Source organism: Oncorhynchus nerka, unplaced genomic scaffold (genome assembly GCF_034236695.1).
Source record: "Oncorhynchus nerka isolate Pitt River unplaced genomic scaffold, Oner_Uvic_2.0 unplaced_scaffold_914, whole genome shotgun sequence".
Classification (NCBI taxonomy): domain Eukaryota; kingdom Metazoa; phylum Chordata; class Actinopteri; order Salmoniformes; family Salmonidae; genus Oncorhynchus; species Oncorhynchus nerka.
Genome location: NW_027040386.1, coordinates 1 through 131,045, shown reverse-complemented (window position 1 = coordinate 131,045; position 131,045 = coordinate 1). Strand labels below are relative to the sequence as shown.

General features: G+C 44.0%; 1 protein-coding gene across 1 annotated transcript; it reads left to right on the top strand.

The window, feature by feature from the left end:
* Positions 1–27,475: 27,475 nt before the first annotated feature.
* LOC135570705 (protein FAM117B-like) lies at positions 27,476–108,269 on the top strand. Its single transcript, XM_065016665.1, has 8 exons — positions 27,476–27,504; positions 28,000–28,068; positions 47,606–47,693; positions 67,431–67,544; positions 100,324–100,452; positions 100,664–100,880; positions 101,869–101,989; positions 107,554–108,269. The coding sequence occupies exons 1-8, from the start codon at positions 27,476–27,478 to the stop codon at positions 107,885–107,887; spliced, it is 1,101 nt and encodes a 366-aa protein (XP_064872737.1). The 3' UTR covers positions 107,888–108,269.
* Positions 108,270–131,045: the final 22,776 nt, after the last annotated feature.

The window sequence follows — 131,045 nt, the reverse complement described above, 5'->3', positions numbered from 1 at the left end:
CCCTGTTAGATGATGATTAGGTATCTCCTCTCCCTTCCCCTGTTAGATGATGATTAGGTATCCCTTCCCTTCCCCTGTTAGATGATGATTAGGTATCTCCTCCCTTCCCTGTTAGATGATGATTAGGCATCCCTTTCCCCTGTTAGATGATGATTAGGTATCTCCTCTCCCTTCCCCTGTTAGATGATGATTAGGTATCTCCTCTCCCTTCCCTTCCCCTGTTAGATGATGATTAGGTATCTCCTCCCCTCCCTTCCCCTGTTAGATGATGATTAGGTATCTCCTCTTCCTTCCCTGTTAGATGATGATTAGGTATCTCCTCTCCTTCCCCTGTTAGATGATGATTAGGTATCTCCTCTCCCTTCCCCTGTTAGATGATGATTAGGTATCTCCTCTCCCTTCCTTCCCCTGTTAGATGATGATTAGGTATCTCCTCTCCTTCCCCTGTTAGATGATGATTAGGTATCTCCTCTCCCTTCCCTTCCCCTGTTAGATGATGATTAGGTATCTCCTCCTTCCCTTCTTCCCTTCCCCTGTTAGATGATGATTAGGTATCTCCTCTCCCTTCCCTTCCCTGTTAGATGATGATTAGGTATCTCCTCTCCCTTCCCTTCCCCTTCCCCCCTGTTAGATGATGATTAGGTATCTCCTCTCCCTTCCCTGTTAGATGATGATTAGGTATCCCTGTTAGATGATGATTAGGTATCTCCTCTCCCTTCCCCTGTTAGATGATGATTAGGTATCTCCTCTCCCTTCCCTGTTAGATGATGATTAGGTATCTCCTCTCCCTTCCCTTCCCCTGTTAGATGATGATTAGGTATCTCCTCTCCCTTCCCCTGTTAGATGATGATTAGGTATCTCCTCTCCCTTCCCCTGTTAGATGATGATTAGGTATCTCCTCTCCCTTCCCTTCCCTGTTAGATGATGATTAGGTATCTCCTCTCCCTTCCCCTGTTAGATGATGATTAGGTATCTCCTCTCCCTTCCCCTGTTAGATGATGATTAGGTATCTCCTCTCCTTCCTTCCCTGTTAGATGATGATTAGGTATCTCCTCTCCTTCCCTCCCCTCCCTTCCCCCCTGTTAGATGATGATTAGGTATCTCCTCTCCCTTCCCTTCCCCTGTTAGATGATGATTAGGTATCTCCTCTCCCTTCCCTTCCCCTGTTAGATGATGATTAGGTATCTCCTCTCCCTTCCCTTCCCTGTTAGATGATGATTAGGTATCTCCTCTCCCTTCCCCTGTTAGATGATGATTAGGTATCTCCTCTCCCTTCCCCTGTTAGATGATGATTAGGTATCTCCTCTCCCTTCCCCTGTTAGATGATGATTAGGTATCTCCTCTCCCTTCCCTTCCCCTGTTAGATGATGATTAGGTATCTCCTCTCCTCTCCCTTCCCCTGTTAGATGATGATTAGGTATCTCCTCTCCTTCCCTTCCCTGTTAGATGATGATTAGGTATCTCCTCTCCTTCCCTTCCCTCTCCCTGTTAGATGATGATTAGGTATCTCCTCTCCCTTCCTTCCCCTGTTAGATGATGATTAGGTATCTCCTCTCCCCTTCTCCTGTTAGATGATGATTAGGTATCTCCTCTCCTTCCCTTCCCCTGTTAGATGATGATTAGGTATCTCCTCTCCCTTCCCTTCCCTGTTAGATGATGATTAGGTATCTCCTCTCCTTCCCCCTGTTAGATGATGATTAGGTATCTCCTCTCCCCCTGTTAGATGATGATTAGGTATCTCCTCTCCCTTTCCCCTGTTAGATGATGATTAGGTATCTCCTCTCCTTCCCCTGTTAGATGATGATAGGTATCTCCTCTCCTTCCCCTGTTAGATGATGATTAGGTATCTCCTCTCCCTTTCCCTGTTAGATGATGATTAGGTATCTCCTCTCCCTTCCCTGTTAGATGATGATTAGGTATCTCCTCTCCCTTCCCCTGTTAGATGATGATTAGGTATCTCCCCTTCCCTGTTAGATGATTTAGGTATCTCCTCTCCTTCCCTTCCCCTGTTAGATGATGATTAGGTATCTCCTCTCCCTTCCCTTCCCTGTTAGATGATGATTAGGTATCTCCTCTCCTTCCTTCCCCTGTTAGATGATGATTAGGTATCTCCTCTCCCTTCCCTGTTAGATGATGATTAGGTATCTCCTCTCCTTCCCCCCTGTTAGATGATGATTAGGTATCTCCTCTCCTTCCCTTCCCCTGTTAGATGATGATTAGGTATCTCCTGTTAGATGATGATTAGGTATCTCCTCTCCCTTCCTTCCCTGTTAGATGATGATTAGGTATCCTCCCTTCCTTCCCCTGTTAGATGATGATTAGGTATCTCCTCTCCCTTCCCCCTTCCCCTGTTAGATGATGATTAGGTATCTCCTCTCCCTTCCCCCTGTTAGATGATGATTAGGTATCTCCTCTCCTTCCCCTGTTAGATGATGATTAGGTATCTCCTCTCCTTCCTTCCCTGTTAGATGATGATTAGGTATCTCCTCTCCCCCCTTCCCTGTTAGATGATGATTAGGTATCCCTCTCCTTCCTGTTAGATGATGATTAGGTATCTCCTCTCCTTCCCTTCCCTGTTAGATGATGATTAGTATCTCCTCTCCCTTCCTGTTAGATGATGATTAGGTATCCCTTCCCTTCCCCTGTTAGATGATGATTAGGTATCTCCTCTCCCTTCCCCCCTGTTAGATGATGATTAGGTATCTCCTCTCCCTTCCCCTGTTAGATGATGATTAGGTATCTCCTCTCCTTCCCTTCCCCTGTTAGATGATGATTAGGTATCTCCTCTCCCTTCCCTGTTAGATGATGATTAGGTATCCCCTCCCCTTCCCTGTTAGATGATGATTAGGTATCTCCTCTCCCTTCCCTTCCCCTGTTAGATGATGATTAGGTATCTCCTCTCCCTCCCTTCCCCTGATGATTAGGTATCTCCTCTCCTTCCCTGTTAGATGATGATTAGGTATCTCCTCTCCCTTCCCCTGTTAGATGATGATTAGGTATCTCCTCTCCCTTCCCTTCCCCTGTTAGATGATGATTAGGTATCTCCTCTCCTTCCCCCTGTTAGATGATGATTAGGTATCTCCTCTCCTTCCCTGTTAGATGATGATTAGGTATCCCTCTCCTGTTAGATGATGATTAGGTATCTCCTCTCCTTCCCCCCTGTTAGATGATGATTAGGTATCTCCTCCCTCCTTCCCTTTAGATGATGATTAGGTATCTCCTCCTTCCCTTCCCTGTTAGATGATGATTAGGTATCTCCTCTCCTTCCCCTGTTAGATGATGATTAGGTATCTCCTCTCCTTCCTGTTAGATGATGATTAGGTATCTCCTCTCCTTCCTTCCCCTGTTAGATGATGATTAGGTATCTCCTCTCCCTCCCCTGTTAGATGATGATTAGGTATCTCCTCTCCCTTCCTCCTCTTTCCCCTGTTAGATGATGATTAGGTATCTCCTCTCCTTCCCCCCCTGTTAGATGATGATTAGGTATCTCCTCTCCCTTCCCTGTTAGATGATGATTAGGTATCTCCTCTCCTTCCCTTCCCTGTTAGATGATGATTAGGTATCTCCTCTCCCTTCCCTTCCCCTGTTAGATGATGATTAGGTATCTCCTCTCCCTTCCCTTCCCTGTTAGATGATGATTAGGTATCTCCTCTCCTTCCCCTCCCTTCCCCCCTGTTAGATGATGATTAGGTATCTCCTCTCCTTCCCCTGTTAGATGATGATTAGGTATCTCCTCTCCCTTCCCCTGTTAGATGATGATTAGGTATCTCCTCTCCCTTCCCTGTTAGATGATGATTAGGTATCTCCTCTCCCTTCCTTCCCCTGTTAGATGATGATTAGGTATCCTTCCTTCCCCTGTTAGATGATGATTAGGTATCTCCTCTCCCTTCCCCTGTTAGATGATGATTAGGTATCTCCTCTCCCTCCCTTCCCCTGTTAGATGATGATTAGGTATCTCCTCCCCCTTCCCCTGTTAGATGATGATTAGGTATCTCCTCTCCCCTTCCCTGTTAGATGATGATTAGGTATCTCCTCTCCCTTCCCCTGTTAGATGATGATTAGGTATCTCCTCCCTTCCCCCCTGTTAGATGATGATTAGGTATCTCCTCTCCCTTCCCTGTTAGATGATGATTAGGTATCTCCCTCCCTTCCCCTGTTAGATGATGATTAGGTATCTCCTCCTCTCCCTTCCCTGTTAGATGATGATTAGGTATCTCCTCTCCCTTCCCTTCCCCTGTTAGATGATGATTAGGTATCTCCTCTCCCTTCCCTTCCCCTGTTAGATGATGATTAGGTATCTCCTCTCCTTCCCTTCCCTGTTAGATGATGATTAGGTATCTCCTCTCCCTTCCCCTGTTAGATGATGATTAGGTATCTCCTCTCCCTTCCCTTCCCTGTTAGATGATGATTAGGTATCTCCTCTCCTCCTTCCCCTGTTAGATGATGATTAGGTATCTCCTCTCCCTTCCCCTGTTAGATGATGATTAGGTATCTCCTTCCCTTCCCCTGTTAGATGATGATTAGGTATCTCCTCTCCCTCCTTCCCTGTTAGATGATGATTAGGTATCTCCTCTCCCTTCCCCTGTTAGATGATGATTAGGTATCTCCTCTCCCTTCCCCTGTTAGATGATGATTAGGTATCTCCTCTCCCTTCCCTTCCCTGTTAGATGATGATTAGGTATCTCCTCTCCCTTCCCCCCTGTTAGATGATGATTAGGTATCTCCTCTCCCTTCCCCCCTGTTAGATGATGATTAGGTATCTCCTCTCCTTCCCCCCTGTTAGATGATGATTAGGTATCTCCTCTCCTTCCCCTGTTAGATGATGATTAGGTATCTCCTCTCCTTCCCCTGTTAGATGATGATTAGGTATCTCCTCTCCTTCCCTTCCCTGTTAGATGTGATTAGGTATCTCCTCTCCTTCCCCTGTTAGATGATGATTAGGTATCTCCTCTCCCTTCCCTGTTAGATGATGATTAGGTATCTCCTCTCCCTCCCTTCCCCTGTTAGATGATGATTAGGTATCTCCTCTCCTTCCCCTGTTAGATGATGATTAGGTATCTCCTCTCCCTTCCCCTGTTAGATGATGATTAGGTATCTCCTCTCCTTCCCTTCCCCTGTTAGATGATGATTAGGTATCTCCTCTCCTCCCTTCCCCTGTTAGATGATGATTAGGTATCTCCTCTCCCTTCCCTTCCCCTGTTAGATGATGATTAGGTATCTCCTCTCCTTCCCTTCCCTGTTAGATGATGATTAGGTATCTCCTCTCCCTTCCCTTCCCCTGTTAGATGATGATTAGGTATCTCCTCCCTTCCCCTGTTAGATGATGATTAGGTATCTCCTCTCCCTTCCCTGTTAGATGATGATTAGGTATCTCCTCTTCCTTCCCCTGTTAGATGATGATTAGGTATCTCCTCTCCCTTCCCCTGTTAGATGATGATTAGGTATCTCCTCTCCCTTCCCTTCCCTGTTAGATGATGATTAGGTATCTCCTCTCCCTTCCCTTCCCCTGTTAGATGATGATTAGGTATCTCCTCTCCCTTCCCTTCCCCTGTTAGATGATGATTAGGTATCTCCCCTTCCTTCCCCTGTTAGATGATGATTAGGTATCTCCTCTCCTTCCTTCCCCTGTTAGATGATGATTAGGTATCTCCTCTCCCTCCCCCTGTTAGATGATGATTAGGTATCTCCTCTCCTTCCCCCTGTTAGATGATGATTAGGTATCTCCTCTCCTTCCCTTCCCCTGTTAGATGATGATTAGGTATCTCCTCTCCCTTCCCCTGTTAGATGATGATTAGGTATCTCCTCTCCCCTTCCCCTGTTAGATGATGATTAGGTATCTCCTCTCCCTTCCCTGTTAGATGATGATTAGGTATCTCCTCCCTTCCCTTCCCTGTTAGATGATGATTAGGTATCTCCTCCCTCCCTGTTAGATGATGATTAGGTATCTCCTTCCCCCCTGTTAGATGATGATTAGGTATCTCCTCTCCTTCCCTTCCCTGTTAGATGATGATTAGGTATCTCCTCTCCCTTCCCCTGTTAGATGATGATTAGGTATCTCCTCTCCTTCCCCCTGTTAGATGATGATTAGGTATCTCCTCTCCCTTCCCCCTGTTAGATGATGATTAGGTATCTCCTCTCCCTTCCCCTGTTAGATGATGATTAGGTATCTCCTCTCCCTTCCCTGTTAGATGATGATTAGGTATCTCCCTCCCTTCCCCTGTTAGATGATGATTAGGTATCTCCTCTCCCTTCCCTTCCCCTGTTAGATGATGATTAGGTATCTCCTCCCTTCCCTTCCCCTGTTAGATGATGATTAGGTATCTCCTCTCCCCCTTCCCTGTTAGATGATGATTAGGTATCTCCTCTCCCTTCCCTGTTAGATGATGATTAGGTATCTCCTCTCCTTCCCTTCCCTGTTAGATGATGATTAGGTATCTCCTCTCCCTTCCCTGTTAGATGATGATTAGGTATCTCCTTCCCTTCCTTCCCCTGTTAGATGATGATTAGGTATCTCCTTAGATGATGATTAGGTATCTCCTTCCCTTCCCTTCCCTGTTAGATGATGATTAGGTATCTCCTCTCCTTCCCTTCCCCTGTTAGATGATGATTAGGTATCTCCTCTCCCTCCTTCCCTGTTAGATGATGATTAGGTATCTCCTTTCCCCTGTTAGATGATGATTAGGTATCTCCTCTCCCCCTTCCCTGTTAGATGATGATTAGGTATCCCTGTTAGATGATGATTAGGTATCTCCTCTCCCTTCCCTTCCCCTGTTAGATGATGATTAGGTATCTCCTCTCCCTTCCCCCTGTTAGATGATGATTAGGTATCTCCTCTCCTTCCCCTGTTAGATGATGATTAGGTATCTCCTCTTCCCTTCCCCTGTTAGATGATGATTAGGTATCTCCTCCTTCCCCCCCTGTTAGATGATGATTAGGTATCTCCTTCCCTTCCCCTGTTAGATGATGATTAGGTATCTCCTCTCCTCCCTTCCCCTGTTAGATGATGATTAGGTATCTCCTCTCCCTTCCCCTGTTAGATGATGATTAGGTATCTCTCCCTCCTTCCCCTGTTAGATGATGATTAGGTATCTCCTCTCCTTCCCTTCCCCTGTTAGATGATGATTAGGTATCTCCTCTCCTTCCCTTCCCTGTTAGATGATGATTAGGTATCTCCTCTCCCTTCCCCTGTTAGATGATGATTAGGTATCTCCTCTCCCCCTTCCCCTGTTAGATGATGATTAGGTATCTCCTCTCCCCCTTCCCTGTTAGATGATGATTAGGTATCTCCTCTCCCTTCCCCCCTGTTAGATGATGATTAGGTATCTCCTCTCCCTTCCCTTCCCCTGTTAGATGATGATTAGGTATCTCCTCTCCTTCCCCCTGTTAGATGATGATTAGGTATCTCCTCTCCTTCCCTTCCCTGTTAGATGATGATTAGGTATCTCCTCTCCCTTCCCTGTTAGATGATGATTAGGTATCTCCTCCCTTCCCCTGTTAGATGATGATTAGGTATCTCCTCTCCTCCCTTCCCCTGTTAGATGATGATTAGGTATCTCCTCCTTCCTTCCCTGTTAGATGATGATTAGGCATCTCCTCTCCCTTCCCTGTTAGATGATGATTAGGTATCTCCTCTCCCTTCCCCCTGTTAGATGATGATTAGGTATCTCCTCTCCCTTCCCCTGTTAGATGATGATTAGGTATCTCCCCTTCCCTTCCCCTGTTAGATGATGATTAGGTATCTCCTCTCCCTTCCTTCCCCTGTTAGATGATGATTAGGTATCTCCTCTCCCTTCCCTGTTAGATGATGATTAGGTATCTCCCTCCTTCCCTTCCCCTGTTAGATGATGATTAGGTATCTCCTCTCCCTTCCCTGTTAGATGATGATTAGGTATCTCCTCTCCCTTCCCCCTGTTAGATGATGATTAGGTATCTCCTCTCCTTCCTTCCCTGTTAGATGATGATTAGGTATCTCCTCTCCCTCCCTTCCCCTGTTAGATGATGATTAGGTATCTTCCCTTCCCCTGTTAGATGATGATTAGGTATCTCCCTTCCCTCCCTTCCCTTCCCCTGTTAGATGATGATTAGGTATCTCCTCTCCCTTCCCTTCCCCTGTTAGATGATGATTAGGTATCTCCTCTCCCTTCCCTGTTAGATGATGATTAGGTATCTCCCCTTCCCCTGTTAGATGATGATTAGGTATCTCCTCTCCTTCCCCTGTTAGATGATGATTAGGTATCTCCTCTCCCTTCCCCTGTTAGATGATGATTAGGTATCTCCTCTCCCTTCCCTCCCTTCCCTTCCCCTGTTAGATGATGATTAGGTATCTCCTCTCCTTCCCTTCCCCTGTTAGATGATGATTAGGTATCTCCTCTCCCTTCCCTGTTAGATGATGATTAGGTATCTCCCTCCCTTCCCCTGTTAGATGATGATTAGGTATCTCCTCTCCCTTCCCCTGTTAGATGATGATTAGGTATCTCCTCCTTCCCTTCCCCTGTTAGATGATGATTAGGTATCTCCTCTCCCTTCCCTTCCCCTGTTAGATGATGATTAGGTATCTCCTCTCCCTTCCCCTGTTAGATGATGATTAGGTATCTCCTCTCCCCCTTCCCTGTTAGATGATGATTAGGTATCTCCCTTCCTTCCCCTGTTAGATGATGATTAGGTATCTCCTCTCCCTTCCCCTGTTAGATGATGATTAGGTATCTCCTCTCCTTCCCTGTTAGATGATGATTAGGTATCTCCTCTCCTTCCTTCCCCTGTTAGATGATGATTAGGTATCTCCTCTCCCTTCCCCTGTTAGATGATGATTAGGTATCTCCTCTCCTTCCCCTGTTAGATGATGATTAGGTATCTCCTCTCCTTCCCTGTTAGATGATTTAGGTATCTCCTCTCCTCTCCCTTCCCCTTCCCCTCTGTTAGATGATGATTAGGTATCTCCTCTCCTTCCCTTCCTCTCCTCTCCCTTCCCCTGTTAGATGATGATTAGGTATCTCCTCTCCCTTCCCCTGTTAGATGATGATTAGGTATCTCCTCTCCCTCCCTTCCCCTGTTAGATGATGATTAGGTATCTCCTCTCCCTTCCTTCCCTGTTAGATGATGATTAGGTATCTCCTCTCCCTTCCCCTGTTAGATGATGATTAGGTATCTCCTCTCCCTTCCTTCCCCTGTTAGATGATGATTAGGTATCTCCTCTCCCCCTTCCCCTGTTAGATGATGATTAGGTATCTCCTCTCCTTTCCCTGTTAGATGATGATTAGGTATCTCCTCTCCCTTCCCTTCCCCTGTTAGATGATGATTAGGTATCTCCTCTCCCTTCCCCTGTTAGATGATGATTAGGTATCTCCTCTCCCTTCCCCTGTTAGATGATGATTAGGTATCTCCTTCCCCCTGTTAGATGATGATTAGGTATCTCCTCTCCCTTCCCCTGTTAGATGATGATTAGGTATCTCCTCTCCTTCCCTTCCCTGTTAGATGATGATTAGGTATCTCCTCTCCTTCCCCTGTTAGATGATGATTAGATGTTAGATGATTTAGGTATCTCCTCTCCCTTCCCCCTGTTAGATGATGATTAGGTATCTCCTCTCCTCTCCCTTCCCTGTTAGATGATGATTAGGTATCTCCTCTCCTTCCCCTGTTAGATGATGATTAGGTATCTCCTCTCCTTCCCCTGTTAGATGATGATTAGGTATCTCCTCTCCCTTCCCCTCCCTTCCCTTCCCTGTTAGATGATGATTAGGTATCTCCTCTCCCTTCCCTTTAGATGATGATTAGGTATCCCCTCCCTTCCCTGTTAGATGATGATTAGGTATCTCCTCTCCCTTCCCTTTAGATGATGATTAGGTATCCCCTGTTAGATGATGATTAGGTATCTCCTCTCCTTCCCTGTTAGATGATGATTAGGTATCCCTCTCCTTCCCCTGTTAGATGATGATTAGGTATCTCCTCTCCTTCCCTTCCCCTGTTAGATGATGATTAGGTATCTCCTCTCCCTTCCCCCTGTTAGATGATGATTAGGTATCTCCTCCCTCCCTCTCCTTCCCCCTGTTAGATGATGATTAGGTATCTCCTCCCTTCCCTTCCCCTGTTAGATGATGATTAGGTATCTCCTCTCCCTTCCTTCCTGTTAGATGATGATTAGGTATCTCCTCTCCTTCCCTTCCCTGTTAGATGATGATTAGGTATCTCCTCCTCTCCCTTCCCCTGTTAGATGATGATTAGGTATCTCCTCTCCCTTCCCCTGTTAGATGATGATTAGGTATCCCCTCCTTCCCTTCCCTGTTAGATGATGATTAGGTATCTCCTCTCCTTCCCTTCCCCTGTTAGATGATGATTAGGTATCTCCTCTCCCTTCCTTCCCCTGTTAGATGATGATTAGGTATCTCCTCTCCCTTCCCCTGTTAGATGATGATTAGGTATCTCCTCTCCCTTCCCTGTTAGATGATGATTAGGTATCTCCTCTCCCTTCCCTTCCCCTGTTAGATGATGATTAGGTATCTCCTCTCCCTTCCCCTGTTAGATGATGATTAGGTATCTCCTCTCCTCCTTCCCTGTTAGATGATGATTAGGTATCTCTCTCCTCCCTTCCCTGTTAGATGATGATTAGGTATCTCCTTCCTCCCTTCCCCTGTTAGATGATGATTAGGTATCCTTCCTTCTTCCCCTGTTAGATGATGATTAGGTATCTCCTCTCCCTTCCCTTCCCCTGTTAGATGATGATTAGGTATCTCTCTCCTCCCTTCCCTGTTAGATGATGATTAGGTATCCCTCTCCCTTCCTGTTAGATGATGATTAGGTATCTCCTCTCCTTCCCTTCCCCTGTTAGATGATGATTAGGTATCTCCTCTCCCCTTCCCCTGTTAGATGATGATTAGGTATCTCCTCTCCTTCCCTTCCCTGTTAGATGATGATTAGGTATCTCCTCTCCCTTCCCTTCCCTGTTAGATGATGATTAGGTATCTCCTCTCCCTTCCTTCCCTGTTAGATGATGATTAGGTATCTCCTCTCCCTTCCCTTCCCCTGTTAGATGATGATTAGGTATCTCCTCTCCCTTCCCCTCCTCTCCCCTTCCCCTGTTAGATGATGATTAGGTATCTCCTCTCCCTTCCCTGTTAGATGATGATTAGGTATCTCCTCTCCTTCCTTCCCTGTTAGATGATGATTAGGTATCTCCTCTCCCTTCCCTTCCCCTGTTAGATGATGATTAGGTATCTCCTCTCCTCTCCCTTCCCCTGTTAGATGATGATTAGGTATCTCCTCTCCCTTCCCCTGTTAGATGATGATTAGGTATCTCCTCTCCCTTCCCTTCCCTGTTAGATGATGATTAGGTATCTCCTCTCCCTTCCCCTGTTAGATGATGATTAGGTATCTCCTCTCCCTCCCCCCTGTTAGATGATGATTAGGTATCTCCTCTCCCTTCCCTTCCCCTGTTAGATGATGATTAGGTATCTCCTCTCCTTCCCCTGTTAGATGATGATTAGGTATCTCCTCTCCCTTCCCCTGTTAGATGATGATTAGGTATCTCCTCTCCCTTCCCTTCCCTGTTAGATGATGATTAGGTATCTCCTCTTCCCCTGTTAGATGATGATTAGGTATCTCCTCTCCTTCCCCTGTTAGATGATGATTAGGTATCTCCTCTCCTTCCCTTCCCCTGTTAGATGATGATTAGGTATCTCCTCTCCCTTCCCTTCCCCTGTTAGATGATGATTAGGTATCTCCTCTCCTTCCCCTGTTAGATGATGATTAGGTATCCCTTCCCTGTTAGATGATGATTAGGTATCTCCTCTCCCTTCCCCTGTTAGATGATGATTAGGTATCTCCTCTCCTTCCCCTGTTAGATGATGATTAGGTATCTCCTCTCCTTCCCCTGTTAGATGATGATTAGGTATCTCCTCTCCCTTCCCCTGTTAGATGATGATTAGGTATCTCCTCTCCCCCTTCCCCTGTTAGATGATGATTAGGTATCTCCTCTCCTTCCCTTCCCTGTTAGATGATGATTAGGTATCTCCTCTCCCTTCCCTTCCCTGTTAGATGATGATTAGGTATCTCCTCTCCCTTCCCTTCCCCTGTTAGATGATGATTAGGTATCTCCTCTCCCTTCCCCTGTTAGATGATGATTAGGTATCTCCTCCTTCCCCTGTTAGATGATGATTAGGTATCTCCTCTCCCTTCCCCTGTTAGATGATGATTAGGTATCTCCTCCCTTCCCCTGTTAGATGATGATTAGGTATCTCCTCTCCCTTCCCTGTTAGATGATGATTAGGTATCTCCTCTCCCTTCCCCTGTTAGATGATGATTAGGTATCTCCTCTCCCTTCCCTTCCCCTGTTAGATGATGATTAGGTATCTCCTCTCCCTTCCCCTGTTAGATGATGATTAGGTATCTCCTCTCCTCTCCCTTCCCCTGTTAGATGATGATTAGGTATCTCCTCTCCCTTCCCCTGTTAGATGATGATTAGGTATCTCCTCTCCCTTCCCCTGTTAGATGATGATTAGGTATCTCCTCTCCCTTCCCCTGTTAGATGATGATTAGGTATCTCCTCTCCTTCCTTCCCTGTTAGATGATGATTAGGTATCTCCTCTCCCTTCCCCTGTTAGATGATGATTAGGTATCTCCCTCCCTTCCCCTGTTAGATGATGATTAGGTATCTCCTCCCTTCCCCTGTTAGATGATGATTAGGTATCTCCTTCCCTTCCCCTGTTAGATGATGATTAGGTATCTCCTCTCCTCTCCCTTCCCTGTTAGATGATGATTAGGTATCTCCTCTCCCTTCCCTTCCCCTGTTAGATGATGATTAGGTATCTCCTCTCCTTCCCTGTTAGATGATGATTAGGTATCTCCTCTCCTTCCCCTGTTAGATGATGATTAGGTATCTCCTCTCCTTCCCTTCCCCTGTTAGATGATGATTAGGTATCTCCTCTCCCTTCCCCTGTTAGATGATGATTAGGTATCTCCTTCCCTTCCCTGTTAGATGATGATTAGGTATCTCCTCTCCCTTCCCCTGTTAGATGATGATTAGGTATCTCCTCTCCCTTCCCCTGTTAGATGATGATTAGGTATCTCCTCTCCCTTCCCCTGTTAGATGATGATTAGGTATCTCCTCTCCTTCCCCTGTTAGATGATGATTAGGTATCTCCTCTCCCTTCCCCTGTTAGATGATGATTAGGTATCTCCTCTCCTTCCCTGTTAGATGATGATTAGGTATCTCCCTTCCCTTCCCTGTTAGATGATGATTAGGTATCTCCTCTCCTCTCCCTTCCCCTGTTAGATGATGATTAGGTATCTCCTCTCCTTCCCTTCCCCTGTTAGATGATGATTAGGTATCTCTCCCTTCCCTTCCCTGTTAGATGATGATTAGGTATCCCTTCCCCTGTTAGATGATGATTAGGTATCTCCTCTCCTTCCCTTCCCCTGTTAGATGATGATTAGGTATCTCCTCTCCCTTCCCCTGTTAGATGATGATTAGGTATCTCCTCTCCTTCCCTTCCCCTGTTAGATGATGATTAGGTATCTCCTCTCCCTTCCCTGTTAGATGATGATTAGGTATCTCCTCTCCTTCCCTGTTAGATGATGATTAGGTATCTCCTCTCCCTTCCCTTCCCCTGTTAGATGATGATTAGGTATCTCCTCTCCCCTTCCCCTGTTAGATGATGATTAGGTATCTCCTCTCCCTTTCCCCTGTTAGATGATGATTAGGTATCTCCTCTCCTTCCCTGTTAGATGATGATTAGGTATCTCCTCCCTCCCTTCCCCTGTTAGATGATGATTAGGTATCTCCTCTCCCTTCCCCTGTTAGATGATGATTAGGTATCTCCCTTCCTTCCCTGTTAGATGATGATTAGGTATCTCCTCTCCCTTCCCCTGTTAGATGATGATTAGGTATCTCCTCTCCCTTCCCCTGTTAGATGATGATTAGGTATCTCCTCTCCTTCCCCTGTTAGATGATGATTAGGTATCTCCTCTCCTTCCCCCCTGTTAGATGATGATTAGGTATCTCCTCCCTTCCCTTCCCCTGTTAGATGATGATTAGGTATCTCCTCTCCCTTCCCCCTGTTAGATGATGATTAGGTATCTCCTCTCCCTTCCCTGTTAGATGATGATTAGGTATCCCTGTTAGATGATGATTAGGTATCTCCTCTCCCTTCCCTTCCCCTGTTAGATGATGATTAGGTATCTCCTCTCCCTTCCCCTGTTAGATGATGATTAGGTATCTCCTCTCCCTTCCCCTGTTAGATGATGATTAGGTATCTCCTCTCCCTTCCCCTGTTAGATGATGATTAGGTATCTCCTCTCCCTTCCCTTCCCCTGTTAGATGATGATTAGGTATCTCCTCTCCCTTCCCCTGTTAGATGATGATTAGGTATCTCCTCTCCCTTCCCTTCCCCTGTTAGATGATGATTAGGTATCTCCTCTCCCCTTCCCCTGTTAGATGATGATTAGGTATCTCCTCTCCCTTCCCTTCCCCTGTTAGATGATGATTAGGTATCTCCTCTCCTCCCTTCCCCTGTTAGATGATGATTAGGTATCTCCTCTCCCTTCCCCTGTTAGATGATGATTAGGTATCTCCTCTCCCTTCCCCTGTTAGATGATGATTAGGTATCTCCTCTCCCTTCCCCTGTTAGATGATGATTAGGTATCTCCTCTCCCTTCCCCTGTTAGATGATGATTAGGTATCTCCTCTCCTCTCCCTTCCCCTGTTAGATGATGATTAGGTATCTCCTCTCCCTCCCTTCCCTGTTAGATGATGATTAGTATCTCCTCTTCCCCCCCTGTTAGATGATGATTAGGTATCTCCTCTCCTTCCCTGTTAGATGATGATTAGGTATCTCCCCTTCCCCTGTTAGATGATGATTAGGTATCTCCTCTCCCTTCCCCTGTTAGATGATGATTAGGTATCTCCTCTCCTCTCCCTTCCCCTGTTAGATGATGATTAGGTATCTCCTCTCCTCTCCCTTCCCCTGTTAGATGATGATTAGGTATCTCCTCTCCCTTCCCTTCCCCTGTTAGATGATGATTAGGTATCTCCTCTCCTTCCCTTCCCCTGTTAGATGATGATTAGGTATCTCCTCTCCCTTCCCCTGTTAGATGATGATTAGGTATCTCCTCTCCCTTCCTTCCCCTGTTAGATGATGATTAGGTATCTCCCTTCCCTTCCCCTGTTAGATGATGATTAGGTATCTCCTCTCCCTTCCCCTGTTAGATGATGATTAGGTATCTCCTCTCCCTTCCCCTGTTAGATGATGATTAGGTATCTCCTCTCCCTTCCCCTGTTAGATGATGATTAGGTATCCCCTCCCTTCCCTGTTAGATGATGATTAGGTATCTCCTCTCTCCCTTCCCTGTTAGATGATGATTAGGTATCTCCTCTCCCTTCCCTTCCCTGTTAGATGATGATTAGGTATCTCCTCTCCCTTCCCTGTTAGATGATGATTAGGTATCTCCTCTCCCTTCCCTTCCCCTGTTAGATGATGATTAGGTATCTCCTCTCCTTCCCTTCCCTGTTAGATGATGATTAGGTATCTCCTTCCCCCTTCCCCTGTTAGATGATGATTAGGTATCTCCTCTCCCTTCCCTTCCCCTGTTAGATGATGATTAGGTATCTCCTCTCCCCCTTCCCCTGTTAGATGATGATTAGGTATCTCCTCTCCCTTCCCCTGTTAGATGATGATTAGGTATCTCCTCTCCCTTCCCCCCTGTTAGATGATGATTAGGTATCTCCTCTCCCCCTTCCCCTGTTAGATGATGATTAGGTATCTCCTCTCCCTTCCCTGTTAGATGATGATTAGGTATCTCCTCCCCTCCCTTCCCCTGTTAGATGATGATTAGGTATCTCCCCCTCCCTTCCCCTGTTAGATGATGATTAGGTATCTCCTCTCCCTTCCCTTCCCCTGTTAGATGATGATTAGGTATCTCCTCTCCTTCCCCTGTTAGATGATGATTAGGTATCTCCTCTCCCTTCCCCTGTTAGATGATGATTAGGTATCTCCCTCTCCCTCCCTTCCCTGTTAGATGATGATTAGGTATCTCCTTCCCCCTGTTAGATGATGATTAGGTATCTCCTCTCCCTTCCCCTGTTAGATGATGATTAGGTATCTCCTCTCCCTTCCTTCCCTGTTAGATGATGATTAGGTATCTCCTCCCTCCCCCCTGTTAGATGATGATTAGGTATCTTCCCTGTTAGATGATGATTAGGTATCTCCTCTCCCTTCCCTTCCCCTGTTAGATGATGATTAGGTATCTCCTCTCCCTTCCCTTCCCCTGTTAGATGATGATTAGGTATCTCTCCCTCCCTTCCCTGTTAGATGATGATTAGGTATCTCCCCTTCCCTTCCCCTGTTAGATGATGATTAGGTATCTCCTCTCCCTTTCCCTGTTAGATGATGATTAGGTATCTCCTCTCCTTCCCCTGTTAGATGATGATTAGGTATCTCCTCTCCTTCCCTTCCCCTGTTAGATGATGATTAGGTATCTCCTCTCCCTTCCCCTGTTAGATGATGATTAGGTATCTCCTCTCCTTCCCCTGTTAGATGATGATTAGGTATCTCCCTCCCTTCCCTTCCCTGTTAGATGATGATTAGGTATCTCCTCTCCTCTCCCTTCCCCTGTTAGATGATGATTAGGTATCTCCTCTCCCTTCCCCTGTTAGATGATGATTAGGTATCTCCTCTCCCTTCCCTTCCCCTGTTAGATGATGATTAGGTATCTCCTCTCCCTTCCCCTGTTAGATGATGATTAGGTATCTCCTCTCCTTCCCTGTTAGATGATGATTAGGTATCTCCTCTTTCCCCTGTTAGATGATGATTAGGTATCTCCTCTCCCTTCCCCCCCTGTTAGATGATGATTAGGTATCTCCTCTCCCTTCCCCTGTTAGATGATGATTAGGTATCTCCTCTCCTTCCCTGTTAGATGATGATTAGTATCTCCTCTCCCTTCCCCTGTTAGATGATGATTAGGTATCTCCTCTCCCTTCCCTTCCCCCCTGTTAGATGATGATTAGGTATCTCCTCTCCCTTCCCTGTTAGATGATGATTAGGTATCTCCTCTCCTTCCCTGTTAGATGATGATTAGGTATCTCCTCTCCTTCCCTGTTAGATGATGATTAGGTATCTCCTCTCCCTTCCCTGTTAGATGATGATTAGGTATCTCCTCTCCCTTCCCCTGTTAGATGATGATTAGGTATCTCCTCTCCCTTCCCCCTGTTAGATGATGATTAGGTATCTCCTCTCCTTCCCTTCCCCTGTTAGATGATGATTAGGTATCTCCTCTCCTTCCCTTCCCCTGTTAGATGATGATTAGGTATCTCCTCTCCCTTCCCTTCCCCTGTTAGATGATGATTAGGTATCTCCTCTCCCCTTCCCCTGTTAGATGATGATTAGGTATCTCCTCTCCTTCCCCTGTTAGATGATGATTAGGTATCTCCTCTCCTCCCTTCCCTGTTAGATGATGATTAGGTATCTCCTCTCCCTTCCCCTGTTAGATGATGATTAGGTATCTCCTCTCCTTCCCCCTGTTAGATGATGATTAGGTATCTCCTCTCCCTCCCTTCCCTGTTAGATGATGATTAGGTATCTCCTTCCCCTGTTAGATGATGATTAGGTATCTCCTCTCCCTTCCCTTTAGATGATGATTAGGTATCTCCTCTGTTAGATGATGATTAGGTATCTCCTCCCTTCCCTGTTAGATGATGATTAGGTATCTCCTCTCCCCCCCTGTTAGATGATGATTAGGTATCTCCTCTCCTTCCCTTCCCCTGTTAGATGATGATTAGGTATCTCCTCTCCCTTCCCTTCCCTGTTAGATGATGATTAGGTATCTCCTCTCCTTCCCCTGTTAGATGATGATTAGGTATCTCCTCTCCCCCCTGTTAGATGATGATTAGGTATCTCCTCTCCCTTCCCTTCCCCTGTTAGATGATGATTAGGTATCTCCTCTCCCTTCCCCTGTTAGATGATGATTAGGTATCTCCTCTCCTTCCCCTGTTAGATGATGATTAGGTATCTCCTCTCCTTCCCCTCTCCCTTCCCCTGTTAGATGATGATTAGGTATCTCCTCTCCCTTCCCCTGTTAGATGATGATTAGGTATCTCCTCTCCCTTCCCCTGTTAGATGATGATTAGGTATCTCCTCTCCCCCTTCCCCTGTTAGATGATGATTAGGTATCTCCTCTCCTTCCCCCCTGTTAGATGATGATTAGGTATCTCCTCTCCCTTCCCTTTAGATGATGATTAGGTATCCCTCTCCCTTCCCCTGTTAGATGATGATTAGGTATCTCCCTCTCCCTTCCCTTTAGATGATGATTAGGTATCCCCTGTTAGATGATGATTAGGTATCTCCTCTCCCTTCCCCCCTGTTAGATGATGATTAGGTATCTCCTCTCCCTTCCCTGTTAGATGATGATTAGGTATCTCCTCTCCCTTCCCCCTGTTAGATGATGATTAGGTATCTCCTCTCCTTCCCTTCCCCTGTTAGATGATGATTAGGTATCTCCTCTCCCTTCCCTTCCCCTGTTAGATGATGATTAGGTATCTCCTCTCCCTTCCCCTGTTAGATGATGATTAGGTATCTCCTCTCCCTTCCCTTCCCCTGTTAGATGATGATTAGGTATCTCCTCTCCCTTCCCCTGTTAGATGATGATTAGGTATCTCCTCTCCCTTCCCCTGTTAGATGATGATTAGGTATCTCCTCTCCCTTCCCTTCCCCTGTTAGATGATGATTAGGTATCTCCCTTCCCTTCCCCTGTTAGATGATGATTAGGTATCTCCCTTCCCTTCCCCTGTTAGATGATGATTAGGTATCTCCTCTCCCTTCCCCTGTTAGATGATGATTAGGTATCTCCTCTCCCTTCCCCTGTTAGATGATGATTAGGTATCTCCTCTCCCTTCCCCTGTTAGATGATGATTAGGTATCTCCTCTCCCTTCCCCTGTTAGATGATGATTAGGTATCTCCTCTCCCTTCCCCTGTTAGATGATGATTAGGTATCTCCTCTCCCTTCCCTGTTAGATGATGATTAGGTATCTCCTCTCCCTTCCCTTCCCCTGTTAGATGATGATTAGGTATCTCCTCTCCCTTCCCTTCCCCTGTTAGATGATGATTAGGTATCTCCTCTCCTTCCCTTCCCCTGTTAGATGATGATTAGGTATCTCCTCTCCCTTCCCTTCCCCTGTTAGATGATGATTAGGTATCTCCTCTCCTCCCTTCCCCTGTTAGATGATGATTAGGTATCTCCTCTCCCTTCCCTTCCCTGTTAGATGATGATTAGGTATCTCCTCTCCCTTCTCCCTGTTAGATGATGATTAGGTATCTCCTCTCCCCCTTCCCCTGTTAGATGATGATTAGGTATCTCCTCTCCTTCCCCCCTCCCTTCCCCTGTTAGATGATGATTAGGTATCTCCTCTCCTTCCCTTCCCCTGTTAGATGATGATTAGGTATCTCCTCTCCCTTCCTGTTAGATGATGATTAGGTATCTCCCTTCCCTTCCCCTCCCTCTCCCTTCCCCTGTTAGATGATGATTAGGTATCTCCTCTCCCTTCCCTTCCCCTGTTAGATGATGATTAGGTATCTCCTCTCCCTTCCCTTCCCCTGTTAGATGATGATTAGGTATCTCCTCTCCTCTCCCTTCCCCTGTTAGATGATGATTAGGTATCTCCTCTCCCCTTCCCCTGTTAGATGATGATTAGGTATCTCCTCTCCCCCTTCCCCTGTTAGATGATGATTAGGTATCTCCTCTCCCTTCCCCTGTTAGATGATGATTAGGTATCTCCTCTCCCTTCCCCTGTTAGATGATGATTAGGTATCTCCTCTCCCTTCCCCTGTTAGATGATGATTAGGTATCTCCTCTCCTCTCCCTTCCCCTGTTAGATGATGATTAGGTATCTCCTCTCCCTTCCTTCCCCTGTTAGATGATGATTAGGTATCTCCTCTCCCTTCCCTTCCCCTGTTAGATGATGATTAGGTATCTCCTCTCCCTTCCCTTCCCCTGTTAGATGATGATTAGGTATCTCCTCTCCCTTCCCCTGTTAGATGATGATTAGGTATCTCCTCTTCCCTGTTAGATGATGATTAGGTATCTCCTCTCCCCCTTCCCCTGTTAGATGATGATTAGGTATCTCCTCTCCTTCCTTCCCCTGTTAGATGATGATTAGGTATCTCCTCTCCCTTCCCTGTTAGATGATGATTAGGTATCCTTCCCCCTTCCCCTGTTAGATGATGATTAGGTATCTCCTCTCCCTTCCCTTCCCCTGTTAGATGATGATTAGGTATCTCCTCTCCTCTCCCTTCCCCTGTTAGATGATGATTAGGTATCTCCTCTCCCTTCCCCTGTTAGATGATGATTAGGTATCTCCTCTCCCTTCCCCTGTTAGATGATGATTAGGTATCTCCTCTCCCTTCCCCTGTTAGATGATGATTAGGTATCTCCTCCCTGTTTCCCCTGTTAGATGATGATTAGGTATCTCCTCTCCCTTCCCTTCCCCTGTTAGATGATGATTAGGTATCTCCTCTCCCTTCCCTTCCCCTGTTAGATGATGATTAGGTATCTCCTCTCCCTTCCCTTCCCCTGTTAGATGATGATTAGGTATCTCCTCTCCCTTCCCCTGTTAGATGATGATTAGGTATCTCCTCTCCTCTCCCTTCCCCTGTTAGATGATGATTAGGTATCTCCTCTCCCTTCCCTTCCCCTGTTAGATGATGATTAGGTATCTCCTCTCCCTTCCCTTCCCCTGTTAGATGATGATTAGGTGTCTCCTCTCCCTTCCCTTCCCCTGTTAGATGATGATTAGGTATCTCCTCTCCTCTCCCTTCCTTTCCCCTGTTAGATGATGATTAGGTATCTCCTCTCCTCTCCCTTCCCCTGTTAGATGATGATTAGGTATCTCCTCTCCCTTCCCCTGTTAGATGATGATTAGGTATCTCCTCTCCCCTCCCTTCCCCTGTTAGATGATGATTAGGTATCTCCTCTCCCTTCCCCTGTTAGATGATGATTAGGTATCTCCTCTCCCTTCCCCTGTTAGATGATGATTAGGTATCTCCTCTCCCTTCCCCTGTTAGATGATGATTAGGTATCTCCTCTCCCTTCCCCTGTTAGATGATGATTAGGTATCTCCTCTCCCTTCCCCTGTTAGATGATGATTAGGTATCTCCCTTCCCTTCCCCTGTTAGATGATGATTAGGTATCTCCTCTCCCTTCCCTTCCCCTGTTAGATGATGATTAGGTATCTCCTCTCCCTTCCCCTGTTAGATGATGATTAGGTATATCCCTGTTCCCTATTTTCAAAAATGAAAATTGTGTCGGAGGAGATGGCTGCCGTTTTACGGTCTCCTAACCAATTGTTTGTTTTTTTCACGATATTTGTAAATTATTTCGTACATAATGTTTCTGCAACCATATCTTATGTCAGAAAAGAGCTTCTAGATATCAGGACAGCAATCACTCACCTCGGATTAGACAAAGAGCGTCTGGATATCAGGACAGAGATCACTCACCTCGGATTAGACAAAGAGCTTCTAGATATCAGGACAGAGATCACTCACCTCGGATTAGACAAAGAGCTTCTGGATATCAGGACAGCGATCACTCACCTCGGATTAGACAAAGAGCTTCTGGATATCAGGACAGCGATCACTCACCTCGGATTAGACAAAGAGCTTCTAGATATCAGGACAGCGATCACTCACCTCGGATTAGACAAAGAGCGTCTGGATATCAGGACAGAGATCACTCACCTCGGATTAGACAAAGAGCTTCTAGATATCAGGACAGCGATCACTCACCTTGGATTAGACAAAGGTTTCTTCAACAACAACAACAGCAGCAAGCAGGACTCACAAAACACCCCACAGTGCAGACTTCCCAGAGGATGAAGAGCCGGATGCCTCGTCCGGACCCGCAGAAGACATCTAGGAAAGCTGCCGTTACCATCAATATTACTCGCCAACGTGCAATCATTGGACAAAAAACTAGACAAGGTACGATCACGAATATCCTACCAACGGGACATCAAAAACTGTAATATCCTATGCTTCACGGAGTCGTGGCTGAATGACGACGTGGATATTTAGCTAGCGGGATACATGCTGCATCGGCAAGATAGAACAGACGAGGGGGGGCTTAACATTCACAAGGCTGCAGGGCCAGACGGGTTACCAGGACGTGTACTCAGAGCTGGTCAGCACATGCTCTGAGTACACGTCCTGGTAACCCGTCTGGCCCTGCAGCCTTGTGAATGTTAACCTGTTTATTAAAGGTCTAACTCACCTTGGCTACAGAGTGCATAAGCACACAGTCATCCGGAACAGCTGGTGCTTTCATGCACGGGGGCAAACTACCTGCCCTCCACGACACCTACACCACCCGATGTCACAGGAAGGCCAAAAAGATCATCAAGGACAACAACCACCCGAGCCACTGCCTGTTCACCCCGCTATCATCCAGAAGGCGAGGTCAGTACAGGTGCATCAAAGCTGGGACCGAGACACTGAAAAACAGCTTCTATCTCAAGGCCATCAGATTGTAAAACAGCCACCACTACATACACATGGTTAGCAGATGTTAATGGTCACATACACATGGTTAGCAGATGTTAATGGTCACATGGTTAGCATATGTTATTGGTCACATGGTTAGCATATGTTATTGGTCACATGGTTAGCATATGTTATTGGTCACATGGTTAGCAGATGTTAATGGTCACATACACATGGTTAGCAGATGTTATTGGTCACATGGTTAGCAGATGTTATTGGTCACATGGTTAGCAGATGGTATTGGTCACATGGTTAATACATGTTATTGGTCACATGGTTAGCAGATGTTATTGGTCACATGGTTAGCAGATGTTATTGGTCACATGGTTAGCAGATGTTAATGGTCACATACACATGGTTAGCAGATGTTAATGGTTACATACACATGGTTAGCAGATCCTATTGGTCACATACACATGGTTAGCAGATGTTATTGGTTACATACACATGGTTAGCAGATGTTATTGGTCACATACACGTGGTTATCAGATGTTATTGGTCACATACACATGGTTACCAGATGTTATTGGTCACATGGTTAGCAGATGTTATTGGTCACATACACATGGTTAGCAGATGTTAATGGTCACATGGTTATCAGATGTTAATGGTCACATGGTTAGCAGATGTTAATGGTCACATACACATGGTTAGCAGATGTTAATGGTCACATACACATGGTTAGCAGATGTTATTGGTCACATGGTTAGCAGATGTTATTGGTCACATACACATGGTTAGCAGATGTTATTGGTCACATGGTTAGCAGATGTTATTGGTCACATGGTTAGCAGATAACATCTGCTAACCATGTGACCAATAACATCTGCTAACCATGTGTATGTGACCATTAACATCAGCTAACCATGTGTATGTGTCCATTAACATCTGCTAACCATGTGTATGTGACCAATAACATCTGCTAACCATGTGTATGTGACCAATAACATCTGCTAACCATGTGACCAATAACATCTGCTAACCATGTGACCAATAACATCTGCTAACCATGTGTATGTGACCATTAACATCTGCTAACCATGTGTATGTAACCAATAACATCTGCTAACCATGTGACCAATAACATCTGCTAACCATGTGACCAATAACATCTGCTAACCATGTGTATGTGACCATTAACATCTGCTAACCATGTGTATGTAACCAATAACATCTGCTAACCATGTGACCAATAACATCTGCTAACCATGTGACCAATAACATCTGCTAACCATGTGTATGTAACCAATAACATCTGCTAACCATGTGTATGTGACCAATACAATTTTATTTGATTTGGTTCAGTGTTGCTCGACGCAAGCATAGCTGGTATTTAGCTAGTCTGGTTTGGGTCACTGGACAGCTCGTAGCTGGGTTTCAGCTCGTAGCTGGGTTTCAGCTTGGGTCACTGGACAGCTCGTAGCTGGGTTTCAGCTTGGGTCACTGGATAGCTCGTAGCTGGGTTTCAGCTTGGGTCACTGGACAGCTCGTAGCTGGGTTTCAGCTTGTGTCACTGGACAGCTCGTAGCTGGGTTTCAGCTTGTGTCACTGGACAGCTCGTAGCTGGGTTTCAGCTTGTGTCACTGGACAGCTCGTAGCTGGGTTTCAGCTCGTAGCTGGGTTTCAGCTCGTGTCACTGGACAGCTCGTAGCTGGGTTTCAGCTTGTGTCACTGGACAGCTCGTAGCTGGGTTTCAGCTTGTGTCACTGGACAGCTCGTAGCTGGGTTTCAGCTTGTGTCACTGGACAGCTCGTAGCTGGGTTTCAGCTCGTAGCTGGGTTTCAGCTTGGGTCACTGGACAGCTCGTAGCTGGGTTTCAGCTTGGGTCACTGGACAGCTCGTAGCTGGGTTTCAGCTTGGGTCACTGGACAGCTCGTAGCTGGGTTTCAGCTCGTAGCTGGGTTTCAGCTCGTGTCACTGGACAGCTCGTAGCTGGGTTTCAGCTCGTAGCTGGGTTTCAGCTCGTGTCACTGGAAAGCTCGTAGCTGGGTTTCAGCTCGTGTCACTGGACAGCTCGTAGCTGGGTTTCAGCTCGTAGCTGGGTTTCAGCTCGTAGCTGGGTTTCAGCTCATAGCTAGGTTTCAGCTCGTAGCTGGGTTTCAGCTCATAGCTGGGTTTCAGCTCGTGTCACTGGACAGCTCGTAGCTGGGTTTCAGCTCGTAGCTGGGTTTCAGCTCGTGTCACTGGAAAGCTCGTAGCTGGGTTTCAGCTCGTGTCACTGGACAGCTCGTAGCTGGGTTTCAGCTCGTAGCTGGGTTTCAGCTCGTGTCACTTGACAGCTCGTAGCTGGGTTTCAGCTCGTGTCACTGGAAAGCTCGTAGCTGGGTTTCAGCTCGTGTCACTGGACAGCTCGTAGCTGGGTTTCAGCTCGTAGCTGCGTTTCAGCTCGTGTCACTGGACAGCTCGTAGCTGGAGGGATAAAACAACGCGTTTTGTTCCTGTTCTAGGGGGGTAAAATCCCTATGGGATGGAGGGATAAAACAACGCGTTTTGTTCCTGTTCTAGGGGGGTAAAATCCCTATGGGATGGAGGGGGTTTTGTTCCTGTTCTAGGGGAGTAAAATCCCTATGGGATGGAGGGATAAAACAACGCGTTTTGTTCCTGTTCTAGGGGGTCAAATCCCTATGGGATGGAGGGGTTTTGTTCCTGTTCTAGGGGGTAAAATCCCCTGGGATGGAGGGGTAAAACAACGCGTTTTGTTCCTGTTCTAGGGGGGTAAAATCCCCTGGGATGGAGGGGTAAAACAACGCGTTTTGTTCCTGTTCTAGGGGGTAAAATCCTATGGGATGGAGGGGTTTTGTTCCTGTTCTAGGGGGTAAAATTCCCCTGGGATGGAGGGGTAAAACAACGCGTTTTGTTCCTGTTCTAGGGGGGTAAAATCCCTATGGGATGGAGGGGGTTTTGTTCCTGTTCTAGGGGGGTAAAATCCCTATGGGATGTAGGGATAAAACAACGCGTTTTGTTCCTGTTCTAGGGGGGTAAAATCCCTATGGGATGGAGGGGGTTTTGTTCCTGTTCTAGGGGGGTAAAATCGTAGCTGGGTTTCAGCTCGTGTCACTGGACAACTCGTAGCTGGGTTTCAGCTCGTAGCTGGGTTTCAGCTCGTAGCTGGGTTTCAGCTCATAGCTGGGTTTCAGCTCGTGTCACTGGACAGCTCGTAGCTGGGTTTCAGCTCGTGTCACTGGATAGCTCGTAGCTGGGTTTCAGCTCGTGTCACTGGACAGCTCGTAGCTGGGTTTCAGCTCGTAGCTGGGTTTCAGCTCGTAGCTGGGTTTCAGCTCGTGTCACTGGACAGCTCGTAGCTGGGTTTCAGCTCGTAGCTGGGTTTCAGCTCGTGTCACTGGAAAGCTCGTAGCTGGGTTTCAGCTCGTGTCACTGGACAGCTCGTAGCTGGGTTTCAGCTCGTAGCTGGGTTTCAGCTCGTAGCTGGGTTTCAGCTCATAGCTGGGTTTCAGCTCGTGTCACTGGATAGCTCGTAGCTGGGTTTCAGCTCGTGTCACTTGACAGCTCGTAGCTGGGTTTCAGCTCGTAGCTGGGTTTCAGCTCATAGCTGCGTTTCAGCTGTTCTAGGGGGGTAAAATCCCTATGGGATGGAGGGGGTTTTGTTCCTGTTCTAGGGGGTTAAATCCCCCTGGGATGGAGGGATAAAACAACGCGTTTTGTTCCTGTTCTAGGGGGTAAAATCCTATGGGATGGAGGGGGTTTGTTCCTGTTCTAGGGGGTAAAATCCCCTGGGATGGAGGGGTAAAACAACGCGTTTTGTTCCTGTTCTAGGGGGTAAAATCCCCTGGGATGGAGGGTAAAACAACGCGTTTTGTTCCTGTTCTAGGGGGTAGAATCCCTATGGGATGGAGGGGGTTTTGTTCCTGTTCTAGGGGGTTAAATCCCCCTGGGATGGAGGGGTAAAACAACGCGTTTTGTTCCTGTTCTAGGGGGGTAAAATCCCTATGGGATGGAGGGGTTTTGTTCCTGTTCTAGGGGGTAAAATCCCACTGGGATGAAGGGGTAAAACAACGCGTTTTGTTCCTGTTCTAGGGGGTAAAATTCCTATGGGATGGAGGGGTTTTGTTCCTGTTCTAGGGGGTAAAATCCCCCTGGGATGGAGGGGTTTTGTTCCTGTTCTAGGGGGTAAAATCCCCTGGGATGGAGGGGTAAAACAACGCGTTTTGTTCCTGTTCTAGGGGGGTAAAATCCTATGGGATGGAGGGGTTTTGTGCCTGTTCTAGGGGGTAAAATCCCCCTGGGATGGAGGGGTAAAACAACGCGTTTTGTTCCTGTTCTAGGGGGTAAAATCCCCCTGGGATGGAGGGGTAAAACAACGCGTTTTGTTCCTGTTCTAGGGGTAAAATCCCTATGGGATGGAGGGGTTTTGTTCCTGTTCTAGGGGGTAAAATCCCCTGGGATGGAGGGGTAAAACAACGCGTTTTGTTCCTGTTCTAGGGGGGTAAAATCCCTATGGGATGGAGGGGGTTTTGTTCCTGTTCTAGGGGGGTAAAATCCCCCTGGGATGGAGGGGTAAAACAACGCGTTTTGTTCCTGTTCTAGGGGGGTAAAATCCCCCTGGGATGGAGGGGTAAAACAACGCGTTTTGTTCCTGTTCTAGGGGGGTAAAATCCCTATGGGATGGAGGGGGTTTTGTTCCTGTTCTAGGGGGGTAAAAATCCCCCTGGGATGGAGGGGTAAAACAACGCGTTATCACATACATACTACCATCGCTGCACTGCTATCACACATTTTCCAACTCTAGGCACATAGACCTTCAGAAAAATCACCGAGACATCGTTTCCCTAAGTGAGCCTGACCGAACCCCTGGTTCATGGACTATATCCGTTATATTGTGTGTTGCTGACAACTGCCTCAAAGTCTATTTGATTTCAGGCCCTGTTTTTGTTCTGTAATTTAAAATAATCCGTTCCCTGATTGTTAAACCCATATAGACCGGTGGGTTTAAGACCGCATGGAAACCACCGCACTGTTATTTATGCGGTAGGTCTATGCATCGCCCCGCACACGCGCGCCTTGGTTCGTGGAGATCATCTGCACCACGCGCCCTAGCAACTGCAGCATCAGCACGAGCAGCGTGGTGACTCGCTACGACAAAGCCACGCACGGATCCGCTGTGACGGTCTCTCTCCGCTCTGCAAGCAAAGGATCTTCCATCCCCAGCCCTGTTATTTGTTATTTCCCTGATATTCTTCGCGCTAATCTGCAACGTGGATCCTCGCTATCTGAAATATTTTCATCGGATGATATATATTCACCATCACGACAAAAAACGGACTGCTCATCCTCATCATCAACAACACCGCGCGTTTCAGCAGGCAGGCTACAGCAACGCCCATAGCAACCTCTCTATGCGCATCCACCAGCCATCTGTTCATTACTGCTTGTTTGTGTCTGTCGTCTCCGTCTCCGACATCTCTGCTCCGCTGTCGCCCTCTCCCGGTTCCTCCCCCTGATCCCCCCCTATCTCGTCTCCAGGTTAGCGGCAGGTCTCATCTCTCGCCTCGCTGCTGGGCACGTATCCTCCATCACAAGGCCTCTTCACAGGTGAGCCAATCACTGGATCTGATTATCAAACGGATAATACTACCGCTAATGAATGCACCGGTCGGCATTGATCATATATTTATCATTTATCTTCTCTTGATTATGGCTGTGTGTTCTTAATAGTGATGACTACTGTAACATGTTGTCCAATGTTTAATTAAGAGTGTGGTCCTGCAGAGAGAGAGAGGGAGAGAAAAGGGGAGAGCACATTGTTGGCATCTGGTTTGTGTTTGGATCCAGATATACAGTATGAAGTGCCTTGGTCCCATAGCAACAGTGATGCTTGGTTCTGAGGGAAAGGGGGGGCTCTGCTGCCAAATATAGCTTCTCTGCTGGACCAGCTCTCTCTCTTGTATTAGGGTTAATCTGAGCAGCATGACAATAACAGCAGACTCAGCTTGTTTCTGAATTGAAACAGGGTAAATGGCACAGGGGGTAGAGGAGACAGGATAGAGGGGGCAGGAGACCGGGTAATGGGGATGGGGTAGAGGGGACAGGGGTAGAGGAGACAGGGGGTAGAGGGGGCAGGAGACTGGGTAAAGGGGGTAGAGGAGACAGGGTAGAGGGGGCAGGAGAACGGGTAATGGGGATGGGGTAGAGGAGACCGGGGTAGAGGGGGTAGAGGAGACGGGTTAGAGGAGACAGGGGGTAGAGGAGACAGGATAGAGGAGACAGGGGGTATAGGAGACAGGGGTAGAGGGGACAGGGGGTAGAGGGGACAGGGGGTAGAGGAGACGGGAGGGTAGAGGAGACAGGGTATAGAGGAGACAGGGGGTAGAGGAGACCGGGGGAGGAGACAGGGCGTAGAGGAGACAGGTGGTAGAGGAGACCGGGGGTAGAGGAGACAGATGGTAGAGGAGACAGGGGTAGAGGGAACAGGGGGTAGAGGAGACCGGGGTAGAGGAGACAGGGGTAGAGGAGACAGGTGGTAGAGGAGGGGTAGAGGAGACAGGGGGTAGAGGAGACAGGTGGTAGAGGAGACCGGGGTAGAGGAGACAGGGGGTAGAGGAGACCGGGGTAGAGGGAACAGGGGTAGAGGAGACCGGGGGTAGAGGAGACAGGGGGTAGAGGGAACAGGGGGTAGAGGAGACCGGGGGTAGAGGAAACAGGGGTAGAGGAGACAGGGGGTAGAGGGAACAGGGGGTAGAGGGAGACAGGGGGTAGAGGGAACAGGGGTAGAGGAGACAGGGGTAGAGGGAACAGGGGGTAGAGGAGACCGGGGTAGAGGAGACAGGGGGGGGGTAGAGGAGTCAGGGGGTAGAGGGAACAGGGGGTAGAGGATACAGGGGGTAGAGGAGACAGGGGGTAGAGGAGACCGGGGTAGAGGGAACAGGGTGCAGCGGAGACCGGGGGTAGAGGAGACAGGGGGTAGAGGGAACAGGGGGTAGAGGAGACCGGGGTAGAGGAGACCGGGGTAGAGGGAACAGGGGGTAGAGGGGACAGGGGGTAGAGGAGACCGGGGTAGAGGAGACCGGGGGTAGAGGGAACAGGGGGTAGAGGGGACAGGGGGTAGAGGAGACAGGGGGTAGAGGAGACAGGGGGTAGAGGAGACAGGGGGTAGAGGAGACAGGGGGTAGAGGAGACCGGGGTAGAGGAGACAGGGGGTAGAGGGAACAGGGGGTAGAGGAGACCGGGGGTAGAGGAGACCGGGGTAGAGGAGACAGGGGGTAGAGGAGACAGGGGGTAGAGGGGACAGGGGGTAGAGGAGACCGGGGTAGAGGAGACAGATGGTAGAGGAGACAGGGGGTAGAGGGAACAGGGGGTAGAGGAGACCGGGGTAGAGGAGACAGGGGGTAGAGGAGACCGGGGTAGAGGAGACCGGGGTAGAGGAGACAGGGGGTAGAGGAGACAGGTGGTAGAGGGAACAGGGGGTAGAGGAGACAGGGGGTAGAGGAGACCGGGGGTAGAGGAGACAGGGGGTAGAGGAGACAGGTGGTAGAGGGAACAGGGGGTAGAGGAGACCGGGGGATAGAGGAGACAGGGGTAGAGGAGACCGGGGTAGAGGAGACAGGGGGTAGAGGAGACAGGTGGTAGAGGGAACAGGGGGTAGAGGAGACCGGGGGTTAGAGGGAACAGGGAGTAGAGAGAGGTTGACAGGGGTAGAGGAGACCGGGGGTACAGGAGACCGGGGGTTGAGGACCGGGAGATAGAGGAGACAGGGTAAAGGGGGTTAGGGTTGAGGAGACAGGTGGTAGAGGGAACAGGGGGTAGAGGAGATGGGGGTAGAGGGGACAGGGGGTTAGAGGAGACAGATGGGTTGGAGGGAACAGGGGGTAGAGGGAACAGGGGGTAGAGGAGACCGGGGGTAGAGGAGACCGGGGGTAGAGGGAACAGGGAGTAGAGGAGACAGGGGGTAGAGGAGACAGGGTTGATATGGGTTGGATGGTCTGTATGATGGGTTAGGGTTGATATGGCTGGGTTGGATGGTCTGTATGATGGGTTAGGGTTGATATTGGTTGGATGGTCTGTATGATGGGTTAGGGTTGATATGGGTTGGATGGTCTGTATGATGGGTTAGGGTTGATATGGGTTGGATGGTCTGTATGATGGGTTAGGGTTGATATGGCTGGGTTGGATGGTCTGTATGATGGGTTAGGGTTGATATGGGTTGGATGGTCTGTATGATGGGTTAGGGTTGATATGGGTTGGATGGTCTGTATGATGGGTTAGGGTTGATATGGGTGGGTTGGATGGTCTGTATGATGGGTTAGGGTTGATATGGGTTGGATGGTCTGTATGATGGGTTAGGGTTGATATGGGTTGGATGGTCTGTATGATGGGTTAGGGTTGATATGGCTGGGTTGGATGGTCTGTATGATGGGTTAGGGTTGATATGGGTTGGATGGTCTGTATGATGGGTTAGGGTTGATATGGGTTGGATGGTCTGTATGATGGGTTAGGGTTGATATGGCTGGGTTGGATGGTCTGTATGATGGGTTAGGGTTGATATGGGTTGGATGGTCTGTATGATGGGTTAGGGTTGATATGGCTGGGTTGGATGGTCTGTATGATGGGTTAGGGTTGATATGGGTTGGATGGTCTGTATGATGGGTTAGGGTTGATATGGCTGGGTTGGATGGTCTGTATGATGGGTTAGGGTTGATATGGGTTGGATGGTCTGTATGATGGGTTAGGGTTGATATGGGTTGGATGGTCTGTATGATGGGTTAGGGTTGATATGGGTTGGATGGTCTGTATGATGGGTTAGGGTTGATATGGGTTGGATGGTCTGTATGATGGGTTAGGGTTGATATGGGTTGGATGGTCTGTATGATGGGTTAGGGTTGATATGGGTTGGATGGTCTGTATGATGGGTTAGGGTTGATATGGCTGGGTTGGATGGTCTGTATGATGGGTTAGGGTTGATATGGGTTGGATGGTCTGTATGATGGGTTAGGGTTGATATGGGTTGGATGGTCTGTATGATGGGTTAGGGTTGATATGGGTTGGATGGTCTGTATGATGGGTTAGGGTTGATATGGGTTGGATGGTCTGTATGATGGGTTAGGGTTGATATGGGTTGGATGGTCTGTATGTTGGGTTAGGGTTGATATGGCTGGGTTGGATGGTCTGTATGATGGGTTAGGGTTGATATGGCTGGGTTGGATGGTCTGTATGATGGGTTAGGGTTGATATGGGTTGGATGGTCTGTATGTTGGGTTAGGGATATGATATGGTCTGGGTTGGATGGTCTGTATGATGGGTTAGGGTTGATATGGGTTGGATGGTCTGTATGATGGGTTAGGGTTGATATGGGTTGGATGGTCTGTATGATGGGTTAGGGTTGATATGGGTTGGATGGTCTGTATGATGGGTTAGGGGGTTGATATGGCTGGGTTGGATGGTCTGTATGATGGGTTAGGGTTGATATGGGTTGGATGGTCTGTATGATGGGTTAGGGTTGATATGGGTTGGATGGTCTGTATGATGGGTTAGGGTTGATATGGCTGGGTTGGATGGTCTGTATGATGGGTTAGGGTTGATATGGCTGGGTTGGATGGTCTGTATGATGGGTTAGGGTTGATATGGCTGGGTTGGATGGTCTGTATGATGGGTTAGGGTTGATATGGCTGGGTTGGATGGTCTGTATGATGGGTTAGGGTTGATATGGCTGGGTTGGATGGTCTGTATGATGGGTTAGGGTTGATATGGCTGGTTGGATGGTCTGTATGATGGGTTAGGGTTGATATGGGTTGGATGGTCTGTATGATGGGTTAGGGTTGATATGGGTTGGATGGTCTGTATGATGGGTTAGGGTTGATATGGGGGTTGGATGGTCTGTATGATGGGTTAGGGTTGATATGGGTTGGATGGTCTGTATGATGGGTTAGGGTTGATATGGGTTGGATGGTCTGTATGATGGGTTAGGGTTGATATGGGTTGGATGGTCTGTATGATGGGTTAGGGTTGATATGGGTTGGATGGTCTGTATGATGGGTTAGGGTTGATATGGGTTGGATGGTCTGTATGATGGGTTAGGGTTGATATGGGTTGGATGGTCTGTATGATGGGTTAGGGTTGATATGGGTTGGATGGTCTGTATGATGGGTTAGGGTTGATATGGGTTGGATGGTCTGTATGATGGGTTAGGGTTGATATGGCTGGGTTGGATGGTCTGTATGATGGGTTAGGGTTGATATGGGTTGGATGGTCTGTATGATGGGTTAGGGTTGATATGGGTTGGATGGTCTGTATGATGGGTTAGGGTTGATATGGGTTGGATGGTCTGTATGATGGGTTAGGGTTGATATGGCTGGGTTGGATGGTCTGTATGATGGGTTAGGGTTGATATGGGTTGGATGGTCTGTATGATGGGTTAGGGTTGATATGGCTGGGTTGGATGGTCTGTATGATGGGTTAGGGTTGATATGGGTTGGATGGTCTGTATGATGGGTTAGGGTTGATATGGGTTGGATGGTCTGTATGATGGGTTAGGGTTGATATGGGTTGGATGGTCTGTATGATGGGTTAGGGTTGATATGGGTTGGATGGTCTGTATGATGGGTTAGGGTTGATATGGCTGGGTTGGATGGTCTGTATGATGGGTTAGGATGGGTTGATATGGCTGGGTTGGATGGTCTGTATGATGGGTTAGGGTTGATATGGCTGGGTTGGATGGTCTGTATGATGGGTTAGGGTTGATATGGGTTGGATGGTCTGTATGATGGGTTAGGGTTGATATGGGTTGGATGGTCTGTATGATGGGTTAGGGTTGATATGGCTGGATGGTCTGTATGATGGGTTAGGGTTGATATGGGTTGGATGGTCTGTATGATGGGTTAGGGTTGATATGGCTGGGTTGGATGGTCTGTATGATGGGTTAGGGTTGATATGGCTGGGTTGGATGGTCTGTATGATGGGTTAGGGTTGATATGGCTGGGTTGGATGGTCTGTATGATGGGTTAGTTAGGGTTGATATGGGTTGGATGGTCTGTATGATGGGTTAGGGTTGATATGGCTGGGTTGGATGGTCTGTATGATGGGTTAGGGTTGATATGGGTTGGATGGTCTGTATGATGGGTTAGGGTTGATATGGCTGGGTTGGATGGTCTGTATGATGGGTTAGGGTTGATATGGGTTGGATGGTCTGTATGATGGGTTAGGGTTGATATGGCTGGGTTGGATGGTCTGTATGATGGGTTAGGGTTGATATGGGTTGGATGGTCTGTATGATGGGTTAGGGTTGATATGGGTTGGATGGTCTGTATGATGGGTTAGGGTTGATATGGGTTGGATGGTCTGTATGATGGGTTAGGGTTGATATGGGTTGGATGGTCTGTATGATGGGTTAGGGTTGATATGGGTTGGATGGTCTGTATGATGGGTTAGGGTTGATATGGGTTGGATGGTCTGTATGATGGGTTAGGGTTGATATGGGTTGGATGGTCTGTATGATGGGTTAGGGTTGATATGGGTTGGATGGTCTGTATGATGGGTTAGGGTTGATATGGCTGGGTTGGATGGTCTGTATGATGGGTTAGGGGTTGATATGGGTTGGATGGTCTGTATGATGGGTTAGGGTTGATATGGGTTGGATGGTCTGTATGATGGGTTAGGGTTGATATGGGTTGGATGGTCTGTATGATGGGTTAGGGGGTTGATATGGCTGGATGGGTTGGATGGTCTGTATGATGGGTTAGGGTTGATATGGGTTGGATGGTCTGTATGATGGGTTAGGGTTGATATGGCTGGGTTGGATGGTCTGTATGATGGGTTAGGGTTGATATGGGTTGGATGGTCTGTATGATGGGTTAGGGTTGATATGGGTTGGATGGTCTGTATGATGGGTTAGGGATATGATATGGCTGGGTTGGATGGTCTGTATGATGGGTTAGGGTTGATATGGGTTGGATGGTCTGTATGATGGGTTAGGGTTGATATGGCTGGGTTGGATGGTCTGTATGATGGGTTAGGGTTGATATGGGTTGGATGGTCTGTATGATGGGTTAGGGTTGATATGGGTTGGATGGTCTGTATGATGGGTTAGGGTTGATATGGGTTGGATGGTCTGTATGATGGGTTAGGGTTGATATGGGGTTAGGTTGGATGGTCTGTATGATGGGTTAGGGTTGATATGGCTGGGTTGGATGGTCTGTATGGTGGGTTAGGGTTGATATGGGTTGGATGGTCTGTATGATGGGTTAGATATATGGGTTGGATGGTCTGTATGATGGGTTAGGGTTGATATGGGTTGGATGGTCTGTATGATGGGTTAGGGTTGATATGGGTTGGATGGTCTGTATGATGGGTTAGGTTGATATGGGGGTTGGATGGTCTGTATGATGGGTTAGGGTTGATATGGGTTGGATGGTCTGTATGATGGGTTAGGGTTGATATGGGTTGGATGGTCTGTATGATGGGTTAGGGTTGATATGGGTTGGATGGTCTGTATGATGGGTTAGGGTTGATATGGCTGTTGGATGGTCTGTATGATGGGTTAGGGTTGATATGGGTTGGATGGTCTGTATGATGGGTTAGGGGGTTGATATGGGTTGGATGGTCTGTATGATGGGTTAGGGTGATATGGGTTGGATGGTCTGTATGATGGGTTAGGGTTGATATGGGTTGGATGGTCTGTATGATGGGTTAGGGTTGATATGGCTGGGTTGGATGGTCTGTATGATGGGTTAGGGTTGATATGGGTTGGATGGTCTGTATGATGGGTTAGGGTTGATATGGGTGGATGGTCTGATGGTCTGTATGATGGGTTAGGGTTGATATGGGTTGGATGGTCTGTATGATGGGTTAGGGGTTGATTGATATGGGTTGGATGGTCTGTATGATGGGTTAGGGTTGATATGGGTTGGATGGTCTGTATGATGGGTTAGGGGTTGATATGGGTTGGATGGTCTGTATGATGGGTTGGGTTGATGGGTTGGATGGTCTGTATGATGGGTTAGGGTTGATATGGGTTGGATGGTCTGTATGATGGGTTAGGGTTGATATGGGTTGGATGGTCTGTATGATGGGTTAGGGTTGATATGGGTTGGATGGTCTGTATGATGGGTTAGGGTTGATATGGGTTGGATGGTCTGTATGATGGGTTAGGGTTGATATGGGTTGGATGGTCTGTATGATGGGTTAGGGTTGATATGGGTTGGATGGTCTGTATGATGGGTTAGGGTTGATATGGGTTGGATGGTCTGTATGATGGGTTAGGGTTGATATGGGTTGGATGGTCTGTATGATGGGTTAGGGTTGATATGGCTGGGTTGGATGGTCTGTATGATGGGTTAGGGTTGATATGGGTTGGATGGTCTGTATGATGGGTTAGGGTTGATATGGCTGGGTTGGATGGTCTGTATGATGGGTTAGGGTTGATATGGGTTGGATGGTCTGTATGATGGGTTAGGGTTGATATGGGTTGGATGGTCTGTATGATGGGTTAGGGTTGATATGGGTTGGATGGTCTGTATGATGGGTTAGGGTTGATATGGGTTGGATGGTCTGTATGATGGGTTAGGGTTGATATGGTCTGTATGATGGGTTAGGGTTGATATGGGTTGGATGGTCTGTATGATGGGTTAGGGTTGATATGGGTTGGATGGTCTGTATGATGGGTTAGGGTTGATATGGCTGGGTTGGATGGTCTGTATGATGGGTTAGGGTTGATATGGCTGGGTTGGATGGTCTGTATGATGGGTTAGGGTTGATATGGCTGGTTGGATGGTCTGTATGATGGGTTAGGGTTGATATGGGTGGGTTGGATGGTCTGTATGATGGGTTAGGGTTGATATGGCTGGGTGGTCTGGATGGTCTGATATGGCTGGGTTGGATGGTTATGATGGGTTAGGGTTGATATGGGTTGGATGGTCTGTATGATGGGTTAGGGTTGATATGGGTTGGATGGTCTGTATGATGGGTTAGGGGTTGATATGGGTTGGATGGTCTGTATGATGGGTTAGGGTTGATATGGGTTGGATGGTCTGTATGATGGGTTAGGGTTGATATGGGTTGGATGGTCTGTATGATGGGTTAGGGTTGATATGGGTTGGATGGTCTGTATGATGGGTTAGGGTTGATATGGGTTGGATGGTCTGTATGATGGGTTAGGGTTGATATGGGTTGGATGGTCTGTATGATGGGTTAGGGTTGATATGGGTTGGATGGTCTGTATGATGGGTTAGGGTTGATATGGGTTGATGGTCTGTATGATGGGGGTTGGATGGTCTGTATGATGGGTTAGGGTTGATATGGGTTGGATGGTCTGTATGATGGGTTAGGGTTGATATGGCTGTTGGATGGTCTGTATGATGGGTTAGGGTTGATATGGGTTGGATGGTCTGTATGATGGGTTAGGGTTGATATGGGTTGGATGGTCTGTATGATGGGTTAGGGTTGATATGGGTTGGATGGTCTGTATGATGGGTTAGGGTTGATATGGGTTGGATGGTCTGTATGATGGGTTAGGGTTGATATGGGTTGGATGGTCTGTATGATGGGTTAGGGTTGATATGGGTTGGATGGTCTGTATGATGGGTTAGGGTTGATATGGGTTGGATGGTCTGTATGATGGGTTAGGGTTGATATGGGTTGGATGGTCTGTATGATGGGTTATGATGGGTTAGGATGGTTGATGATGGGTTGGGTTGATATGGGTTGGATGGTCTGTATGATGGGTTAGGGTTGATATGGGTTGGATGGTCTGTATGATGGGTTAGGGTTGATATGGGTTGGATGGTCTGTATGATGGGTTAGGGTTGATATGGCTGGGTTGGATGGTCTGTATGATGGGTTAGGGGGTTGATATGGTCTGGGTTGGATGGTCTGTATGATGGGTTAGGGTTGATATGGGTTGGATGGTCTGTATGGGTTAGGGTTGATATGGGTTGGATGGTCTGTATGATGGGTTAGGGTTGATATGGGTTGGATGGTCTGTATGATGGGTTAGGGTTGATATGGGGTTGGATGGTCTGTATGATGGGTTAGGGTTGATATGGGTTGGGTTGGATGGTCTGTATGATGGGTTAGGGTTGATATGGCTGGGTGGATGGTCTGTATGATGGGTTAGGGTTGATATGGGTGGGTCTGTATGATGGTCTGATATGATGGGTTAGGGTTAGGGTTGATATGGCTGGGTTGGATGGTCTGTATGATGGGTTAGGGTTGATATGGGTTGGATGGTCTGTATGATGGGTTAGGGGGTTTGATATGGCTGGGTTGGATGGTCTGTATGATGGGTTAGGGTTGATATGGGTTGGATGGTCTGTATGATGGGTTAGGGTTGATATGGCTGGGTTGGATGGTCTGTATGATGGGTTAGGGTTGATATGGGTTGGATGGTCTGTATGATGGGTTAGGGTTGATATGGGTTGGATGGTCTGTATGATGGGTTAGGGTTGATATGGGTTGGATGGTCTGTATGATGGGTTAGGGATATGGGTTGATGGTCTGGATGTTGGATGGTCTGTATGATGGGTTAGGGTTGATATGGGTTGGATGGTCTGTATGATGGGTTAGGGTTGATATGGGTTGGATGGTCTGTATGATGGGTTAGGGTTGATATGGGTTGGATGGTCTGTATGATGGGTTAGGGTTGATATGGGTTGGATGGTCTGTATGATGGGTTAGGGTTGATATGGGTTGGATGGTCTGTATGATGGGTGGATGGTCTGGATGGTCTGTATGATGGGTTAGGGTTGATATGGGTTGGATGGTCTGTATGATGGGTTAGGGTTGATATGGGTTGGATGGTCTGTATGATGGGTTAGGGTTGATATGGGTTGGATGGTCTGTATGATGGGTTAGGGGTTGATATGGCTGGATGGTCTGTATTGGATGGTCTGTATGATGGGTTAGGGTGGGTTGGATGGTCTGTATGATATGGGTTGGATGGTCTGTATGATGGGTTAGGGTTGATATGGGTTGGATGGTCTGTATGATGGGTTAGGGTTGATATGGGTTGGATGGTCTGTATGATGGGTTAGGGTTGATATGGGTTGGATGGTCTGTATGATGGGTTAGGGTTGATATGGGTTGGATGGTCTGTATGATGGGTTAGGGTTGATATGGGTTGGATGGTCTGTATGATGGGTTAGGGTTGATATGGGTTGGATGGTCTGTATGATGGGTTAGGGTTGATATGGCTGGGTTGGATGGTCTGTATGATGGGTTAGGGTTGATATGGGTTGGATGGTCTGTATGATGGGTTAGGGGTTGATATGGGTTGGATGGTCTGTATGATGGGTTAGGGTTGATATGGGTTGGATGGTCTGTATGATGGGTTAGGGTTGATATGGGTTGGATGGTCTGTATGATGGGTTAGGGTTGATATGGGTTGGATGGTCTGTATGATGGGTTAGGGTTGATATGGCTGGGTTGGATGGTCTGTATGATGGGTTAGGGTTGATATGGCTGGGTTGGATGGTCTGTATGATGGGTTAGGGTTGATATGGGTTGGATGGTCTGTATGATGGGTTAGGGATTGATATGGGTTGGATGGTCTGTATGATGGGTTAGGGTTGATATGGGTTGGATGGTCTGTATGATGGGTTAGGGGGTGATATGGGTTGGATGGTCTGTATGATGGGTTAGGGTTGATATGGGTTGGATGGTCTGTATGATGGGTTAGGGTTGATATGGCTGGGTTGGATGGTCTGTATGATGGGTTAGGGTTGATATGGGTTGGATGGTCTGTATGATGGGTTAGGGTTGATATGGGTTGGATGGTCTGTATGATGGGTTAGGGTTGATATGGCTGGGTTGATGGTCTGTATGATGGGTTAGGGTTGATATGGCTGGGTTGGATGGTCTGTATGATGGGTTAGGGTTGATATGGCTGGGTTGGATGGTGGTCTGTATGATGGGTTAGGGTTGATATGGATGGGTTAGGGTTGGATGGTCTGTATGATGGGTTAGGGTTGATATGGGTTGGATGGTCTGTATGATGGGTTAGGGTTGATATGGGTTGGATGGTCTGTATATGGGTTGGATGGTCTGTATGATGGGTTAGGGTTGATATGGCTGGGTTGGATGGTCTGTATGATGGGTTAGGGTTGATATGGGTTGGATGGTCTGTATGATGGGTTAGGGTTGATATGGGTTGGATGGTCTGTATGATGGGTTAGGGTTGATATGGGTTGGATGGTCTGTATGATGGGTTAGGGTTGATATGGGTTGGATGGTCTGTATGATGGGTTAGGGTTGATATGGGTTGGATGGTCTGTATGATGGGTTAGGGTTGATATGGGTTGGATGGTCTGTATGATGGGTTAGGGTTGATATGGGTTGGATGGTCTGTATGATGGGTTAGGGTTGATATGGGGGGTTGGATGGTCTGTATGATGGGTTAGGGTTGATATGGGTTGGATGGTCTGTATGATGGGTTAGGGTTGATATGGGTATGGTCTGTATGATGGGTTGGGTTGATATGGTTGGATGGTCTGTATGATGGGTTAGGGTTGGATGGTCTGATTAGGGTTGATATGGGGGTTGGATGGTCTGTATGATGGGTTAGGGTTGATATGGGTTGGATGGTCTGTATGATGGGTTAGGGTTGATATGGGTTGGATGGTCTGTATGATGGGTTAGGGTTGATATGGGTTGGATGGTCTGTATGATGGGTTAGGGTTGATATGGGTTGGATGGTCTGTATGATGGGTTAGGGTTGATATGGGTTGGATGGTCTGTATGATGGGTTAGGGTTGATATGGGTTGGATGGTCTGTATGATGGGTTAGGGTTGATATGGCTGGGTTGGATGGTCTGTATGATGGGTTAGGGTTGATATGGGTTGGATGGTCTGTATGATGGGTTAGGGTTGATATGGGTTGGATGGTCTGTATGATGGGTTAGGGTTGATATGGGTTGGATGGTCTGTATGATGGGTTAGGGTTGATATGGCTGTTGGATGGTCTGTATGATGGGTTAGGGTTGATATGGGTTGGATGGTCTGTATGATGGGTTAGGGTTGATATGGCTGGGTTGGATGGTCTGTATGATGGGTTAGGGTTGATATGGGTTGGATGGTCTGTATGATGGGTTAGGGTTGATATGGCTGGGTCTGTATGATGGGTTAGGGTTGGATGGTCTGTATGATGGGTTAGGGTTGATATGGGTTGGATGGTCTGTATGATGGGTTAGGGTTGATATGGGTTGGATGGTCTGTATGATGGGTTAGGGTTGATATGGGTTGGATGGTCTGTATGATGGGTTAGGGTTGATATGGGTTGGATGGTCTGTATGATGGGTTAGGGTTGATATGGCTGGGTTGGATGGTCTGTATGATGGGTTAGGGTTGATATGGGTTAGGGTTGATGGTTGGATGGTCTGTATGATGGGTTAGGGTTGATATGGGTTGGATGGTCTGTATGATGGGTTAGGGTTGATATGGGTTGGATGGTCTGTATGATGGGTTAGGGTTGATATGGGTTGGATGGTCTGTATGATGGGTTAGGGTTGATATGGGTTGGATGGTCTGTATGATGGGTTAGGGTTGATATGGGTTGGATGGTCTGTATGATGGGTTAGGGTTGATATGGCTGGGTTGGATGGTCTGTATGATGGGTTAGGGTTGATATGGGTTGGATGGTCTGTATGATGGGTTAGGGTTGATATGGCTGGGTTGGATGGTCTGTATGATGGGTTAGGGTTGATATGGGTTGGATGGTCTGTATGATGGGTTAGGGTTGATATGGGTTGGATGGTCTGTATGATGGGTTAGGTTGATATGGGTTGGATGGTCTGTATGATGGGTTAGGGTTGATATGGCTGGGTTGGATGGTCTGTATGATGGGTTAGGGTTGATATGGCTGGGTTGGATGGTCTGTATGATGGGTTAGGGTTGATATGGCTGGGTTGGATGGTCTGTATGATGGGTTAGGGTTGATATGGGTTGGATGGTCTGTATGATGGGTTAGGGTTGATATGGGTTGGATGGTCTGTATGATGGGTTAGGGTTGATATGGCTGGGTTGGATGGTCTGTATGATGGGTTAGGGTTGATATGGGTTGGATGGTCTGTATGATGGGTTAGGGTTGATATGGGTTGGATGGTCTGTATGATGGGTTAGGGTTGATATGGGTTGGATGGTCTGTATGATGGGTTAGGGTTGATATGGCTGGGTTGGATGGTCTGTATGATGGGTTAGGGTTGATATGGGTTGGATGGTCTGTATGATGGGTTAGGTCTGTTGATATGGGTTGGATGGTCTGTATGATGGGTTAGGGTTGATATGGGTTGGATGGTCTGTATGATGGGTTAGGGTTGATATGGGTTGGATGGTCTGTATGATGGGTTAGGGTTGATATGGGTTGGATGGTCTGTATGATGGGTTAGGGTTGATATGGCTGGGTTGGATGGTCTGTATGATGGGTTAGGGTTGATATGGGTTGGATGGTCTGTATGATGGGTTAGGGTTGATATGGGTTGGATGGTCTGTATGATGGGTTAGGGTTGATATGGCTGGGTTGGATGGTCTGTATGATGGGTTAGGGTTGATATGGCTGGGTTGATGGTCTGTATGATGGGTTAGGGTTGATATGGGTTGGATGGTCTGTATGATGGGTTAGGGTTGATATGGGTTGGATGGTCTGTATGATGGGTTAGGGTTGATATGGGTTGGATGGTCTGTATGATGGGTTAGGGTTGATATGGGTTGGATGGTCTGTATGATGGGTTAGGGTTGATATGGGTTGGATGGTCTGTATGATGGGTTAGGGTTGATATGGCTGGGTTGGATGGTCTGTATGATGGGTTAGGGTTGATATGGGTTGGATGGTCTGTATGATGGGTTAGGGTTGATATGGCTGGGTTGGATGGTCTGTATGATGGGTTAGGTTGATATGGGTTGGATGGTCTGTATGATGGGTTAGGGTTGATATGGTCTGTATGATTGATATGGGGTTGGATGGTCTGTATGGGGTTGGGGTTGGATGGTCTGTATGATGGGTTAGGGTTGATATGGGTTGGATGGTCTGTATGATGGGTTAGGGTTGATATGGCTGGGTTGGATGGTCTGTATGATGGGTTAGGGTTGATATGGGTTGGATGGTCTGTATGATGGGTTAGGGTTGATATGGGTTGGATGGTCTGTATGATGGGTTAGGGTTGATATGGCTGGGTTGGATGGTCTGTATGATGGGTTAGGGTTGATATGGCTGGGTTGGATGGTCTGTATGATGGGTTAGGGTTGATATGGCTGGGTTGGATGGTCTGTATGATGGGTTAGGGTTGATATGGCTGGGTTGGATGGTCTGTATGATGGGTTAGGGTTGATATGGCTGGGTTGGATGGTCTGTATGATGGGTTAGGGTTGATATGGGTTGGATGGTCTGTATGATGGGTTAGGGTTGATATGGGTTGGATGGTCTGTATGATGGGTTAGGGTTGATATGGGTTGGATGGTCTGTATGATGGGTTAGGGTTGATATGGGTTGGATGGTCTGTATGATGGGTTAGGGTTGATATGGGTTGGATGGTCTGTATGATGGGTTAGGGTTGATATGGCTGGGTTGGATGGTCTGTATGATGGGTTAGGGTTGATATGGGTTGGATGGTCTGTATGATGGGTTAGGCTGATATGGTCTGTATGATGGGTTAGGGTTGATATGGCTGGGTTGGATGGTCTGTATGATGGGTTAGGGTTGATATGGGTTGGATGGTCTGTATGATGGGTTAGGGTTGATATGGGTTGGATGGTCTGTATGATGGGTTAGGGTTGATATGGCTGGGTTGGATGGTCTGTATGATGGGTTAGGGTTGATATGGGTTGGATGGTCTGTATGATGGGTTAGGGTTGATATGGGTTGGATGGTCTGTATGATGGGTTAGGGTTGATATGGGGGTTGGATGGTCTGTATGATGGGTTAGGGTTGATATGGCTGGGTTGGATGGTCTGTATGATGGGTTAGGGTTGATATGGGTTGGATGGTCTGTATGATGGGTTAGGGTTGATATGGGTTGGATGGTCTGTATGATGGGTTAGGGTTGATATGGGTTGGATGGTCTGTATGATGGGTTAGGGTTGATATGGCTGGGTTGGATGGTCTGTATGATGGGTTAGGGTTGATATGGGTTGGATGGTCTGTATGATGGGTTAGGGTTGATATGGGTTGGATGGTCTGTATGATGGGTTAGGGTTGATATGGGTTGGATGGTCTGTATGATGGGTTAGGGTTGATATGGGTTGGATGGTCTGTATGATGGGTTAGGGTTGATATGGCTGGGTTGGATGGTCTGTATGATGGGTTAGGGTTGATATGGGTTGGATGGTCTGTATGATGGGTTAGGGTTGATATGGGTTGGATGGTCTGTGGTCTGTATGATGGGTTAGGGTTGATATGGGTTGGATGGTCTGTATGATGGGTTAGGGTTGATATGGCTGTTGGATGGTCTGTATGATGGGTTAGGGTTGATATGGGTTGGATGGTCTGTATGATGGGTTAGGGTTGATATGGCTGGGTTGGATGGTCTGTATGATGGGTTAGGGTTGATATGGGGTTGGATGGTCTGTATGATGGGTTAGGGTTGATATGGCTGGGTTGGATGGTCTGTATGATGGGTTAGGGTTGATATGGCTGGGTGGATGGTCTGTATGATGGGTTAGGGTTGATATGGCTGGGTTGGATGGTCTGTATGATGGGTTAGGGTTGATATGGGTTGGATGGTCTGTATGATGGGTTAGGGTTGATATGGCTGGGTTGGATGGTCTGTATGATGGGTTAGGGTTGATATGGGTTGGATGGTCTGTATGATGGGTTAGGGGTTGATATGGGTTGGATGGTCTGTATGATGGGTTAGGGTTGATGGTCTGTATGATGGGTTAGGGTGGGGTTGGATGGTCTGTATGATGGGTTAGGGTTGATATGGGTTGGATGGTCTGTATGATGGGTTAGGGTTGATATGGGTTGGATGGTCTGTATGATGGGTTAGGGTTGATATGGGTTGGATGGTCTGTATGATGGGTTAGGGTTGATATGGCTGGGTTGGATGGTCTGTATGATGGGTTAGGTTGATATGGGTTGGATGGTCTGTATGATGGGTTAGGGTTGATATGGGTTGGATGGTCTGTATGATGGGTTAGGGTTGATATGGGTTGGATGGTCTGTATGATGGGTTAGGGTTGATATGGCTGGGTTGGATGGTCTGTATGATGGGTTAGGGGGTTGATATGGGTTGGATGGTCTGTATGATGGGTTAGGGTTGATATGGGTTGGATGGTCTGTATGATGGGTTAGGGTTGATATGGGTTGGATGGTCTGTATGATGGGTTAGGGTTGATATGGGTTGGATGGTCTGTATGATGGGTTAGGGTTGATATGGGTTGGATGGTCTGTATGATGGGTTAGGGTTGATATGGCTGGGTTGGATGGTCTGGGGGTTGGATGGTCTGTATGATGGGTTAGGGTTGATATGGGTTGGATGGTCTGTATGATGGGTTAGGGTTGATATGGGTTGGATGGTCTGTATGATGGGTTAGGGTTGATATGGCTGTTGGATGGTCTGTATGATGGGTTAGGGTTGATATGGCTGGGTTGGATGGTCTGTATGATGGGTTAGGGTTGATATGGGTTGGATGGTCTGTATGATGGGTTAGGGTTGATATGGGTTGGGTCTGGATGGTCTGTATGATGGGTTAGGGTTGATATGGGTTGGATGGTCTGTATGATGGGTTAGGGTTGATATGGGTTGGATGGTCTGTATGATGGGTTAGGGTTGATATGGGTTGGATGGTCTGTATGATGGGTTAGGGTTGATATATGGGTTGGATGGTCTGTATGATGGGTTAGGGTTGATATGGGTTGGATGGTCTGTATGATGGGTTAGGGTTGATATGGGGGTTGGATGGTCTGTATGATGGGTTAGGGTTGATATGGGTTGGATGGTCTGTATGATGGGTTAGGGTTGATATGGGTTGGATGGTCTGTATGATGGGTTAGGGTTGATATGGGTTGGATGGTCTGTATGATGGGTTAGGGTTGATATGGGTTGGATGGTCTGTATGATGGGTTAGGGTTGATTGATATGGGTTGGATGGTCTGTATGATGGGTTAGGGTTGATATGGGTTGGATGGTCTGTATGATGGGTTAGGGTTGATATGGCTGGGTTGGATGGTCTGTATGATGGGTTAGGGTTGATATGGGTTGGATGGTCTGTATGATGTCCCAGCTGTTAGGGTTGATATGGGTTGGATGGTCTGTATGATGGGTTAGGGTTGATATGGTCTGTGGTTGGATGGTCTGTATGATGGGTTAGGGTTGATATGGCTGGGTTGGATGGTCTGTATGATGGGTTCACCTCTTGATGGGACTGGGGTTGTGATGGTCTGTATGATGGGTTAGGGTTGATATGGGTGTGTGTTGGATGGTCTGTATGATGGGTTAGGGTTGATAGGCTGGGTTGTATGATGGTCTGTATGATGGGTTAGACCCCAGGTGTGATGGTGGCTGTGGTTGGGGTATGGTCTGTATGATGGGTTAGGGTTGATATGGGTTGGATGGTTCTGTATGATGGGTTAGGGTTGATATGGGTTGGATGGTCTGTATGATGGGTTAGGGTTGATATGGGTTGGTATGGTCTGTATGATGGGTTAGGGTTGATATGGGTTGGATGGTCTGTATGATGGGTTAGGGTTGATATGGCTGGGTTGGATGGTCTGTATGATGGGTTAGGGTGTGATATGGGTGGGTGGTCTGATGGTCGTATGATGGGTTAGGGTTGATATGGGGGTTGGATGGTCTGTATGATGGGTTAGGTTGATATGGGTTGGATGGTCTGTATGATGGGTTAGGGTTGATTCATGGGTTGGATGGTCTGTATGATGGGTTAGGGTTGATATGGGTGGTGGTTGTGTTTGTATTCTGTATCTCACCTGGGGTCTGTGTTAGGGTTGATATGGGTTGGATGGTCTGTATGATGGGTTAGGGTTGATATGGCTGTGTGTTGGTATGGTCTGTATGATCTCTCTGTGGTTAGACCCCAGGGTGATATGGTATTCATGGGTTGGATGGTCTGTATGATGGGTTAGGGTTGATATGTGCTGTGTGTTGGTATTCTGTATGATGGGTTAGGGGGTTGATATGGGTTGGATGGTCTGTATGATGGGTTAGGGTTGATATGGGTTGGATGGTCTGTATGATGGGTTAGGGTTGATATGGGTTGGATGGTCTGTATGATGGGTTAGGGTTGATATGGCTGGGTTGGATGGTCTGTATGATGGGTTAGGGTTGATATGGGTTGGATGGTCTGTATGATGGGTTAGGGTTGATATGGGTTGGATGGTCTGTATGATGGGTTAGGGTTGATATGGGTTGGATGGTCTGTATGATGGGTTAGGGTTGATATGGGTTGGATGGTCTGTATGATGGGTTAGGGTTGATATGGGTGTGTGTGTGTCTGTATGATGGGTTAGTGGTGTCAGACCCCATGGGTTGGTGGTCTGTATGATGGGTTAGGGTTGATATGGGTTGGATGGTCTGTATGATGGGTTAGGGTTGATATGGGTTGGATGGTCTGTATGATGGGTTAGGTGTTGATATGGGTGGTGTTGGTATGGTCTGTATGATGGGTTAGGGTTGATATGGGTTGGATGGTCTGTATGATGGGTTAGGGTTGATATGGACTGGGTTGGATGGTCTGTATGATGGGTTAGGGTTGATATGGGTTGGATGGTCTGTATGATGGGTTAGGGTGATATGGCTGGGTTGGTCTTCATGTGTCTGTATGATGGGTTAGGGTGTGTTGATATGGGTTGGATGGTCTGTATGATGGGTTAGGGTTGATATGGCTGGGTTGTGTGTTTGTATGGTCTGTATGATGGGTTAGACCCCATGGGTGTTGGATGGTCTGTATGATGGGTTAGGGTTGATATGGGTTGTATTCATGGTCTCACCTATGTTGGGTTAGACCCCAGGGTTGATATGGGTTGGATGGTTATGTATATTGTATTGATGGGTTAGATCAGTGGGTGTGTCAGACTCATGTATCTCAGCTGTTTGTTTACAAACACAAGGGCTGTTTACAAACAACTCTTCTATTGTGTTAGAATGTATTGTATTTCTTATTTTCTCTCTCTTCTTCTCTTCCTGTCTTTCTGCAGGGTGTGTGTGTTTGTGTATTCAGCTCTCCCACTTCCTGTGGCTCAGATCTCCCAGCTGTGTGCCTCACCTACTGTGGCAGACCCCCAGGTGTGTGTGTGTGTTTGTATTCTGTTCTCACCTCTCTGGTCCCAGCCCCAGGGTGTGTGTGTGTTTGTATTCATGTATCTCACACTCCCTGCATGTGGTGTCAGGCCACTCAGGGCGTGTGTGTGTTTTTGTTTGTATTCATGTATCTCACCTGTCTCTCTGTGGTGTCAGACCCCAGGGTGTGTGTGTTTTGTATTCATGTATCTCACCTCTCTCTGTGGTGTCAGACCCCCAGGGTGTGTGTGTTGTTTGTATTCATGTATCTCACCTCTCTCTGTGGTGTCAGACCCCAGGGTGTGTGTGTGTGTTGTATCTCACCTCTCTCTGTGGTCAGACCCCCAGGGTTCATGTATCTCACCTCTCTCTGTGGTGTCAGACCCCCAGGGTGTGTGTGTGTGTGTGTTGTATTCATGTATCTCACCTCTCTCTGTGGTGTCAGACCCCAGGGTGTGTGTGTGTGTGTGTGTTTGTATTCATGTATCTCACCTCTCTGTGGTGTCAGACCCCCAGGGTGTGTGTGTGTTGTATTCATGTATCTCACCTCTCTCTGTGGTGTCAGACCCCCAGGGTGTGGGTGTGTGTGTGTTTGTATTCATGTATCTCACCTCTCTGTGGTGTCAGACCCCAGGTGTGGCATGTCTCACCTCTCTGACCCCCAGGGTGTGTGTGTGTTGTATTCATGTATCTCACCTCTCTGTGGTGTCTGTGTGTGTCATGTATCTCACCAGGGTGTGTGTGTGTGTTTGTATTCATGTATCTCACCTCTCTCTGTGGTGTCAGACCCCAGGGTGTGTGTGTGTGTTGTATTATTCATGTATCTCACCTCTCTCTGTGGTGTCAGACCCCAGGGTGTGTGTGTGTATTCATGTATCTCACCTCTCTCTGTGGTGTCAGACCCCAGGGTGTGGTGTCAGACTCACCAGGGTGTGTGTGTGTTTGTATTCATGTATCTCACCTCTCTCTGTGGTGTCAGACCCCAGGGTGTGTGTGTGTTTGTATTCATGTATCTCACCTCTCTCTGTGGTGTCAGACTCCCAGGGTGTGTGTGTGTGTGTGTATTCATGTATCTCACCTCTCTCTGTGGTGTCAGACCCCAGGGTGTGTGTGTGTGTATTCATGTATCTCACCTCTCTCTGTGGTGTCAGACCCCAGGGTGTGTGTGTGTGTATTCATGTATCTCACCTCTCTGTGGTGTCAGACCCCAGGGTGTGTGTGTTGTATTCATGTATCTCACCTCTCTCTGTGGTGTCAGACCCCAGGTGTGTGTGTGTGTGTTTGTATTCATGTATCTCACCTCTCTCTGTGGTGTCAGACCCCAGGGTGTGTGTGTGTGTGTATTCATGTATCTCACCTGTATCTCACCTCTCTCTGTGGTGTCAGACCCCCAGGGTGTGTGTGTGTGTATTCATGTATCTCACCTCTCTCTGTGGTGTCAGACCCCAGGGTGTGTGTGTGTGTGTATTCATGTATCTCACCTCTCTCTGTGGTGTCAGACCCCAGGTGTGTGTGTGTGTGTGTATTCATGTATCTCACCTCTCTGTGGTGTCAGACCCCCAGGGTGTGTGTGTCAGACCCCAGGGTGTGTGTGTGTTTGTATTCATGTATCTCACCTCTCTCTGTGGTGTCAGACCCCAGGGTGTGTGTGTGTGTGTATTCATGTATCTCACCTCTCTCTGTGGTGTCAGACCCCAGGGTGTGTGTGTGTGTGGTGTCATTCATGTATCTCACCTCTCTCTGTGGTGTCAGACCCCCAGGGTGTGTGTGTGTGTATTCATGTATCTCACCTCTCTCTGTGGTCAGACCCCAGGGTGTGTGTGTGTTTGTATTCATGTATCTCACCTCTCTCTGTGGTGTCAGACCCCAGGGTGTGTGTGTGTGTGTATTCATGTATCTCACCTCTCTGTGGTGTCAGACCCCAGGTGTCCACCTCTCTCTGTGGTGTCAGACCCCAGGGTGTGTGTGTTTGTATTCATGTATCTCACCTCTCTGTGGCGTCAGACCCCAGGGTGTGTGTTGTGTATTCATGTATCTCACCTCTCTCTGTGGTGTCAGACCCCAGGGTGTGTGTGTATTCATGTATCTCACCTCTCTCTCTCTGTGGCAGACCCCAGGGTGTGTGTGTGTATTCATGTATCTCACCTCTCTCTGTGGTGTCAGACCCCAGGGTGTGTGTGTGTTTGTATTCATGTATCTCACCTCTCTCTGTGGTGTCAGACCCCAGGGTGTGTGTGTGTGTGTTGTATTCATGTATCTCACCTCTCTGTGGTGTCAGACCCCCAGGGTGTGTGTGTGTTTGTATTCAGTGACAACATCTCACCTCACTGTAGTGTACAGACCCCCAGGGTGTGTGTGTGTGTGTATTCATGTATCTGACACTCTCTCTGTGGTGTCAGACCCCCAGGGTGTGTGTGTGTGTATCTCACCTCTCTCTGTGTGTCAGACCCCCAGGGTAGTGTGTGTGTATTCATGTATCTCACAACTGTGGTGTCAGACCCCAGGGTGTGTGTGTTTGTATTCATGTATCTCACCTCTCTAGTGGTGTCAGACCCCAGGGTGTGTGTGTGTGTGTATTCATGTATCTCACCTCTCTCTGTGGTGTCAGACCCCAGGGTGTGTGTGTGTGTGTATTCATGTATCTCACTCAACATGGTGACAGACCCCAGGGTGTGTGATCACCTCTCTCTGTGGTGTCAGACCCCCAGGGTAGTGACCTCTCTCTGTCAGACCCCAGTGATTCATGTATCTCACCTCTCTCTGTGGTGTCAGACCCCAGGGTGTAGTGTGTGTGTGTATTCATGTATCTCACCTCTCTCTGTGGTGTCAGACCCCAGGGTGTGTGTGTGTGTGTGTGTATTCATGTGACTCACCTCTCTCTGTGGTGTCAGACCCCAGGGTGTGTGTGTGTGTGTGTGTATTCATGTGTGTGTGTTTTGTATCTCACCTCTCTCTGTGGTGTCAGACCCCCAGGGTGTGTGTGTATTCATGTGATCTCACCAGGGTGTGTGTGACAACATAGTGACCCCAGGGTGTGTGACATTCATGTATCTCACAAGATCTGTGACATGTCCAGACCCAGCATAGTGACACTGTATCTCACCTCTCTCTGTTACTGACAACATGTGACAACATCTCAACATAGTGACAGACCCCAGGGTAGTGACAACATAGTGACATGTACTCACCTCTCTCTGTAGTGTCAGACATAGTGACAACTCAACATAGTGATCTCACCTAGTGACAACATAGTGACCCCCATAGTGACAATTCATAGTGACAACCACAATGACAACATAGTGACAACATAGTGACACATGTATCAACATAGTGACAACATAGTGACAACATAGGGTGACATATCTCATCCTCTGTGACAACATGTGACAACATAGTGACAACATAGTGACAACATAATTCATGTGACAACATAGTGACAACATATTCATGACAACATAATGTACAACATAATGAAACATAGTGACAACTCCCATAGTGACAACATAGTGACAACATAATGACAACATAGTGACAACATAATGACAACATAGTGACACAACATAATGACAACATAGTGACAACATAGTGACAACCCCATAGTGACAACATAATAGTGACTCACATAGTGACAACATAGTGACAACATAGTGACAACATAGTGTGACAACATAGTGACAACATAGTGACAACATAGTGACAACATAGTGACAACATAGTGACAACATAGTGACAACATAGTGACAACATAGTGACAACATAGTGACACATAGTGACAACATAGTACACTCTCTCTGTGGTGTCAGACACATAATGACACAACATAGTGACACATAGTAACAACATAGTGACAACATAGTGACAACATAATGACAACATAGTGACAACATAGTGACACTCCACATAGTGACAACATAGTGACACTCCACATCTCACATAGTGACAACATAGTGACAACATAGTGACACTCCACATAGTGACACTCCACATAGTGACAACATAGTGACACTCCACATAGTGACAACTCCAACATAGTGACAACATAGTGACAACATAGTGACAACACATAGTGACACAACATCCACATAGTGACACTCCACATAGTGACACTCACATAGTGACAACATAGTGACAACATAGTGACAACCATAGTGACAACATAGTGACAACATAGTGACAACATAGTGACAACATAATGACAACATAGTGACAACATAGTGACAACATAGTGACACTCCACATAGTGACAACATAGTGACACTCCACATAGTGACAACATAGTGACACTCCATAGTGACACTAGTGACAACATAGTGACAACATAGTGACATAGTGACACTCCACATAGTGACAACATAGTGACAACATAGTGACACTCCACATAGTGACAACATAGTGACACTCCACATAGTGACAACGTAGTGACAACATAGTGACAACATAGTGACACTCCACATAGTGACAACATAGTGACACTCCACATAGTGACAACGTAGTGACAACATAGTGACAACATAATAACAACATAGTGACAACATAGTGACAACATAGTGACACTCCACATAGTGACAACATAGTGACACTCCACATAGTGACAACATAGTGACTCCACATAGTGACAACATAGTGACAACATAGTGACACTCCACATAGTGACAACATAGTGACAACATAGTGACACTCCACATAGTGACAACATAGTGACACTCCACATAGTGACAACATAGTGACTCACTCCACATAGTGACAACCACATAGTGACACTCACATAGTGACAACATAGTGACAACATAGTGACACTCCACATAGTGACAACATAGTGACAACATAGTGACAACTCCACATAGTGACACTCCACATAGTGACAACCACATAGTGACAACATAGTCCACATAGTGACACTCCACATAGTGACAACATAGTGACAACATAGTGACAACATAGTGACAACATAGTGACAATAGTGACATAGTGACACTCCACATAGTGACAACATAGTGACACTCCACATAGTGACACATAATAACAACATAGTGACACATAGTGACAACATAGTGACACTCAACATAGTGACACTCCACATAGTGACAACTCCCACATACATAGTGACACTCCACATAGTGACAACATAGTGACACTCCACATAGTGACACTCCACATAGTGACAACATAGTGACACTCCACATAGTGACAACATAGTGACACAACATAGTGACACTCCACATAGTGACAACATAGTGACACTCACATAGTGACACTCCACATAGTGACACTCCACATAGTGACAACATAGTGACAACATAGTGACAACATAGTGACACTCCACATAGTGACACTCCACATAGTGACACTCCACATAGTGACAACATAGTGACAACATAGTGACATAGTGACACTCCACATAGTGACACTCCACATAGTGACAACATAGTGACACTCCACATAGTGACAACATAGTGACACTCCACATAGTGACAACATAGTGACAACATAGTGACACTCCACATAGTGACACTCATAGTGACATGTGACAATCCACATAGTGACACTCCACATAGTGACAACATAGTGACACTCCACATAGTGACAACATAGTGACACTCCACATAGTGACACTCATAGTGACACTCCACATAGTGACAACATAGTGACAACATAGTGACACTCCACATAGTGACACTCCACATAGTGACACAACATAGTGACAACATAGTGACACTCACATAGTGACACTCCACATAGTGACAACATAGTGACTCCACATAGTGACACTCCACATAGTGACAACATAGTGACAACATAGTGACACTCCACATAGTGACAACATAGTGACACTCCACATAGTGACACTCCACATAGTGACAACATAGTGACACTCCACATAGTGACAACATAGTGACAACATAGTGACAACATAGTGACAACATAGTGACACTCCACATAGTGACAACATAGTGACACTCCACACATAGTGACACTCCACATAGTGACAACATAGTGACACTCCACATAGTGTGACACTCCACATAGTGACAACATAGTGACACTCCACATAGTGACACTCCACATACATAGTGACACACATAGTGACAACATAGTGACACTCCATAGTGACACTCCACATAGTGTGACAACATAGTGACACTCCACATAGTGACAACATAGTGACAACATAGTGACACTCCACATAGTGACACTCCAACATAACACAACATAGTGACAACATAGTGACAACTCCATAGTGACAACATAGTGACAACATAGTGACACTCACATAGTGACAACATAGTGACAACATAGTGACACTCCACATAGTGACAACATAGTGACACTCCACATAGTGACAACATAGTGACAACATAGTGACAACATAGTGACAACATAGTGACACTCCAACATAGTGACAACATAGTGACACTCCACATAGTGACAACATAGTGACAACATAGTGACAACATAATAGTGACAACATAGTGACACTCATAGTGACAACATAGTGACATAGTGACAACATAGTGACAACCACATAGTGACAACATAGTGACACTCCATAGTGACAACATAGTGACAACATAGTGACAACATAGTGACAACATAGTGACACTCCACATAGTGACAACAACATAGTGACAACACATAGTGACAACATAGTGACACTCCACATAGTGACAACATAGTGACAACATAGTGACAACATAGTGACAACATAGTGACAACATAGTGACATAGTGACAACATAGTGACAACATAGTGACAACATAGTGACAACATAGTGACACTCCACATAGTGACAACATAGTGACATAGTGACACTCCACAACATAGTGACAACATAGTGACAACATAGTGACAACATAGTGACAACATAGTGACACTCCACATAGTGACAACATAGTGACAACATAGTGACAACATAGTGACAACATAGTGACACTCCACATAGTGACAACATAGTGACAACATAGTGACACTCCACATAGTGACAACATAGTGACAACATAGTGACAACATAGTGACACTCCACATAGTGACAACATAGTGACAACATAGTGACAACATAGTGACACATAGTGACAACATAGTGACAACATAGTGACAACATAGTGACACTCCACATAGTGACAACATAGTGACACAACCACATAGTGACACTCCACATAGTGACAACATAGTGACAACATAGTGACACTCCACATAGTGACATACATAGTGACAACATAGTGACACTCCACATAGTGACAACATAGTGACAACATAGTGACACTCCACATAGTGACAACATAGTGACACTCCACATAGTGACACATAGTGACAACATAGTGACACTCACATAGTGACAACATAGTGACAACATAGTGACACTCCACATAGTGACAACATAGTGACAACATAGTGACACTCCACATAGTGACAACATAGTGACACTCCACATAGTGACAACATAGTGACAACATAGTGACACTCCACATAGTGACAACATAGTGACAACATAGTGACACTCCACATAGTGACAACATAGTGACACATAGTGACACTCCACATAGTGACACTCCACATAGTGACAACATAGTGACAACATAGTGACAACTCAACATAGTGACAACATAGTGACAACTCCACATAGTGACAACATAGTGACACTCCACATAGTGACAACATAGTGACAACATACATAGTGACCACATAGTGACAACATAGTGACACTCCAACATAGTGACACTCCACATAGTGACAACATAGTGACAACATAGTGACACTCCACATAGTGACAACATAGTGACACTCCACATAGTGACAACATAGTGACAACATAGTGACACTCCACATAGTGACACTCCACATAGTGACAACATAGTGACACTCCACATAGTGACAACATAGTGACACTCCACATAGTGACAACATAGTGACACTCCACATAGTGACAACATCCACATAGTGACAACATAGTGACACTCCACATAGTGACACTCCACATAGTGACACTCCACATAGTGACACTCCACATAGTGACAACATAGTGACACTCCACATAGTGACACTCCACATAGTGACAACACAGTGACACTCCACATAGTGACACTCCACATAGTGACACTCCACATAGTGACAACATAGTGACACTCCACATAGTGACACTCCACATAGTGACAACATAGTGACACTCCACATAGTGACACTCCACATAGTGACAACATAGTGACAACATAGTGACACACATACACTCCACATAGTGACAACATCCACATAGTGACACTCCACATAGTGACAACATAGTGACAACATAGTGACACTCCACATAGTGACAACATAGTGACAACATAGTGACACTCCACATAGTGACACTCCACATAGTGACACTCCACATAGTGACAACATAGTGACAACATAGTGACAACATAGTGACAACATAGTGACAACATAGTGACACTCCACATAGTGACACTCCACATAGTGACAACATAGTGACTCTCCACATGGTGACAACATAGTGACAACATAGTGACACTCCACATAGTGACACTCCACATAGTGACACTCCACATAGTGACAACATAATAACAACATAGTGACATCATAGTGACAACATAGTGACACTCCACATAGTGACACTCCACATAGTGACAACATAGTGACACTCCACATAGTGACAACATAGTGACTCTCCACATAGTGACAACATAGTGACAACATAGTGACACTCCACATAGTGACAACATAGTGACACTCCACATAGTGACAACATAGTGACACTCCACATAGTGACACTCCACATAGTGACATCATAGTGACACTCCACATAGTGACTCTCCACATAGTGACAACACAGTGACACTCCACATAGTGACACTCCACATAGTGACACTCCACATAGTGACAACATAGTGACAATCCACATAGTGACACTCCACATAGTGACACTCCACATAGTGACAACATAGTGACAACATAGTGACACTCCACATAGTGACAACATAGTGACAACATAGTGACACTCCACATAGTGACACTCCACATAGTGACACTCCACATAGTGACAACATAGTGACAACATAGTGACACTCCACATAGTGACAACATAGTGACACTCCACATAGTGACACTCCACATAGTGACAACATAGTGACAACATAGTGACACTCCACATAGTGACAACATAGTGACAACATAGTGACACTCCACATAGTGACAACATAGTGACACTCCACATAGTGACACTCAACATAGTGACAACATAGTGACAATCCACATAGTGACACTCCACATAGTGACACTCAACATAGTGACAACATAGTGACAACATAGTGACACTCCACATAGTGACACTCCACATAGTGACACTCCACATAGTGACACTCAACATAGTGACACTCCACATAGTGACACTCCACATAGTGACAACATAGTGACACTCCACATAGTGACACTCCACATAGTGACAACATAGTGACACTCCACATAGTGACACTCAACATAGTGACACTCCACATAGTGACACTCCACATAGTGACAACATAGTGACACTCCACATAGTGACATCATAGTGACAACATAGTGACACTCCACATAGTGACACTCCACATAGTGACAACATAGTGACAACCACATAGTGACAACATAGTGACACTCCACATAGTGACACTCCACATAGTGACACTCCACATAGTGACAACATAGTGACAACATAATAACAACATAGTGACAACATAGTGACAACATAGTGACAACATAGTGACACTCCACATAGTGACACTCCACATAGTGACAACATAGTGACTCTCCACATAGTGACAACATAGTGACAACATAGTGACACTCCACATAGTGACACTCCACATAGTGACACTCCACATAGTGACAACATAGTGACACTCCACATAGTGACAACATAGTGACTCTCCACATAGTGACAACATAGTGACAACATAGTGACACTCCACATAGTGACAACATAGTGACACTCCACATAGTGACACTCCACATAGTGACAACATAGTGACACTCCACATAGTGACACTCCACATAGTGACAACATAGTGACACTCCACATAGTGACACTCCACATAGTGACACTCCACATAGTGACAACATAGTGACACTCCACATAGTGACACTCCACATAGTGACACTCCACATAGTGACAACATAGTGACAACATAGTGACACTCCACATAGTGACAACATAGTGACACTCCACATAGTGACACTCCACATAGTGACAACATAGTGACAACATAGTGACACTCCACATAGTGACAACATAGTGACACTCCACATAGTGACAACATAGTGACACTCCACATAGTGACACTCCACATAGTGACACTCCACATAGTGACACTCAACATAGTGACACTCCACATAGTGACACTCAACATAGTGACACTCCACATAGTGACAACATAGTGACAACATAGTGACAACATAGTGACACTCCACATAGTGACACTCCACATAGTGACAATCCACATAGTGACAACATAATAACAACATAGTGACATCATAGTGACAACATAGTGACACTCCACATAGTGACACTCCACATAGTGACACTCCACATAGTGACAACATAGTGACACTCCACATAGTGACAACATAGTGACAACATAGTGACAACATAGTGACAACATAGTGACAACATAGTGACAACATAGTGACACTCCACATAGTGACAACATAGTGACACTCCACATAGTGACACTCCACATAGTGACATCATAGTGACACTCCACATAGTGACTCTCCACATAGTGACAACACAGTGACACTCCACATAGTGACACTCCACATAGTGACACTCCACATAGTGACAACATAGTGACACTCCACATAGTGACACTCAACATAGTGACAACATAGTGACAATCCACATAGTGACACTCCACATAGTGACACTCCACATAGTGACAACATAGTGACAACATAGTGACACTCCACATAGTGACAACATAGTGACAACATAGTGACACTCCACATAGTGACAACATAGTGACACTCCACATAGTGACAACATAGTGACACTCCACATAGTGACAACATAGTGACACTCCACATAGTGACACTCCACATAGTGACACTCCACATAGTGACATCATAGTGACACATAGTGACACTCCACATAGTGACACTCCACATAGTGACAACATAGTGACACTCCACATAGTGACACTCCACATAGTGACAACATAGTGACAACATAGTGACACTCCACATAGTGACACTCCACATAGTGACAACATAATAACAACATAGTGACAACATAGTGACAACATAGTGACAACATAGTGACACTCCACATAGTGACACTCCACATAGTGACAACATAGTGACTCTCCACATGGTGACAACATAGTGACAACATAGTGACACTCCACATAGTGACACTCCACATAGTGACACTCCACATAGTGACAACATAATAACAACATAGTGACATCATAGTGACAACATAGTGACACTCCACATAGTGACACTCCACATAGTGACACTCCACATAGTGACAACATAGTGACACTCCACATAGTGACACTCCACATAGTGACATCATAGTGACACTCCACATAGTGACTCTCCACATAGTGACAACACAGTGACACTCCACATAGTGACACTCCACATAGTGACACTCCACATAGTGACACTCCACATAGTGACACTCCACATAGTGACACTCCACATAGTGACACTCCACATAGTGACAACATAGTGACAACATAGTGACACTCCACATAGTGACAACATAGTGACACTCCACATAGTGACACTCCACATAGTGACAACATAGTGACAACATAGTGACACTCCACATAGTGACTCTCCACATAGTGACAACACAGTGACACTCCACATAGTGACACTCCACATAGTGACACTCCACATAGTGACAACATAGTGACACTCCACATAGTGACACTCCACATAGTGACACTCCACATAGTGACAACATAGTGACAACATAGTGACACTCCACATAGTGACAACATAGTGACACTCCACATAGTGACACTCCACATAGTGACAACATAGTGACAACATAGTGACACTCCACATAGTGACAACATAGTGACAACATAGTGACACTCCACATAGTGACAACATAGTGACACTCCACATAGTGACACTCAACATAGTGACACTCCACATAGTGACACTCAACATAGTGACACTCCACATAGTGACAACATAGTGACAACATAGTGACAACATAATGACAACATAGTGACACTCCACATAGTGACAACATAGTGACAACATAGTGACACTCCACATAGTGACACTCCACATAGTGACACTCCACATAGTGACACTCCACATAGTGACACTCAACATAGTGACACTCCACATAGTGACACTCCACATAGTGACAACATAGTGACACTCCACATAGTGACAACATAGTGACTCTCCACATAGTGACATCATAGTGACAACATAGTGACACTCCACATAGTGACACTCCACATAGTGACACTCCACATAGTGACACTCCACATAGTGACAACATAGTGACACTCCACATAGTGACACTCCACATAGTGACAACATAGTGACACTCCACATAGTGACACTCCACATAGTGACAACATAGTGACACTCCACATAGTGACACTCCACATAGTGACACTCCACATAGTGACAACATAGTGACAACATAGTGACAACATAATAACAACATAGTGACAACATAGTGACACTCCACATAGTGACAACATAGTGACACTCCACATAGTGACACTCCACATAGTGACAACATAGTGACTCTCCACATAGTGACAACATAGTGACAACATAGTGACACTCCACATAGTGACAACATAGTGACACTCCACATAGTGACACTCCACATAGTGACACTCCACATAGTGACACTCCACATAGTGACAACATAGTGACACTCCACATAGTGACAACATAGTGACACTCCACATAGTGACAACATAGTGACAACATAGTGACACTCCACATAGTGACAACATAGTGACACTCCACATAGTGACACTCCACATTGTGACATCATAATGACAACATAGTGACACTCCACATAGTGACAACATAGTGACAACATAGTGACAATCCACATAGTGACACTCCACATAGTGACACTCCACATAGTGACAACATAGTGACACTCCACATAGTGACAACATAGTGACACTCCACATAGTGACACTCAACATAGTGACAACATAGTGACAATCCACATAGTGACACTCCACATAGTGACACTCCACATAGTGACAACATAGTGACAACATAGTGACACTCCACATAGTGACAACATAGTGACAACATAGTGACACTCCACATAGTGACACTCCACATAGTGACACTCAACATAGTGACACTCAACATAGTGACACTCCACATAGTGACACTCCACATAGTGACAACATAGTGACACTCCACATAGTGACACTCCACATAGTGACAACATAGTGACAACATAGTGACACTCCACATACATAGTGACAACATAGTGACACTCCACATAGTGACATAGTGACACTCCACATAGTGACAACATAGTGACACTCCACATAGTGACACTCCACATAGTGACAACATAGTGACACTCCACATAGTGACATCATAGTGACAACATAGTGACACTCCACATAGTGACACTCCACATAGTGACAACATAGTGACACTCCACATAGTGACAACATAGTGACACTCCACATAGTGACACTCCACATAGTGACAACATAGTGACTCTCCACATAGTGACAACATAGTGACAACATAGTGACACTCCACATAGTGACAACATAGTGACAACATAGTGACACTCCACATAGTGACACTCCACATAGTGACAACATAGTGACTCTCCACATAGTGACAACATAGTGACAACATAGTGACACTCCACATAGTGACACTCCACATAGTGACACTCCACATAGTGACACTCCACATAGTGACACTCCACATAGTGACAACATAGTGACACTCCACATAGTGACAACATAGTGACTCTCCACATAGTGACAACATAGTGACACTCCACATAGTGACAACATAGTGACAATCCACATAGTGACACTCCACATAGTGACAACATAGTGACAACATAGTGACACTCCACATAGTGACAACATAGTGACACTCCACATAGTGACAACATAGTGACAACATAGTGACACTCCACATAGTGACAACATAGTGACACTCCACATAGTGACACTCAACATAGTGACACTCAACATAGTGACACTCCACATAGTGACACTCCACATAGTGACAACATAGTGACACTCCACATAGTGACACTCCACATAGTGACAACATAGTGACACTCCACATAGTGACACTCCACATAGTGACAACATAGTGACACTCAACATAGTGACACTCCACATAGTGACACTCCACATAGTGACACTCCACATAGTGACAACATAGTGACACTCCACATAGTGACATCATAGTGACAACATAGTGACACTCCACATAGTGACACTCCACATAGTGACAACATAGTGACACTCCACATAGTGACACTCCACATAGTGACAACATAGTGACACTCCACATAGTGACACTCCACATAGTGACAACATAGTGACAACATAGTGACACTCCACATAGTGACACTCCACATAGTGACACTCCACATAGTGACAACATAGTGACAACATAGTGACAACATAGTGACACTCCACATAGTGACAACATAGTGACTCTCCACATAGTGACAACATAGTGACAACATAGTGACACTCCACATAGTGACACTCCACATAGTGACAACATAGTGACAACATAGTGACACTCCACATAGTGACAACATAATGACAACATAGTGACACTCCACATAGTGACAACATAGTGACACTCCACATAGTGACAACATAGTGACACTCCACATAGTGACACTCCACATAGTGACATCATAGTGACACTCCACATAGTGACTCTCCACATAGTGACAACACAGTGACACTCCACATAGTGACACTCCACATAGTGACACTCCACATAGTGACAACATAGTGACACTCCACATAGTGACACTCCACATAGTGACAACATAGTGACAACATAGTGACAACATAGTGACACTCCACATAGTGACAACATAGTGACACTCCACATAGTGACACTCCACATAGTGACACTCCACATAGTGACAACATAGTGACTCTCCACATAGTGACAACATAGTGACACTCCACATAGTGACAACATAGTGACTCTCCACATAGTGACAACATAGTGACAACATAGTGACACTCCACATAGTGACAACATAGTGACATTCCACATAGTGACAACATAGTGACACTCCACATAGTGACACTCCACATAATGACAACATAGTGACACTCCATATAGTGACACTCCACATAATGACAACATAGTGACACTCCACATAGTGACACTCCACATAGTGACAACATAGTGACACTCCACATAGTGACAACATAGTGACACTCCACATAATAACAACATAGTGACACTCCACATAATAACAACATAGTGACACTCCACATAGTGACAACATAGTGACACTCCACATAGTGACACTCCACATAGTGACAACATAGTGACACTCCACATAGTGACACTCCACATAGTGACAACATAGTGACACTCCATATAGTGACAACATAGTGACACTCCACATAGTGACAACATAGTGACACTCCACATAGTGACAACATAGTGACACTCCACATAGTGACACTCCACATAGTGACAACATAGTGACACTCCATATAGTGACAACATAGTGACACTCCACATAGTGACAACATAGTGACACTCCACATAGTGACACTCCACATAGTGACAACATAGTGACACTCCACATAGTGACAACATAGTGACACTCCACATAGTGACACTCCACATAGTGACAACATAGTGACACTCCACATAGTGACACTCCACATAGTGACACTCCACATAGTGACAACATAGTGACACTCCACATAGTGACAACATAGTGACACTCCATATAGTGACAACATAGTGACACTCCACATAGTGACACTCCACATAGTGACAACATAGTGACACTCCACATAGTGACACTCCACATAGTGACACTCCACATAGTGACAACATAGTGACACTCCACATAATGACAACATAGTGACAACATAGTGACAATCCACATAGTGACACTCAACATAGTGACATCATAATGACAACATAGTGACACTCCACATAGTGACAACATAGTGACAACATAGTGACAATCCACATAGTGACACTCCACATAGTGACACTCCACATAGTGACAACATAGTGACACTCCACATAGTGACAACATAGTGACAACATAGTGACACTCCACATAGTGACAACATAGTGACACTCCACATAGTGACACTCAACATAGTGACAACATAGTGACAATCCACATAGTGACACTCCACATAGTGACACTCCACATAGTGACAACATAGTGACACTCAACATAGTGACATCATAATGACAACATAGTGACACTCCACATAGTGACAACATAGTGACAACATAGTGACAATCCACATAGTGACACTCCACATAGTGACACTCCACATAGTGTCAACATAGTGACAACATAGTGACACTCCACATAGTGACAACATAGTGACACTCCACATAGTGACAACATAGTGACACTCCACATAATGACAACATAGTGACAACATAGTGACACTCCACATAGTGACAACATAGTGACACTCCACATAGTGACAACATAGTGACACTCCACATAGTGACACTCAACATAGTGACAACATAGTGACAATCCACATAGTGACACTCCACATAGTGACACTCCACATAGTGACAACATAGTGACAACATAGTGACACTCCACATAGTGACAACATAGTGACACTCAACATAGTGACAACATAATGACAACATAGTGACACTCCACATAGTGACAACATAGTGACAACATAGTGACAATCCACATAGTGACACTCCACATAGTGACACTCCACATAGTGTCAACATAGTGACAACATAGTGACACTCCACATAGTGACAACATAGTGACACTCCACATAGTGACAACATAGTGACACTCCACATAATGACAACATAGTGACAACATAGTGACACTCCACATAGTGACAACATAGTGACACTCCACATAGTGACACTCAACATAGTGACAACATAGTGACAATCCACATAGTGACACTCCACATAGTGACACTCCACATAGTGACAACATAGTGACAACATAGTGACACTCAACATAGTGACAACATAGTGACAACATAGTGACACTCCACATAGTGACAACATAGTGACAACATAGTGACACTCCACATAGTGACAACATAGTGACACTCCACATAGTGACACTCAACATAGTGACACTCAACATAGTGACACTCCACATAGTGACACTCAACATAGTGACACTCCACATAGTGACAACATAGTGACAACATAATGACAACATAGTGACACTCCACATAGTGACAACATAGTGACACTCCACATAGTGACACTCCACATAGTGACAACATAATGACAACATAGTGACACTCCACATAGTGACAACATAGTGACACTCCACATAGTGACACTCAACATAGTGACACTCCACATAGTGACACTCAACATAGTGACACTCCACATAGTGACACTCAACATAGTGACACTCACATAGTGACACTCCACATAGTGACAACATAGTGACAACATAGTGACACTCCACATAGTGACAACATAGTGACAACATAGTGACAACATAATGACAACATAGTGACACTCCACATAGTGACAACATAGTGACAACATAGTGACACTCCACATAGTGACACTCCACATAGTGACAACATAATGACAACATAGTGACACTCCACATAGTGACAACATAGTGACAACATAGTGACACTCCACATAGTGACAACATAGTGACACTCCACATAGTGACACTCAACATAGTGACACTCCACATAGTGACACTCAACATAGTGACACTCCACATAGTGACACTCAACATAGTGACACTCCACATAGTGACACTCCACATAGTGACACTCCACATAGTGACAACATAGTGACAACATAGTGACACTCCACATAGTGACACTCAACATAATGACAACATAGTGACACTCCACATAGTGACAACATAATGACAACATAGTGACACTCCACATAGTGACACTCCACATAATGACAACATAGTGACACTCCACTTAATGACAACATAGTGACACTCCACATAGTGACAACATAGTGACACTCCACATAGTGACACTCCACATAGTGACACTCCACATAGTGACACTCCACATAGTGACAACATAGTGACACTCCACATAGTGACACTCCACATAGTGACACTCCACATAGTGACAACATAGTGACACTCCACATAGTGACAACATAGTGACACTCCACATAGTGACAACATAGTGACAACATAGTGACACTCCACATAGTGACACTCCACATAGTGACACTCCACATAGTGACAACATAGTGACACTCCACATAGTGACACTCCACATAGTGACACTCCACATAGTGACAACATAGTGACACTCCACATAGTGACACTCCACATAGTGACACTCCACATAGTGACACTCCACATAGTGACAACATAGTGACACTCCACATAGTGACAACATAGTGACACTCCACATAGTGACACTCCACATAGTGACACTCCACATAGTGACACTCCACATAATAACAACATAGTGACACTCCACATAGTGACACTCCACATAGTGACAACATAGTGACACTCCACATAGTGACACTCCACATAGTGACAACTTTGTGACACTCCACATAGTGACACTCAACATAGTGACAACATAGTGACACTCCACATAGTGACAATCCACATAGTGACACTCCACATAGTGACACTCCACATAGTGACAACATAGTGACAACATAGTGACACTCGACATAGTGACAACATAGTGACACTCAACATAGTGACAACATAGTGACAACATAGTGACACTCCACATAGTGACAACATAGTGACAACATAGTGACACTCCACATAGTGACAACATAGTGACACTCCACATAGTGACAACATAGTGACAACATAGTGACAACATAATGACAACATAGTGACACTCCACATAGTGACAACATAGTGACAACATAGTGACACTCCACATAGTGACAACATAGTGACACTCCACATAGTGACACTCAACATAGTGACACTCCACATAGTGACACTCCACATAGTGACAACATAGTGACACTCCACATAGTGACACTCCACATAGTGACAACATAGTGACACTCAACATAGTGACACTCCACATAGTGACACTCCACATAGTGACAACATAGTGACACTCCACATAGTGACACTCAACATAGTGACACTCCACATAGTGACAACATAGTGACACTCCACATAGTGACACTCCACATAGTGACACTCAACATAGTGACACTCCACATAGTGACACTCAACATAGTGACACTCCACATAGTGACACTCCACATAGTGACAACATAGTGACACTCCACATAGTGACACTCAACATAGTGACACTCCACATAGTGACAACATAGTGACACTCCACATAGTGACACTCAACATAGTGACACTCCACATAGTGACACTCCACATAGTGACAACATAGTGACAACATAGTGACACTCCACATAATAACAACATAGTGACACTCCACATAGTGACACTCCACATAATGACAACATAGTGACACTCCACATAGTGACAACATAGTGACACTCAACATAATAACAACATAGTGACACTCTCTCCTCCAGATTGCTAAATTGCGACAGCAACTCCAGCGCAGTAAGCGCAGCAGTCGTCACCGCAGGGACAAGGACCGCAGGTCCCCCTTCAACGGGAGTCATGCTGCCATCATCCAGTCACAGGTAACCTGAGCACTTTACAGAGAGTACCCTAACCTTTAGTTAGAGAGTACCCTAACCTTAACCTTTAGTTATAGAGACTACCCTAACCCTAACCTTTAGTTACAGAGAGTACCCTAACCCTAACCTTTAGTTACAGAGAGTACCCTACAGAGAGTACCCTAACCTTTAGTTACAGAGAGTACCCTAACCTTTAGTTATAGAGAGTACCCTAACCTTTAGTTACAGAGAGTACCCTAACCTTTAGTTAGAGAGAGTACCCTAACCTTTAGTTACAGAGAGTACCCTAACCTTTAGTTAGAGAGAGTACCCTAACCTTTAGTTAGAGAGAGTACCCTAACCTTTAGTTACAGAGAGTACCCTAACCTTTAGTTACAGAGAGTACCCTAACCTTTAGTTACAGAGAGTACCCTAACCTTTAGTTACAGAGAGTACCCTAACCTTTAGTTACAGAGAGTACCCTAACCATAACCTTTAGTTATAGAGAGTACCCTAACCTTTAGTTAGAGAGTACCCTAACCTTAACCTTTAGTTACAGAGAGTACCCTAACCTTTAGTTAGAGAGTACCCTAACCTTTAGTAACAGAGAGTACTCTAACCTTTAGTTAGAGAGTACCCTAACCTTAACCTTTAGTTACAGAGAGTACCCTAACCTTTAGTTAGAGAGTACCCTTACCTTAACCTTTAGTTATAGAGAGTACCCTAACCTTTAGTTACAGAGAGTACCCTAACCTTTAGTTACAGAGAGTACCCTAACCCTAACCTTTAGTTACAGAGAGTACCCTAACCCTAAACTTTAGTTACAGAGAGTACCCTAACCTTTAGTAACAGAGAGTACCCTAACCGTTAGTTATAGAGAGTACCCTAACCTTTAGTTACAGAGAGTACCCTAACCTTTAGTTAGAGATTATCCTAACCCTTAGTTACAGAGAGTACCCTAACCTTTAGTTATAGAGAATACCCTAACCTTTAGTTATAGAGTACCCTAACCTTTAGTTATAGAGTACCCTAACCTTTAGTTATAGAGTACCCTAACCTTTAGTTATAGAGTACCCTAACCTTTAGTTATAGAGTACCCTATCCTTTAGTTATAGAGTACCCTAACCTTTAGTTATAGAGTACCCTAACCTTTAGTTATAGAGTACCCTAACCTTTAGTTATAGAGAGTACCCTAACCTTTAGTTATAGAGTACCCTAACCTTTAGTTATAGAGTACCCTAACCTTTAGTTATAGAGTACCCTAACCTTTAGTTATAGAGTACCCTAACCTTTTGTTATAGAGAGTACCCTAACCTTTAGTTATAGAGTACCCTAACCTTTAGTTATAGAGTACCCTAACTAGAGTACCCTAACCTTTAGTTATAGAGTACCCTAACCTTTAGTAACAGAGAGTACCCTAATCTTAACCTTTAGTTACAGAGAGTACCCTAACCTTTAGTAACAGAGAGTACCCTAACCTTAACCTTTAGTTATAGAGTACCCTAACCTTAACCTTTAGTTATAGAGAGTACCCTAACCTTTAGTTACAGATAGTACCCTAACCTTTAGTTAGAGAGGGTACCCTAACCCTAACCTTTAGTTACAGAGAGTACCCTAACCCTAACCTTTAGTTAGAGAGTACCCTAACCCTAACCTTTAGTTAGAGAGTACCCTAACCTTAACCTTTAGTTATAGAGAGTACCCTAACCTTTAGTTATAGAGAGTACCCAAACCTTTAGTTACAGAGGGTACCCTAACCTTTAGTTACAGAGAGTACCCTAACCTTTAGTTACAGAGAGTACCCTAACCCTAACCTTTAGTTATAGACAGTATCCTAACCCTAACCTTTAGTTACAGAGAGTACCCTAACCTTTAGTTACAGAGAGTACCCTAACCCTAACCTTTAGTTAGAGAGTACCCTAACCCTAACCTTTAGTTAGAGAGTACCCTAACCTTAACCTTTAGTTATAGAGAGTACCCTAACCTTTAGTTACAGATAGTACCCTAACCTTTAGTTAGAGAGGGTACCCTAACCCTAACCTTTAGTTACAGAGAGTACCCTAACCCTAACCTTTAGTTAGAGAGTACCCTAACCCTAACCTTTAGTTAGACAGTATCCTAACCCTAACCTTTAGTTAGAGAGTACCCTAACCTTAACCTTTAGTTATAGAGAGTACCCTAACCTTTAGTTACAGAGAGTACCCTAACCTTTAGTTAGAGAGAGTACCCTAACCTTTAGTTAGAGAGAGTACCCTAACCTTTAGTTACAGAGAGTACCCTAACCTTTAGTTACAGAGAGTACCCTAACCTTTAGTTACAGAGAGTACCCTAACCTTTAGTTACAGAGAGTACCCTAACCTTTAGTTACAGAGAGTACCCAAACCCTAACCTTTAGTAACATAGAGTACCCTAACCTTTAGTTACAGAGAGTACCCTAACCATAACCTTTAGTTACAGAGAGTACCCTAACCTTTAGTTAGAGAGTACCCTAACCTTAACCTTTAGTTATAGAGAGTACCCTAACCTTTAGTTAGAGAGTACCCTAACCTTAACCTTTAGTTATAGAGAGTACCTTAACCTTTAGTTAGAGAGTACCCTAACCTTAACCTTTAGTTACAGAGAGTACCCTAACATTTAGTTAGAGAGTACCCTAACCTTAACCTTTAGTTATAGAGAGTACCCTAACCTTTAGTTACAGATAGTACCCAAACCCTAACCTTTAGTAACAGAGAGTACCCTAACCTTTAGTTACAGAGAGTACCCTAACCTTTAGTTAGAGAGAGTACCCAAACCTTTAGTTAGAGAGAGTACCCTAACCCTAACCTTTAGTTAGAGAGAGTACCCTAACCTTTTGTTATAGAGAGTACCCTAACCCTAACCTTTGGTTACAGAGAGTACCCTAACCTTTAGTTATAGAGTACCCTAACCTAACCTTTAAGTTAACCTTTAGTTAGAAAGTACCTAACCCTAACCTTTAGTTACAGAGTACCCTAACCTTTAGTTAGAGAGTACCCTAACCTTAACCTTTAGTTATAGAGAGTACCCTAACCTTTAGTTAGAGAGTACCCTAACCTTAACCTTTAGTTATAGAGAGTACCTTAACCTTTAGTTAGAGAGTACCCTAACCTTAACCTTTAGTTACAGAGAGTACCCTAACATTTAGTTAGAGAGTACCCTAACCTTAACCTTTAGTTATAGAGAGTACCCTAACCTTTAGTTACAGATAGTACCCTAACCTTTAGTTACAGAGAGTACCCTAACCTTTAGTAACAGAGAGTACCCTAACCTTTAGTTAGAGAGTACCCTAACCTTAACCTTTAGTTACAGAGAGTACCCTAACCTTTAGTTAGAGAGTACCCTAACCTTAACCTTTAGTTATAGAGAGTACCCTAACCTTTAGTTACAGAGAGTACCCTAACCTTTAGTTACAGAGAGTACCCTAACCCTAACCTTTAGTTACAGAGAGTACCCTAACCCTAACCTTTAGTTACAGAGAGTACCCTAACCTTTAGTAACAGAGAGTACCCTAACCGTTAGTTATAGAGAGTACCCTAACCTTTAGTTACAGAGAGTACCCTAACCTTTAGTTATAGAGAGTACCCTAACCTTTAGTTACAGAGAGTACCCTAACCTTTAGTAACAGAGAGTACACTAACCTTTAGTTACAGAGAGTACCCTAACCTTTAGTAACAGAGAGTACCCTAACCTTTAGTTACAGAGAGTACCCTAACCTTTAGTTACAGAGAGTACCCTAACCTTTAGTTACAGAGAGTACCCTAACCTTTAGTTACAGAGAGTACCCTAACCTTTAGTTACAGAGAGTACCCTAACATTTAGTAACAGAGAGTACCCTACCCTTTAGTTACAGAGAGTACCCTAACCTTTAGTTACAGAGAGTACCCTAACCTTTAGTTACAGAGAGTATCCTAACCTTTAGTAACAGAGAGTACCCTAACATTTAGTTACAGAGAGTACCCTAACCTTTAGTTAGAGAGTACCCTAAACTTAACCTTTAGTTATAGAGAGTACCCTAACCTTTAGTTAGAGAGTACCCTATCCTTAACCTTTAGTTATAGAGTACCCTAACCTTTAGTTACAGAGAGTACCCTAACCTTTAGTTACAGAGAGTACCCTAACCTTTAGTTACAGAGAGTACCCTAACCCTAACCTTTAGTTACAGAGAGTACCCTAACCTTTAGTAACAGAGAGTACCCTAACCGTTAGTTATAGAGAGTACCCTAACCTTTAGTTACAGAGAGTACCCTAACCTTTAGTTAGAGATTACCCTAACCCTTAGTTACAGAGAGTACCCTAACCTTTAGTAACAGAGAGTACCCTAACCGTTAGTTATAGAGAGTACCCTAACCTTTAGTTACAGAGAGTACCCTAACCTTTAGTTAGAGATTACCCTAACCTTTAGTTAGAGAGTACCCTAACCTTAACCTTTAGTTATAGAGTACCCTAACCTTTAGTTACAGAGAGTACCCTAACCTTTAGTTACAGAGAGTACCCTAACCTTTAGTTACAGAGAGTACCCTAACCCTAACCTTTAGTTACAGAGAGTACCCTAACCTTTAGTAACAGAGAGTACCCTAACCGTTAGTTATAGAGAGTACCCTAACCTTTAGTTACAGAGAGTACCCTAACCTTTAGTTATAGAGAGTACCCTAACCCTAACCTTTAGTTACAGAGAGTACCCTAACCCTAACCTTTAGTTACAGAGAGTACCCTAACCTTTAGTAACAGAGAGTACCCTAACCTTTAGTTATAGAGAGTACCCTAACCTTTAGTTACAGAGAGTACCCTAACCTTTAGTAACAGAGAGTACCCTAACCTTTAGTTACAGAGAGTACCCTAACCTTTAGTTACAGAGAGTACCCTAACCTTTAGTTACAGAGAGTACCCTAACCTTTAGTAACAGAGAGTACCCTAACATTTAGTTACAGAGAGTACCCTAACCTTTAGTTACAGAGAGTACCCTAACCGTTAGTTATAGAGAGTACCCTAACCGTTAGTTACAGAGAGTACCCTAACCTTTAGTTACAGAGAGTACCCTATCCTTTAGTTACAGAGAGTACCCTAACCTTTAGTAACAGAGAGTACCCTAACCTTTAGTTACAGAGAGTACCCTAACCTTTAGTTACAGAGAGTACCCTAACCTTAACCTTTAGTTACAGAGAGTACCCTAACCTTTAGTTAGAGAGTACCCTAACCTTAACCTTTAGTTATAGAGAGTACCCTAACCTTTAGTTACAGATAGTACCCTAACCTTTAGTTACAGAGAGTACCCTAACCTTTAGTTAGAGAGTACCCTAACCTTAACCTTTAGTTATAGAGAGTACCCTAACCTTTAGTTACAGATAGTACCCTAACCTTTAGTTAGAGATTACCCTAACCCTTAGTTACAGAGAGTACTCTAACCTTTAGTTACAGAGAGTACCCTAACCTTTAGTTACAGAGAGTACCCTAACCTTTAGTAACAGAGAGTACCCTAACATTTAGTTACAGAGAGTACCCTAACCTTTAGTTAGAGAGTACCCTAAACTTAACCTTTAGTTATAGAGAGTACCCTAACCTTTAGTTAGAGAGTACCCTAACCTTAACCTTTAGTTATAGAGAGTACCTTAACCTTTAGTTAGAGAGTACCCTAACCTTAACCTTTAGTTACAGAGAGTACCCTAACCTTTAGTTAGAGAGTACCCTAACCTTAACCTTTAGTTATAGAGAGTACCCTAACCTTTAGTTACAGATAGTACCCTAACCTTTAGTTACAGAGAGTACCCTAACCTTTAGTAACAGAGAGTACCCTAACCTTAACCTTTAGTTACAGAGAGTACCCTAACCTTTAGTTAGAGAGTACCCTAACCTTAACCTTTAGTTATAGAGTACCCTAACCTTTAGTTACAGAGAGTACCCTAACCTTTAGTTACAGAGAGTACCCTAACCTTTAGTTACAGAGAGTACCCTAACCCTAACCTTTAGTTACAGAGAGTACCCTAACCCTAACCTTTAGTTACAGAGAGTACCCTAACCTTTAGTAACAGAGAGTACCCTAACCGTTAGTTATAGAGAGTACCCTAACCTTTAGTTACAGAGAGTACCCTAACCTTTAGTTATAGAGAGTACCCTAACCTTTAGTTACAGAGAGTACCCTAACCTTTAGTAACAGAGAGTACCCTAACCTTTAGTTACAGAGAGTACCCTAACCTTTAGTTACAGAGAGTACCCTAACCTTTAGTTACAGAGAGTACCCTAACCTTTAGTAACAGAGAGTACCCTAACATTTAGTTACAGAGAGTACCCTAACCTTTAGTTACAGAGAGTACCCTAACCGTTAGTTATAGAGAGTACCCTAACCGTTAGTTACAGAGAGTACCCTAACCTTTAGTTACAGAGAGTACCCTAACCTTTAGTTACAGAGAGTACCCTAACCTTTAGTTACAGAGAGTACCCTAACCCTAACCTTTAGTTACAGAGAGTACCCTAACCCTAACCTTTAGTTACAGAGAGTACCCTAACCTTTAGTAACAGAGAGTACCCTAACATTTAGTTACAGAGAGTACCCTAACCTTTAGTTACAGAGAGTACCCTAACCGTTAGTTATAGAGAGTACCCTAACCGTTAGTTACAGAGAGTACCCTAACCTTTAGTTACAGAGAGTACCCTAACCTTTAGTTATAGAGAGTACCCTAACCTTTAGTTACAGAGAGTACCCTAACCTTTAGTTATAGAGAGTACCCTAACCTTTAGTTACAGAGAGTACCCTAACCGTTAGTTATAGAGAGTACCCTAACCGTTAGTTACAGAGAGTACCCTAACCCTAACCTTTAGTTACAGAGAGTACCCTAACCTTTAGTAACAGAGAGTACCCTAACCTTTAGTTACAGAGAGTACCCTAACCTTTAGTTACAGAGAGTACCCTAACCGTTAGTTATAGAGAGTACCCTAACCGTTAGTTACAGAGAGTACCCTAACCTTTAGTTAGAGAGAGTACCCTAACCTTTAGTTACAGAGAGTACCCTAACCTTTAGTTATAGAGAGTACCCTAACCTTTAGTTACAGAGAGTACCCTAACCGTTAGTTATAGACAGAGTACCTAACCGTTAGTTACAGAGAGTACCCTAACCCTAACCTTTAGTTACAGAGAGTACCCTAACCTTTAGTAACAGAGAGTACCCTAACATTTAGTTACAGAGAGTACCCTAACCTTTAGTTACAGAGAGTACCCTAACCGTTAGTTATAGAGAGTACCCTAACCGTTAGTTACAGAGAGTACCCTAACCTTTAGTTACAGAGAGTACCCTAACCTTTAGTTATAGAGAGTACCCTAACCTTTAGTTACAGAGAGTACCCTAACCGTTAGTTACAGAGAGTACCCTAACCTTTAGTTACAGAGAGTACCCTAACCTTTAGTTACAGAGAGTACCCTAACCTTTAGTTACAGAGAGTACCCTAACCTTTAGTTACAGAGAGTATCCTAACCTTTAGTAACAGAGAGTACCCTAACCTTTAGTAACAGAGAGTACCCTAACCTTTAGTTACAGAGAGTACCCTAACCTTTAGTTACAGAGAGTACCCTAACCTTTAGTTACAGAGAGTATCCTAACCTTTAGTAACAGAGAGTACCCTAACCTTTAGTAACAGAGAGTACCCTAACCTTTAGTAACAGAGAGTACCCTAACCTTTAGTTACAGAGAGTACCCTAACCTTTAGTTACAGAGAGTACCCTAACCTTTAGTTACAGAGAGTATCCTAACCTTTAGTAACAGAGAGTACCCTAACCTTTAGTAACAGAGAGTACCCTAACCTTTAGTTACAGAGAGTACCCTAACCTTTAGTTACAGAGAGTACCCTAACCTTTAGTTACAGAGAGTATCCTAACCTTTAGTAACAGAGAGTACCCTAACCTTTAGTAACAGAGAGTACCCTAACCTTTAGTAACAGAGAGTACCCTAACCTTTAGTTAGAGAGTACCCTAAACTTAACCTTTAGTTATAGAGAGTACCCTAACCTTTAGTTAGAGAGTACCCTAACCTTAACCTTTAGTTATAGAGTACCTTAACCTTTAGTTAGAGAGTACCCTAACCTTAACCTTTAGTTACAGAGAGTACCCTAACCTTTAGTTAGAGAGTACCCTAACCTTAACCTTTAGTTATAGAGAGTACCCTAACCTTTAGTTACAGATAGTACCCTAACCTTTAGGTACAGAGAGTACCCTAACCTTTAGTAACAGAGAGTACCCTAACCTTTAGTTAGAGAGTACCCTAACCTTAACCTTTAGTTATAGAGTACCCTAACCTTTAGTTACAGAGAGTACCCTAACCTTTAGTTACAGAGAGTACCCTAACCTTTAGTTACAGAGAGTACCCTAACCCTAACCTTTAGTTACAGAGAGTACCCTAACCCTAACCTTTAGTTACAGAGAGTACCCTAACCTTTAGTAACAGAGAGTACCCTAACCGTTAGTTATAGAGAGTACCCTAACCTTTAGTTACAGAGAGTACCCTAACATTTAGTTACAGAGAGTACCCTAACCTTTAGTTACAGAGAGTACCCTAACCGTTAGTTATAGAGAGTACCCTAACCGTTAGTTACAGAGAGTACCCTAACCTTTAGTTACAGAGAGTACCCTAACCTTTAGTTACAGAGAGTACCCTAACCTTTAGTTACAGAGAGTACCCTAACCTTTAGTTAGAGAGTACCCTAACCTTAACCTTTAGTTATAGAGTACCCTAACCTTTAGTTACAGAGAGTACCCTACCCTTTAGTTACAGAGAGTACCCTAACCTTTAGTTACAGAGAGTACCATAACCTTTAGTTACAGAGAGTATCCTAACCTTTAGTAACAGAGAGTACCCTAACATTTAGTTACAGAGAGTACCCTAACCTTTAGTTAGAGAGTACCCTAAACTTAACCTTTAGTTATAGAGAGTACCCTAACCTTTAGTTAGAGAGTACCCTAACCTTAACCTTTAGTTACAGAGAGTACCCTAACCTTTAGTTAGAGAGTACCCTAACCTTAACCTTTAGTTATAGAGTACCCTAACCTTTAGTTACAGAGAGTACCCTACCCTTTAGTTACAGAGAGTACCCTAACCTTTAGTTACAGAGAGTACCATAACCTTTAGTTACAGAGAGTATCCTAACCTTTAGTAACAGAGAGTACCCTAACATTTAGTTACAGAGAGTACCCTAACCTTTAGTTAGAGAGTACCCTAAACTTAACCTTTAGTTATAGAGAGTACCCTAACCTTTAGTTAGAGAGTACCCTAACCTTAACCTTTAGTTACAGAGAGTACCCTAACCTTTAGTTAGAGAGTACCCTAACCTTAACCTTTAGTTATAGAGAGTACCCTAACCTTTAGTTACAGATAGTACCCTAACCTTTAGTTACAGAGAGTACCCTAACCTTTAGTTACAGAGAGTACCCTAACCCTAACCTTTAGTTACAGATAGTACCCTAACCCTAACCTTTAGTTACAGAGAGTACCCTAACCTTTAGTAACAGAGAGTACCCTAACCGTTAGTTATAGAGAGTACCCTAACCTTTAGTTACAGAGAGTACCCTAACCTTTAGTTAGAGATTACCCTAACCCTTAGTTACAGAGAGTACTCTAACCTTTAGTTATAGAGTACCCTAACCTTTAGTTATAGAGAGTACCCTAACCTTTAGTTACAGAGAGTACCCTAACCTTTAGTTATAGAGAGTACCCTAACCTTTAGTTAGAGAGTACCCTAACCCTAACCTTTAGTAACAGAGAGTACCCTAACCTTTAGTTACAGAGAGTACCCTAACCTTTAGTTAGAGAGTACCCTAACCCTAACCTTTAGTAACAGAGAGTACCCTAACCTTTAGTTACAGAGAGTACCCTAACCTTTAGTTACAGAGAGTACCCTAACCTTTAGTTACAGAGAGTACCCTAACCTTTAGTTATAGAGAGTACCCTAACCTTTATTTATAGAGAGTACCCTAACCTTTAGTTACAGAGAGTACCCTAACCTTTAGTAACAGAGAGTACCCTAACATTTAGTTACAGAGAGTACCCTAACCTTTAGTTAGAGAGTACCCTAAACTTAACCTTTAGTTATAGAGAGTACCCTAACCTTTAGTTAGAGAGTACTCTAACCTTAACCTTTAGTTATAGAGAGTACCTTAACCTTTAGTTAGAGAGTACCCTAACCTTAACCTTTAGTTACAGAGAGTACCCTAACCTTTAGTTAGAGAGTACCCTAACCTTAACCTTTAGTTATAGAGAGTACCCTAACCTTTAGTTACAGATAGTACCCTAACCTTTAGTTACAGAGAGTACCCTAACCTTTAGTAACAGAGAGTACCCTAACCTTTAGTTAGAGAGTACCCTAACCTTAACCTTTAGTTACAGAGAGTACCCTAACCTTTAGTTACAGAGAGTACCCTAACCTTTAGTTACAGAGAGTACCCTAACCCTAACCTTTAGTTACAGAGAATACCCTAACCCTAACCTTTAGTTACAGAGAGTACCCTAACCTTTAGTAACAGAGAGTACCCTAACCGTTAGTTATAGAGAGTACCCTAACCTTTAGTTACAGAGAGTACCCTAACCTTTAGTTATAGAGAGTACCCTAACCTTTAGTTACAGAGAGTACCCTAACCTTTAGTAACAGAGAGTACCCTAACCTTTAGTTACAGAGAGTACCCTAACCTTTAGTTACAGAGAGTACCCTAACCTTTAGTAACAGAGAGTACCCTAACATTTAGTTACAGAGAGTACCCTAACCTTTAGTTACAGAGAGTACCCTAACCGTTAGTTATAGAGAGTACCCTAACCGTTAGTTACAGAGAGTACCCTGACCTTTAGTTACAGAGAGTACCCTAACCTTTAGTTACAGAGAGTACCCTAACCTTTAGTTACAGAGAGTACCCTAACCCTAACCTTTAGTTACAGAGAGTACCCTAACCCTAACCTTTAGTTACAGAGAGTACCCTAACCTTTAGTAACAGAGAGTACCCTAACCGTTAGTTATAGAGAGTACCCTAACCTTTAGTTACAGAGAGTACCCTAACCTTTAGTTATAGAGAGTACCCTAACCTTTAGTTACAGAGAGTACCCTAACCTTTAGTAACAGAGAGTACCCTAACCTTTAGTTACAGAGAGTACCCTAACCTTTAGTTACAGAGAGTACCCTAACCTTTAGTTACAGAGAGTACCCTAACCTTTAGTAACAGAGAGTACCCTAACATTTAGTTACAGAGAGTACCCTAACCTTTAGTTACAGAGAGTACCCTAACCGTTAGTTATAGAGAGTACCCTAACCGTTAGTTACAGAGAGTACCCTAACCTTTAGTTACAGAGAGTACCCTAACCTTTAGTTACAGAGAGTACCCTAACCTTTAGTAACAGAGAGTACCCTAACCTTTAGTTACAGAGAGTACCCTAACCTTTAGTTACAGAGAGTATCCTAACCTTTAGTAACAGAGAGTACCCTAACATTTAGTTACAGAGAGTACCCTAACCTTTAGTTAGAGAGTACCCTAAACTTAACCTTTAGTTATAGAGAGTACCCTAACCTTTAGTTAGAGAGTACCCTAACCTTAACCTTTAGTTACAGAGAGTACCCTAACCTTTAGTTAGAGAGTACCCTAACCTTAACCTTTAGTTATAGAGAGTACCCTAACCTTTAGTTACAGATAGTACCCTAACCTTTAGTTACAGAGAGTACCCTAACCTTTAGTAACAGAGAGTACCCTAACCTTTAGTTAGAGAGTACCCTAACCTTAACCTTTAGTTATAGAGTACCCTAACCTTTAGTTACAGAGAGTACCCTAACCTTTAGTTACAGAGAGTACCCTAACCTTTAGTTACAGAGAGTACCCTAACCGTTAGTTATAGAGAGTACCCTAACCGTTAGTTACAGAGAGTACCCTAACCTTTAGTTAGAGAGTACCCTAACCTTAACCTTTAGTTATAGAGTACCCTAACCTTTAGTTACAGAGAGTACCCTAACCTTTAGTTACAGAGAGTACCCTAACCTTTAGTTACAGAGAGTACCCTAACCTTTAGTTACAGCGAGTACCCTAACCTTTAGTTACAGAGAGTACCCTAACCGTTAGTTATAGAGAGTACCCTAACCGTTAGTTACAGAGAGTACCCTAACCTTTAGTTACAGAGAGTACCCTAACCTTTAGTTACAGAGAGTACCCTAACCTTTAGTAACAGAGAGTACCCTAACCTTTAGTTACAGAGAGTACCCTAACCTTTAGTTACAGAGAGTACCCTAACCTTTAGTTACAGAGAGTACCCTAACCTTTAGTAACAGAGAGTACCCTAACCTTTAGTTACAGAGAGTACCCTAACCTTTAGTAACAGAGAGTACCCTAACCCTAACCTTTAGTAACAGAGAGTACCCTAACCCTAACCTTTAGTTACAGAGAGTACCCTAACATTTAGTTAGAGAGTACCCTAACCTTTAGTTACAGAGAGTACCCTAACCTTTAGTAACAGAGAGGACCCTAACCTTTAGTTAGAGAGTACCCTAACCTTCAGTTACAGAGAGTACCCTAACCCTAACCTTTAGTAACAGAGAGTACCCTAACCCTAACCTTTAGTTACAGAGAGTACCCTAACCCTAACCTTTAGTTACAGAGAGTACCCTAACCTTTAGTTACAGAGAGTACCCTAACCTTTAGTTACAGAGAGTACCCTAACCTTTAGTTATTGAGAGTACCCTAACCTTTAGGTAGAGATTACCCTAACCTTTAGTAACAGAGAGTACCCTACCATTTAGTTACAGAGAGTACCCTAACCCTAACCTTTAGTTATTGAGAGTACCCTAACCTTTAGTTACTGAGAGTACCCTAACCCTAACCTTTAGTTACAGAGAATACCCTAACCCTAAGCTTTAGTTACAGAGGGTACCCTAACCTTTAGTTACAGAGAGTACCCTAACCTTTAGTTACAGAGAGTACCCTAATATTTAGTTAGAGAGTACCCTAACCTTTAGTTACAGAGAGTACCCTAACCTTTAGTTAGAGAGTACCCTAAACTTAACCTTTAGTTATAGAGAGTACCCTAACCTTTAGTTAGAGAGTACCCTAACCTTAACCTTTAGTTACAGAGAGTACCCTAACCTTTAGTTAGAGAGTACCCTAACCTTAACCTTTAGTTATAGAGAGTACCCTAACCTTTAGTTACAGATAGTACCCTAACCTTTAGTTACAGAGAGTACCCTAACCTTTAGTAACAGAGAGTACCCTAACCTTTAGTTAGAGAGTACCCTAACCTTAACCTTTAGTTACAGAGAGTACCCTAACCTTTAGTTAGAGAGTACCCTAACCTTAACCTTTAGTTATAGAGTACCCTAACCTTTAGTTACAGAGAGTACCCTAACCTTTAGTTACAGAGAGTACCCTAACCCTAACCTTTAGTTACAGAGAGTACCCTAACCCTAACCTTTAGTTACAGAGAGTACCCTAACCTTTAGTAACAGAGAGTACCCTAACCGTTAGTTATAGAGAGTACCCTAACCTTTAGTTACAGAGAGTACCCTAACCTTTAGTTATAGAGAGTACCCTAACCTTTAGTTACAGAGAGTACCCTAACCTTTAGTTACAGAGAGTACCCTAACCTTTAGTTACAGAGAGTACCCTAACCTTTAGTTACAGAGAGTACCCTAACCTTTAGTAACAGAGAGTACCCTAACATTTAGTTACAGAGAGTACCCTAACCTTTAGTTACAGAGAGTACCCTAACCGTTAGTTATAGAGAGTACCCTAACCGTTAGTTACAGAGAGTACCCTAACCTTTAGTTACAGAGAGTACCCTAACCTTTAGTTACAGAGAGTACCCTAACCCTAACCTTTAGTTACAGAGAGTACCCTAACCCTAACCTTTAGTTACAGAGAGTACCCTAACCTTTAGTAACAGAGAGTACCCTAACCGTTAGTTATAGAGAGTACCCTAACCTTTAGTTACAGAGAGTACCCTAACCTTTAGTTATAGAGAGTACCCTAACCTTTAGTTACAGAGAGTACCCTAACCTTTAGTAACAGAGAGTACCCTAACCTTTAGTTACAGAGAGTACCCTAACCTTTAGTTACAGAGAGTACCCTAACCGTTAGTTATAGAGAGTACCCTAACCGTTAGTTACAGAGAGTACCCTAACCTTTAGTTACAGAGAGTACCCTAACCTTTAGTTACAGAGAGTACCCTAACCTTTAGTAACAGAGAGTACCCTAACCTTTAGTTACAGAGAGTACCCTAACCTTTAGTTAGAGAGTACCCTAACCTTAACCTTTAGTTATAGAGTACCCTAACCTTTAGTTACAGAGAGTATCCTAACCTTTAGTAACAGAGAGTACCCTAACATTTAGTTACAGAGAGTACCCTAACCTTTAGTTAGAGAGTACCCTAAACTTAACCTTTAGTTATAGAGAGTACCCTAACCTTTAGTTAGAGAGTACCCTAACCTTAACCTTTAGTTACAGAGAGTACCCTAACCTTTAGTTAGAGAGTACCCTAACCTTAACCTTTAGTTATAGAGAGTACCCTAACCTTTAGTTACAGATAGTACCCTAACCTTTAGTTACAGAGAGTACCCTAACCTTTAGTAACAGAGAGTACCCTAACCTTTAGTTAGAGAGTACCCTAACCTTAACCTTTAGTTACAGAGAGTACCCTAACCTTTAGTTAGAGAGTACCCTAACCTTAACCTTTAGTTATAGAGTACCCTAACCTTTAGTTACAGAGAGTACCCTAACCTTTAGTTACAGAGAGTACCCTAACCCTAACCTTTAGTTACAGAGAGTACCCTAACCCTAACCTTTAGTTACAGAGAGTACCCTAACCTTTAGTAACAGAGAGTACCCTAACCGTTAGTTATAGAGAGTACCCTAACCTTTAGTTACAGAGAGTACCCTAACCTTTAGTTACAGAGAGTACCCTAACCTTTAGTTACAGAGAGTACCCTAACCTTTAGTAACAGAGAGTACCCTAACATTTAGTTACAGAGAGTACCCTAACCTTTAGTTAGAGAGTACCCTAAACTTAACCTTTAGTTATAGAGAGTACCCTAACCTTTAGTTAGAGAGTACCCTAACCTTAACCTTTAGTTATAGAGAGTACCTTAACCTTTAGTTAGAGAGTACCCTAACCTTAACCTTTAGTTAGAGAGTACCCTAACCTTAACCTTTAGTTATAGAGAGTACCCTAACCTTTAGTTACAGATAGTACCCTAACCTTTAGTTACAGAGAGTACCCTAACCTTTAGTAACAGAGAGTACCCTAACCTTTAGTTAGAGAGTACCCTAACCTTAACCTTTAGTTATAGAGTACCCTAACCTTTAGTTACAGAGAGTACCCTAACCTTTAGTTACAGAGAGTACCCTAACCTTTAGTTACAGAGAGTACCCTAACCCTAACCTTTAGTTACAGAGAGTACCCTAACCCTAACCTTTAGTTACAGAGAGTACCCTAACCTTTAGTAACAGAGAGTACCCTAACCGTTAGTTAGAGAGTACCCTAACCTTAACCTTTAGTTACAGAGAGTACCCTAACCTTTAGTAACAGAGAGTACCCTAACCTTTAGTTAGAGAGTACCCTAACCTTAACCTTTAGTTACAGAGAGTACCCTAACCTTTAGTTAGAGAGTACCCTAACCTTAACCTTTAGTTATAGAGTACCCTAACGTTTAGTTACAGAGAGTACCCTAACCCTAACCTTTAGTAACAGAGAGTACCCTAACCGTTAGTTATAGAGAGTACCCTAACCTTTAGTTACAGAGAGTACCCTAACCTTTAGTTACAGAGAGTACCCTAACCTTTAGTTACAGAGAGTACCCTAACCTTTAGTAACAGAGAGTACCCTAACCTTTAGTTACAGAGAGTACCCTAACCTTTAGTTACAGAGAGTACCCTAACCTTTAGTTACAGAGAGTACCCTAACCTTTAGTAACAGACAGGACCCTAACCTTTAGTTAGAGAGTACCCTAACCTTCAGTTACAGAGAGTACCCTAACCCTAACCTTTAGTAACAGAGAGTACCCTAACCCTAACCTTTAGTTACAGAGAGTACCCTAACCCTAACCTTTAGTTACAGAGAGTACCCTAACCTTTAGTTACAGAGAGTACCCTAACCTTTAGTTACAGAGAGTACCCTAACCTTTAGTTATTGAGAGTACCCTAACCTTTAGTAACAGAGAGTACCCTAACCCTAACCTTTAGTTACAGAGAATACCCTAACCCTAAGCTTTAGTTACAGAGGGTACCCTAACCTTTAGTTACAGAGAGTACCCTAACCTTTAGTTACAGAGAGTACCCTAATATTTAGTTAGAGAGTACCCTAACCTTTAGTTACAGAGAGTACCCTAACCTTTAGTTAGAGAGTACCCTAAACTTAACCTTTAGTTATAGAGAGTACCCTAACCTTTAGTTAGAGAGTACCCTAACCTTAACCTTTAGTTACAGAGAGTACCCTAACCTTTAGTTAGAGAGTACACTAACCTTAACCTTTAGTTATAGAGAGTACCCTAACCTTTAGTTACAGATAGTACCCTAACCTTTAGTTACAGAGAGTACCCTAATATTTAGTTAGAGAGTACCCTAACCTTTAGTTACAGAGAGTACCCTAACCTTTAGTAACAGAGAGGACCCTAACCTTTAGTTAGAGAGTACCCTAACCTTCAGTTACAGAGAGTACCCTAACCCTAACCTTTAGTAACAGAGAGTACCCTAACCCTAACCTTTAGTTACAGAGAGTACCCTAACCCTAACCTTTAGTTACAGAGAGTACCCTAACCTTTAGTTACAGAGAGTACCCTAACCTTTAGTTACAGAGAGTACCCTAACCTTTAGTTATTGAGAGTACCCTAACCTTTAGGTAGAGATTACCCTAACCTTTAGTAACAGAGAGTACCCTACCATTTAGTTACAGAGAGTACCCTAACCCTAACCTTTAGTTATTGAGAGTACCCTAACCTTTAGTTACTGAGAGTACCCTAACCCTAACCTTTAGTTACAGAGAATACCCTAACCCTAAGCTTTAGTTACAGAGGGTACCCTAACCTTTAGTTACAGAGAGTACCCTAATATTTAGTTAGAGAGTACCCTAACCTTTAGTTACAGAGAGTACCCTAACCTTTAGTTAGAGAGTACCCTAAACTTAACCTTTAGTTATAGAGAGTACCCTAACCTTTAGTTAGAGAGTACCCTAACCTTAACCTTTAGTTACAGAGAGTACCCTAACCTTTAGTTAGAGAGTACCCTAACCTTAACCTTTAGTTATAGAGAGTACCCTAACCTTTAGTTACAGATAGTACCCTAACCTTTAGTTACAGAGAGTACCCTAACCTTTAGTAACAGAGAGTACCCTAACCTTTAGTTAGAGAGTACCCTAACCTTAACCTTTAGTTACAGAGAGTACCCTAACCTTTAGTTAGAGAGTACCCTAACCTTAACCTTTAGTTATAGAGTACCCTAACCTTTAGTTACAGAGAGTACCCTAACCTTTAGTTACAGAGAGTACCCTAACCTTTAGTTACAGAGAGTACCCTAACCCTAACCTTTAGTTACAGAGAGTACCCTAACCCTAACCTTTAGTTACAGAGAGTACCCTAACCTTTAGTAACAGAGAGTACCCTAACCGTTAGTTATAGAGAGTACCCTAACCTTTAGTTACAGAGAGTACCCTAACCTTTAGTTATAGAGAGTACCCTAACCTTTAGTTACAGAGAGTACCCTAACCTTTAGTAACAGAGAGTACCCTAACCTTTAGTTACAGAGAGTACCCTAACCTTTAGTTACAGAGAGTACCCTAACCTTTAGTTACAGAGAGTACCCTAACCTTTAGTAACAGAGAGTACCCTAACATTTAGTTACAGAGAGTACCCTAACCTTTAGTTACAGAGAGTACCCTAACCGTTAGTTATAGAGAGTACCCTAACCGTTAGTTACAGAGAGTACCCTAACCTTTAGTTACAGAGAGTACCCTAACCTTTAGTTACAGAGAGTACCCTAACCCTAACCTTTAGTTACAGAGAGTACCCTAACCCTAACCTTTAGTTACAGAGAGTACCCTAACCTTTAGTAACAGAGAGTACCCTAACCGTTAGTTATAGAGAGTACCCTAACCTTTAGTTACAGAGAGTACCCTAACCTTTAGTTATAGAGAGTACCCTAACCTTTAGTTACAGAGAGTACCCTAACCTTTAGTAACAGAGAGTACCCTAACCTTTAGTTACAGAGAGTACCCTAACCTTTAGTTACAGAGAGTACCCTAACCGTTAGTTATAGAGAGTACCCTAACCGTTAGTTACAGAGAGTACCCTAACCTTTAGTTACAGAGAGTACCCTAACCTTTAGTTACAGAGAGTACCCTAACCTTTAGTAACAGAGAGTACCCTAACCTTTAGTTACAGAGAGTACCCTAACCTTTAGTTACAGAGAGTACCCTAACCTTTAGTTAGAGAGTACCCTAACCTTAACCTTTAGTTATAGAGTACCCTAACCTTTAGTTACAGAGAGTATCCTAACCTTTAGTAACAGAGAGTACCCTAACATTTAGTTACAGAGAGTACCCTAACCTTTAGTTAGAGAGTACCCTAAACTTAACCTTTAGTTATAGAGAGTACCCTAACCTTTAGTTAGAGAGTACCCTAACCTTAACCTTTAGTTACAGAGAGTACCCTAACCTTTAGTTAGAGAGTACCCTAACCTTAACCTTTAGTTATAGAGAGTACCCTAACCTTTAGTTACAGATAGTACCCTAACCTTTAGTTACAGAGAGTACCCTAACCTTTAGTAACAGAGAGTACCCTAACCTTTAGTTAGAGAGTACCCTAACCTTAACCTTTAGTTACAGAGAGTACCCTAACCTTTAGTTAGAGAGTACCCTAACCTTAACCTTTAGTTATAGAGTACCCTAACCTTTAGTTACAGAGAGTACCCTAACCTTTAGTTACAGAGAGTACCCTAACCCTAACCTTTAGTTACAGAGAGTACCCTAACCCTAACCTTTAGTTACAGAGAGTACCCTAACCTTTAGTAACAGAGAGTACCCTAACCTTTAGTAACAGAGAGTACCCTACCATTTAGTTACAGAGAGTACCCTAACCCTAACCTTTAGTTATTGAGAGTACCCTAACCTTTAGTTACTGAGAGTACCCTAACCCTAACCTTTAGTTACAGAGAATACCCTAACCCTAAGCTTTAGTTACAGAGGGTACCCTAACCTTTAGTTACAGAGAGTACCCTAATATTTAGTTAGAGAGTACCCTAACCTTTAGTTACAGAGAGTACCCTAACCTTTAGTTAGAGAGTACCCTAAACTTAACCTTTAGTTATAGAGAGTACCCTAACCTTTAGTTAGAGAGTACCCTAACCTTAACCTTTAGTTACAGAGAGTACCCTAACCTTTAGTTAGAGAGTACCCTAACCTTAACCTTTAGTTATAGAGAGTACCCTAACCTTTAGTTACAGATAGTACCCTAACCTTTAGTTACAGAGAGTACCTAACCTTTAGTAACAGAGAGTACCCTAACCTTTAGTTAGAGAGTACCTAACCTTAACCTTTAGTTACAGAGAGTACCCTAACCTTTAGTTAGAGAGTACCCTAACCTTAACCTTTAGTTATAGAGTACCCTAACCTTTAGTTACAGAGAGTATCCTAACCTTTAGTAACAGAGAGTACCCTAACCTTTAGTAACAGAGAGTACCCTACCATTTAGTTACAGAGAGTACCCTAACCCTAACCTTTAGTTATTGAGAGTACCCTAACCTTTAGTTACTGAGAGTACCCTAACCCTAACCTTTAGTTACAGAGAATACCCTAACCCTAAGCTTTAGTTACAGAGGGTACCCTAACCTTTAGTTACAGAGAGTACCCTAATATTTAGTTAGAGAGTACCCTAACCTTTAGTTACAGAGAGTACCCTAACCTTTAGTTAGAGAGTACCCTAAACTTAACCTTTAGTTATAGAGAGTACCCTAACCTTTAGTTAGAGAGTACCCTAACCTTAACCTTTAGTTACAGAGAGTACCCTAACCTTTAGTTAGAGAGTACCCTAACCTTAACCTTTAGTTATAGAGAGTACCCTAACCTTTAGTTACAGATAGTACCCTAACCTTTAGTTACAGAGAGTACCCTAACCTTTAGTAACAGAGAGTACCCTAACCTTTAGTTAGAGAGTACCCTAACCTTAACCTTTAGTTACAGAGAGTACCCTAACCTTTAGTTAGAGAGTACCCTAACCTTAACCTTTAGTTATAGAGTACCCTAACCTTTAGTTACAGAGAGTACCCTAACCCTAACCTTTAGTTACAGAGAGTACCCTAACCCTAACCTTTAGTTACAGAGAGTACCCTAACCTTTAGTAACAGAGAGTACCCTAACCGTTAGTTATAGAGAGTACCCTAACCTTTAGTTACAGAGAGTACCCTAACCTTTAGTTATAGAGAGTACCCTAACCTTTAGTTACAGAGTACCCTAACCTTTAGTAACAGAGAGTACCCTAACCTTTAGTTACAGAGAGTACCCTAACCTTTAGTTACAGAGAGTACCCTAACCTTTAGTTACAGAGAGTACCCTAACCTTTAGTAACAGAGAGTACCCTAACATTTAGTTACAGAGAGTACCCTAACCTTTAGTTACAGAGAGTACCCTAACCGTTAGTTATAGAGAGTACCCTAACCGTTAGTTACAGAGAGTACCCTAACCTTTAGTTACAGAGAGTACCCTAACCTTTAGTTACAGAGAGTACCCTAACCCTAACCTTTAGTTACAGAGAGTACCCTAACCCTAACCTTTAGTTACAGAGAGTACCCTAACCTTTAGTAACAGAGAGTACCCTAACCGTTAGTTATAGAGAGTACCCTAACCTTTAGTTACAGAGAGTACCCTAACCTTTAGTTATAGAGAGTACCCTAACCTTTAGTTACAGAGAGTACCCTAACCTTTAGTAACAGAGAGTACCCTAACCTTTAGTTACAGAGAGTACCCTAACCTTTAGTTACAGAGAGTACCCTAACCGTTAGTTATAGAGAGTACCCTAACCGTTAGTTACAGAGAGTACCCTAACCTTTAGTTACAGAGAGTACCCTAACCTTTAGTTACAGAGAGTACCCTAACCTTTAGTAACAGAGAGTACCCTAACCTTTAGTTACAGAGAGTACCCTAACCTTTAGTTACAGAGAGTACCCTAACCTTTAGTTAGAGAGTACCCTAACCTTAACCTTTAGTTATAGAGTACCCTAACCTTTAGTTACAGAGAGTATCCTAACCTTTAGTAACAGAGAGTACCCTAACATTTAGTTACAGAGAGTACCCTAACCTTTAGTTAGAGAGTACCCTAAACTTAACCTTTAGTTATAGAGTACCCTAACCTTTAGTTAGAGAGTACCCTAACCTTAACCTTTAGTTACAGAGAGTACCCTAACCTTTAGTTAGAGAGTACCCTAACCTTAACCTTTAGTTATAGAGAGTACCCTAACCTTTAGTTACAGATAGTACCCTAACCTTTAGTTACAGAGAGTACCCTAACCTTTAGTAACAGAGAGTACCCTAACCTTTAGTTAGAGAGTACCCTAACCTTAACCTTTAGTTACAGAGTACCCTAACCTTTAGTTAGAGTACCCTAACCTTAACCTTTAGTTATAGAGTACCCTAACCTTTAGTTACAGAGAGTACCCTAACCTTTAGTTACAGAGAGTACCCTAACCCTAACCTTTAGTTACAGAGAGTACCCTAACCCTAACCTTTAGTTACAGAGAGTACCCTAACCTTTAGTAACAGAGAGTACCCTAACCTTTAGTAACAGAGAGTACCCTACCATTTAGTTACAGAGAGTACCCTAACCCTAACCTTTAGTTATTGAGAGTACCCTAACCTTTAGTTACTGAGAGTACCCTAACCCTAACCTTTAGTTACAGAGAATACCCTAACCCTAAGCTTTAGTTACAGAGGGTACCCTAACCTTTAGTTACAGAGAGTACCCTAATATTTAGTTAGAGAGTACCCTAACCTTTAGTTACAGAGAGTACCCTAACCTTTAGTTAGAGAGTACCCTAAACTTAACCTTTAGTTATAGAGAGTACCCTAACCTTTAGTTAGAGAGTACCCTAACCTTAACCTTTAGTTACAGAGAGTACCCTAACCTTTAGTTAGAGAGTACCCTAACCTTAACCTTTAGTTATAGAGAGTACCCTAACCTTTAGTTACAGATAGTACCCTAACCTTTAGTTACAGAGAGTACCCTAACCTTTAGTAACAGAGAGTACCCTAACCTTTAGTTAGAGAGTACCCTAACCTTAACCTTTAGTTACAGAGAGTACCCTAACCTTTAGTTAGAGAGTACCCTAACCTTAACCTTTAGTTATAGAGTACCCTAACCTTTAGTTACAGAGAGTATCCTAACCTTTAGTAACAGAGAGTACCCTAACCTTTAGTAACAGAGAGTACCCTACCATTTAGTTACAGAGAGTACCCTAACCCTAACCTTTAGTTATTGAGAGTACCCTAACCTTTAGTTACTGAGAGTACCCTAACCCTAACCTTTAGTTACAGAGAATACCCTAACCCTAAGCTTTAGTTACAGAGGGTACCCTAACCTTTAGTTACAGAGAGTACCCTAATATTTAGTTAGAGAGTACCCTAACCTTTAGTTACAGAGAGTACCCTAACCTTTAGTTAGAGAGTACCCTAAACTTAACCTTTAGTTATAGAGAGTACCTAACCTTTAGTTAGAGAGTACCTAACCTTAACCTTTAGTTACAGAGAGTACCCTAACCTTTAGTTAGAGAGTACCCTAACCTTAACCTTTAGTTATAGAGAGTACCCTAACCTTTAGTTACAGATAGTACCCTAACCTTTAGTTACAGAGAGTACCCTAACCTTTAGTAACAGAGAGTACCCTAACCTTTAGTTAGAGAGTACCCTAACCTTAACCTTTAGTTACAGAGAGTACCCTAACCTTTAGTTAGAGAGTACCCTAACCTTAACCTTTAGTTATAGAGTACCCTAACCTTTAGTTACAGAGAGTACCCTAACCCTAACCTTTAGTTACAGAGAGTACCCTAACCCTAACCTTTAGTTACAGAGAGTACCCTAACCTTTAGTAACAGAGAGTACCCTAACCGTTAGTTATAGAGAGTACCCTAACCTTTAGTTACAGAGAGTACCCTAACCTTTAGTTATAGAGAGTACCCTAACCTTTAGTTACAGAGAGTACCCTAACCTTTAGTAACAGAGAGTACCCTAACCTTTAGTTACAGAGAGTACCCTAACCTTTAGTTACAGAGAGTACCCTAACCTTTAGTTACAGAGAGTACCCTAACCTTTAGTAACAGAGAGTACCCTAACATTTAGTTACAGAGAGTACCCTAACCTTTAGTTACAGAGAGTACCCTAACCGTTAGTTATAGAGAGTACCCTAACCGTTAGTTACAGAGAGTACCCTAACCTTTAGTTACAGAGAGTACCCTAACCTTTAGTTACAGAGAGTACCCTAACCCTAACCTTTAGTTACAGAGAGTACCCTAACCCTAACCTTTAGTTACAGAGAGTACCCTAACCTTTAGTAACAGAGAGTACCCTAACCGTTAGTTATAGAGAGTACCCTAACCTTTAGTTACAGAGAGTACCCTAACCTTTAGTTATAGAGAGTACCCTAACCTTTAGTTACAGAGTACCCTAACCTTTAGTAACAGAGAGTACCCTAACCTTTAGTTACAGAGAGTACCCTAACCTTTAGTTACAGAGAGTACCCTAACCGTTAGTTATAGAGAGTACCCTAACCGTTAGTTACAGAGAGTACCCTAACCTTTAGTTACAGAGAGTACCCTAACCTTTAGTTACAGAGAGTACCCTAACCTTTAGTAACAGAGAGTACCCTAACCTTTAGTTACAGAGAGTACCCTAACCTTTAGTTACAGAGAGTACCCTAACCTTTAGTTAGAGAGTACCCTAACCTTAACCTTTAGTTATAGAGTACCCTAACCTTTAGTTACAGAGAGTATCCTAACCTTTAGTAACAGAGAGTACCCTAACATTTAGTTACAGAGAGTACCCTAACCTTTAGTTAGAGAGTACCCTAAACTTAACCTTTAGTTATAGAGTACCCTAACGTTTAGTTACAGAGAGTACCCTAACCTTTAGTTACAGAGAGTACCCTAACCCTAACCTTTAGTTACAGAGAGTACCCTAACCTTTAGTAACAGAGAGTACCCTAACCGTTAGTTATAGAGAGTACCCTAACCTTTAGTTACAGAGAGTACCCTAACCTTTAGTTACTGAGAATACCCTAACCCTAAGCTTTAGTTACAGAGGGTACCCTAACCTTTAGTTACAGAGAGTACCCTAACCTTTAGTTACAGAGAGTACCCTAATATTTAGTTAGAGAGTACCCTAACCTTTAGTTACAGAGAGTACCCTAACCTTTAGTTAGAGAGTACCCTAAACTTAACCTTTAGTTATAGAGTACCTAACCTTTAGTTAGAGAGTACCCTAACCTTAACCTTTAGTTACAGAGAGTACCCTAACCTTTAGTTAGAGAGTACCCTAACCTTAACCTTTAGTTATAGAGAGTACCCTAACCTTTAGTTACAGATAGTACCCTAACCTTTAGTTACAGAGAGTACCCTAACCCTAACCTTTAGTTACAGAGAGTACCCTAACCCTAACCTTTAGTTACAGAGAGTACCCTAACCCTAACCTTTAGTAACAGAGAGTACCCTAACCGTTAGTTATAGAGAGTACCCTAACCTTTAGTTACAGAGAGTACCCTAACCTTTAGTTATAGAGAGTACCCTAACCTTTAGTTACAGAGAGTACCCTAACCTTTAGTAACAGAGAGTACCCTAACCTTTAGTTACAGAGAGTACCCTAACCTTTAGTTACAGAGAGTACCCTAACCTTTAGTTACAGAGAGTACCCTAACCTTTAGTAACAGAGAGTACCCTAACATTTAGTTACAGAGAGTACCCTAACCTTTAGTTACAGAGAGTACCCTAACCGTTAGTTATAGAGAGTACCCTAACCGTTAGTTACAGAGAGTACCCTAACCTTTAGTTACAGAGAGTACCCTAACCTTTAGTTACAGAGAGTACCCTAACCTTTAGTAACAGAGAGTACCCTAACCTTTAGTTACAGAGAGTACCCTAACCTTTAGTTACAGAGAGTACCCTAACATTTAGTTACAGAGAGTACCCTAACCTTTAGTTAGAGAGTACCCTAACCTTAACCTTTAGTTATAGAGTACCCTAACCTTTAGTTACAGAGAGTACCCTACCCTTTAGTTACAGAGAGTACCCTAACCTTTAGTTACAGAGAGTACCCTAACATTTAGTTACAGAGAGTACCCTAACCTTTAGTTAGAGAGTACCCTAAACTTAACCTTTAGTTATAGAGAGTACCCTAACCTTTAGTTAGAGAGTACCCTAACCTTAACCTTTAGTTACAGAGAGTACCCTAACCTTTAGTTAGAGAGTACCCTAACCTTAACCTTTAGTTATAGAGAGTACCCTAACCTTTAGTTACAGATAGTACCCTAACCTTTAGTTACAGAGAGTACCCTAACCTTTAGTAACAGAGAGTACCCTAACCTTTAGTTAGAGAGTACCCTAACCTTAACCTTTAGTTACAGAGAGTACCCTAACCTTTAGTTAGAGAGTACCCTAACCTTAACCTTTAGTTATAGAGTACCCTAACCTTTAGTTACAGAGAGTACCCTAACCTTTAGTTACAGAGAGTACCCTAACCTTTAGTTACAGAGAGTACCCTAACCCTAACCTTTAGTTACAGAGAGTACCCTAACCCTAACCTTTAGTTACAGAGAGTACCCTAACCTTTAGTAACAGAGAGTACCCTAACCGTTAGTTATAGAGAGTACCCTAACCTTTAGTTACAGAGAGTACTCTAACCTTTAGTTATAGAGTACCCTAACCGTTAGTTACAGAGAGTACCCTAACCTTTAGTTACAGAGAGTACCCTAACCTTTAGTTACAGAGAGTACCCTAACCTTTAGTAACAGAGAGTACCCTAACCTTTAGTTACAGAGAGTTACAGTTACAGAGTACCCTAACCTTTAGTTACAGAGAGTACCCTAACCTTTAGTTACAGAGAGTACCCTAACCTTTAGTTACAGAGAGTACCCTAACCTTTAGTTACAGAGAGTACCCTAACCTTTAGTAACAGAGTTAACCTTTAGTTACAGAGAGTACCCTAACCTTTAGTAACAGAGAGTACCCTAACCCTAACCTTTAGTAACAGAGAGTACCCTAACCCTAACCTTTAGTTACAGAGAGTACCATAACCCTAACCTTTAGTTACAGAGAGTACCCTAACATTTAGTTAGAGAGTACCCTAACCTTTAGTTACAGAGAGTACCCTAACCTTTAGTAACAGAGAGGACCCTAACCTTTAGTTAGAGAGTACCCTAACCTTCAGTTACAGAGAGTACCCTAACCCTAACCTTTAGTAACAGAGAGTACCCTAACCCTAACCTTTAGTTACAGAGAGTACCCTAACCCTAACCTTTAGTTACAGAGAGTACCCTAACCTTTAGTTACAGAGAGTACCCTAACCTTTAGTTACAGAGAGTACCCTAACCTTTAGTTATTGAGAGTACCCTAACCTTTAGGTAGAGATTACCCTAACCTTTAGTAACAGAGAGTACCCTAACATTTAGTTACAGAGAGTACCCTAACCCTAACCTTTAGTTATTGAGAGTACCCTAACCTTTAGTTACTGAGAGTACCCTAACCCTAACCTTTAGTTACAGAGAATACCCTAACCCTAAGCTTTAGTTACAGAGGGTACCCTAACCTTTAGTTACAGAGAGTACCCTAACCTTTAGTTACAGAGAGTACCCTAATATTTAGTTAGAGAGTACCCTAACCTTTAGTTACAGAGAGTACCCTAACCTTTAGTTAGAGAGTACCCTAAACTTAACCTTTAGTTATAGAGAGTACCCTAACCTTTAGTTAGAGAGTACCCTAACCTTAACCTTTAGTTACAGAGAGTACCCTAACCTTTAGTTAGAGAGTACCCTAACCTTAACCTTTAGTTATAGAGAGTACCCTAACCTTTAGTTACAGATAGTACCCTAACCTTTAGTTACAGAGAGTACCCTAACCTTTAGTAACAGAGAGTACCCTAACCTTAACCTTTAGTTACAGAGAGTACCCTAACCTTTAGTTATAGAGTACCCTAACCTTTAGTTACAGAGAGTACCCTAACCTTTAGTTACAGAGAGTACCCTAACCTTTAGTTACAGAGAGTACCCTAACCCTAACCTTTAGTTACAGAGAGTACCCTAACCCTAACCTTTAGTTACAGAGAGTACCCTAACCTTTAGTAACAGAGAGTACCCTAACCGTTAGTTATAGAGAGTACCCTAACCTTTAGTTACAGAGAGTACCCTAACCTTTAGTTAGAGATTACCCTAACCCTTAGTTACAGAGAGTACTCTAACCTTTAGTTATAGAGTACCCTAACCTTTAGTTATAGAGAGTACCCTAACCTTTAGTTACAGAGAGTACCCTAACCTTTAGTAACAGAGAGTACCCTAACCTTTAGTTACAGAGAGTACCCTAACCTTTAGTTACAGAGAGTACCCTAACCTTTAGTTACAGAGAGTACCCTAACCTTTAGTAACAGAGAGTACCCTAACATTTAGTTACAGAGAGTACCCTAACCTTTAGTTAGAGAGTACCCTAAACTTAACCTTTAGTTATAGAGAGTACCCTAACCTTTAGTTAGAGAGTACCCTAACCTTAACCTTTAGTTATAGAGAGTACCTTAACCTTTAGTTAGAGAGTACCCTAACCTTAACCTTTAGTTACAGAGAGTACCCTAACCTTTAGTTAGAGAGTACCCTAACCTTAACCTTTAGTTATAGAGAGTACCCTAACCTTTAGTTACAGATAGTACCCTAACCTTTAGTTACAGAGAGTACCCTAACCTTTAGTAACAGAGAGTACCCTAACCTTTAGTTAGAGAGTACCCTAACCTTAACCTTTAGTTACAGAGAGTACCCTAACCTTTAGTTAGAGAGTACCCTAACCTTAACCTTTAGTTATAGAGTACCCTAACCTTTAGTTACAGAGAGTACCCTAACCTTTAGTTACAGAGAGTACCCTAACCTTTAGTTACAGAGAGTACCCTAACCCTAACCTTTAGTTACAGAGAGTACCCTAACCCTAACCTTTAGTTACAGAGAGTACCCTAACCTTTAGTAACAGAGAGTACCCTAACCGTTAGTTATAGAGAGTACCCTAACCTTTAGTTACAGAGAGTACCCTAACCTTTAGTAACAGAGAGTACCCTAACCGTTAGTTATAGAGAGTACCCTAACCTTTAGTTACAGAGAGTACCCTAACCTTTAGTAACAGAGAGTACCCTAACCTTTAGTTACAGAGAGTACCCTAACCTTTAGTTACAGAGAGTACCCTAACCTTTAGTAACAGAGAGTACCCTAACCTTTAGTTACAGAGAGTACCCTAACCTTTAGTTACAGAGAGTACCCTAACCTTTAGTTAGAGAGTACCCTAACCTTTAGTTACAGAGAGTACCCTAACCTTTAGTTACAGAGAGTACCCTAACCTTTAGTTACAGAGAGTACCCTAACCTTTAGTTACAGAGAGTACCCTAACCTTTAGTTACAGAGAGTACCCTAACCTTTAGTAACAGAGAGTACCCTACCCTTTAGTTACAGAGAGTACCCTAACCTTTAGTTACAGAGAGTACCCTAACCTTTAGTTACAGAGAGTACCCTAACCTTTAGTTAGAGAGTACCCTAACCTTAACCTTTAGTTACAGAGAGTACCCTAACCTTTAGTTAGAGAGTACCCTAACCTTAACCTTTAGTTACAGAGAGTACCCTAACCTTTAGTAACAGAGAGTACCCTAACCTTTAGTTAGAGAGTACCCTAACCTTAACCTTTAGTTACAGAGAGTACCCTAACCTTTAGTTAGAGAGTACCCTAACCTTAACCTTTAGTTATAGAGTACCCTAACCTTTAGTTACAGAGAGTACCCTAACCTTTAGTTACAGAGAGTACCCTAACCTTTAGTTACAGAGAGTACCCTAACCCTAACCTTTAGTTACAGAGAGTACCCTAACCCTAACCTTTAGTTACAGAGAGTACCCTAACCTTTAGTAACAGAGAGTACCCTAACCGTTAGTTATAGAGAGTACCCTAACCTTTAGTTACAGAGAGTACCCTAACCTTTAGTAACAGAGAGTACCCTAACCGTTAGTTATAGAGAGTACCCTAACCTTTAGTTACAGAGAGTACCCTAACCTTTAGTAACAGAGAGTACCCTAACCTTTAGTTACAGAGAGTACCCTAACCTTTAGTTACAGAGAGTACCCTAACCTTTAGTAACAGAGAGTACCCTAACCTTTAGTTACAGAGAGTACCCTAACCTTTAGTTACAGAGAGTACCCTAACCTTTAGTTAGAGAGTACCCTAACCTTTAGTTACAGAGAGTACCCTAACCTTTAGTTACAGAGAGTACCCTAACCTTTAGTTACAGAGAGTACCCTAACCTTTAGTTACAGAGAGTACCCTAACCTTTAGTTACAGAGAGTACCCTAACCTTTAGTAACAGAGAGTACCCTACCCTTTAGTTACAGAGAGTACCCTAACCTTTAGTTACAGAGAGTACCCTAACCTTTAGTTACAGAGAGTACCCTAACCTTTAGTTAGAGAGTACCCTAACCTTAACCTTTAGTTACAGAGAGTACCCTAACCTTTAGTTAGAGAGTACCCTAACCTTAACCTTTAGTTATAGAGAGTACCCTAACCTTTAGTTACAGATAGTACCCTAACCTTTAGTTACAGAGAGTACCCTAACCTTTAGTAACAGAGAGTACCCTAACCTTTAGTTAGAGAGTACCCTAACCTTAACCTTTAGTTACAGAGAGTACCCTAACCTTTAGTTAGAGAGTACCCTAACCTTAACCTTTAGTTACAGAGAGTACCCTAACCTTTAGTTACAGAGAGTACCCTAACCTTTAGTTACAGAGAGTACCCTAACCCTAACCTTTAGTTACAGAGAGTACCCTAACCCTAACCTTTAGTTACAGAGAGTACCCTAACCTTTAGTAACAGAGAGTACCCTAACCGTTAGTTATAGAGTACCCTAACCTTTAGTTACAGAGAGTACCCTAACCTTTAGTTATAGAGAGTACCCTAACCTTTAGTTACAGAGAGTACCCTAACCTTTAGTAACAGTGAGTACCCTAACCTTTAGTTACAGAGAGTACCTAACCTTTAGTTACAGAGAGTACCCTAACCTTTAGTTACAGAGAGTACCCTAACCTTTAGTAACAGAGAGTACCCTAACATTTAGTTACAGAGAGTACCCTAACCTTTAGTTACAGAGAGTACCCTAACCGTTAGTTATAGAGAGTACCCTAACCGTTAGTTACAGAGAGTACCCTAACCTTTAGTTACAGAGAGTACCCTAACCTTTAGTTACAGAGAGTACCCTAACCTTTAGTAACAGAGAGTACCCTAACCTTTAGTTACAGAGAGTACCCTAACCTTTAGTTACAGAGAGTACCTAACCTTTAGTTAGAGTACCCTAACCTTTAGTTACAGAGAGTACCCTAACCTTTAGTTACAGAGAGTACCCTAACCTTTAGTTACAGAGAGTACCCTAACCTTTAGTTACAGAGAGTACCCTAACCTTTAGTTACAGAGAGTACCCTAACCTTTAGTAACAGAGAGTACCCTACCCTTTAGTTACAGAGAGTACCCTAACCTTTAGTTACAGAGAGTACCCTAACCTTTAGTTACAGAGAGTACCCTAACCTTTAGTTACAGAGAGTACCCTAACCTTTAGTAACAGAGAGTACCCTAACCTTTAGTTACAGAGAGTACCCTAACCTTTAGTAACAGAGAGTACCCTAACCCTAACCTTTAGTAACAGAGAGTACCCTAACCCTAACCTTTAGTTACAGAGAGTACCATAACCCTAACCTTTAGTTACAGAGAGTACCCTAACCTTTAGTTACAGAGAGTACCCTAACCTTTAGTAACAGAGAGGACCCTAACCTTTAGTTAGAGAGTACCCTAACCTTCAGTTACAGAGAGTACCCTAACCCTAACCTTTAGTAACAGAGAGTACCCTAACCCTAACCTTTAGTTACAGAGAGTACCCTAACCTTTAGTTACAGAGAGTACCCTAACCTTTAGTTACAGAGAGTACCCTAACCTTTAGTTACAGAGAGTACCCTAACCTTTAGTTATTGAGAGTACCCTAACCTTTAGGTAGAGATTACCCTAACCTTTAGTAACAGAGAGTACCCTAACATTTAGTTACAGAGAGTACCCTAACCCTAACCTTTAGTTATTGAGAGTACCCTAACCTTTAGTTACTGAGAGTACCCTAACCCTAACCTTTAGTTACAGAGAATACCCTAACCCTAAGCTTTAGTTACAGAGGGTACCCTAACCTTTAGTTACAGAGAGTACCCTAACCTTTAGTTACAGAGAGTACCCTAATATTTAGTTAGAGAGTACCCTAACCTTTAGTTACAGAGAGTTCCCTAACCTTTAGTTACAGAGAGTACCCTAAGATTTAAATAGAGAGTACCCTAACCTTTAGTTATAGAGTACCCTAACCCTAACCCCGTCCCTAAGGGTTAACCCTAACTCCATCTCTAAGGGTTAACCCTAACTCCATCTCTAAGGGTTAACCCTAACCCCATCCCTAAGGGTTAACCCTAACCCCATCCCTAAGGGTTAACCCTAACTCTACCACTAACCTTTCCCCTGTCTGTATGTAAGGCCCAGATGCCCAATAAGACCATCCTGATCCCCGTCCCTAAGGGTTAACCCTAACCCCCATCCCTAAGGGTTAACCCTAACTCTACCACTAACCTTTCCCCTGTCTGTATGTAAGGCCCAGATGCCCAATAAGACCATCCTGATCCCCATCCCTAAGGGTTAACCCTAACCCCCATCTCTAAGGGTTAACCCTAACTCTACCACTAACCTTTCCCCTGTCTGTATGTAAGGCCCAGATGCCCAATAAGACCATCCTGATCCCCGTCCCTAAGGGTTAACCCTAACCCCCATCCCTAAGGGTTAACCCTAACCCCATCTCTAAGGGTTAACCCTAACCCCATCCCTAAGGGTTAACCCTAACCCCATCTCTAAGGGTTAACCCTAACCCCATCCCTAAGGGTTAACCCTAACTCTACCACTAAGGGTTAACCCTAACCCCATCCCTAAGGGTTAACCCTAACTCTACCACTAAGGGTTAACCCTAACCCCATCCCTAAGGGTTAACCCTAACCCCATCCCTAAGGGTTAACCCTAACTCTACCACTAACCTTTCCCCTGTCTGTATGTAAGGCCCAGCTGCCCAATAAGACCATCCTGATCCCCGTCCCTAAGGGTTAACCCTAACCCCATCCCTAAGGGTTAACCCTAACCCCATCTCTAAGGGTTAACCCTAACCCCATCCCTAAGGGTTAACCCTAACTCTACCACTAAGGGTTAACCCTAACTCTACCACTAACCTTTCCCCTGTCTGTATGTAAGGCCCAGCTGCCCAATAAGACCATCCTGATCCCCGTCCCTAAGGGTTAACCCTAACCCCATCCCTAAGGGTTAACCCTAACCCCATCCCTAAGGGTTAACCCTAACCCCCATCCCTAAGGGTTAACCCTAACTCTACCACTAACCTTTCCCCTGTCTGTATGTAAGGCCCAGATGCCCAATAAGACCATCCTGATCCCCGTCCCTAAGGGTTAACCCTAACCCCATCCCTAAGGGTTAACCCTAACTCTACCACTAACCTTTCCCCTGTCTGTATGTAAGGCCCAGATGCCCAATAAGACCATCCTGATCCCCAAGTCGACGACGCCTCGCTTCAGGAACAGTGTGGAGGGTCTCAACCAGGAGATTGAGCGCATCATCATCCGTGACACACCACAACTACGAGATGAGGTTATTATCACACACACACACACACACACACACACACACACACACACACACACACACACACACACACACACACACACACACACACACACACACACACACACCACAACTACGAGATGAGGTTATTATTGTGAGTCCTTGTTCTTGTTAACACACACACACACACACACACACACAAATCAACTGTTGTTATTTATGTGTGCTTTGGGTTCAGCCCCAAGATGTCCCAGACGGGCACCGTGCCCCCCCACCCCTCCCCCCCCAGCGCAGCAGCTCCACCCGAAGCATTGACACACAGACCCCCTCAGGAGGGGGCCTCGGTGGCGGTAAGCATAGCAACAGCAGCAGCCGGCCCGACTCCATCTCTCCCTCCTACCTCACCATCCTCAACGATATGGGAGGAGGCAGCCCCTACCCCGCAGAGGAGAAAGGTACACACACACACATTTCCATAGCTTTGTCCCCCCCTCACCCTGAATATTGTGACTGACCTGCTCTCTCTCTCTTTCTCTCTCTCCCTCTCTCTCTGTCCGTCTGTCTGTCTGTCCCTCAGAACTGGGTCCCTGCTCACCTCTCTCTCCGTCCGTCTGTCTGTCTGTCCCTCAGAACTGGGTCCCTGCTCACCTCTCTCTCCGTCCGTCTGTCTGTCTGTCCCTCAGAACTGGGTCCCTGCTCACCTCTCTCTCTCTCTCTGTCTGTCTGTCTGTCTGTCCCTCAGAACTGGGTCCCTGCTCACCTCTCTCTCTGTCTGTCTGTCTGTCTGTCCCTCAGAACTGGGTCCCTGCTCACCCCTCTCTCTCTGTCCGTCTGTCTGTCTGTCCCTCAGAACTGGGTCCCTGCTCACCTCTCTCTCCGTCCGTCTGTCTGTCTGTCTGTCCCTCAGAACTGGGTCCCTGCTCACCTCTCTCTCTGTCTGTCTGTCTGTCTGTCCCTCAGAACTGGGTCCCTGCTCACCCCTCTCTCTCTGTCCGTCTGTCTGTCCCTCAGAACTGGGTCCCTGCTCACCTCTCTCTCTGTCCGCCTGTCTGTCCCTCAGAACTGGGTCCCTGCTCACCTCTCTCTCTCTCTGTCTGTCTGTCTGTCCCTCAGAACTGGGTCCCTGCTCACCCCTCTCTCTCTGTCCGTCTGTCTGTCCCTCAGAACTGGGTCCCTGCTCACCTCTCTCTCTGTCCGTCTGTCTGTCTCTCAGAACTGGGTCCCTGCTCACCTCTCTCTCCGTCCGTCTGTCTGTCTGTCCCTCAGAACTGGGTCCCTGCTCACCTCTCTCTCTCTCTGTCCGTCTGTCTGTCTGTCCCTCAGAACTGGGTCTCTGCTCACCTCTCTCTCTCTCTGTCCGTCTGTCTGTCTGTCCCTCAGAACTGGGTCCCTGCTCACCCCTCTCTCTCTCTCTGTCGGTCTGTCTGTCTGTCTGTCCCTCAGAACTGGGTCCCTGCTCACCTCTCCCGAAGTATGCAGCGTCTCCGAAGCCCAACAACAGCTACATGTTCAAGAGGGAGCCGCCGGAGGGCTGTGAAAAGGTCAAGGTCTTTGAGGAGTCACTGTGAGTACAGCCTAACCTTAACCTCTAACCCCTGACCCTAAACGTCCTGAGGGCTGTGAGAGTACACCTTAACCCCTAACCCTAAACGTCCTGAGGGCTGTGAGAAGGTCAAGGTCTTTGAGGAGTCACTGTGAGTACAGCCTAACCTTAACCTCTAACCTTAACCCCTAACCCTAAACGTCCTGAGGGCTGTGAGAGTACACCTTAACCTCTAACCCTAACCCCTGACCCTATACGTCCTGAGGGCTGTGAGAGTACACCTTAACCTCTAACCCTAACCCCTGACCCTAAACGTCCTGAGGGCTGTGAGAGTACACCCTGACCCTAAACGTCCTGAGGGCTGTGAGAGTACACCTTAACCTCTAACCCTAACCCCTGACCCTATACGTCCTGAGGGCTGTGAGAGTACACCCTGACCCTAAACGTCCTGAGGGCTGTGAGAGTACCCCTTAACCCCTAACCCCTGACCCTATACGCCCTGAGGGGTGTGAGAGTACACCTTAACCTCTAACCCTAACCCCTGACCCTATACGTCCTGAGGGCTGTGAGAGTACACCTTAACCTCTAACCCTAACCCCTGACCCTATACGTCCTGAGGGTTGTGAGAGTACACCCTGACCCTAAACGTCCTGAGGGCTGTGAGAGTACACCTTAACCTCTAACCCCTGACCCTAAACGTCCTGAGGGCTGTGAGAGTACACCTTAACCTCTAACCCTAACCCCTGACCCTAAACGTCCTGAGGGCTGTGAGAGTACACCTTAACCTCTAACCCTAACCCCTGACCCTAAACGTCCTGAGGGCTGTGAGAGTACACCCTGACCCTATACGTCCTGAGGGCTGTGAGAGTACACCTTAACCTCTAACCCTAACCCCTGACACTAAACGTCCTGAGGGCTGTGAGAGTACACCCTAAACCCTGACCCTAAATGTCAACAAGCACTTACAAGCACAGCACTTACACAAATGACTGAGGATTGGCTGAGAGAAGTTGATGATAAAATGATTGTGGGGACTGTCTTGTTAGACTTCAGTGCAGCTTTTGACATTATTGAACATAGTCTGCTGCTGGAAAAACACGTGTTATGGCTTTACTAACCCCCTGCTATAATGTGGATAAAGAGTTACTTGTCTAACAGAACACAGAGGATGTTCTTTAATGGAAGCCTCTCAAAAATAATCCAGTTAGAATCAGGAATTCCCCAGGGCAGCTGTTTAGGCCCCTTGCTTTTTAATTTCTTTTACTAACGACATGCCACTGACTTTGAGTAAAGCCAGAGTTTCTATGTATGCGGACGACTCAACACTATACACGGCAGCTACTACAGCAACTGAAATGACTGCAACACTCAACACTATACACGGCAGCTACTACAGCAACTGAAATGACTGCAACACTCAACACTATACACGGCAGCTACTACAGCAACTGAAATGACTGCAACACTCAACACTATACACGGCAGCTACTACAGCAACTGAAATGACTGCAACACTCAACACTATACACGGCAGCTACTACAGCAACTGAAATGACTGCAACACTCAACACTATACACGTCAACTACTACAGCAACTGAAATGACTGCAACACTCAACACTATACACGGCAGCTACTACAGCAACTGAAATGACTGCAACACTCAACCCTAACCCCTTGGAGGGTTAGCCCCAACCCTAACCCCTTGGAGCCCCTTGGAGGGTTAACCCCAACCCTAACCCCTTGGAGCACCTTGGAGGGTTAACCCCAACCCTAACCCCTTGGAGGGTTAACCCCAACCCATCTAACGATGCAGCTGTTCTACGAGTATTCGGTAAATAACAAGCGTTTTCAAGTGCAACATTCGCAACAATGGTTTTGGGAAACAGCTCTGAGATCTAACAATGCTACTTACGAAGGTTTTAACCTACCTACCTAGTGCTGCACGAACAATGCTGAATCAAATTATCTTTGGCCTTATGCTTCAAACAAACACTAGCTAGATAGCTACTGTAGTAGCTAACATTATTATGAGTTTTCATGAAGCAGCTGTTCTGCCGCAAGTCCCGTCTCAAGTCCCGTCCCAAGTCCCAACCCAAGTCCCATCCCAAGTCCCATCCCAACCCAAGTCCCGTCCCAAGTCCCATCCAAACCCAAGTCCCATCCCAAGTCCCGTTCCATCCCAGGCTATATACAGGGGGAACCGGTTCAGAGTCAATGTGGAGGCTATATACAGGAGGAACCGGTTCAGAGTCAATGTGGAGGCTATATACAGGGGGTACCGGTACAGAGTCAATGTGGAGGCTATATACAGGGGGTACCGGTTCAGAGTCAATGTGGAGGCTATATACAGGAGGAACCGGTTCAGAATCAATGTGGAGGCTATATACAGGGGTACCGGTACAGAGTCAATGTGGAGGCTATATACAGGGGTACCGGTACAGAGTCAATGTGGAGGCTATATACAGGGGTACTGGTACAGAGTCAATGTGGAGACTATATACAGGGGGAACCGGTTCAGAGTCAATGCGGAGGCTATATACAGGGGGTACCAGTACCGAGTCAATGTGGAGGCTATATACAGGGTGTTACGGTACAGAGTCAATGTGGAGGCTATATACAGGGGGTACCGGTACCGAGTCAATGTGGAAGCTATATACAGGGGGTACCGGTACAGAGTCAATGTGGAAGCTATATACAGGGGGTACCGGTACAGAGTCAATGTGGAGGCTATATACAGGGGGTACCGGTACAGAGTCAATGTGCGGGGGCACAGGTTAGTCGAGGTGATTAGGTAATATGTACATGTAGGAAGAGTTAAAGTGACTATGCATAGATAATAAACCGAGAGTAGCAGCAGTGTAAAAGAGGGGGTGGAGGGGACAATGCAAATAGTCTTGGTAGCCATTTGATTAGCTATTCAGGAGTCTTATGGCTTGGGGGTAGAAGCTAAGAAGCCTCTTGGACCTAGACTTGGCGCTCTGGTACCGCTTGCCGTGCGGTACAACATATAACCCCACTCTGATGTTACAGTATATAAATCCACTCTGATGTTACAGTATATAACCCCACTCTGATGTTACAGTACATAACCCCACTCTGTTACAGTATATAACCCCACTCTGATGTTACAGTATATAACCCCACTCTGATGTTACAGTATATAACCCCACTCTGATGTTACAGTATATAACCCCACTCTGATGTTACAGTATATAACCCCACTCTGATGTTACAGTACATAACCCCACTCTGATGTTACAGTATATAACCCCACTCTGATGTTACAGTATATAACCCCACTCTGATGTTACAGTATATAACCCCACTCTGATGTTACAGTATATAACCCCACTCTGATGTTACAGTATATAACCCCACTCTGATGTTACAGTACATAACCCCACTCTGATGTTACAGTACATAACCCCACTCTGATGTTACAGTATATAACCCCACTCTGTTACAGAATATAACCCCACTCTGTTACAGTATATAACCCCACTCTGATGTTACAGTATATAACCCCACTCTGATGTTACAGTATATAACCCCACTCTGATGTTACAGTACATAACCCCACTCTGATGTTACAGTATATAACCCCACTCTGATGTTACAGTATATAACCCCACTCTGATGTTACAGTATATAACCCCACTCTGATGTTACAGTATATAACCCCACTCTGATGTTACAGTATATAACCCCACTCTGATGTTACAGTACATAACCCCACTCTGATGTTACAGTATATAACCCCACTCTGTTACAGAATATAACCCCACTCTGTTACAGTATATAACCCCACTCTGATGTTACAGTATATAACCCCACTCTGATGTTACAGTACATAACCCCACTCTGATGTTACAGTATATAACCACACTCTGATGTTACAGTATATAACCCCACTCTGATGTTACAGTATATAACCACACTCTGATGTTACAGTACATAACCCCACTCTGATGTTACAGTATATAACCCCACTCTGATGTTACAGTATATAACCCCACTCTGATGTTACAGTATATAACCCCACTCTGATGTTACAGTACATAACCCCACTCTGATGTTACAGTACATAACCCCACTCTGATGTTACAGTATATAACCCCACTCTGATGTTACAGTACATAACCCCACTCTGATGTTACAGTATATAACCCCACTCTGTTACAGTATATAACCCCACTCTGATGTTACAGTATATAACCCCACTCTGATGTTACAGTACATAACCCCACTCTGATGTTACAGTATATAACCACACTCTGATGTTACAGTATATAACCCCACTCTGATGTTACAGTATATAACCCCACTCTGATGTTACAGTACATAACCCCACTCTGATGTTACAGTACATAACCCCACTCTGATGTTACAGTACATAACCCCACTCTGATGTTACAGTACATAACCCCACTCTGATGTTACAGTATATAACCACACTCTGATGTTACAGTACATAACCCCACTCTGATGTTACAGTACATAACCCCACTCTGATGTTACAATATATAACCCCACTCTGATGTTACAGTACATAACCCCACTCTGATGTTACAGTACATAACCCCACTCTGATGTTACAGTATATAACCCCACTCTGATGTTACAGTATATAACCCCACTCTGATGTTACAGTATATATCCCCACTCTGATGTTACAGTATATAACCCCACTCTGATGTTACAGTATATAACCCCACTCTGATGTTACAGTATATAACCCCACTCTGATGTTACAGTATATAACCCCACTCTGATGTTACAGTACATAACCCCACTCTGATGTTACAGTGTATAACCCCACTCTGATGTTACAGTGTATAACCCCACTCTGATGTTACAGTACATAACCCCACTCTGATGTTACAGTACATAACCCCACTCTGATGTTACAGTATATAACCCCACTCTGATGTTACAGTATATAACCCCACTCTGATGTTACAGTACATAACCCCACTCTGATGTTACAGTACATAACCCCACTCTGATGTTACAGTATATTAAAACTAGCGCGAGCCCACCGAGCCCACCTTAGTAGAAACTAACTCAGAACATTAAAACTAGCTCGAGCCCACCTTAGTAGAAGCTAACTCAGAACATTAAAACTAGCGCGAGCCCACCATAGTAGAAGCTAACTCAGAACAATCAAACTAGCGCGAGCCCACCATAGTAGAAACTAACTCAGAACATTAAAACTAGCGCGAGCCCACCATAGTAGAAGCTAACTCAGAACATTAAAACTAGCGCGAGCCCACCAAGCCCACCATAGTAGAAACTAACTCAGAACATTAAAACTAGCGCGAGCCCACCAAGCCCACCATAGTAGAAGCTAACTCAAAACATTAAAACTAGCGCGAGCCCACCATAGTAGAAGCTAACTCAGAACATTAAAACTAGCGCGAGCCCACCAAGCCCACCATAGTAGAAGAACAGGTACAGCCTTTTGTGGCCAAACTGGTATTACTCCTCTTGTATAGGAAAAGGGCACTCTGCTAAGTAAATACCATAAATAATAGGTGTCATATATTAGTGTTGAATGACAATGTGTGTGTGTTTGTGTTACAGTCCCAGACCCCTCCAGGAGATTCCTCCCTTCCTGTGTCCGGACCGTAACAAGGTGAACTTCATCCCTAAGAGTGGCTCAGCCTTCTGCCTGGTCAGCATCCTGAAGCCCCTGTTGCCCGCCCCGGAGCTCAGCTTCAGATCAGGGGTTGGCCTCCGCAGCCTGTCCCCCAGCTTGGTGCCTCTGGGTGGGGTTGGCCTGCGCAGTCTGTCCCCCTCCATGATGCCTCTAGGTGGGGTGGGCCTCCGTAGCCTGTCCCCTTCCCTAGGGGTATCCTGGGGCCCGGTCCAGCAGCAACCCTGCCTGCCCAGACACCTGGAGGAACCAGAGAGCTAGAGCACCACACTTCTGCCCCGGAGGACAGACTGCTGAATAACATCACAGTCAGATAAACATGATGAACATAATACCCTGCTGATCGAGACGCCTTCGACATGCTAACTCCCCTGGTCATAACTGTCCCCTGGTTCTACCTGCTCATTCTAACTCCACCCACTGGTCCTACCTGCTCATTCTAACTCCACCCACGGGTTCTACCTGCTCATTCTAACTCCACCCACTGGTCCTACCTGCTCATTCTAACTCCACCCACGGGTTCTACCTGCTCATTCTAACTCCACCCACTGGTCCTACCTGGTCCCAACGTTCCACTGATCCTATGTACCGAGAGGATACAGGAGACACTTTTTATTTTCATCGCATTAAACCATGAAACCTCTCCACATTTTCAAATCATTTATTATGTATCTTGAATTAAGATGTCTTCCAGTGTGAAGCTGTGTGGTTTCCATGGTGATCCAGGTTGTGTGGTTTCCGTGGTGATCTGGGCTCAGAGATATTGTAGCAAAACTAAGATGGGCGGGGATGAAAGAAAAACAATAATGTGCCTGAAGACCTGTCTCGTGGTGCCTGTCCAGTGTTCTGCTTCGTCTGCCTCCCCTCTCTCTCTCTCATTCCCTCCCTCCTTTCCTCTCTCCCTTCCTTCCTCCATCCCTCCCCTTTCCTCACTCCCTCCCTCCCCTTTCCTCCCTCCCAGTTCCTCCCTCCCTTCCTCCATCCATCCATCCCTCCCTACCCTTTCCTCCCTCTCTTCCTACCCTTTCCTCCATCATCCCTCTTCTTTTTTTTTCCTTTTCTCCCTCCTTCCCTCCCTCCCCTCCCCTTTCCTCCCTTCCTCCATCCCTCTTTCCTTCCTCCCTCTATCCCTCCCCTTTCCTCCCACAGATGGTTGTTGGCCTTCCTGTGACATTGGGTGCTGTAGGTGTCCTGGAGGGCAGGTAGTTTGCCCCCGGTGATGCGTTTGGCAAACCGCACCACCCTCTGGAGAGCCCTGCGGTTGTGGGCGGTGCAGTTGCCATACCAGGCGGTGATACAGCCCGACATGATGCTCTCAATTGTGCATCTGTAAAAGTATGTGAGGGTTTTAGGTGCCAATTCAAATTTCTTCAGCCTCCTGCGGTTGAAGAGGCGCTGTTACTTTACTGTGCCTGCCATGGGGAAGTGTCTGAAATGTATTGGATCTGGAGATAATGAGGCACTGTGTTTGTATTTTAGGCAACAATGAGAACTGGATTAAAATAGTAATAATATAACATTATTACTAGGTTGGTTAGTGGTCATTTAAGGGTGGTTAGGGGTCATTTAAGGGTGCTTATGGGGTTAGGGGTCATTGAAGGTGGGTTAGGGGGTAATTTAAGGTTGGTTGGGGGTTTGGGAGCCATTTAAGGTTGGTTAGGGGTCATGTAAGGTTGGTTACGGGTTAATTTAAGGTTGATTGGGGGGGTTATGGGGTCATTTAAGGTGGGTTAGGGGGCTAGGGGTCATTTAAGGTGGGTTAGGGGTCATTTAAGGTTGGTTGGGGGTTTGGGGGACATTTAAGGTTGGTTAGGGGGTAATTTAAGGTTGGTTAGGGGTTTAAGGTTGGTTACGGGTCAATTTAAGGTTGATTGGGGGTTAGGGGTCACTTAAGGTGGGTTAGGGGCTAGGGGTCATTTAAGGTGGGTTAGGGGTCATTTAAGGTTGGTTAGGGGGTCATTTAAGGTTGGTTAGAGAGTTAGGGGTCATTTAAGGTTGGTTAGGGATCATTTAAGGTTGGTTAGGGGGTCATTTAAGGTTGGTTAGAGAGTTAGGGGTCATTTAAGGTTGGTTAGGGGTCATTTAAGGTTGGTTAGGGGGTTAGGGGTCATTTAAGGTGGGTTAGGGGGTTAGGGGTCATTTAAGGTTGGTTAGGGGTCATTTAAGGTTGGTTAGGGGGTTAGCGTAACTTACTTAGGGTTTGATTCAATCTGGATGGCTGAAGCGTTACAGACCGTGTGATAGAAAAGGTAATTTCCCATTGAGCCGACATATGCAGTGTTTACCGTGAATGCCGTCTCCGCTAACACAGGAACATTGCCTTTACATTTCTATCACACCCTAACCCTTACCCAAACCCTTAACCCCTAACACAGGAACATTGCCTTTACATTTCTATCACACCCTAACCCTTACCCTAACCCCTAACCCAGGAACATTGCCTTTACATTTCTATCACACCCTAACCCTTACCCAAACCCTTAACCCCTAACCCCTAACACAGGAACATTGCCTTTACATTTCTATCACACCCTAACCCTTACCCAAACCCTTAACCCCTAACACAGGAACATTGCCTTTACATTTCTATCACACCCTAACCCTTACCCAAACCCCTAACCCCTAACCCCTAACCCAGGAACATTGCCTTTACATTTCTATCACACCCTAACCCTTACCCAAACCCTTAACCCCTAACCCCTAACACAGGAACATTGCCTTTACATTTCTATCACACCCTAACCCTTACCCAAACCCTTAACCCCTAACACAGGAACATTGCCTTTACATTTCTATCACACCCTAACCCTTACCCAAACCCTTAACCCCTAACCCCTAACACAGGAACATTGCCTTTACATTTCTATCACACCCTAACCCTTACCCAAACCCTTAACCCCTAACCCCTAACACAGGAACATTGCCTTTACATTTCTATCAGGTGGTAAAGTTGAACTTCAGCCATACAGATTGAATAGAGCCCTTGGGGTGGGGAGGCGTTTTTGGTGGTTATTACCAGAGCTCAGAATTGATCCCGGTCAGGGCTCTAAGCGTTCTACATAACTGTACAGACTTCTAAACTACCAGTACTGTCCACTCAACAGAGAAATGAAGAGCTCTTCTGTCAAAGTAGATTTTAATATTGGAGATGATATTTGATCATGTTTTACAACCTGTAGCAGTAGAGATGGGGTTTCCTGTTATAGGTCAACTTTGGACACGAAAAACAGTCCAACTCCGCATCTTTCCCAATTTTCAAACATAAACGGGGTGTGGCCTTTGGTGGTACATCAGTGTCATTCTAGTCAGGTGTGCACATGACCAACGTACAGTTGAATCGGAAGTTTACATACACCTTAGCCAAATACATTTAAACTCAGTTTTTCACAATTCCTGACATTTAATCCGACTACAAATTCCTGTTTTAGGTCAGTTAGGATCACCACTTTATTTTAAGAATGTGAAATGTCAGAATAATAGTAGAGAGAATGATTTATTTCAGCTTTTATTTCTTTCATCACATTCCCAGTGGGTCAGAAGTTCACATACACTCAATTAGTATTTGGTAGCATTGCCTTTAAATGGTTTAACTTTGGCAAAAGTTTTGGGTAGCCTTCCACAAGTGAATTTTGGCCCATTCCTCCTGACAGAGCTGGTGTAATGGAGTCCGGTTTGTAGGCCTCCTGACAGAGCTGGTGTAATGGAGTCCGGTTTGTAGGCCTCCTGACAGAGCTGGTGTAATGGAGTCCGGTTTGTAGGCCTCCTGACAGAGCTGGTGTAATGGAGTCCGGTTTGTAGGCCTCCTGACAGAGCTGGTGTAATGGAGTCCGGTTTGTAGGCCTCCTGACAGAGCTGGTGTAATGGAGTCACGTTTGTAGGCCTCCTGACAGAGCTGGTGTAATGGAGTCCGGTTTTTAGGCCTCCTTTCTCGCACACACTTTTTCAGTTATGCCCACAAATGTTCTATAGGATTGAGGTCAGGGCTGTGTGATGGCCACTCCAATACCTTGACTTTGTTGTCCTAAAGCCATTTTGCCACAACTTTGGAAGAATGCTTGAGGTCATTGTCCATTTGGAAGACCCATTTGCGACCAAGCTTTAACTTCCTGACTGATGTCTTGAGATCTTGCTTCAATATATCTACATAACTTTAATACCTCATTATGCCATCTATTTTGTGAAGTGCACCAGTCCCTCCTGCAGCAAAAGCACCCCCACAGCATGATGCTGCCACCCCTGTGCTTCACGGTTGGGATGGTGTTCTTGACTTGCAAGTACCCCCTTTTTCCACCAAACATAATGATGGTCATTATGGCCAAAGAGTTCTATTTTTGTTTCATCAGACCAGAGGACATTTCTTCAAAAAGTACGATCTTTGTCTCCCTGTGCAGTTGCAAACCGTAGTCTGGCTTTTATGGCGGTTTTGCAGCAGTGGCTTCTTCCTTGCTGAGCGGCCTTTCAGGTTATGTCGATATAGGACTCGTTTTACTGTGGATATAGATACTTTTGTAACTGTTTCCTGCATCTTCACAAGGTCCTTTGCTGTTGTTCTGGGATTGATTTGCACTTTTCGCACCAAAGTACGCTCATCTCTTGGAGACAGAACGTGTCTCCTTCCTGAGCGGTATGATGGCTGCGTGGTCTCATGGTGTTTATAGTTGAGTACTATTGTTTGTACAGATGAACGTGGTACCTTCAGGCATTTGGAAATTGCTCCCAAGGATGAACCAGACTTGTGGAGGTCTAAAATTCTTTTTCTGAGGTCTTGGCTGATTTCTTTTGATTTTCCCATGATGTCAAGCAAAGAGGCACTGAGTTTGAAGGTAGGCCTTGAAATACATCCACAGGTACACTTCAAATTGACTCAAATTATGTCAATTAGCCTATCAAAAGCTTCTAATCCATGACATCATTTTCTGGAGTTTCCAAGCTTTTTAAAGGCACAGTCAACTTAGTGTTTGTAAACTTCTGACCCACTGGAATTGTGATACAGTGAATTATAAGTGAAAGAAACTGTCTGTAAACAATTGTTGGAAAAATGACTTCTGTCATGCACAAAGTAGATGACCTAACTGACTTGCCAAAACTATAGTTTGTTAACAAGACATTTGTGGGGTGGTTGAAAAACGAGTTTTAATGATTCCAACCTAAGTGTATGTAAACTTCGACTTCAACTGCAGCTAGTTCATTAGCTAAGCTAGCCACTGTAGCCAGTTTGGTAGCTAAGCTAGCCACTGTAGCCAGTTTGTTAGCTAAGCTAGCCACTGTAGCCAGTTTTTTAGCTAAGCTAGCCACTGTATCTAGCCTGTAACTCCTCCAGTATGTGTTGACATCATTTCACAGGATTTGTTTTTGGAGATCGGAAAGAAATGTCACTTCTGTAGCCAAATATCTTATTTTGCCATTTTGTTAAAAGCAATAAATGACCTGGTATGATGGTGCATTGACCAGTTATACCGTTTAAAGACATTATTTTTGCGCTTTTGCCCAAAATCGACCTTCAAATGTATTGGCAGAGATGTCCACCAGGGTAGTTTGGAAAGGATGGGAGGTGAGTTGGTAATGAAATACTCAACTTGATGACAGGGTAGACTGGAAAGGATGGGAGGTGAGTTGGTAATGAAATACTCAACTTGATGACAGGGTAGACTGGAAAGGATGGGAGGTGAGTTGGTAATGAAATACTCAACTCGATGACAAATAAATACTTTTAAAGAAACGCACAAATGGAAAAACATCTCAAATTCAAAGTTCCTTCAAAATGTTTGTTGATACCCGTTTCATCCTGTGACGTTACACATCCTTTACGTGAAATAAAAGGCATAGTTTAATAAAGTTCCTTCAAAATGTTTGTTGATACCCGTTTCCTCCTGTGCCGTTGCATTCATCCTATGACGTTACACATCCTTTACGTGAAATAAAAGGCATAGTTTAATCAGATAAAGCATTTGTGATTGATATACATTCTTGTCTGTATGTACAGCGCATTTGGAAAGTATTCAGACCCCTTGACTTTTTCCACATTTTGTTACGTTACAGCCTTATTCTAAAATTGTTTAAATTCATTTTTTCCTTATCAATCTACACAATACCCCCGTAATGACAAAGCGGAAACTCACATTAATTAAAAATAAGAAACAGAAATACCTTATTTATATAAGTATTCAGACCGTTTGCTATGAGACTCGCCAAACTGAGTAATTGGAGAAGGAGGGTCTTGGTCAGGGTGGTGACCAAGAACCCGATGGTCAAACTGACAGAGCTCGAGTTCCTCTGTGGAGATGGGAGAACCTTCCAGAATGACAACCATCTCTGCAGCACTCCACCAATCAGGCATTTATGGTAAAGTGTCCAGACGGAAGCCACTCCTCAGTAAAAGGCACATGACAGTCCGCTTGGAGTTTGCCAAAAGGCACCTAAAGGACCCTCAGACCATGAGAAACAAGATTGTCTGGTCTGATGAAACCAAGATTGAACTCTTTGGCCAGAATGCCAAGCGTCACGTCTAGAGAAAACCTGGCCCTGCTCATCACCTGGCCAATACCATCCCTACAGTGAAGCATGGTGGTGGCAGCATCATGCTGTGGGGATGTTTTTCAGTGGCAGAGACTGGGAGACTAGTCAGGATCGAGGAAAAGATGAACGGAGCAACGTACAATGAGATCCTTGATGAAAACCTGTTCCAGATCGCTCAGAACCTCAGACTGGGGTGAAGGTTCACCTTTCAACAGGACAACAACCCTAAAAATGCAGCCAAGACAACGCAGGAGTTGTCCAGCAAGAGCCCGGACTTGAACCTGATCGAACATCTCTGGAGAGGCCTGAAAATAGCTGTGCAGCGATGCTCCCCATCCAACCTGACAGAGATTGAAAGGATCTGCAGAGAAGAATGGGAGAAACTCCCCAAATGCAGGTGTACCAAGCTTGTAGCATCATACCCAAGACAACTCAAGGCTGTAATCACTACCAAAGGTGCTTCTTCAAATTACTGACTAAAGGGTCTGAATACTTATGAAAATGTGATATTTCCTGGGGGGTTTTGTAACACATTTATTTGCAAACATTTCTAAAAAGCTATTTTGCTTTGTTATTATAATGGTATTGTGTGTAGATTAATGAGGGGGAAAACACGATTTAATCCATTTTAGAATAAGGCTGTAACTTAACAAAATGTGGAATAAAGTGAAGGCTGAATACTTTCTGAATGCCCTGTAAAGTAATAAAAACTGCATCGTGAGACTTACACAATATTCCCATTCTTCTCATGAAAAGATCAGAGCTGTCTGCTTCTGCTTTCGCTCACGAGGATTCAGAAGATCATGAATCCTCATCAAACGCATAGTGACATCACAATACCCCATAGTGACATCACAATACCCCATAGTGACATCACAATACCCCATAGTGACATCACACAGAGAAAAGCTTCTAGAGTTCCTGTATCACGAAAACAGAATCAGTGATATGAGCTTCAGTGAGGTAGAACAAGCTGTTTCCTAGGTGATCTATGTGACTACGGTACAGTATAAATCCTACCTGCTTTAAGGGCTGTATGGTAGTATTAGCAAGGAGAGATGTATCAAATCCAGTTCTTGTAGTGGAGACAAGAACCAGATGCTGCAGTTTACATGATTAGACCATCTTAGACATCATCTCAGTTAACTCACATCTGCACGATTTAGGTCTGGGTCCATGTGTCCATGTTCTGGTTCTCTGGGTCCATGTTCTGGTTCTCTGGGTCTCTGGGTCCATGTCTGGGTCTCTGGGTCCATGTGTCCATGTTCTGGTTCTCTGGGTCCATGTTCTGGTTCTCTGGGTCTCTGGGTCCATGTTCTGGGTCTCTGTGTCTCTGGGTCCATGTTCTGGGTCTCTGGGTCCATGTGTCCATGTTCTGGTTCTCTGGATCCATGTTCTGGTTCTCTGGGTCCATGTTCTGGGTCTCTGGGTCCATGTTCTGGGTCTCTGTGTCTCTGGGTCCATGTTCTGGGTCTCTGTGTCCATGTTCTGGGTCTCTGGGTCCAAGTTCTGGGTCCATGTTCTGGGTCCATGTGTTTAATGATATATGGCCAATATAAGAGCTGTTGGCACGACGCGAAGCAGAGGTCCAGGATACAGCCCTTAGCAGTGCTATACTGGCCATATACCACCAACCCAGTATTGCTATTCTAAACTGCTCACTCAAACGGAACATGAAACTAGGAGTTGTGGTATATTGTCTGATATACACAACACTGGAATGCTGTTTCAGCCAATCAGAATTCAGGACCCAAACTACCCGCTTTATAATTAGTACTATAGACCATGTCACTGGTAGAGCCCGGTCCGGTGATAGGTTGTTGGGCCAACCAATCAGGTGTTAGGGTCTATATTATATCTCTAAGGTTAAGCCCACCCCACTTACAGTACATATCCTGTATAGAAGATGAATCTCAGTCAAATCCTCCTCAATCATCAATATAGAATATTACAGACATTACAAAGTATACAGTAACTACACACACACACACACACACACACACCCCTCAGGCATTGAGGATCTCATCATCAGAGCGTCCGATGGTGTCAGGGTTAGAGAGGGGGTCCAGATCAGCAAACAGGTTGAACCATGCAGACATGTCCCGCGATGCAGCTTTAGGAACTAGACACACACACACACACACACACACACACACACACACACACACACACACACACAGGTACTGAATTGGTACTGTAAGGCACATTTGAAAGCTAAAACTAAACCCAACACTGATGAGCCAACGACATCAAGCCTCACAAACCACACCCTCTCACCATTGGCTGTTGACTTTGGGCCACCCTTAGCTGACTGGACCTGGCCCGACACTGGGGACTGTAGGGGCGGAGCCTGGAACATGGGAGGCGTCGCCCAGCCTGAGAGAAAGAAGGACAGAAAGGAGGGAGAGGAAACAAGGGAATGTGATGTCATCATTCTTCCAGGAAAGAAGAGAAGAAGGAACACAACAAGCTGATAAGAATGTACTAGAATCAGTTTCTAGATGCTACAAGAACTGGAGACAAACTATCAGTTTCTAGAACTGGAGACAAAACTATCAGTTTCTAGATGATACTAGAACTGGATACAAACTATCAGTTTCTAGAACTGGAGACAAACTATCAGTTTCTAGATGATAGTAGAACTGGAGACAAACTATCAGTTTCTAGATGCTACTAGAACTGGAGACAAACTATCAGTTTCTAGAACTGGAGACAAAACTATCAGTTTCTACATGAAACTAGAACTGGAGACAAACTATCAGTTTCTAGAACTGGAGACAAACTATCAGTTTCTAGATGATAGTAGAACTGGAGACAAACTATCAGTTTCTAGAACTGGAGACAAAACTATCAGTTTCTAGATGATACTAGAACTGGATACAAACTATCAGTTTCTAGAACTGGATACAAACTATCAGTTTCTAGATGATACTAGAACTGGATACAAACTATCAGTTTCTAGAACTGGATACAAACTATCAGTTTCTAGAACTGGAGACAAACTATCAGTTTCTAGATGATACTAGAACTGGATACAAACTATCAGTTTCTAGAACTGGAGACAAACTATCAGTTTCTAGAACTGGAGACAAAACTATCAGTTTCTAGAACTGGAGACAAACTATCAGTTTCTAGATGATAGTAGAACTGGAGACAAACTATCAGTTTCTAGAACTGGAGACAAAACTATAAGTTTCTAGATGCTACTAGAACTGGAGACAAACTATCAGTTTCTAGAACTGGAGACAAAACTATAAGTTTCTAGATGCTACTAGAACTGGAGACAAACTATCAGTTTCTAGATGATAGTAGAACTGGAGACAAACTATCAGTTTCTAGAACTGGAGACAAAACTATCAGTTTCTAGATTAAACTAGAACTGGATACAAACTATCTGTTTCTAGATGCTACTAGGTCATCTAGCCACTAGAGATCAGACATGCAGTAAGGTGATTCAGCCACTCGAGGTCAGACATGCAGTAAGGTGATTCAGGCACTAGAGGTCAGACATGCAGTAGGGTCACCTAGCCACTAGAGGTCAGAAATGCAGTAAGGTCATCTAGCCACTGGAGGTCAGAAATGCAGTAAGATCCTCTAGCCACTGGAGGTCAGACATGCAGTAGGGTCATCTAGCCACTAGAGGTCAGACCAGGAGATGGTGCTGACTGACTGACCTGTAGAACTCAGACTGTGGTCCAGCAGCTGGGAGGGCAGGAAGCCGGTGGGACTGGGGGACTGAGAGGGGGCAGGCCGCTCCAGTAGGTGGAGGAGGGACTAGGGTGGGGTGGGGGGACAGGGTCAGAGAACTCCAAGCAGCCAAAGGTGCCTTGCCACTCTCGACTGAACTCGTCTCGTCCATTGGTCCAGGGCTCAGGAGGTCCTTCAGAAAGGCCATGTCCCCAGTCTCTCTGTCCTCCTCCTCCTTGTCCCCCACCCTGGGACCCTGCTGCAGTAGAGAGCTTCCAGAGAGGTCCCCACCTAGAACACACAGCACAGAGAGACAGACAAAGCGTTAGAAACTGTATGTAGCCAGGTCATCAGGAACTATTAACTGTTACTGACTCATGTCAATTGAAAAACAGGCTGGTCTGAAACACCATTCACACAGAGGACAAAGTCAGCTCAGGACCTGAGAGACACCTGAGAGAGAACCCTGAGAGAGAGAGAGAAAGTGAGAGAAAGTGAGAGAGAGGGGAAATCAGTTGAAATCAAATGAGTCAGAAGACAACTGGAAGAATGAGATCAGAAAAACACCACACATGCACCTGAAAGAGAGGAGTCATCCATGGGGAGGACAGGACAGGAGAGGTAAGAGCAGCTCAGACCCCCAGTAACACAGGTTTGATAGGAGAACGGGAGGGCAGGACAGGACAGGTAAGAGACACGAGACGTATGTGGCAGGGTCTACAGGAAATCACGGACCACAAAAGATAACCAGCCACGTCACGTACAACGATGTCATGCTTCCAGACAAACTAACCACCTTCTTTGCCCGCTTTGAGGATAATACAATACCACCGTCGTAGCCCGCTAACAAGGACTGCGCCCCGCCCCCCTCCTTCTCCGTGGCCAACGTGAGTAAAACATTTAAACGTGTTAACCCTCGCAAGGCTGCTGGCCCAGACTGTATCCCTAGCCGCGTCCTCGGAGCATGCGCAGACCAGCTGGCTGGTGTGTTTACAGACATATTCAATCGCTCCCTATCCCAGTCTGGTGTCCCCACATGCTTCAAGATGGCCACCGTTGTTCCTGAACCCAAGAAGGTAAAGGTAACTGAACTGAATGACTACCGCACCCTACCACTCAACACTTCATCATGAAGTGCTTTGAGAGACTAGTCAAGGATCATATCACCTCTACCTTACCTGTCATCCTAGACCCACTTCAGTTTGAATAACGCCCCAACAGGTCCACAGACGATGTAATCACCATCGCACTGCTCTGTCCCATCTGGACAAGAGGAATACCTACAGTTGAAGTCGGAAGTTTACTTACATTTTAGCCAAATACACAATTTAATCTGAGTATAAAGTCCCTGTTTTATGTCAGCTAGGATCACCACTTCATTTTAAGAATGTGAAATGTCAGAATAATAGTAGAGAGAATGATTTATTTCAGCTTTTATTTCTTTCATCATATTCCCAGTGGGTCAGAAGTTTACATACACTTAATTAGTATTTGGTAGCATTGCCTTTCAATTGTTTAACTTGGGTCAAACATTTTGGGTAGCCTTCCACATGCTTCCCACAATAAGTTGGGTGAATTTTGGCCCATTCCTCCTGACAGAGCTGGTGTAACGGAGTCCGGTTTGTAGGCCTCCTTTCTCGCACACACTTTTTCAGTTATGCCCACAAATTTTCTATAGGATTGAGGTCAGGGCTGTGTGATGGCCACTCCAATACCTTGACTTTGTTGTCCTTAAGCCATTTTGCCACAACTTTGGAAGTATGCTTGAGGTCATTGTCCATTTGGAAGACCCATTTGCAACCAAGCTTTAATTTCCTGACTGATGTCTTGAGATGTTGCTTCAATATTTCCACAGACTTTTCATTCCTCATTATGCCATCTATTTTGTGAAGTGCACCAGTCCCTGCTGCAGCAAAGCACTCCCACAACATGATGCTACCACCCCCATGCTTCACGATTGGGATGGTGTTCTTCGGCTTGCAAGCCTCCCCCTTTTCCCCCTAAACATAACAATGGTCATTATGGCCAAACAGTTCTATTTTTGTTTCATCAGACCAGAGGACATTTCTCCAAAAAGTACAATCTTTCTCCCCATGTGCAGTTGCAAACTGTAGTCGGGATTTTTTGGGGTGGTTTTGGAGCAGTGGCTTCTTCCTTGCTGAGCTGCCTTTCAGGTTATGTCGATATAGGACTTGTTTTACTGTGGATATAGATACTTTCATACCCGTTTCCTCCAGCATCTTCGCAAGGTCCTTTGCTGTTGTTCTGGGATTGATTTGCACTTTTCACACCAAAGTACGTTCCTCTCTAGGAGACAGAATGCGTCTCCTTCCTGAGCGGTATGACGGCTGCGTGGTCCCATGGTGTTTATACTTGAGTACTATTGTTTGTATAGATGAATGTGGTACCTTCAGGCGTTTGGAAATTGCTCCCAAGGATGAACCAGACTTGTGGAGGTCTACAATTTGTTTTCTGAGGTCTTGGCTGATTTATTTTGATTTTCCCATGATGTCAAGCAAAGAGGCACTGAGTTTGAAGGTAGGCCTTGAAATACATCCACAGGTAGACCTCCAATTGACTCAAATGATGTCAATTAGCTTATCAGAAGCTTCTAAATCCATGACATCATTTTCTGGAATTTTCCAAGCTGTTTAAAGGCACAGTCAACTTAGTGTATGTCAATTTCTGACCCACTGGGATTGTGATATGTATGTAAGTATGCTGTGCCTCATGTGCTTCCCTGGTCCTTAGTGTAAGTATGCTGTGCCTCAGCTCAGTATTCAACACCATAGTACCCTCCAAGCTCATCATCAAGCTGGAGGCCCTGGGTCTCAACCCCGCCCTGTGCAATTGGGTCCTGGACTTTCTGACGGGCCGCCCCCAGATGGTGAAGGTAGGAAACAACATCTCCACTTTGCTGACCCTCAACACTGGGGCCCCACAAGGGTGCATGCTCAGCCCCCTCCTGTACTCCCTGTTCACCCACGACTGCGTGGCCACGCACGCCTCCAACTCAATCATCAAGTTTGCAGATGACACAACATTAGTGGGCTTGATTACCAACAACGACGAGACAGCCTACAGGGAGGATGTGAGGGCACTCGGAGTGTGGTGTCAGGAAACCAACCTCTCACTCAACGTAAACAAAACAAAGGAGTTGACTGTGGACTTCACGAAACAGCAGAGCAATCCCCCCTACCCACATTGAAGGGACAGCAGTGGAGAAGGTAGAAAGTTAAGTCCCTCGGCGTACACATCACGGACAAACTGAAACGGTCCACCCACACAGACAGTGTGGTGAAGAAGGCACAACAGCACCTCTTCAACCTCAGGAGGCCGAAGAAATTTGTCTTGTCACCCAAAACCCTGACAAACTTTTACAGATGCACAATCGAGAGCATCCTGTCGGGCTGTATCACAGCCTGGTACGGCAACTGCAACACCCTCAACCTCATCACCGGGGGCAAACTACCTGCCTTCCATGACACCTACAGCACCCGATGTCACAGGAAGGCCAAGAAGATTATCAAGGACAACAACCACCCGAGCCACTGCCTGTTCACCCCGCTATCATCCAGAAGGCGAGGTCAGTACAGGTGCATCAAAGCAGGGACCGAGACACTGAAAAACAGCTTCTATCTCAAGGCCATCTGACTGCTAAACAGCTATCACTAACTCAGAGAGGCTGCTGCCTACATTGAGACCCAACCACTGGCCAATTTAATAAATGGATCACCAGTCGCTTTAAACTATGCCACTTTAATAATGTTTACATGTCTTACATTACTGACATCATTAGTACAGTGGGGCAAAAAAGTATTTAGTCAGCCACCAATTGTGCAAGTTCTCCCACTTAAAAAGATGAGAGAGGCCTGTAATTTTCATCACAGGTACACTTCAACTATGACAAGACAAAATGAGAAGAAAACAAATCCAGAAAATCACATTGTAGGATTTATAATGAATTTATTTGCAAATTAGGGTGGAAAATAAGTATTTGGTCAATAACAAAAGTTTATCTCAATACTTTGTTATACACCCTTTGTTGGCAATGACAGAGGTCAAACGTTTTCTGTAAGTCTTCACAAGGTTTTTACACACTGTTGCTGGTATTTTGGCCCATTCCTCCATGCAGATCTCCTCTAGAGCAGTGATGTTTTGGGGCTGTTGCTGGGCAACAGGGACTTTCAACTCCCTCCAAAGATTTTCTATGGGGTGGAGATCTGGAGACTGGCTAGGCCACTCCAGAACCATTGAAATGCTTCTTACGAAGCCACTCCTTCGTTGCCCGGGCGTTTGTTTGGGATCATTGTCATGTTGAAAGACCCAGCCATGTTTCATCTTCAATGCCCTTGCTGATGGAAGGAGGTTTTCACACAAAATCTCACGATACATGGCCCCATTCATTCTTTCCTTTACACGGATAAGTCGTCCTTGTCCCTTTGCAGAAAAACAGCCCCAAAGCATGATGTTTCCACCCCCATGCTTCACAATAGGTATGGTGTTCTTTGGCTGCAACTCAGCATTCTTTGTCCTCCAAACACGACGAGTTGAGTTTTTACCAAAAAGTTATATTTTGGTTTCCTCTGACCATATGACATTCTCCCAATCTTCTTCTGGATCATCCAAATGCTCTCTGGCAAACTTCAGACGGGCCTGGACATGTACTGGCTTAAGCAGGGGGACACGTCTGGCACTGCAGGATTTGAGTCCCTTGCGGCGTAGTGTGTTACTGATGGTAGGCTTTGTTACTTTGGTCCCAGCTCCCTGCAGGTCATTTACTAGGTCCCCCGTGTGGTTCTGGGATTTTTGCTCACCGTTCTTGTGATCATTTTGACCCCACGGGGTGAGATCTTGCGTGGAGCCCCAGATCGAGGGAGATTATCAGTGGTCTTGTATGTCTTCCATTTCCTAATAATTGCTCCCACAGTTGATTTCTTAAAACCAAGCTGCTTACCGATTGCAGATTCAGTCTTCCCAGCCTGGTGCAGGTCTACAATTTTGTTTCTGGTGTCCTTTGACAGCTCTTTGGTCTTGGCCATAGTGGAGTTTGGAGTGTGACTGTTTGAGGTTGTGGACAGGTGTCTTTTATACTGATAACAAGTTCAAACAGGTGCCATTAATACAGGTAATGAGTGGAGGACAGAGGAGCCTCTTAAAGAAGAAGTTACAGGTCTGTGAGAGCCAGAAATCTTGCTTGTTTGTAGGTGACCAAATACTTATTTTCCACCATCATTTGCAAGTAAATTCATTAAAAATCCTACAATGTGATTTTCTGGATTTTTTTTCTCATTTTGTCTGTCATAGTTGAAGTGTACGATGATGAAAATTACAGGCCTCTCTCATCTTTTTAAGTGGGAGAACTTGCACAATTGGTGGCTGACTAAATCGTTTTTTGCCCCACTGTACATCGGGGTCTGGTATGTAGCTAGTAGAAAACACCTCTGAATAATATACATCAGGGTCTGGTATGTAGCTAGTAGAAAACACCTCTGAATAATATACATCAGGGTCTGGTATGTAGCTAGTAGAAAACACCTCTGAATAATATACATCAGGGTCTGGTATGTAGCTAGTAGAAAACACCTCTGAATAATATACATCAGGGTCTGGTATGTAACTAGTAGAAAACACCTCTGAATAATATACATCAGGGTCTGGTATGATCCCAGTAGAAAACACCTCTGAATAATATACATCAGGGTCTGGTATGTAGCTAGTAGAAAACACCTCTGAATAATATACATCAGGGTCTGGTATGATCCCAGTAGAAAACACCTCTGAATAATATACATCAGGGTCTGGTATGTAGCTAGTAGAAAACACCTCTGAATAATATACATCAGGGTCTGGTATGATCCCAGTAGAAAACACCTCTGAATAATATACATCAGGGTCTGGTATGATCCCAGTAGAAAACACCTCTGAATAATATACATCAGGGTCTGGTATGATCCCAGTAGAAAACACCTCTGAATAATATACATCAGGGTCTGGTATGTAGCTAGTAGAAAACACCTCTGAATAATATACATCAGGGTCTGGTATGTAGCTAGTAGAAAACACCTCTGAATAATATACATCAGGGTCTGGTATGTAGCTAGTAGAAAACACCTCTGAATAATATACATCAGGGTCTGGTATGTAGCTAGTAGAAAACACCTCTGAATAATATACATCAGGGTCTGGTATGTAGCTAGTAGAAAACACCTCTGAATAATATACATCAGGGTCTGGTATGATCCCAGTAGAAAACACCTCTGAATAATATACATCAGGGTCTGGTATGTAACTAGTAGAAAACACCTCTGAATAATATACATCAGGGTCTGGTATGATCCCAGTAGAAAACACCTCTGAATAATATACATCAGGGTCTGGTATGTAGCTAGTAGAAAACACCTCTGAATAATATACATCAGGGTCTGGTATGATCCCAGTAGAAAACACCTCTGAATAATATACATCAGGGTCTGGTATGATCCCAGTAGAAAACACCTCTGAATAATATACATCAGGGTCTGGTATGATCCCAGTAGAAAACACCTCTGAATAATATACATCAGGGTCTGGTATGATCCCAGTAGAAAACACCTCTGAATAATATACATCAGGGTCTGGTATGATCCCAGTAGAAAACACCTCTGAATAATATACATCAGGGTCTGGTATGTAGCTAGTAGAAAACACCTCTGAATAATATACATCAGGGTCTGGTATGTAGCTAGTAGAAAACACCTCTGTAGAAAACACCTCTGAATAATATACATCAGGGTCTGGTATGTAGCTAGTAGAAAACACCTCTGAATAATATACATCAGGGTCTGGTATGTAGCTAGTAGAAAACACCTCTGAATAATATACATCAGGGTCTGGTATGATCCCAGTAGAAAACACCTCTGAATAATATACATCAGGGTCTGGTATGTAGCTAGTAGAAAACACCTCTGAATAATATACATCAGGGTCTGGTATGTAACTAGTAGAAAACACCTCTGAATAATATACATCAGGGTCTGGTATGATCCCAGTAGAAAACACCTCTGAATAATATACATCAGGGTCTGGTATGATCCCAGTAGAAAACACCTCTGAATAATATACATCAGGGTCTGGTATGTAGCTAGTAGAAAACACCTCTGAATAATATACATCAGGGTCTGGTATGTAACTAGTAGAAAAACACCTCTGAATAATATACATCAGGGTCTGGTATGATCCCAGTAGAAAACACCTCTGAATAATATACATCAGGGTCTGGTATGATCCCAGTAGAAAACACCTCTGAATAATATACATCAGGGTCTGGTATGATCCCAGTAGAAAACACCTCTGAATAATATACATCAGGGTCTGGTATGTAGCTAGTAGAAAACACCTCTGAATAATATACATCAGGGTCTGGTATGATCCCAGTAGAAAACACCTCTGAATAATATACATCAGGGTCTGGTATGTAGCTAGTAGAAAACACCTCTGAATAATATACATCAGGGTCTGGTATGATCCCAGTAGAAAACACCTCTGAATAATATACATCAGGGTCTGGTATGTAACTAGTAGAAAACACCTCTGAATAATATACATCAGGGTCTGGTATGATCCCAGTAGAAAACACCTCTGAATAATATACATCAGGGTCTGGTATGATCCCAGTAGAAAACACCTCTGAATAATATACATCAGGGTCTGGTATGTCCCAGCACCTCTGAATAATATACATCAGGGTCTGGAAAACACCTCTGAATAATATACATCAGGGTCTGGTATGATCCCAGTAGAAAACACCTCTGAATAATATACATCAGGGTCTGGTATGTAGCACCTAGTAGAAAACACCTCTGAATAATATACATCAGGGTCTGGTATGATCCCTAGTAGAAAACACCTCTGAATAATATACATCAGGGTCTGGTATGATCCCAGTAGAAAACACCTCTGAATAATATACATCAGGGTCTGGTATGTAGCTAGTAGAAAACACCTCTGAATAATATACATCAGGGTCTGGTATGTAGCTAGTAGAAAACACCTCTGAATAATATACATCAGGGTCTGGTATGTAGCTAGTAGAAAACACCTCTGAATAATATACATCAGGGTCTGGTATGTAATAATATACATCAGGGTCTGGTATGATCCCAGTAGAAAACACCTCTGAATAATATACATCAGGGTCTGGTATGTAACTAGTAGAAAACACCTCTGAATAATATACATCAGGGTCTGGTATGTAGCTAGTAGAAAACACCTCTGAATAATATACATCAGGGTCTGGTATGTAGCTAGTAGAAAACACCTCTGTATGATATACATCAGGGTCTGGTAGAAAACACCTCTGAATAATATACATCAGGGTCTGGTATGATCCCAGAAAAACACCTCTGAATAATATACATCAGGGTCTGGTATGATCCCAGTAGAAAACACCTCTGAATAATATACATCAGGGTCTGGTATGATCCCAGTAGAAAACACCTCTGAATAATATACATCAGGGTCTGGTATGATCCCAGTAGAAAACACCTCTGAATAATATACATCAGGGTCTGGTATGATCCCAGTAGAAAACACCTCTGAATAATATACATCAGGGTCTGGTATGTAGCTAGTAGAAAACACCTCTGAATAATATACATCAGGGTCTGGTATGATAGTAGAAAACACCTCTGAATAATATACATCAGGGTCTGGTATGATCCCAGTAGAAAACACCTCTAATAATATACATCAGAAAATAATATACATCAGGGTCTGGTATGTAACTAGTAGAAAACACCTCTGAATAATATACATCAGGGTCTGGTATGATCCCTAGTAGAAAACACCTCTGAATAATATACATCAGGGTCTGGTATGATCCCAGTAGAAAACACCTCTGAATAATATACATCAGGGTCTGGTATGATCCCAGTAGAAAACACCTCTGAATAATATACATCAGGGTCTGGTATGATCCCAGTAGAAAACACCTCTGAATAATATACATCAGGGTCTGGTATGATCCCAGTAGAAAACACCTCTGAATAATATACATCAGGGTCTGGTATGATCCCAGTAGAAAACACCTCTGAATAATATACATCAGGGTCTGGTATGTAGCTAGTAGAAAACACCTCTGAATAATATACATCAGGGTCTGGTATGATCCCAGTAGAAAACACCTCTGAATAATATACATCAGGGTCTGGTATGATCCCAGTAGAAAACACCTCTGAATAATATACATCAGGGTCTGGTATGATCCCAGTAGAAAACACCTCTGAATAATATACATCAGGGTCTGGTATGATCCCAGTAGAAAACACCTCTGAATAATATACATCAGGGTCTGGTATGATCCCAGTAGAAAACACCTCTGAATAATATACATCAGGGTCTGGTATGTCTGAAAACACCTCTGAATAATATACATCAGGGTCTGGTATGTAGAAAAACACCTCTGAATAATATACATCAGGGTCTGGTATGATCCCAGTAGAAAACACCTCTGAATAATATACATCAGGGTCTGGTAATAATATACATCAGCTAGAAAACACCTCTGAATAATATACATCAGGGTCTGGTATGATCCCAGTAGAAAACACCTCTGAATAATATACATCAGGGTCTGGTATGATCCCAGTAGAAAACACCTCTGAATAATATACATCAGGGTCTGGTATGATCCCAGTAGAAAACACCTCTGAATAATATACATCAGGGTCTGGTATGATCCCAGTAGAAAACACCTCTGAATAATATACATCAGGGTCTGGTATGTAGCTAGTAGAAAACACCTCTGAATAATATACATCAGGGTCTGGTATGTAATATACTAGTAGAAAACACCTCTGAATAATATACATCAGGGTCTGGTATGATCCCAGTAGAAAACACCTCTGAATAATATACATCAGGGTCTGGTATGATCCCAGTAGAAAACACCTAGGGTCTGGTATGAAAAAAACACCTCTGAATAATATACATCAGGGTCTGGTATGATCCCAGTAGAAAACACCTCTGAATAATATACATCAGGGTCTGGTATGTAACTAGTAGAAAACACCTCTGAATAATATACATCAGGGTCTGGTATGATCCCAGTAGAAAACACCTCTGAATAATATACATCAGGGTCTGGTATGTAGCTAGTAGAAAACACCTCTGAATAATATACATCAGGGTCTGGTATGATCCCAGTAGAAAACACCTCTGAATAATATACATCAGGGTCTGGTATGATAGTAGAAAACACCTCTGAATAATATACATCAGGGTCTGGTATGTAGCTAAAAAACACCTCTGAATAATATACATCAGGGTCTGGTATGTAGCTAGTAGAAAACACCTCTGAATAATATACATCAGGGTCTGGTATGTAACTAGTAAAACACCCTCTGAATAATATACATCAGGGTCTGGTATGTAACTAGTAGAAAACACCTCTGAATAATATACATCAGGGTCTGGTATGTAGCTAGTAGAAAACACCTCTGAATAATATACACAGGGTCTGGTATGTAACTAGAAAACACCTCTGAATAATATACATCAGGGTCTGGTATGTATCCCAGTAGAAAACACCTCTGAATAATATACATCAGGGTCTGGTATGTAGCCAGTAGAAAACACCTCTGAATAATATACATCAGGGTCTGGTATGATCCCAGTAGAAAACACCTCTGAATAATATACATCAGGGTCTGGTATGATCCCAGTAGAAAACACCTCTGAATAATATACATCAGGGTCTGGTATGTAGCTAGTAGAAAACACCTCTGAATAATATACATCAGGGTCTGGTATGAAAAAAACACCTCTGAATAATATACATCAGGGTCTGGTATGTAGCTAGTAGAAAACACCTCTGAATAATATACATCAGGGTCTGGTATGTAACTAGTAGAAAACACCTCTGAATAATATACATCAGGGTCTGGTATGTAGCTAGTAGAAAACACCTCTGAATAATATACATCAGGGTCTGGTATGTAACCAGTAGAAAACACCTAGAAAACACCTCTGAATAATATACATCAGGGTCTGGTATGTAACTAGTAGAAAACACCTCTGAATAATATACATCAGGGTCTGGTATGATCCCAGTAGAAAACACCTCTGAATAATATACATCAGGGTCTGGTATGATAGTAGAAAACACCTCTGAATAATATACATCAGGGTCTGGTATGTAGAATCAGGGTCTGGTAAAAAAAACACCTCTGAATAATATACATCAGGGTCTGGTATGATCCACCTCTGAATAATATACATCAGGGTCTGGTATGAAAAAACACCTCTGAATAATATACATCAGGGTCTGGTATGATCCCAGTAGAAAACACCTCTGAATAATATACATCAGGGTCTGGTATGTAGCTAGTAGAAAACACCTCTGAATAATATACATCAGGGTCTGGTATGTATCTAGTAGAAAACACCTCTGAATAATATACATCAGGGTCTGGTATGTAGCTAGTAGAAAACACCTCTGAATAATATACATCAGGGTCTGAATAGAAAACACCTCTGAATAATATACATCAGGGTCTGGTATGTAACTAGTAGAAAACACCTCTGAATAATATACATCAGGGTCTGGTATGTAGCTAGTAGAAAACACCTCTGAATAATATACATCAGGGTCTGGTATGATCTGTAGTAGAAAACACCTCTGAATAATATACATCAGGGTCTGGTATGTAGCTAGTAGAAAACACCTCTGAATAATATACATCAGGGTCTGGTATGATCCCAGAAAACACCTAGAAAACACCTCTGAATAATATACATCAGGGTCTGGTATGTAGCTAGTAGAAAACACCTCTGAATAATATACATCAGGGTCTGGTATGTAGCTAGTAGAAAACACCTCTGAATAATATACATCAGGGTCTGGTCTCTGAAGAAAACACCTAATAATACATCAGGGTCTGGTATGATCCCAGTAGAAAACACCTCTGAATAATATACATCAGGGTCTGGTATGTAGCTAGTAGAAAACACCTCTGAATAATATATCATCTGGTAGGGAAAACACCTCTGGTCTGGTATGTAGCTAGTAGAAAACACCTCTGGAATAATATACATCAGGGTCTGGTATGATAGTAGAAAACACCTCTGAATAATATACATCAGGGTCTGGTATGATCCCAGTAGAAAACACCTGGTATGTAGCTCTGAATAATATACATCAGGGTCTGGTATGTAGCTAGTAGAAAACACCTCTGAATAATATACATCAGGGTCTGGTATGATCTAGTAGAAAACACCTCTGAATAATATACATCAGGGTCTGGTATGATCTAGTAGAAAACACCTCTGAATAATATACATCAGGGTCTGGTATGTAGCTAGTAGAAAACACCTCTGAATAATATACATCAGGGTCTGGTATGTAGCTAGTAGAAAACACCTCTGAATAATATACATCAGGGTCTGGTATGTAACTAGTAGAAAACACCTCTGAATAATATACATCAGGGTCTGGTATGATCCCAGTAGAAAACACCTCTGAATAATATACATCAGGGTCTGGTATGTAGCTAGTAGAAAACACCTCTGAATAATATACATCAGGGTCTGGTATGATCCCAGTAGAAAACACCTCTGAATAATATACATCAGGGTCTGGTATGTAACTAGTAGAAAACACCTCTGAATAATATACATCAGGGTCTGGTATGTAGCTAGTAGAAAACACCTCTGAATAATATACATCAGGGTCTGGTATGATCCCAGTAGAAAACACCTCTGAATAATATACATCAGGGTCTGGTATGTAACTAGTAGAAAACACCTCTGAATAATATACATCTGGTAGGGTCACCTCTGTATGAGGGTCTGGTATGATCCCAGTAGAAAACACCTCTGAATAATATACATCAGGGTCTGGTATGTAGCTAGTAAAACACCTCTGAATAATATACATCAGGGTCTGGTATGATCCTGTAGCTAGTAGAAAACACCTCTGAATAATATACATCAGGGTCTGGTATGATCCCAGTAGAAAACACCTCTGAATAATATACATCAGGGTCTGGTATGTAGCTAGTAGAAAACACCTCTGAATAATATACATCAGGGTCTGGTATGATCCCAGTAGAAAACACCTCTGAATAATATACATCAGGGTCTGGTATGTAGCTAGTAGAAAACACCTCTGAATAATATACATCAGGGTCTGGTATGATCCCAGTAGAAAACACCTCTGAATAATATACATCAGGGT

Excerpts from the sequence above, each read along its gene's own strand:
- LOC135570705 (XM_065016665.1), top strand. The coding sequence starts at position 27,476 with ATGGAAACCACCGCACTGTTATTTATGCG. Across the intron at positions 67,545-100,323 it reads CTGCCATCATCCAGTCACAG|GCCCAGATGCCCAATAAGAC; the intron begins GTAACCTGAGCA and ends TCTGTATGTAAG. Across the intron at positions 100,881-101,868 it reads CTACCCCGCAGAGGAGAAAG|AACTGGGTCCCTGCTCACCT; the intron begins GTACACACACAC and ends TCTGTCCCTCAG.